The 126292-nt window shown below is 40.3% G+C and overlaps 2 protein-coding genes across 3 annotated transcripts; both read left to right on the forward strand.

Annotated features, from left to right (window-relative positions):
* Positions 1-17892: 17892 nt before the first annotated feature.
* On the forward strand, positions 17893-64128 carry DNAJC6 (DnaJ heat shock protein family (Hsp40) member C6; the record flags this gene model as incomplete). Of its 2 annotated transcripts, none has more annotated exons than XM_083357829.1 (19): positions 17893-18115; positions 27611-27761; positions 34911-34960; positions 35087-35235; positions 36891-37013; positions 43998-44131; positions 45580-45774; positions 47227-47344; positions 48609-48688; positions 50314-50507; positions 50680-50760; positions 51226-51666; positions 53525-53681; positions 55635-55696; positions 56843-56977; positions 59591-59857; positions 60845-60990; positions 61383-61559; positions 63950-64128. In XM_083357829.1, the coding sequence occupies 19 exons, from the start codon at positions 17893-17895 to the stop codon at positions 64049-64051; spliced, it is 2985 nt and encodes a 994-aa protein (XP_083213955.1). In that variant the 3' UTR covers positions 64052-64128. The 2 variants fall into 2 exon arrangements, with proteins under 2 accessions (XP_083213955.1, XP_083213956.1); XM_083357830.1 differs by having other exon boundaries at positions 53525-53674; positions 55625-55696; positions 56843-56962.
* Positions 64129-67812: 3684 nt separating this feature from the next.
* Positions 67813-80956, forward strand: LEPROT (leptin receptor overlapping transcript). The gene is made up of 4 exons (XM_083357831.1): positions 67813-68284; positions 69515-69590; positions 70354-70540; positions 78768-80956. The coding sequence occupies exons 1-4, from the start codon at positions 68008-68010 to the stop codon at positions 78882-78884; spliced, it is 657 nt and encodes a 218-aa protein (XP_083213957.1). The 5' UTR covers positions 67813-68007; the 3' UTR covers positions 78885-80956.
* Positions 80957-126292: the final 45336 nt, after the last annotated feature.

A 126292-nucleotide genomic window follows, 5' to 3' on the forward strand; every position in this document is an offset into this window, starting at 1 on the left:
TTGCCTGCCAGCCCCGAGAGAGCCCCGTGCGAGCACCTTGCCGGCCGCTGAACCCTGCCTTTTGAGCAGGAGCGGCTGTCAAGCACCGGGCTTGACAATCAACCAAGGGTGGGGATCCATGCAGCGACCGCTCGTTGTTCCGATGATCAGCTAGGAGGCTGAGACTCCGGATTTAAGCCGCCGACCAGAGGAGAACACCACTGATCAGCTGGGAGACTGGGACTTCGTATCTGATGCCGCAGGCCAGCTGGAAGTCCCAGTGGTTGGCCCCAACACCGCTGAACAGCCGGGAGTGTCGGCAACCTTCTCCTGGGGCTGACAGCTGGGAGCCCAGGGCTTGACAGCCGCTCCTGCTCAAAAGCACCGACGCTCCGAGCTGACTGGTGGTCACAAGAGAAGGTTGCCGACACTCCCGGCTGTTCAGCGGTGTTGGGGCCGCCCGCTGGTACTTCCAGCTGGCCTGTGGCATCGGATCCGGAGTCTCAGCCTCCCAGCTGATCAGCGGTGTTCTCTGGTCGGCGGCTCAAATCTGGAGTCTCAGCCAGGCAGGAGCCCGGGATCAGCATTTCTGAGCACGACTTCTGAGTGCAGCTCAGCTGATTCTGGGCTCCTGCCTGGCTCATTTAGCAAGCAGCCTCTTTTCCGCAAGCAAGTGAGCCAGGCGGAAGCCCGGGATCAGCTGAGTCGCGCTCAGAAATCGCGCTCAGAAACACTGATCCCGCGCTGCTGCCCAGCTCATTTAGCAAGCAGCCTCTTTTCCGCAACAAGTGAGCTGGACAGGAGTCCAGCCGACACCGGCGCTTGTGGCTTTTGTGCAGCGCAGACCCGAGGGCTGCTTCATTCCCACTCGGCCTCTCACAGGACAAGGGCTGCCTGCACTGGTGCGAAATGCGGCACTTCTTTTTCTGCAGTGGAGGAGTGCAGGCGTCGCTTGGGAAAGACACTGCATGACGCGCCTTTGCAGTGGGTTTCCCCTTTTGTTATATATTGGACGTTTGAAAGGCAAGCTGCTCCCGGGGCGTAAAAGTAGAATCCAAATGGTGAGAGTGACGCAGCTCTCCGACTCTCTGCTTCAGGCTAAAACAGTCTCAAAGTTGGGCCCAGAGATTGCTTGGCCCGAAGGTAGTGCGACTTGGTGGCAATGCGGGTTTGTTTCCTTTGGAGGAGGGAGAAAAGCGTCGCTCTCTTCCTTCGGGCGGGTGCAAACGTAACTTAAGAACGGTAGCAATGCGGCCAGAAATGGGTATCTCTTGACAGTGCTGGGGAGAGCTATGGGAAGAATGATGTACACGTAGAGCAGGGGTGTCAAACTCAATTTCATTGAGGGCTGCATCAGCATTGCAGTTACCCTCAGGGGGCTGGGTGGGTGTGGCTTGGGTGGGCATGGCCTACTGGGTGGGCGTGGCTAAAGTGCGTATGGCCTACTGGGTGGGCGTGGCCAGCTCTACATCGTTCGCATCAAGGGTGCCTATGGGGGCCTGGGCAGGAGTGGGACAGATCTGAGGGTCTCTGGCAGAAGGAGGGTCTCTGGGCCAGGGCCAAGGCAGCGGGGGCCGTTCCCTCACTGTTTCCAGGATGGCTTCGCGGGCCACATGAAACCACTTCGCGGACCGGATCTGGCCCCCAGGCCTTGTGTTTGACATGTCTGACGTAGAGGATTGGGGAACCTGGCTCAAACGCTGGTCTCCGGTAAGGGAAAAATGACTGGGAAAAGTAGCCAGTTCGTAATGTACGTGCCTGAAAACAGGAGGTGAACCAGTGACATCCCCCCCTGCCTGTGTGCGTGCGCAGAGGCTGAGGCGCACGCGCTCTCCTCTGCCTTTGTGCTTGCACGGGCATGGCCGTGATATCAGTGGTTTTACTTTGCCCGGCCGCTCTGTGTGGATGAGAATGCGCCGCTACCTGCCAAAACCAGGCTGAGATCTGGGCGGCATAGCACAGGACAATGGGAGGGAGGGAGAGAAGGAAGGAAGGAAGGGACAAAGAGGGAGAGAAGGAAAGGAAAGAAAGAAGGAAGGAAGGGACAATGGGAGAGAGGGAAGGCACCCATCCCAGTCCCACTCTCCTCCACCAGAGACCCACGGATCCCCCCCCCACAGGCACCCCACAATCTGAGTGATGAGCTGGCCATTGATCACATGACCCTGGGACGCTGAATGTTATAAGTATGAATCAGTTGCCAAGCATCCGAATGTAAATCACATGACCCTGGGGATGCTGCAACAGTCATAAGTGTGAAAAATGGTCATAATTCACTTTTCAGTGCCATTGTAACTTCAAGCAGTCACTACTAAGCAAATTGTTGTAAGTCGAGGACTACTTGTACTTTATCATTTTTTTCCTTTTTTTTTTTTTTTTGGTCAAGTTTTTGACACCTTGCTGGGTGACTGGTGGTACTCGGATATTGCCTTATCCTAAAAGTGGTACAATGGGTGAAAAGGTTGAAAAGCCCTGCTATAATAGACAGATCTCCCAATTCAAGTGGTCCTCGACTTAAAACAGTTCGGTTGGTGACCCATTTGAAATTACAACAGCACTGAAAAAATTCATTTATGACTGTTCTTTACACTTATGGCCATTGCAGCATCCTCATGGTCAAGTGATAAAAATTCAGATGCTTGGCAACTTGGCTCGTGTTTATGATCGTTGCTGTGTCTCAAGATCATGTGATCACCTTTTTGTGACCTTCTGGCAAGCAAAGTCAATGGAGAAGCCAGATTACAATTTAACTGCATTACTAACTTAACTGCAGTGATTCACTTAACAACAACAAGAAAGATCATAAAACGGGGCAAAACTCCCTTAACAAATATCTCATTTAGCAACATAAATTTTGGGCTCAATTGTAGTTGTAAGTTGAGGACTAGCCGTGAATGACAAGGATGTGAAAGTACGTGAATGACCAGGAAATATCCATATAATCAATGATGTGGTCTTTTCAAAAGCTGAAAAGATCTCAAATTAACCTTAGAAACTTTCTATAATCAAACAGAATTGACTTCACCTCTGTCTGTAGTACTTCACAGAACACTATGTATCTGCAATTTTTTTTAAAAAAAATGGAGCTGAAATTTTTTTATTTCTTCACCATGTAAAAAAACCTTTCATTTTGTAGTATTTATCAGACTATCAATGCTTTATTGAGGGTACCCACATGTAATAAGAGAGAATTTTCAGTATAAATAATTGTATGCTTTTCCTGCCATAAGCAAGAATAATGTAACGCTTTAATGCTACAAATACTTTAATTTTTTTTTACTGATTTGGAAGATGCATAGAAAACCTAACTCTTTTTCTCTGCTAGGCTATACTTTCATATTGTTGCTAAATATGCTAGTTATTTTTTAGACTCAAGTAAATTTTAATATATATTGGAATAGTTTTAGGAGAAAATGACTGAAAATAGCATCATGATTTCTAAATCACAACTCAGCATAAATGAAAATTTGATCAAACTTGACACAGCAAAGCCTTAGGACTCCTTTTCCTTCATCTGACATTCTTGTTGAGATTAATTAAATAAGCCAATTATCATTTTCTTCTTAAATGAACAAGCGAAATAGCATCTACTGAAATGAACTGAGAAAATCTTTGACTCCAGATCCTGTTCCATGCCAGATTTTATTAAATATGTTATGTCTTTTTGCATCCCATTCTTCGTCTGATTCTCTATAATACAAAGTATAACCCAGGACTGTGCATCCTTCCCTATAAATTAGCATCACATCACTACCCTGGACGGAGAAATGCAGCCTTTGTGACCTATGACTGGCTGTGAATGACAAATCAAAAGTCAGCATTTTAGAAATCAGCTGGGTTTTTCTTTTTCCCCCCAACTGAACTGCAGCAAGGAGAGGAAAGGGAGCATGAAAAAGTCAGAAAATAAAGGTAAGGAAAAGCTAGAACTGGGAACATATCTGATGTTACAAATAAATGCCTGAATATATGTATTGGATTAGAGTGTTTGCTGTTCGTTCTGCTGAGTAACCTTTTTTAAAATGGCATTTTAGAATTCTACATCTTGAAAACAAAACAAGCCTTGTTTAGAAATAAATGCAGTTATATAATATATAGCAGAGAATAGGCTGTGCATGGTATCTTACCCCAAATCTTCGTATTTGCTATTTTGATAGACAGATTAATACCATTTATTATCTATTTTTACATAACTATGGAAAAAATATGTTACTGAAGCTGTCTTCGATCTGTTTGTTTGTACTTTAATGCTATCTTATTACTACCAGCCAAGAATAATTGCATGGCTTGAAGTTTAAATAGTAACAACAGCATCTGATCTGCAGGAGATACTTCTCTTCCCTTTAAAAGAAAACACAAATGATAAAAAATGCTAAGGTTTTTTTTTAAAATATATTATGTCCGAATCATTTTTTATAATTGAATCAGTGAGATATTTTCTGAGATCAAGCATCTCTTTACAAAGTATATCCTTAATTCCAAATCATAGATAATTGCAGAATGCAACCTACATTAATCCAGCTCTGAAATTCACAGCTGCTCAAAAAAAGTGAAGGAAGGCTGCTTAGCAGAATGTATGCAGTGGTGTGAAACAACAGTTCTAAGGGCTAGATGGCTGTTCCCAGATTTGGTTAGGAAGAGCTGGGCCTTTGCTGCAAGGCTTCCTATTTACAAAATTTAAATATTCCTCTAGCAAGCAAAGAAATGAATCATATCAATCGAGATAGTCAAGGCCTCCATCTTCTCGTGTTCCTTAAAGGGGAAAAGGGCTGTGAATCTCAATCCCAGCTTCATTTTCCTGATAAAAGCTCTGTCATTCTGCTAATTTAAAGGCTGCCAATAGCAGCTTGAAGACAGTCAGAGATATGCTATATTTAGCCAACTGTGTTTCTTTTGTGTGTGTGTGTGTGTGTGTGTGTGCAGAGGTGGCAAGATGTGCCACACAGCTGAGACAGCCCGTATTTATAAATCTCTTTAATGAGGAACTCTAGCATTTTGCCCTTGATGCTTGTTTGTTTTCCTGCATGCCAATGGATATGCAAGCAAATTGCTGACCCTTTCTGTGCAGAGCTTTTAGCCAGCTGAAAATTAATCCTCAGAATAACAAGAAGGCCTATATATCATCTGCTGTGTGAATCTACCAGCAATTTCCCCCTCCCTCCCTCCCTCTTTTTTTAAAGGAGATATCTTCAGTCGTTTGTCACGGTTAAATAATCTCCAAAATGATTCTTGGCTTGGGATGGAAAAAATAAATTTGAAAGTGTGAGTTGAAGGAAATATCTCTGGTGATGATCTGAATATAGGTAAGGGAAGGAGTGCAAATGATTTTTCTGTCAGAGAGCTATCCAATGTTGTGCCCTCAAACGTATCGGGACTGCATCTCCTCAGGAGCGTGCCAGGCTGGAGGGGGCTGAGACAGATATTGCAGGATAGCTTGGCTGCCCATTTGAGCAGAATTGCACCACAATTCCACCTTTCTCTCTCTCAGGGTAATAGTCTCTCTACCTGGCATAATAATCACAGTAACCAGGCCAGTGGAGAGGGCTGCTTAAAGAGTTAGTACTGGCAGCCAAATCAAATGGCAGTGTTTTTCTGGAGCTGTACCATTTTAGTTGCCAGGGGTGCCGTATTTGAAGATTCCTTCCCAAATTCTGAATCCTTTCTGCCTGTACAAAACCATGGCGTATTCAGAGAATACCTAATGGTGGTGACTTCATCTCCCTTTGCTCTGCTCGTATATTTTCATTTATAAGGCTCATTTTCTCTTGTGATTTTTCGACAAGGATTCCGATGCAGCATACTCACCCTCCCACCTGTAGTGGTGTAACTAACTCGATGGTATACATAAAGGTAAATGCTGAACTTCTCCCTGTAGTTTTCCTGGCAAAAATACAGAAGATTAACAAGGATCTTTCCTCAGTTTATCAACTTTGGATGTTTCTTCAGTTTATAGCCTTGGAATTCCATCTTTGTCACTCCTTCAAGTTAACCAAGTAGGACAATGCTTGCTTAGCTTTTCCTGATCATTTCAAAGTCAACCAGGTACTACTTTTCTACCTGGCTATTGATTGTGGTAACCAACCTAGCTCTTTTTTGGGATCTCCAGGGAATCTTCCTTTCTGGAAAGGTAAAATAGTATTTGTGTGTGTGTGTGTGGGGGGGTCATTCTCTCCCTAGCATGGCATATGACTCATGGCTGGTTTAACAGAAACTTTCCTAGGAATCTGGGAGGTGAGTCATTTGCTTAAGCCATCTGGCTACATTACATAAACCTATTCCTTTTTATGGATGCCTTTGACAAGATAATTTTTTCCCTGCCTTTTGTTAGGGTCAGAAGATACAATACGGTTGTAAGACTTGTGTTGCACAATTAATTAATTAATGAAGAATACGCATGAAGAAAGATGACATATGGAGTAAACGCACCTAGGATTGCATGATTGGTATATGATGCTGGATTATCTGAACTTCAAGTTGCATTTAGCCCCATAATTCTTTAGGGAAGCCACTAACAGATGCTATTAATAACTTATAGTAGCAAATGACAGATACATTTTACTCCTTCCTTTTACTCCTCTAAGTCTTTTAGATAATTATGCATTATATTGTCTCTCAGTTTACCCTTCTGCAGGCTAAATATATATACAGTTTTTAAAATCATTCTTGATAGAACTTTGTTTCCAACCTTTCAAAACATTGATAGTCTTTCCTCTGAACTTATTATGGTGGTCGGTTGCAGAGTCCAGTTTAGACTGGATTTGACAATTATTTGATTTTTATCCTGCCTTTATTATTGTTTATAAATAACTCATGGCGGCAAAAGTACAGAATACTTCCTCCTTCTATTTTCCCTACAACAAACTATTGTAGATGAGGTGGGTTGGGTTGAGTGAGAGTGACTTGCCCAAGGTCACCCAGCCTGCTTTCATCCCAAGGCAGGACTGGAACTCATAGTCTCCCGGTTCCTAGGTCAGCATCGTAACCACTAGATCAGGGGTTCCCAACCGGGGGTGCTCACACCCCCTGGAGGTGCGAGATGATATTCCAGGGGGTGCGAAAAACTTGGGTTTTCAAAATGATAGTGTATATGCATAATTCGTTCCCGTTATTTCGAACTTTTGTAAGGGGTGCGAGAATATATCAGAAGCGTTCTAGGGGTACGGGGTATAGAAAAGGTTGGGAGCCGCTGCACTAGACCAAACTGGCTCTCTTATTCCAGTTTGTCAGTGTGCTTTTTAAGTTGCAATATTCCAAGTGGGACTTGGCCAAGGCAGAATAATAATATGTGATCAGCGTACTGTGTCAAGTCTACTTCCTGTGATCTGGATTCTATGTTCCTGTTAATACAGTTAATAGATCCCCAAAATAGCATCTGCCTTTTCGCAGCTGCATCACACCACTGTCTTATGTTCAACTTGTGATTTATTAGAACACTCAAATCTTTTTCACCTGTACCTCTGCAAAGCCAGGTCTCCCCCATCTAATATTTGTTTCCTTCATGTTTTTCTCCCCAGATGCAAGGTTTCATCCATCTCCCTGGTAAATAACATATCCTTTTCAGCCCATTGTTCAAGCCTGTCTAGATCTTTCTAAAACTTGTCTTTCTCTTCTGAAGTGCTAGCCACTCCTCCTATGTTTGAATCATCTGCAGATTCGATAATCACCTCCTTAATCACTTCATTCAGGTCATTAATTTGTCTGAAATGGTATAGGGCAGGGGTGTCAAACTCAATTTCATTGAGGGCCGCATCAGCATTAAGATTGCCCTGGGGAGGATGGGGGGGCGTGGCCAGGGTGGGCGCGGCCTACTGGATGGGCATGGCTGGAGTGCGTATGGCCTACTGGGTGGGCATGGCCAACTCTACATCATTCGTATCAAGGATGCCTATGGGGGCCTGGGCAGGAGTGGGACAGATCTGAGGGTCTCTGTCAGAAGGAGATGGGACCGGGGCAAATGCCAAGGCAAGAAACAGCTGGGGAAGTGTCATCCTTTGTGAGGAATGAAGAAATGCACCATCGCCTGGAAGTGGCCAGCACATGGCCCTCGCCTACTTCACATATCCGACGGTGTGCTCTGGGGGAGGGGATGCCACGAGCAGTGTGAGAATCAATATTACCTGTGCAATACTGCCCAGCCCACAGCCTGCCCGGTTTTGGCAGGCAGCGGGGCGCTCTTCTCACTGTGCTGAGAGGCTGAGCCAGGTGGCACGAATCTGAAGAGAAGCGCAACGTTGCCCAGCCCCTAGCCTGCCCAAAGTAGGCAGGGCCATGTGCTGGCCACTTCCAGGTGATGGTGCATTTCTTCATTCCTCACAAAGGGTGATACCTCCCCAGCGTGCGCCCAGGGGGCAGTTCCGACGTGGCATGGGCCGGTCCCTCGCTGTTTCCAGACGGCCTTATGGAGCTAAGACTGAATGTATTTCAGCATAGATGACCACCATGAAACTGTACATTAGCTCCTGGCCAGCCGGGGCCAAGGCAGCAGGGCCGTTCCCTCACTGTTTCCAGGATGGCTTCACAGGCCACATGAAACCACTTTGCGGGCCGAATCCGGGCCCCGGGCCTTGTGTTTGACATGTTTGGTATAGGGTTTCCTGCCTGTGCAGGGGGTTAGACTAGAAGACCTCCAAAGTGCCTTCCTATTCTGTTATTCTGTTAATAAAAATGACAAATAGCACTGGGCATTGCACTTAATCTCTCTCTCTCTCTCTATCTGTTTAGCTGCACCTGCCTCTCAGAAATTATAAGATTGCTTTCTAATGTGATATGATTAGTTTTCTCCATTCTTTCTGATAGTTTACAATCACATCCATATAATAGTTTTATCAACAATCTAAACTTATATTCTACTATATTGTTTTGCTTAGTTCAAAGTACATTATATCCATGGGATTCCTCAGGCCATGATGGCATCAGGTCCTGGGGAATGCACAGTTAGTTAGCTAGTTAGTTAATTAATTAATTAATATAGCTACTCAACTCATTCTCAGTGACTCCAAGTACAAAAGGTAAAACCCCAGTACAAAAGCCAATAGCAGACCAGCAACAACAATTAGACTGGCCACTTGATGGGCTTCCTATTATTCTGAGCAGAACCATATCTTCAGCGCCTTGCAAAAAAGTGTCAAATTGGGGGCCAATTTTATCTCTACAAGGATGATGTTCAATAGGGAGGGAGTCAAAAAGAAAAGGTTCTTTTAATTGGTTATTCAATATAATATTAAGGAGCTTAAACCTGAGATTGTAGACTTCTAAACTAAAATATATAACCTGTCTCTACACTTGGCTCCAGTAGTTGAAGACTGGAAGGTGACTAACATAACTTCAATTTTTAAGAAGGGCTCTCTGAGAAATCCAGGAAGTTATAACTTTGTCAGCTTAACTTCTCTTCCAGGGAAGATAGTGGAAATTGCTATTAAAGATAAAATTACCAAATATTTGGAGACACAGGCTTGTTTGTTTGGGACAAATCTGTGCTAACTCTTTGTTATTTGTTCTTATTTATGTATTTATTAAATTTATGTCACTCACCTCACTCTGAAAGATTCATCACCAAGCATTCACAAGTATGTTGGAGACCTTGCCTTGCCTGAACGTCAGGACTGTAACTTTTCAGGCTGTTCCCCATTTTTTTAAGAATAGGGACAAAATCGTCTTCCCTCTGCTTTTCTGAAACCTTGCTTTGCATTGGATATGTTGGCTGCCTTGAGTTGTTTGTAAAAATAATAAAGATAGGATACAAATAAATAAGTAAGTAAGTACTAAGTTCTCAAATACTGCTGTTAAAAATTCTGTGATTCCCTTTGCTGGTTCTTTCACTTCCTTTTGATGTACTAGTCTGTACAGTTTTTGATAATTGCCTTATATCATTTTTTTATTGCGCATCACTTTACAAGTCTCTCTTTCTTTGCAGCCTTTTAGAAAGCTACATCTTCGGTACTTCACAAGATTTCCCATCCTTTCTAGACATGTCTCTCCTTCAGGATTTCTAGTTGACCTATCTTCTGCTGGAGTTCACTAAGATCTATTTTTTAAATTCTAATGTACAAGTTTGATTCTTCTCTTGATTCGAAGATAACATGCTCATGCTTCCTCAAGATTCCAATCACTTTCACTTCTTCAACCAATTCCTCCTTGTTGCTAAAAATTAGGTCAGATAGCAGATTACTTTCTTTGGTTATTCCATTTTCTGCCAAATGAAATTGTTAGCAAGAGTAGACAGGAATTTGTTGGGTCTCTTTGTTGTTTGATTTCCAGTCTATGTCCAGAGCCATTGAATCGTCTATTCACATGCCCCTTTTAACGCATATGATCTGATGCAGAAAAAAGCCTTACCTATACTTTCTGTTGATCTTGCGATCAATAATAAGCTCTCAAGATGCAATCATTTTTGTTTCTCTTTTCTTTCACCCTAACACTTTCAATAGGGTTGTTCTTTGAGTCATGCTTTTTTAACATCCCTTTCTCCTGAACTGTTCCTGTTGTATGAATTGTGTAACCTTCCAGGGTTATATTCTGATCATGTGGGTCAACCCAGCAAATTTTTGTTATTTTCCCCATCTATCATGATGTTTAAAAACAATAGTCTTATCTTGTTAGCAGGAGCCTTCTTTTTTATCCACTTGGTGTAATAACGGAACACAATGAGAGACAGTTTGATGTAGTGGTTAAGGTACTGGCCTAGAAACCATGAATTTTAGTCCTTCCTGCCTTCCACTCACTCACTCTCAACCCAATCCATTTCACAGGGTCATTGTGAGGAAAATAGAAGAAGGAAAGGGTATTATGCATGTTTGCCACCTTGAATTACTTATAAAGGTAATAAAGGTCGAATTAAAAAAAAACAGATCAATCAATCAAAGTCTATAGTATAATCACTTGGCTGACATATTTTCCCCAGCTCTTCTGCCAGAATGTCTCTGTTGTTCTTACAACTTGCAGCGGACATTCTTGTGGTTTCTGCTTGGGCTGAAAACTGCATCACATGTAGGTTGGACAGGAGATCTTTGATGATATATTTATTTATTTTTAATTCCATTTATATCCCGCCCTTCTCCGAAGACTCAGGGCGGCTTACAAGCTTAGCAGTAGCCTTCATTCTATGTATATGCCTGCTTATTAGGGCTTTCACACACACCCCAAGTGGCATTATTACAAAGTCAGCTTAATTGCCCCCAACAATCTGGGTCCTCATTTTACCTACCTCGGAAGGATGGAAGGCTGAGTCAACCTTGAGCCTGGTGGGACGCGAACCTGCACTAATTGCAGGCAGCTGGTGTAACTTAAGGAGGCATTAGTAATAGTCCCGTTCTTTTGCTTTCTAGATCTGTCTTGTAACAAATATGTCTTGGGTACAAATATAACTCTGCTGATCTGTTTTTCACACTTCGTTGAGTTGGTGGTGTAAGGCTTGATTTAAATTCCTTGGTTGAGCATGTCTGACAAACGTGAGCAAATGCAGCAGTGTTATAAGACTAGGCCACAGACAATCCATTTTACGGCACGTTCTTGTGAGGAATCTAGAAGTATGTACGTGTGTAAGTATATATAGTAGAAATCAGGCTTCAGTATAAAGTTCATAAAGTGTTATGTGTACTCTTTCTCCTTTCTTTTTGTTAAAGAAATTACAATTCCACCCTTATTATTTTTATAAATAACTCAAGCAGTGAATATACCTAATACTCCTTCCTCCTCCTATTTTCCCCAGAAGAACAACCCTGTGAGTTGGATTGGGCTGAGAGAAATGAAATCCTTGTTGATGTCCGAGCTTGGTTGTTTTCTTGCAGAGGTTTCATTACCCACACTAGTTAACATCATCAGTGCTAGTCACAACCAAGCTCAGAGACCACCAAGGACCCCTCATTTCAACCCTCCAAATATTCTCACCAGTCATGTGATTCAATCGGTCTTGGGATTCAACCAGTCACAAGACCACCTGACCACCCAGGACGTATATAAATGAACCAGACGCTTCACCCCAAACCCTGCTGAAGATATTACGTACTTCGGTGATGAAACATCCAGGAGCCAAGCAGCAAGCTCGGAGGACAAACCTCTGCCTACAAATATTCTCCTTTATTAGATTCCATTTCTGCCATGCATTCATGTTCTTGGAAAGTAACTTAGCCGTAGTGCTATACTTGGAGAGGCAGTTATGTGGGATGCTGTATCTATTTACAAACTCATTTAGAGGCACTAAAACCCAGCCATCACTTTAACAAAAAATCAGTAAGAATTACTGCAGAGCAATCAGTATTCCACCCAAAACCACAATAGTTTTCAATCTTACAAAGGCATGTTCCTAAGTAAAATCCCACAATGCAATTTCCTCCAAGTAAACATATGGACCAGCCTTTCCCCAAACTGATTGGAGATAATGGAATGATAATTTATCACATCTGGAAGCCCTGCGTTGCTGAAGAATAGTTTAACGAAGAGAAGAGTGAGGGGTGACATGATAGCAGTGTTCCAATATCTCAGGGGCTGCCACAAAGAAGAGGGAGTCAAGCTATTCTCCAAAGCACCTGAAAGCAGGACAAGAAGCAATGGATGGAAACTAGTCAAGGAGAGAAGCAACCTAGAACTAAGGAGAAACTTCCTGACAGTTAGAGCAATTAACCAGTGGAACAACCTGCCTCCAGAGGTGGTGAATGCTCCAACACTGGAGGTTTTTAAGAAGAGACTGGACAGCCATTTGCCTGAAATGGTATAGGGTTTCCTGCCTGAGCAGGGGGTTGGACTAGATGACCTCCAAGATCCCTTCCAACTTCTTCTTCTTCTTCTTCTTCTTCTTCTTCTTCTTCTTCTTCTTCTTCTTCTTCTTCTTCTTCTTCTTCTTCTTCTTATTATTATTATTATTATTATTATTATTATTATTATTATTATTATTATTATTATTATTATTATTATTATTATTATGCAGAGGAGGTTCCAATAGGCTTATAAGAAAGTTATAAGAAAACCAAGGACAGGGAAAATGTTTCTAACCATAAGAAAACAGATCATTTGAAGAGGTTTTCCTCAGTGTATCCATAAATTACACATTCCCAGAATATGTGAAGAATAATAATTTGCTAATGGGTGGATGAAATGTGAAAAACCTTTAGATAATGTTTACCTAAATTATGCAGCTCTCAGTCTGTCTTGTGGCTTATCTTGTATTTTCTTGTTAGACACAGTTATACCATAATACATTGGATGAAGCACCATAAGGTCAGACATAAGTTGTCCTCCTCCCCTGCATATTTTGCCCATATTGCTCTTGCTTATTTGATAATAACAAATAGTTCCTTTTCCAAATTTAGTTAGCTTGGATTTTGGGATACTGCACATTATGCCAATATAGCAATCTTTAAAGGATAAAATAATTTGGCACCAAAATCTTTTGTTAGTTGCTGCTTCATGACAAATTTTTGAACAAAATTAATTTTTATCTATAATTTAAAAAATGAAACTAAGCTGCTAGTGCATCCTTATAAAGAGCTATAAAATTCAATAGTAGAACAAAATGGTTCCATTTAACAATTCTTTAAGAATTCATTGATTTCCACCCCCACCCCTTTCAACTTGCCTTCCTTGGTGTATTCTTTACCAAATTACGTTGTTGTGAATGAAGAGGAGAACCAGCTGTGTGATAGACAAAAATGAAATTGCACTGTAGCTTTGACAAATTTTAAACAATAGAACGGTCAGATGTAAAGGGCTTCTGTTCCTTTAATAGTTAAGAAAAAGGGACCTGCAGATAGTGTAGTTTCATGACAAGCTACACTTGGTGGGTATCATACTCTGCCTCTCTCTTTCTCTCTCAGAACTCTGGCCTCTGGAATCCTACTCTTTTTTATTTAAACTTTGCCACATTGATAAAAAAAGAAGAAAAATATTGGTTTGGCAAAACAATGAAGACACACTAAAACTGGAAGGGATATTAATAATATTGGGAAAGAATTTTAGAAGATTATAGCTGTTCGAATGAGGGGAAAGTCTGCTAGATAGCCAAAATGTGAGCTTCTCTCCCATCCGATTTTCATGGGTCTATTCATCATAGGATGCCTCAAATATGAATTGTTTTTTTTTAAAAAAAATAGTTCAGGAATACACACCAGATGCTATCAATTGATAGCTCTCACATGATAGGAAAGTAGCCTCTTCCACATTGGTGCAGTCCGCATGTGGGTTACTATTTGTAAAGTTTTGGTAAGATTAAAAGAATATGTATGAAAGACCCATTCTTCTACAAGGATAAGACACCAACCATTGAACAATTTCAAAATTGCCTCATGTTATAATAACTAAAATAGTCAGCTTTTTGGACCTCTAATTAGCTCTGCACCACTCTGTGTCACTGGGATAGATGTTAACCCAGGGGTTGGTAACTTTGGACCCTTTATGACCTGTGGACTTCAACTCCCAGAATTCTTGAGCCAGTCATGCTGGCTCAGGAATTCTGGAGTTGAAGTCCACAGGTTGTAAAGGGGCCATAGTTGCCCATCCCACTGTTAGCCAGTAATATCACTAAAAACTGTCATGCGGTTCCTTGCCCAAGATATTCAAAACAATTAAAACAAACCCTAATTCTAGTATCTACATTAATTACTGCTGAACAGATAGAATCAAATGTTTAGGTATAGTGAACCATGTCCTGAGAACCTATTTCTAGATGTGTGTTAAAAGACCATGTTTTTGTTGGTATGAAAATCATACAATACAAAGAGGCTTCTGAGCACATATAAAATATCAGATCCTGTATAAGAGTTGATTAAGGCCAGGCTTAGATTATTTTTTTCTGTTTGGATCTGCCATCTGCATTTTAAACAACTGAACTTTGAAGATTGTATGCCCTTTTAAATAATTTTTACTTGTTTCTGTTGCTAACAATATTGATAGAAATGTGGAAAGGGATTGGATTTGAGAGTGTTAACAGCTGGAAGCTCAACTGGAGAGTCTTTTAGAAGTTGGAAACAAAACTACCAGGTTATATTTTGTTAAGCTGTATCTTGGATAATTATGTTAACAACTGAGAGGCAGAAGCAAGTCTTGTCTGCAATTGTCAATAATGTGATATAAACAATTCTAAAATAGAAGATTTGAGGACTGTAATTTTCAGGGATCTCAATTCAGACTGTACATCTCATAGTACAATCTGAAGAACGGCTGCAGAACTTGGGTTTGGCTAGTCTAAAGAAAAGAAGAAATAGGGGAGACATGATAGCAGTATTTCAGTATCTGAGGGGCTGCCACAAGGCAGAGGGGGTCAGGTTGTTCACCAAGCACCAGAGGGAAGGACAAGAAACAATGGTTGGAAACTGATTAAAGAGAGAAGCAACCTGGAATTAAAGAGAAACTTCCTGATAGTGAGGACAATCAACCAGTGGAACAGCTTGCCCCCAGAAATCATGGGTGCTCCATCACTGGAAATTTTCAAGAAGAGACTGGACAGTCACCTGTCTGATACAGGTTCTTCTGCTTGAGCAGGGGGCTGGACTAGAAGACCTCCAAGGTCCTATTCTATTCTATTCTATTCTATTCTATTCTATTCTATTCTATTCTATTCTATTCTATTCTATTCTATTCTATTCTATTCTATTCTATTCTATTCTATTCTATTCTATTCTATTCTGGTCTGGTCTGGTCTGGTCTGGTCTGGTCTAGTCTAGTCTTTCAGTAACATCACTAAGGGATCTAGTCTAGTCTACTCGTCCTACTTTGACTGTCCTCCAGGATGACAGATTTGCCATAACATCTCCAATTGGAAGTCTATACTATAGAAATCTGTCAGAATAGGATTTTATACAAGATTTTAGACATGTTTATGAGAACATAAGCTGCCGGCATATCCTTTGAATACTGAAATCTGGTTGTCGTGCATTGTCATCCCTTATTTAAAAATGTTAACCTGAGGAGGGTTAGATCAAGCAAGGATAGGAAATACATACTAGTCTAGAATGTCCCAGTCCAAAATGCCAGTCAATAATATTTTGGGACATCTTTTCTCTCTCTCTTACGATCTGATGCAGAAACAGTGAATTTTTATTATGGGTATTTAAATTGTGCCTGCAGTTCGCTTGACTTCTACATTTGTAAATTCCAATAAAAACAAAACAAAGCACCTCTGAAGGTTTCCTAAACAAAACCAATTTTAATTAAATGCACTCCTAGAATTTCTAACTGCATGAATGGGCAGGACTGGAAGTGGATTAGAGATGAATTAGAACTATTATTATCAAATTTATTTGCTGCCTGTCTTGCAGTTTGAAATAACTCTGACCAGTTATAAGATATATAATTCTATACAAATCCTAGGGATATAATTTAAAGAAATCCAATTACAATTAGTGAGACAGAAGCCATCCTTGGAAGATGTACTGATTATTAGTATAAAAAGACAGCATATACAAACTTTATTGCAATGAGTTTCACTTATAAAAAAATATAGTTGCTGTAGTTGCCCAAGGTATCCTATGTAAGTTAAAGTTTGGACCTGCAGTCCAGGTAGCTGTCTCTTGCATAGACCTCTAGCATTTATTGTGTGGATGAAAATGTTGTGGCATTTTGAATGAAATCAGTATAACTAATGCAGGTGGCTTGTAAATAAGTCTTCATTAGATACCTTATTGCAGGGGTGTCAAACTGTCAGCCCCATGGGCCGGTTGCATCATACGGAGGCTGCGCCCACCCTAGCTCTAGCAATGCAAAAAAAAAAGTGCTGTGCCAAGTGATGCGGCGAGTTTGACACCTGTGCTTTATTGCATGTATTCACTGTATCTTCTATGTTTCTGGCTCTGATGATAGTGGTGAGGAAAGATTACCATCTAGATGGCAGAAAGTTGGTCAACTTCCCACTCTTTGTAGGATACAAGGATAGGGGAAGTTGGACTAAACGAAAGAACAGGGCACCAAGTGAGGTTTTGAGAATTGGTTATGTCCTATCAAATTAGTGTTGATTCTTAGTGACCACAGAGAGAAATTTTCTTCAGGTGGATCTGTCTCCAGCTTGGTCCACAGGACTTCTAGTAGTGCACTCATTGCTGCTATAATTGAATTCATCCAGTTTGGCTCATCTTCCCTATCCTTTCACCATTATTATAGATTTCATCAGAAAGCCACTGAATAATTTGTCCAAAGTATAATAATTTGAGCCTGGTCATGTGTACTTCAAGTGAAAACTCTGGGTTGATTTGTTCAGTAATTCTTTTGTTTGTCTTCTTGGCTACCAGTTTTATTTTTAAGATTCTTCTTCAACACCAACATTCAAAAGTGTAAACACCTCTTTCTATCTTGCTTCTTCAAAGTCCAATTAATGCCTCCTTAGAGCATCACAGGGGAAAAAAAACACCCCATTGCCTGCTTGATTCCGATCTTGGATTTTTGAGTGGGATGGATTCTATCCACTTCCTGCACGTGCCTGCCGCCTTTCTTGAGTCTTGGAATGTCGAATGCCTTCAATTGGGATAAAGATGATCTGCAAGGGGTGCCGCTTTGCATGCCGCTTGATCTTGCTCCTTCCAGGTCTCTAGATTAGAAGGAGCGGGATGGTGTGGAAGCCGAATTGTAGTAGAGAGCGTGCGTGCGCAGGCACGCTGGAGGCCTTCTAACATTGCTTCCGGGCATCGCTTCCTGAAAGCTGTAGGCTCTGAGACTAAAAGGGTCGGACTAGCGTCTGTAGCAGCAGGCAAGGTGTGCCTCCCAAGGCTGCTCCAATAGCTGCCAGGCAAGAGGCGGGGACGGGAGGCAAGAGGCGGGGAGGTCGCTGCCTCCACCGCCTGCGCTCACACCCAGTCAGCCAGCAAGTAAGAGCCCTGCTGGGGCTGCACAGCCCCGCTCTGGGTGTGTGGCTGCTTCCGCCTCTAGGGGAAGGTGAGCTGCTTTGCGAGTCTCCCGCCTTTATGTCCGTGGCGACTCTCTCTGTCTGACTCGCCCATGAGTCTCCTCGGGAGCTACCGGAAAAAGACCAACAATGATGGCTATGAATCTTTGCAGCTGGTGGACAGCAACGGTGACTTCTGCAGCGGCCGGGAGCGAACCGGCGGCGGCGGCAACCTCGGCAAGCAAGGGGTGATCCCGGCGGTGGTAGCAGCAGCCAGGAGCCCGGCGCGACAGCATCAGCATCAGCCGCTCGACTGCAGCACCATGGACAGCTCAGGTAGCAGGTTGACTGCCTCTGCGCGGGGAAGAGAGAGAGAGAGAGTCTCTCTGTGTGTGTTGTGTGTGTGTGTGTGGAGATGTACTTAGGGCCCAACCTTCCGGGCGAGGGCTGTGTGGGTGGAGGGGTGGCGGGGTTGGAGCGGACCTGGCCAGGCCAGCCTGCCCTCTCTTAAGGCGAGGGCCTGCTACTACAAATTTACAGAGCTTTTAAGAGCAGTTCATAAGGAAGCCTCTCCTTTCTGTCACGCTGTTCCGTGAAGTGCGGAGGGAAAAAGGACGGGCGGGGCGCAAAGGAACCCGCGCAGACCAGCGTATTGTTCTCGGGGCTGCTGCGGGTGTGCTTGTGAATAAGTGGGTGGGAGAGAGGGAAGGAGAGGCAGAGAAGACTGCTTCGGGCTATTTTGCTAAGTGTGCCTTGGTGTGAGACCAAACTCTTAGTAATGACCTCCTCAGGGAAACCCTGGAAATGGAGCAAAGGTATATTTTCAAAAGTACTTGGTATTTGGCAAGAAATCCTCTGCTTAAAAGGGGTTTTGTGTGATTGATATTTATTGAAAGAAAGAAAGAAAGTGAATGTCTGCACTGGGAAACTACATATCTATGTACAAAGCCGATGCCGCTTATACTATCTTGAAAAAGAGGGTCATTTATTTAACTGTTGGGCTCAGCACTAATATAAAGCAAGTTATATTTTATTTTATTTTGTTATCTGTAAAAGCTAACTGGCAGCCCCAGTTTTTAATTTGAATGTAGACTTGGTGAAGCTTAAAACCCAAGCAGCATGTTACTTAAAAAAAAAAAAATCCAAGTGACACACCTTTTTTTTCCTCACTGCAAAAACGAAAAGGCGTATCTGTCTTTATGGGTATGGAAAATGGTGATAGTTAGACCTATAAAAAGATGCTGTATAGCCACATATTTTATCTATTGTAAAATCTCCTAAGTAGACAGTCGGACGGTTTATAGAACTAGTAATAAGCTATTCACTGTGATGTCTAACCTCTGATCAATCTCGATTGCTGATCGATTTTATCAATAACCTGGTAGTTATTGATGAATTATCTGCTATGTTCTCAAATTGGTTGATGGGCACATTTTCTTAAATGACATGATTTCTTCAATGCCACCAAAGCTAGCACTATAGAAATATATTCATAGTTCTGTTTCATTTCTGATGAAGTCTTCCTTTTTCCTGACTAGAGAACATTTTTTGATGTATAAGCATTTTCCATCAAATGATATGCTGCTGCTACATTAAAGGGAAAAAAAAACTTCTTGGAGAGTTGAACCGGAAAGTTATCCTGGTTATATTGAGAATTTTATAGTATTCAGTTATTCTGACATAGTGCCCAATCTTGTTGAGTAGTTAGGAGTGTCTGTGAGTGTGTGTGTATGTGTGAGAGAGAGGAAGACATGGGCTTTTTCCAAATTCTCAAACTGTAGGATGTGCAATCTTTAATACTCTACAGTTGAATGAATTGCTTCATAAAACCATATTTCTCTTGGATTAGCTTCAAAGTGAGTGAGAAAGAAATAGTACTGCTTTTCAACATTTTGGCAACAAATATAAGGTTATTTCACAATGAACTGAGAAAATGCTAAAATGTTGCAAGGAAAGCCAAATCTCATGTTGCATGTATAGCATTTTAAAAGATTTGACATTATCTATATTGAAATAAATGTGTGATATACAATAGTTACTTTTAGTTTACTATTGTAAAGGAAAAGGGTATTCTGTCAGCTTTTAATGATGATTTAAATGTGTCTCTGCTTGCTAACAGTTAAGCATTACCTTCTCTTTATTTCCTTCCTCTTTGTTTGATTTAAAAAATAATAATGACAAACTAGACTTTGTAAATTCAGAAATTATGCAGACTCCACTAAATACAGATCTTGGATTGATCTGCTACTTTCAAGAAGGAAGAAGATTAAGATAATTTTTTAAAAAATCAAAATTTTACTTTGAAATGTATAGATTTTTGCTTATTTTTGTAGATCAAATTGAAAATATTGATTGAAATTTTGAATCGCAAAATGCTGTTTTGCAATTAATATACTAAATGCTTCTATGGACGTGGACAGTGATATATCTGTGTTTATTTTCGTATGTATGAGTCTGTTGTTATGATTCTTCTTGTTAAAGCTTTCCATGAAAAGGATAAAAATTACCTAATGGGTTTTAATATTCTTACTGGATCTTGTTATCTTGATTTTTTTTGGAAATCCAGAGTTGCTGACTTCAACTCTTATCAGAGTTAACAATATATCCAGGAGAATTTTTGTTTCACAACATCTGATGGGTGACAGGTTCCTAAGGATATAGAAGATGATTACCAAAGGACTGTGATAATTATTTTCTGCAAACAGTCCTCAAATATTGATCCATTTTTATTTATAAAAGTTAAACAGCTTCATTTGCAAATATTTTATAAATTTAAAAAACCTGCAACCGTGTGTAATTTTGAGTGTTTTCCCCCCTCTTATAACTACCAAGGGGAGGTGTTCCCAGAAGCTTACACTTCTGTGTGGATTTCTAATTTTAGTCATTTGGGCAATATTGGAAGACATTATTTTGTCCATTTTCTTCCCTGGAACTTCAGGAATAAGGATATCCATTGGATGTTAGCTTTCACATCCTCATCATTACATAATTATGTGTGTGGGGGTGTGTCTGTGTGCAAGCCTTTGAGTCAGTGTTGACTCCTAGTGACTGCCTGGACAAGACTGTGAAGTTTCCTTTACAAGTTTTTGAAAGTGATTTGCTATTGACGGCTTCCTAGGGCTAAGAGGCAAGAGTAAACCTCACGTCTCCCTGTTTCTAGCCTAGTTCCTTTAACCACTACGCCAAGCAGGCTCTCTGGCCATCTGTATAATGATAAAGAAGATTCCTCTGTAAGGATGGCCAATCTTTTGTGGCTAAGGATGACATTTTAGGAAGAGGCAAGGGTTGCAGATTGGGTGGAACAACCTCACATGTATTGGTGAGATGGTTTTGAGGGAGAATTGGAGATTTTTTATTTTTCATTACAGGTAGTCTTCGACTTAAAGTGACAACTGAGCCCAAAATTTCTGTTGCTGAGAAGTTGTTAAGTGAGTTGCATCCCATTTTATGACCTTTCTTGCCACAGTTGTTAAGTGTACCACTGCAGTTGTTAAGTGAGTCATTCAATGAATCTGGCTTCCCCCGTTGAGTTTGCTTGCTGGAAGCCAGCTGGGAAGGTTACAAATGGCGATCACATGACCCTGGGACAGTGCAACTGTCATAAATACACACTGGGTTTTGATCGTGTGACCATGGTTGTAAGGTTGAAAAAAAATCATAGTTTTTTTCCCCCAGGGCCTTTGTAACTTCAAACGGTCACTAAACAAGTGGTTGTAAGTTGAGGATTACCTGTATACCAAAGTATCAAACCGTTCATAATGTCAGACTATTAAGAATATGCTATTTTAACAATCATGGGTAGGGGCACTTCCAAGGGCTGCACGTAAGCCTCAAGGCATGAGTTGCCCAGACTTGCTTACTCTAGCTGTTCAATGTGTGGGAATGCCAAGGGAATGAAGGTTTGCCTTTGTATTTACCTTCATGAACGTTTTCTATGGGAATTCTACTGTTGGTAGAATTCAAAAGTAGTCATAGTGAATATGCAGAATACTAAAAAGATGTTAACGGTATGAAAATTAGCAATTTTTATTTAAAAATAGTAGCCTAGTACAGCATGTAGTAAGCATTCTACAGCTCAAATTGCTGGAGTTTTTCAGAGGTAGCTTGTGTCACTTGGGTATTCCTGCATTCATTATGCATGAATTCAATCCCCATGTTTCCAAAATTAATGTCCATGATAACAACAACAGCAAAACCCTTTTCCAGTTCTCAAGACTTATGTAAAAGCTATTATAGATTCCAGTAACATTCACACTTAATAAATATGATGACTAAGAATCATTTCTAAGATTTGTAAATTGTTCCTCATTCAAGTATTTGTTATTACAGTATAAGATTTATCACTTGAAAAGTCAGATGAGAATGCTTTCACTTTTTAAAATTATTTCCATTCATTTAGCTCCATTCTCATTTTAGAGATGTCTGTTCTGAGCTTTTCTGTAGAGTTTATAGCACTGCAATTCCAGCACTAGTACCCAATATATATGCTATTAATCTTCCATTTTATGAGGAAGCCACACATTTCCAATCACTCTTTTATTATATCTAATAATACGTTTTCTGAAAACTGAAGGCAACATAGGAGAAATAATGAAGTTGTATAAGCAAGGTATCCTCTTATGTACTGAAGTGCTTATTTCATTTTAGTATGAAAACTGAATATTTCCACTGATATCAGTGATGCAGTTCTAATGCATATTGACAAAACGCTTTATAGAATTGTTCCTCAGAAAAATCAATTCAGTATACTGATTAGATGAGATCCTAATTCACTGGATTAAATGAACCTTTTCTGATTTGTGCCCTTCAAGAATGTTGGATTTCATTAATTGACTGTGTGCCATGAAGCTGATGTCATCTCTTAGTATCATAGAGCACACTTTTGCACGCCACCATGATGATTTTTCCCCAACTTTTTAAGATTTCCCATGATGCACCCACTGCCACTGTAATTGAGTCCATCCATCTTGCAACTAGTCATTGTCTTCTTCTCTGTTCTTCTACCTTTCCCTTCAATTATGGAAAATACATTTGGCAATTAGAGGAATTACATTCCAAAATGTATTGAGAAATTTTCTAGCATTTAAGATCCACTGCATATTTACTATCTTGAGATTGTCCTTTTTATGGGGCAGGAAGACATACTGTATGGTGTCTTCATAATAATTGCTTTATTTTCAGGTATAAGATATATGGTAGCAATTCTCAGCTAACAGCTCATCAATAGGTGACTTATAATCCAATATAGTTGAAGGATACCAGGTTGGGATAAGCTGAGTTTGATCACTGTATCAGGATTTTTCAGAACAAGGAGTTCTGCTACTAAACTGCATTTCATCTAAATCATAAATCCAAAACCTTGATTCCCCTAAAGTAAGCTGCTTCTAAACTCAGTTCTTACAACTTTCTCAGTTTGCACCCAGTTTTCTGAACTCTGCTGTGAATTACATTTTAAAATCTAGACCAGGATTTGTCAAACTCAATTTCATTGAGGGCCGCATCAGCATTGCGGTTGCCCTCAGTGGGCTGGGTGGGTATGGCCAGGGTGGGCGTGGCCTACTGGGTGGGCGTGGCCAGAGTGCGTATGGCCTACTGGATGGGCGTGGCCAGCTCTACATCGTTCGCATCAAGGGTGCCTATGGGGGCCTGGGCAGGAGTGGGACAGATCTGAGGGTCTCTGGCAGGAGGGTCTCTGGGCCAGGGCCAAGGCAGTGGGGGCCGTTCCCTCACTGTTTCCAGGATGGCTTCGTGGGCCACATGAAACCACTTCGCGGGCCGCATCCGGCCCCTGGGCCTTGTGTTTGACATGTCTGATCTAGACGGAGGATTTTACATTCCTTGTTATTCTTGAAATTATGAAGACAACCTGTTCATTGTAAGGATTTAGTAAGCTTAAATACTTTGAAGTGATCTAGGATTTTTTTTTAAAGTAATGGCCCTGGAAAAAGTCTTAGTTTGAAGCATGTAATTGGAAAGAGCTAGTATTGAGAGAATGCAGTATTACAGGCTAATTTTGCCAGCTGCCAGCAGTTCAATTCTCAGTGGCTCAAGGTTGACTCAGCCTTCCATCCTTCCGAGGTCGGTAAAATGATATATATTGCCATTGCTACTGAGAAGAAGAGTGTTGTCCAAACACTCTTATCATTGAAAGTGAACATAGAAAGCATGGAAGAAGTAGCTGCTTTTAATGTCCAAGCAAATTCTCACAGGAGCAAGCTCTGCTTGGCTCCTTTTATGAAACAAACCCCCCAGTCTCTGAATTATGAACAACTCATCATATTAAACCAAACAGGTGGAATTTCAGCATTGCTTACATTTTAAATATTTCCCAGAAATATTAAGGTTACTCAAAATAGCTTAAGATCAGGAAAATTATCAGATGTTTGTATATTATCAGATGTTGGTACATTTAGCATTAGAAGAACTAATGTCGACTAACCGAAATAGTTTTCGGTGTATTAAGGTGCATTTACTTTTCTTAAAAGGCCATTTCTAGAAGTTAAAATCTCTTCTGTCATGGTGATTGTTTATGAAGAAACCAAGAGATATCTCCATATCTGTGAACACAAAAGGCAATCTCTTAGACACTATCTTTTCTGTCTGTTCTCTTGGACAATTTGAAAAGTCCATTTCTGAAGCCTCTTTGTTTCTGGAGCTGAATAACAACATCAGCTCATCCACATAGTTTTGATCATAGCAGCATTCTCATTTAGGTTCATATCACCCTTGTCTGTGTTTTCCATTATAGCAATTTACAGAGCACTTTTAAGCACAGAGCATGTTAGATTTTTCTCAGAGTTGCTCCTTTGAAAATGTGATTAAGGAAAATGCAATAGTCCATTTTGAGAAAGCATAAAGAAGAGTCAAACAAGAGCAACGTTTTAGGGAAAAGAGTGAAAGGTTAGTGAAATGCAGAATTAAAATATTCAGCACGATCACTAATCTTATTCCCCCCCCCTCTGAATAATCTTTCCAGTAAGGTGAAACAATAAAACGTTTCTGTTTCTAAACTTCTTAAATATTCATCACAAAGAATATAATTTACATTGTTTATTATAATTTTATAGTTTTTACTCCTATGTTTTTTTTCTGCTTCACTTTTATCTTTGTGGGCCATGGACAGTTTTATAATAGGAGCAGCATAGGAATTATATACAATAAATGAATAAATAAGTTAGATGGTAATTTGCCATCGCAGTTATTATAATTCTCTGGAAGAAATTCTTCATGAAAAAGCTATGGGAGTTTCAGCTTTGCTCTCTTTTGTAATGAATGCCCAAATTCAAAGATGCATCCTCAGTTGGATATTTGGATATTTCTTTCTCCTTTAGATGGGATGAGGATAAAGCTGCAGCAAGTCTCCACATTATAGTTCCACCAGAATGAGTGGCAGACTCTTGTACAGAAAAACAACAAAATGCATATTAGGGATGCGTTTTAAGGATTGGAGTTAGCAGCTGCAACTCCATATTGTGTAAATCCATGAGTGATTGATAATTATGTCCCATCAATTTGGTGTCAACTGCATAGATTTTCTTAGGATAGCCTGCCACAAGTTGGTCCTTTAGGTCTTCAATTGGCATATTCTTCATTGCTGTAATCAAATCTATCCACCTTGTTGGTGGTGATCATCCTCCCCACCCTTCTTTCATCTTTTCCAACATTATAAACCTCTCTAGAGAGCTACGTCTTTGCATAATGTGTTTAAAATATGATATACTGAGGCATGCAGCAAGCAACTTTTCCTCACGCAGTTAAACGAAGTCATATTCCTGTTCATTTGTAGTGTAGAGCAGTGGGGGAAAAATTTGTCCTGCCAAGAAAATTATCATAAAGGCTTTCATTCTGAGGTTTTTGGAGGATTTCATCTCCTTTTCTACTTGTCTTTTGACAACAACAACAAAAAATCCTCCTTCATACAAATCATTTCAAAGCCATGTCCTAGAAAGAAATCTCCCTCCAACAAAAATTGACTACAAGAGATGAAATGTTATTATTCTCATCAATGAAGCTATTGCCTTAGAGTGGTGGTTCAGTTTTAAGAGCCTTGGTGGAGCAGTGGGCTAATGCCTCCTTAAGTAACACCAGCTGCCTGCAATTAGTGCAGGTTCGCATCCCACCAGGCTCAAGGTTGACTCAGCCTTCCATCCTTCCGAGGTAGGTAAAATGAGGACCCAGATTGTTGGGGGCAATAAGCTGACTTTGTAATAATGCCGCCTGAGATGGGGCCGAAAGCCCTAATAAGCAGGCATATACATACTGTAGAATGAAGGCTATTGCTAAGCACATTGATTTGTGCTTTAAATTGTAAGCCGCCCTGAGTCTTCGGAGAAGGGCGAGATATAAATGGGATTAAAATTTAAAAAAAATTTTTCACATTCATCCAGTCAAATTTGGGCAAATAGTAAGCTATCCTTGATTTATAGAGGTAAAAAGGGGGTCTAAATATATCTCAGAACAGCATTTCTTAACTTAATTCAATTGGACGGTATTTCTTAATGTCCTGAAAAACATAGTGATTTCATTTCCTGAAATGTGTGATGCCACAGATGTGGTATATGTCTATGGCCTGAGAGACAGAGTTATTTTCAGCTGTTTAATTTTGCAGACTGATAATTATTTAGTATTTATTTCATCATATTCATATGGCCGCCATTTCACAGGCAAGTGGTGGGGAACAACAAAGCTAAAAACCATACAGTATATATATATGGTTGATCTAGGAATGGGCACACCTGTTGCACATTGCAAAATTGTACAAAGGCCCTTCTAGCCACTGCTACCATCTGCTCCTTGAACAGGAATTGTACATCCAGAAATGCCAGACTGCACACAGGGTCTGGTTGGGACAGTGCAACCCCATCCAGAGCAAAAAGGGTATAGTTCCAGAACCGTTGGGCCCCAAGGCCACTCAATCTTGTTGAAGCCTCTTGTTTTCTATTCAGGCTCCTACAGCCTCCAGGGACCAGGGTAGGACATCAACAGTATTGTTTAGTTTGCCAGGGACAGAATCTATAACTGAGTATCACCATATGATACCTCATTCCACGGCAATGAATGACTTCACCCAGTGTCCTCATGTAATTCTTGAATAGGAGCACAGAGAGCACCAAATCCTCTGGCACCCCACATAGTAGAGGATCCACTGATTGGATCAGTCTAATGGGCCTGGCTTTCCATCAGTGGATGGCAGAGTAGTATCCATGGTAATCAGGGCTTGATCTGACCATGACAAAGGGGATTGCAAAAGCTCCCCCAGTTCCTGATCACTCCATGTGACTTTTTGCTTTTTTATTGTAGGAACAATTTGCAAAGTTATTTGCTTGTGATTCAAAGCCACTGTGAAATATCAGAGTTTCAAAAAAAAGTAAGAGAATTCAACTTAACTTGAGACACGTGGTTCTGTGGACAGAAATCTCTACATTTGGGATGTTACGATTCAGAATTATCCATTTATCTGGGAACTCTCTCAGGTCCTGTAAAACTCATGCAATCTGTTGACAGATTTTCTTATCTAAACCTATTCCTGCTGTGCCTGTTTCCTGTTGTTGCTTATTCTGTGTCGGAACAGTTTCATCTTTTCCAGCTCTAACTGGAAAAGAAAAGCAAGAAATAGTCAAAATGAATGCACCTCATTTTAACAGGACAATAATATTGTGTTTTGTTTTACCATAATAGGGGGTTACCTTGGTGTCTCCTAATGCCTCTGTTTTCCCATCTCTTTCTAATAAATACATTATTGTAACTGATTTAAAATCTGCTGCAGTGGTTAAATTTCTTGGTTCCTTGCAGTGTCCTTGGTTTATTGAGTCTCCTTTTCCTTCTTTCAAGGTGCCTCATCTCCTGACATGGAGTCTACCTATGGGGGAGGACTATTGGACATGATGAAAGGTGGTGCAGGGAGACTCTTCAGCAACTTAAAGGATAACTTGAAAGACACTCTAAAAGATACTTCTACTAAAGTGATACAATCTGTTGCAAGGTACTGTGAAATACATCTTTCCGAAGTGTTCAGCAAGCAACACAGTCACTGTTAAGATGCCTTATAGAAATGATTCGGTGTTGATAGGCTTGCGGGAAGGGAAATTTGATTACCGAGCAACAGAGTAGTGAAATGAAAAGCATTTTAATAATTAAACTCAGTTCGCTAAAGTGAAACACAGAATCTGAAATTTAGGTAACATGATTGCAGACAGTTCTTGCTAAGCTGATTGCCTTGTTCAGTGACTGTTTGAACTTATTTATTTATTTATTTATTTTAATTCCATTTATATCCCGCCCTTCTCCGAAGACTCAGGGCGGCTTACAAGCTTAGCATGAAAGCACTGAAGATGTAGATTTACGACTGGTCTTCGAACTTAAGGCCATGGGAGTGTCCTTCTGTTTCTTGAGTTCTCTCCTTTCCCAGGACTGAGTTTTCATTTATTTTCTCATCAGGTCCCAGTGGATCTTGCATGCTTTTGTCAAGGCCATCTCTGCACTCCTTCGCAATTAAGTTGTCATGTTCTAAATCCACTGAAATACATGGCACAATTAATTCAGGAATGTTAGACCCATGCAATTAGGTTCTTGAACAAGAACTGACAGCTCTAAGTGTGAGTTATTGGTGAGTGGTTTCCTCCCCCTCCCTGTGAAACCAAGGAGACGCCATAAATATAGATATATGTATATGTATATGTATATGTATATGTATATGTATATGTATATGTATATATATTATATATATATATGTAGATCTTTGGTCATTCGGGTTTTTCCCCATGTAGAATTGGAGGTATCAGGGCAGCGTTTCGACGAAATCTCATCCGTCATCCTCAGGCTGGTGGCTTCAGCTTCGTTCTTCTTCCCAGAAGAACGAAGCTGAAGCCACCAGCCTGAGGATGACGGATGAGATTTCATCAAATTGGCAGTTTGGCAGGTCAAATCCCGAGTGCCATGTAGCAGAGTGAGCACCTGTTACTCGTCCCAGCTTCTGCTAACCTAGCAGTTCGAAAGCACGTAAAAATGCAAGTAGAAAAATAGGGACCACTACGGTGGGAAGATAACAGCATTCTGTGCGCCTTTGGCGTCTAGTCATGCTGGCCACATGACCACAGAGATGTCCTCAGACAAAACACTGGCTCTTTGGCTTTGAAACAGAGATGAGCACCGGACCCTAGAGTTGGAAACGACTAGCACGCATGTGCGGGGGAACCTTTACCTTTACTTTTTATGCTGGGTCAGGACATAAAAGACTCCTACAGTCATGGATGACAATATCACTGTTGCTGCACTATGAACCATATTGCCATTCTCAACTATCACTGTTTCTAGTGGGAGACTGGGATCATACAAACTCTTCCCTGCTCACAGCTGCCTGCTACCTTCATTGATTGATTGATTATGTGCAATCAATTCGGTAATGATTCTTAGCAACTACGTGCATAGATTTTCTCCATTGCATATCCATGACACTGAGAATGCAGTGGCCCCCAACATTTCTGTTGATCACTAGATTGGAGAATAATTTCTCCCTCTCTTTATTTATTCATTGATTGGATTGGATTTGTTAAGGCCACCCTATTCCAAAAAAGATTTCGTGGTGCCTTATAACATATCTAATACATTAAGTTACTCATTGGACAAGAGCCTAATGCTGGGAAAGATTGAGGGCAAGAGAAGAAAGGGACGACAGAGAATGAGGTGGCTGGATGGAGTCACTGAAGCAGTAGGCATCAGCTTAAATTTATTTATTTATTTATTTATTTATTTATTTATTTATTTATTTATTTATTTATTTATTTATTTATTTATTTGAATTTCTATACCACCCTTCTCCCGAAGGACTCAGGGCGGTGTACAGGGCAATAAAAGCATTACATACCAAAGTTAAAAGTAGATTAAATTAATTAAGCCCTTATAATAAATAATTAAAAATACCCCAAACCCTTAAACCAGGCCGGCCTGTTCAAATAAATAGGTTTTCAGATCACGGCGGAAAGAGCCAAGGTCAGGAGCCATCCGGAGCTCAACTGGTAATTGATTCCAAAGGGCTGGTGCGCCCACAGAGAATGCTCTCCCCCTGGGGGCCGCAAGCCAACACTGTCTGACCGATGGCACCCTGAGGAGGCCCTCTCTGTGGGAGCACACAGGACGAAGGGAAGATGACGCCGGCAGCACGTGCTCCTGTAAGTAATCCGGACCCATGCCATTTAGGGCTTTATAGGTAATTGGTTCCATAGGGCAGGCGCACCCACACAGAACGCCCTTCCCCTGGGAATAACCCACCGGCATTCATTAACCAGCAGTACCCTGAGAAGGCCCTCCCTTCAGGATGATGGGAAGATGATGCCGGCAGCAGGTGTTCCCTTAGATAGTCTGGACCCATGCCATTTAGGGCTTTATAGGTAATCACCAGCACCTTGAATCTCACCCAGAGGGCAACTGGAAGCCAATGCAGCTCGCGGAGAAGAGGTGTTATATGGGAGTATCGGGAGACCCCCATCACAACTCGCGCGGCCGCATTCTGCACCAGCTGAAGCCTCCGAGTGGTCCTCAAGGGCAGCCCCATGTACAGAGCATTGCAGTAGTCTATATGGGAGGTCACGAGCACATGAGTGACTGTACGCAGGGCATCCTGGTCCAGATAGGGTCGCAACTGGTGTACCAGGCGAACCTGGGCAAAAGCTCCCCTGGTCACAGCTCCTACATGGTCTTCCAAACTGAGCTGTGTGTCCAGGAGGACACCCAAGTTGCGAGCCCTATCTTCGGGGGATAACACCTCACCCCCCCATGGTTAAAGATGGAATGGACTGAAGAGTCCGAGATGCCGGAACGTACAACCACTCAGTCTTGTCGGGATTGAGCTGAAGCCTGTTCCTCCCCATCCAGACCCGAACCGCCTCTAGGCAATGGGACATCACATCGAGGGCATCACTGGGGTGGTTTGGGGTAGAGATGAAAAGCTGGGTATCATTGGCGTACTGATGATACCCCACTCCAAAACCACAAATGATCTCACCCAGCGGCTTCATATAGATGTTGAACAGGAGAGGCAAGAGGACCGACCCCTGAGGAACTCCACAAACGAGAGGCCTCGAGGCTGACCTCTGCCCTCCCGTCAGCACCGACTGCGAACGTCCCAGGAGGTAGGAGAACCACTGAAGAACAGTGCCCCCCACTCCCAACCCCCTGAGATGCCGCAGTAAGATACCATGGTCGATGGTATCGAAAGCCACTGAGAGGTCTAATAAGACTAGGACAGAGGAACAACCCCTGTCCTGAGCCTGCCAGAGATCATTCACCAGCGTGACCAATGCCGTCTCCGTGCTGTACCTGGGCCTGAAGCCCAATTGGTACGGGTCCAGATAATCAGCTTCATCCAGGAACAGAGGGAGCTGATGCACTACCATGCTCTCAACAACCTTCGCAAGAAAGTGAAGGTTGGAGACCAGACGATAGTTATTCAAAATAGCAGGAAAGCTACCTTCACTCAAAGAAGCAGTTATCACTGCCTGGAGCCAGCCTCGTGTCCCCTTCCGAGCTGCATAGACCAGCCAGGAGGGGCACAGGTCCAATAAACACGTGGAGCTCAGCTTCCCCATGATCCTGTCCACATCTTCCGGAGTCACAGGGTCGAACTCTTCCCAGATAACATCACCAAGACCGCTCGTGTCACCTCCGTCAGACTCTGACCAGTCGGAGTCCAAACTGGCCCGAATCTGAGCGATTTTGTCTGCCAGATGTTTACTGAACTCCTCGGCATGACCCTGCAAGGGCTCCTCCCTCACCTTCTGATTAAGGAGGGAGCGGGTCACCCTGAACAGGGTGGCCGGGCGATTATCTCCGGACGCGATGAAGGCAGCAAAGTAATTAGACTTTACCACCCTCATTGCCGTGAGATAAGACCTCGTAGAGGACCTTAGTCGCAATCGGTCGGATTCAGACCGGCTGGATCTCCAACAGCTCTCTAGGCTCCATCTCCGACGCTTCATGTCCCGGAGCTCAACGGAAAACCATGGAGCCCACTGGGATCTGCGCCGGGTCATTGGCCACATGGGTACAACGCGGTCGAGTGCCTCTGTGGCTGCCCTTTCCCAGGCTTCCAGAAAGGCATCGGCCGGGCTGTGAAAGCACCACCTGAAACCGCTCAGGGTCCATTAGGCGCCTGGGGCAGAACCATCTTGTCGGTTCCATGGCCCAGTGACGGGGGGTGGCGAAACAGAAGGCCAGCCGCAGGAGATGATGATCGGTCCATGACAGGGGTCCAATAATTGGAGAACCCCCACCCAGATCATCTAACCACCGTCCAGATAGAAAAACAAGATCGAGCGTGTGACACCACCCCATGAGTCGGGCCCTGAATTACTTGCATCAAGTCCATGGCCATCATGGAAGCCATGAACTCCCAAGCCAACTCTGATGATCCCCCCAGGGATGGCAGATTAAAGTCTCCCAAAATCATAAGTTTGGGGAACTCAATCACCAAACCCGAGAGGATATCGAGAAGTTCAGGCAGGGCTGCTACTACACGACTGGGCGAAAGGTACACCAGCAGCAAGCCCAACTGAGCCCTAGGGCCACATCTCAGGAGGAGTGACTCACACCCGGATATCTGGACAACGGTGGCCTCCCATGGACATAAGGTCTCCCTCACAACCACCGCCACACCTCCACCCCTACCCTGAGCCCGAGGCCGGTGGAGCACCCGGAAACCTGGAGGGCAGAGTTCAGTCAGAGGGACACCACCCTCTGGGCCCAACCAGGTCTCCGTAATGCAAGCCAGGTCCGCATGCTCCTCCTCAACCAAATCTTGGATGAGAGGAGCCTTATTAACTACGGACCTGGCGTTAAAATACACAAGCCTAAGCTCAGGTGGCTGCTCACCCTCGTTCCCGGAACCAGGACTCCAGAAGATGGTAGAGGACAGGAAGTCCTGGAGGAACATTGTCCATGGGGTCGCGATAGGTCGGACACAACTTAGCAACTAACAACAACAAAATACATTAAGTTAAAGAACACAACTAAAGTCACCGAATTTCCCAAACTAAAAGAAGCATACCTCAACTTTTTTTTTTTAAAAAAAGACTCAACAGGGGCTCCACAGGCACTCTCAGGCCAATGGCTGGGAACAGATCCAGGTCTTAAGGTACTTCTGAAAGTCATAGAGAAGAAGAGCTTTCTGTCTCTGTGGGGGGATGCTGTTCTCTAAGATAGAGGCAGTGATAGAGAAGGCATGCTTTCTTGGTCCACAGGATGACAGCTTTTAATTGAGGTGACCTAAAATGTACCTGCTCTGCCTGAACGCCACAGATAGGCAGAAACAACTGGAGACAGGTGATGTCTCAAATGACCGGGCATTGTGGTATGAATTGGTTATGACCAACAAGTCAAATTGTCCTGGAAGCCCTAGAACATAATAAGTGCCCATTATTGCTTGGCTGCTGCATTTTGAACCAGCTGCAGCCTTCGGAGGGCATCTTGAAAAGAGCAGCCTCATTAGAGTGCATTGCAATAATCCAACAGGTGAGGAAAGGGCACAACTGGTGCTCAAGATAAACCTGTGCAAAGACCCTCCTGGCCATAGCTGCCATCTACTCTTTGAGCAGTAGCTGACGGTCTGGGAGGACCTGCAACTTACATACCAGTCTTGAATGGGAAAGTGCAACTTCATCCAAGATTAAAAGTCTTCAACACAGTCTTGTTAGGATTGAGCCAAAGTCTTTTCCTCCCCTTTCCTATGCAGACAGCTTCTAGACAATGGGCCAGAACATTGACTGCATCACCTGCACAATGTGGCATTCAGATGTACATTTGAGAGCATTCTCATACTGTTTTATGCTGAACTGTGAACTGATGAGTGACCTTACCTAGCTGTTTCATATCAGTCTTAAATAGGAGCTACGGACTCTGAGACACCCCACAAATGAAGAAATATGATCCCTTGTTTCTCTTCTAATATTTACCTGAACAAACCACTAAGAAAGGATGTGAACCATTGCAACGAAGTGACCCCCCCACACCCATTCCCAACTTCTGTTACACAAAAATACCATTGGAGATTGTATCAAAAACCCTTGAAAGATCAAGGAACACAAGGAGGGATGCCATATCAGGGGTAGGCAACCTCGGCTCTTTTATGACTCATGGACTTCAACTCCCAGAATTCCTGAGTCAGCTGACTCAGGAATTCTGGGAGTTGAAGTCCATGAGTCATAAAAGAGCCGAGGTTGCCTACCCCTGCCATAGGTCATCAACAAGCATGACCAATGCTGCTCTACTAAAAACTGGCTTGAAACCTGACTGGAAAAGTGTGGAATTTAACAGAAACAATGAGTTCCTCTACCATAGATTTTCAATGTGAAGCAAATGGAGTGGAGTGGAATGGAATAGGCTGCTGAACACCGTAATGAATAGAGGATTCTAGTTTATTTAGTTTTTCGTTGTTTGTCCTTATAATTGGAATTTTTTTATTTGGTAAATAAATAATAATATTTATCAGGTAAATATTACAGTTGTTGTGATTCAGGGTCAGCCTGTGGGTTCGGCAGTTGGGTCAGACGACTCAGAGGAGGAGGAGGGGGGTGTTGAAGAGCTTGATGAGAGCCCCCAGCCAGGCCCCTCTCATCTGGTCACGACGCAGACCCAGCTGTGTGAGCCTGACAGTGTGGATGAAGATGACCCACAGCTGGCCCTGTTCAAGGATGCCCGACGCAGGAGGCAGTCAATTAGGAGTAAACAGAGGAAGGCAATGGGGCTCCTCGGAAGGAGGCAGAGAGAAGCCACGCCCTGAACTGTATTTAAGGGGGAATGCGTGGGAGGGCTGGTTTGCTGAAGGCAACCGCTTGAATAGTTCCTGTTTCATAGCTCCTGTTTCATGGTTGGTGTCTGTTTTATGTTAATAAATTTGGCAGGTTTTATTCCAGCCTCTTGCCGTTTGTAAAGGGGTTGTCCCTGCCTTTTCTGCAGGGCCGGTAGCAGGCTGGTACAGAACAGTGTTTAGTCTTCATGTTTGTAATAAGTGTGGCCCCTAAAATATGAATGTAAAGAAAGGTAATAATACAAGTGCATTCTTGATATTTTTATCAGACAGTTGTGTACGTATGCATTAACCAGAATTTATTTTGTTGTTATCTTCTTTTTCCTTTTATAGCTATGCCAAGGGAGAACTAGATATTTCTTATATTACCTCAAGAATTATTGGTAAGTGATCAGTTACTTGAGTAATAGAGCAATGCAGCAACCTCCAACTTTTCATTGCCCATTTTGTTTGGGTTTCACTTCAGAATATATGTTTGTTCTCTCCCCCCACCCCCAATTTCTTGACAGTGATGTCATTTCCGGGTGAAGGAGTCGAACTGGGATTTAGGAATCATATTGATGATGTGCGGACATTTCTTGATTCAAGGCATCCTGATCATTACACAGTTTTCAATTTGTCACCAAAGTCTTATCGTACTACACGGTTTCATAATAGGGTAAGTTTTGCTGAGTCAGGGATGTGGGTCATGGTAAAGCTTGTGATATTAAAATAATGATGTATCTGGTGCCATGTCAATGTTCATGTTCACTGCATCGCTGACCCTATCTAACCATCTCATCCTCTGCCATCTCCTTATCCTTTTGCCTTCTATCTTTCCCAGCACCAGGGTCTTTTCACAGCTTGCTAAACCTGAGCTGAAATTTCTGCGTCTTAGGGGTAACAGTAGGGCCAATCATGCGTTTCAAAATAGTGGGTGAAACTGTTATAGCCAACGCCTTATTCCGTTTTACATGTATGTAAAGCCACACTGTAGGCCTTTTATCTCCTGCCTTTTGAAGCCGGATCATGCCTAAACACATCACATTATGTGATGAGTTGGTTTATAGAACATTGTTGTTGTTGTTAGTTGCGAAGTCGTGTCCGACCCATCGCGACCCTATGGACAATGTTCCTCCAGGCCTTCCTGTCCTCTACCATCTTCTGGAGTCCATTTAAGCTCACACCTACTGCTTCAGTGACTCCATCCAGCCACCTCATTCTCTGTCGTCCCCTTCTTCTATTGCCCTCAATCTTTCCCAGCATTAGGCTCTTCTCCAGTGAGTCCTTCCTCCTCATTAGGTGGCCAAAGTATTTGAGTTTTAGCTTCAGGATCTGGCCTTCTAAAGAGCAGTCAGGGTTGATCTCCTCTAGGACTGACCGGTTTGATCGCCTTGCAGTCCAAGGGACTCGCAGGAGTCTTCTCCAGCACCACAGTTCAAAGGCCTCAATTCTTTTGCGCTCAGCCTTTCTTATGGTCCAACTTTCACTGCCATACATTGCAACTGGGAAGACCATAGCCTTGACTATACGCACTTTTGTTGACAGGGTGATGTCTCTGCTTTTTAGTGTGCTGTCTAGATTTGCCATGGCTTTCCTCCCGAGGAGCAAGCGTCTTTTAATTTCTTGACTACAGTCCCCATCTGCAGTGATCTTGGAGCCCAGGAAAATAAAATCTGTCACTACCTCCATTTCTTCCCCATCTATTTGCCAGGAATTGAGAGGGCCGGATGCCATGATCTTGGTTTTCTTAATGTTTAGTTTCAACCCAACTTTTGCACTCTCCTTCTTCACTCGCAACAAGAGACTCTTCAGTTCCTCTTCACTTTCTGCCATTAGAGTGGTATCATCTGCATATCTTAGGTTGTTGATATTTCTTCCAGCAATCTTAATTCCAACTTTTGACTCCTCTAGCCCTGCCTTTCTCATGATGTGCTCTGCATATAAGTTAAATAGGCAAGGCGACAGTATACAGCCTTGCCGGACACCTTTCCCAATTTGGAACCAATCAGTGGTTCCGTGTCCAGTTCTCACTGTTGCTTCTTGGCCCGCATATAGGTTTCTCAAGAGACAAATAAGATGTTCTGGTACTCCCATCTCTTTAAGAACTTGCCACACAGGCCCTGCACGGCATAGCTCATAGCTTCATTGAATTACGCAAGCCCCTTCGCTACGACAAGGCAGTAATCCATGAAGGGGTTATAGAACATACTTGGGTTTTAAAATATGCTAAACTGAAAACTACCTGACCTCTGTCTAGTTTTCTTTTATGCTGCGCAAATCCAGCTGATTGTGACTATTGCTCTGACGTGTTTTCATTGTGTGCTTCTTTAGGTATCTGAATGTAGTTGGCCAATTAGACAAGCACCAAGTCTCCACAATCTCTATGCTGTTTGTAAGAATATGCATAACTGGTTGCAGCAGAACCCCAAAAATGTTTGCGTCATTCACTGTATGGTAAGTCAAGCAGTAAGTAGCCATTTGTATGTAGATCTATACACAGAAGATATTTGAAATATGAAGCTTGACATAAATTAATGTCCTTTTAATGAGTAAGGATTGCTGGTTGTTGAAAAACAACTGATGTAGACTACAAACAATACAAAAAAGAACTCAAAAAAACCCTGAAAATTGACTTGTGGCAATCTATATGCGGAGAGCAATGCTAAACTTGACAGACACTGGAATATTCTGGGATATTTCTTTGTCCAATTCAATAGGAGCCTATCATGCTTTTGGGTTTCTCTTAGCTAGATATTTATAGCTTTAATGATGAAAAAGTGAGAGACATGGAATATCTTGCTCTTGTAGTTTTATTCCTGCAGTTTTTTTGTATTTGATCCAAATTTGTCTGTAATAAAAATTCATCATTTTTCATATGCAGTAAATAAAACAAGATATTTGGAAGAAAACTTTTTTTTAAGAAAAAGAGGAGATGTAGTCCCTGTAATGATGTTTGTAGCATCTGATTTTTGTAACTATATAAATAATATTTTTTTTAAAAAATTGGCTGCTTAGTGTATAAGGTTGTGTTCTTGCAGGATGGTAATTGATAAACTTGGTATCATTTCCAAAGTCTTGCCAATTCACCTCATGAAACTTGTGATATTGGTTTTTCCTCACTGCTTTCTTCTGGAATGTTCCTTATTAATTTCAGAAAAGATTAAAGTGCTATGTCAGCATCGGTAATGGATCTTATCACAAAAGTTGCAGAGGAACAGAGACATCTTGAATGCATTGTATCAAAAGCACCACTCCAAACCAATGTTCCTAAAATGATTCATTTTGGAGTCTGTTACTGATGGGAAATTTATCTTTGGAGAGCCTTATGCGGCTGTTTCTGAAAACTTTACAGATATTATTGGAGGAATGATTGTTGTCCATCCTAATCCCTCTTTTGACTCTTATCTGAGAATGTTAGGACTGGATTTCTGAAGTTGTCATTTTATTTATATATACAGACAAAAAGCAGCCTGCCAGTAATTTAATGCTTGTTATATTTCTTAACACATCAAGACTAAAGCAAAGGCTGAAAGTATTTACCACCTACTCAGTAGCATGGAGAGTATTTATACTGAACCTTTTAATTCCTCGGGAAATTCAGTGCTATTATAGAAGTTCTTTCAAAAATTGGTCTGGCATTTACATTGAGTCAAAAATGTCATGGTCCATGTGGAGAGCTACTATATTAGAACATGCTTCCATAACTTTATTTTAGGCCTGAAAATGGCATTACACCCTGCATGGGCAAGATAGAAGGCATGTATGTACAACAGCATTGTTGTTCCTTTTATGTCTTACAGAAACATTTAGTGTCAGGAGACGTCTAGCAATTCTATAACAGTCTTGAGTCACCCACATTGTTAATTCTAGTGTGACTGTTTAAGTTATTAAACAGGCTTATGTTTTTAGGAAGCAAAAAAATAATCATTAAAATAGAAATGGTAAAATTTATTAATTCAGTTTATTACTTAATGGTTGCGTAGAAAGCAGTCAGAGCACCACTGAAATGTTCAATAGTTACAATTAACAGTTAGCTCATTGCTAAGGTAGAGATATTAAGCAGCCTGTAGAGAATTCAACACATTTAATACATTCATTTCAGTAAGACAGGGGAAGTGGGCTATTTGGAGAAGTGGTTTAATGGGACCTACACAAAACTCTGCTTGGAGTCTGAAAAGCAGGAAAAAATCAAAATAAAGACTAAGTCCACTGCAAAGCTTCTTGCCGTAGTAAAGAAGACAAGAGATAGTGTAATAGCATAGTATTACGAAAGACTTTATCCCTTTCCTAAGAATTTTAGCAAATGCAGAGAAAATGAACACACTTGTCAGGCAATATAGAGTAACTCAGTGTAATAGAGAATATAGCACTTTCACACAACTAGGCGTAATAGAGAAAGTCAGGCTTTTAAACTCCAGGTAAAAAATGTCCTCTTAAAAAAGGATCAGCAGCAGTTCCAATTCAGGTAAAACAGGACAAATTAGTGACTTGAGCAGCACAATCATTTTGGCATTGTGCCAGTTCTTGATTTTTCTAATTTAAATAGCTTCTGCTGTAATGAGGATGAGAAAGAAGATTTTTAAGGCAGAGAGAACATACTGAAAGCATGGAAGGCAGTGCCAAGGATTGTGCTGGTGGATGGCTGTTTAAAATAATGCGATATACCACATCTGAACACGAAAGCTAAAATGGTAAAAAAAGATTAATGAAGGAAAGCATTAGTTAGATGGCAGCACCCCTACACAATCCCTTGGCTTGATTATTAATGTCTTTCCTGAACAAAATTTCAAAAGAGAGAGACATTTGCTGTTCTCCTATACCAGGGGTAGGCAACCTCGGCTCTTTTATGACTCAGGGACTTCAACTCCCAGAATTCCTGAGCCAGCTTGGCTGGCTCAGGAATTCTGGAATTTGAAGTCCATGAGTCATAAAAGAGCAGAGGTTGCCTACCCCTGTCCTATATTATCAGTAAAAATGTCCAGATACAGCAATGCTTTTCTTCTAACTCTGTCATTATTTTCCAAATTTCCTAGCAATCAATAATGCAAATTGGAAGGTTGAAGATTGAGGACACAGTTTTAGAAGTCACATCTGCTTGCCTTGGGTTACTCTTAATGATACCAGAATTTTCTGAGCAAAGGGTGTCAGAATGACGGCAACCCATTTGTCTGCCAAACTAAGATGATTTTGCAAGCCAACCAAACTTCCCTTCCAGCTTCCTTGTAGAGCACAGGGGTTTGTTTGGGGTTTTTTGTTTTTGGCTTTATGGCTTACCAGAATATTGAGACTACCCAAACATTAAGGAAATTATGGGTATAATTTAAACTCTGGGGAAGCAAATCGGGTAACAATAGTTTGCTTCCCCAAAATACAGTAAAGTAATTTTCATGGAATTTGGATTTTCGAGTACAGACTTCATAAAATTGTACGCCACTTAGTTCTTCACTTGGCCTGTCAGACCCTGCTCATCCATGAACAAGACTTTTTCTATTCTTTTATACCTGGATGGCCTTTGTTCACCAATAACAATGAATATAGGAAGTTATTTTTAGTGGGGCCAGCCAAGACCAAGAATACATTTCAGTTGTCTTCAACCTCTGTACCCCTAAGCGATGTAAATATAGTAAATGTAGAACAATAATGCCTCCTCTAAGATCCCATATGCTTTATTCAGTTTTCTCCGTGGGTCCAAAAGAGAGGAATAATATGGGAGCCAATCTTGATTGTTAGCACATCAAAGAAGTATCTGATAATCCACATTTTTGCATACAGGTCATTAAAATAATCAAAACAATACATACCTCTTCCTCTGTCATATTCCTGTGATTCCTACTTGCAGACCCCCAATTTTTAATATTTGCTTCTTAGCACCATCCCGTCTTATCAGTATGGCATCTACTTCTAGAGTTTATCAAAGCTGATGATGTCCTTAGCAAATGGTTCATTTGGGAGCCATGATAGACACATCAAGCAAGTTAATCCCCTTCTCCACCAACAGAATTTTGACAGCTGGCCATCAGAGTCCACCAAGTTGCAGAGATGATACACCTGACATATCCTAGAGTTGAAGTATTTTTGTCTGGAGATCACCCTCACATTGGCATTGTTGCCTCTTAATGGATTCTCCTGATTTCCCCCCAAGCAACTTCAAAGATGTCACTTGCCACCAGAGGTAAGGCTGTTGTTCCAATTGTTGATGACTTTTGGTAACCCATATGAAGATGTCCTGTCCCTAGGACACTATTAGCCAGATAAATAAATCTATCTGGAGACACCTGTTCAATGCCAAGTGGTATAGGAACACTAGTCTACAGATCAGCTGTAGTATCAGTGGAATTCCAGGTGGTTAATCTGGAGCAAAAGTCCTTACCTTTGTAATTTAATTCATAACACTGCCATTTATTAGATTTCTAGTAATCAGCAGTTTTCCCAAAATACCCCTTTCTTCCGCCTTCTGTTAAGTGATTCATAAGTTATTGGTGTCCTAAAATCACAGAGAATGAAGTAAGGCATTTTCTTCCATTTCTTCAAAGGCACAATACTGCAGCAGAACCATGATTCAGAGAGATCCATGTAAGAGCTACAAATTAATCATTATTTCCCTTCAGTAAACTTCAGCTTTTTGTCACTCAAATCTTGACTAGTTGGACAGTTTTGAAATTATAATATGAAGAACAGGCAATCCTACCGCATTGTCTTTTAGAAAACTATTTTACAGATTTTATAGTAAAGTAGCTATAAATCAGAAGGTGCAAGCAAATTCATTAATAATAAGATACTAGAAAATTTGTATAGAGATGGGATATAGGCAGGCAGGTTTGATTCCTCACCTCAGTATTGCCTGTAGAAACTTCCATCAACTGTAATTGATGGAAGAGGATATTTGTAGCTTAGGGTGGAACTGTGGGATCCTTGGTCTTGCAGAAAATAACCAGCTCAGAGAGCACCATGGACCACACAGTACTGTAATTCTTGAAATGATGACAAAACTTATATTTAAGCACTAAAGAACGTCTTACTAAACGTTTACTCCCTCAAGGTAAACTCTCATGCATAAAAGTTCTAATCAGATTAGTGAGCATATGTCTATCATGTTCCATATTTATTTATTTAAATATTTTATCCCACCATTCAAAAAATTGCACTCAAACTGTTGTCTATTTCACATTTGTGTATTCTATAAGACAGGCACAACCCTCCATATTTATCTTTCCGTAACAAAGGTAAACAAGGGCAAACTGCATATATCCTACTAAACCATAATGCTATCTTTATCATGGCTCATAAAGAGTGGTTTGTGGTTTAATGTGCAAATCAAGCCATCGTCTTTCACGGGTCTATGGAACTTGTTTTATCTTTATTTTGCTTGGAACTCTCACAAGTCCCTAAAAAGCTCTGTTTGTTTAGCAAATTTATATAACCACCCATCCACCTAAGAAACTCGTCTAGGAGGTAAACAGAAATAAAATAACCAGCTGTACAGATCCACTAAAAATAAAATGGGTCGAGACTCCTAAAAATTATATTGTCAACTCATCAAACATACCATGTAAACAACAGAATTCCAATGCCGACAACTTTCTGAGCCCAGTGCCAGCTGGAAGAACCAGATCTTTACATCCGTCCAGGAAGCCAACAGTGTTGGCCAATAGATTGGATGAAGACAGAACACTCAAGATCTTTATTTATCTTATAAGATTCTTCACGTCTTCACACTGTCACTTTGGTTGTTTTATTTTATCCTTCTATCCTAACTCTATATCAGCAATGCAGCTGAAGACATGCATTGCCACAGTATGTAAGGAACAACTCTTTAAAATCTTGTCGAGTTGCTGCTTGTTTTACTGGGGAGAAGCCGCATATCCAGCCTTTTCTGCATATGATTTCCATGTAAATTATATACTTATGAAACTCGGGTGCCCTCCAAATGTTTTTAATTACCAACATTATCATCTCTCACAACTGACCATGAAGCATGGAAATCAATCATGTTGTAAACTTTAACATTTGAAGGCCACAAAGTTGTCTATTTATCAGACTTCTCTGAAGATCAAAGATTTTTGGAAAGGAATGTTACAGAATTATCTTCTTAATAGCGATATTGGATTACTCTGACTGGGGAGAATGTTAGGCATATGGTGTTAGCCTACAATGTTGGGTTGAAAATATATTAACCATGATGTTATGTCTTTAAGAGAACCTTCTAACTGTTAATTGGCCAATGGGGGTGTGAGTGTTTTCATGGCCATAAGAGGGAGCTAATAAGGTAGCTTCTCTCTCTCTCTCTCTGAATTTACTGCGCTCTACTGTTACTGTTTTTGCTCTGTTACCTGAACTGTGTATTGACCTCTGGACCGGTAAGAAAACTTTGTATTTTGGATTGCTACTTGGATTGTTTATTTTTGACTGTGCATTTTTGTTTTTACACCACCTTAAAGTAAACTACTTTTTGCTTTTACAACTCAGTATACTCTTGTGTTTACTGTGTGACTCTTGCTGCTCTCAGTACCCTTCCTTGTCTGTGCAACTCTTTGGTAGCACAAGGAGATCTCTGCACAACAATTTCCTTATCACATACCACAGCTGGAAGCTTTTTCTCTGGCAAACTGATTATCTGAGTACTGGACACTTACTGTCTGTAATTTGAATGCTTCTGGTTTGTTGTGACGGACACACTCTAAGTAGACTTGAATCAATGATAACTCACTTCCGGCCTAGCTGGGAACCATAGGTAGGATGCTGTTTTCTTCCTCTGCACTCTGGATTACCATAGAACAAATCGGAGAAGAATTCTACCCTGTTTGTTCTTCATCTTCTGTTTGATGGCCTTGCTTTGGTGTAGTCTGTCTCCGCTGAGCCACAGTGCCAAGTATAAAAATAACCAGTGCTTTTTTTGTAAAAGAGAAAGGTGCCGGAACTCACACACGTCATACAACCTGCCTTGACTACCCTACAAGGTTCCATCCAAAAAAGGTGCCAGAACTCCGTTCTGAACGTTCTATGAGAAAAAAGCCCTGAAAATAACTGTATCTCACACAATCCCTATCTAGTTTTTAATCCATTGTTGTATGTTTCCATCACATTACACTAGAAGGAATTTTCACTGTCATTGTCCAATGGTCTTTCTTTTGCATAGGAAGCACTTGTGTAGTTTTCTTCTTTTTGCACTTTTTTTTAAAAAAACACACATCCGAAGTCAAATGTTTGCTTCTCTTTCATCAGTGTAATCCTGTGAACATTTTTTTTCAGAGGGAAGCATCTCAAGAGTTTCTGTGGAGCTTCTGTTTTTAGCCTCAAAGCAGCATTGAGCAGATCTTGTTTATAAAAAAAATGTTTTAACCAAATTCAACACATTTTGTTTTAACAAAAAAAAAAAAAACGTGGCTCATTTGAAAGGTGAAATTTTCCTGATGGAGGGCCTTGCATTTTGTCTGGCAGGATGGTCGTGTGACATCAGCAGTCTTGGTCAGTGCAATGTTCTGTTTCTGTCATCTCTTCTCTAATCCAGCTTCTGCGGTTCAATTACTAAATTCCAAGAGACCTGGAGTAGTACTCTGGCCATCCCACAGAAGGTATAGTAAATGTGTTTTAAATCATGTGCAATGTAAATGATATCAGGTGATACTAATTCACTTAGCAATAGCAATAGCACTTAGACTTATATACCGCTTCACAGTGCTTTACAGCCCTCTCTAAGCAGCTTACAGAGTTAGCATATTTCCCCCAAAAATCTGGGTCCTCATTTTAGCCACCTCGGAAGGATGGAAGGCTGAGTCAACCTTGAGCTGGTGAAAATAGAACTGCTGGCAGTTGGCAGGATTAGCCTGTGTTGCTGCATTCTGACCACTGTGCCACTCTTGGTTCCTGGATCCAGATTTTAGTTAATCTCATCCCTCTTTAACATCAACAGCTACCCTTATTTTTGTTCGAGACAATATTGACTCCTAGTGACTACCTGGACAAGTCCCTGCAGTTTTTATGGCAAGATTTTTTGTCACCGCCTTTTCCCAGGGCTGAGATAGAGAGTGACTAGTGCCAGGCCATCCACTTGGCTTTGTGCCTAATGCAAGACTAGAACTCATGGTCTCCTGGTTTCTAGCTTGGTGCCTTCACTCCTATACCAAACTGGCTCTCTAACAGCTTTCCTAACTGCACTCAAATCAATGGGAATAGGATTATCCAATTTGGCTGGGCAGCTGAAGCTCGGCAAGTGTTTTAAAAAGATTTTCAATGATAGTGTCAAGCACTCAATGTTATTGAAGGTTTCACACTTCTCGTTGTCTACAGCTGCATTCTCACATATATCGAGAGAGTCCTGTTAAAGCAGGCACCAGAATCTTCAGTTATTCCCAAAGAATATAAATAGATGGGTTTAGACAGGAAGCCATCACCTTTTCAAAAGTAGAAAAATGTGTATTCAGACAGAAACCTCTAGATCAGACTTCCTCGGCCTGGTCCTATCTTCCCAAGTAGGAAATTATACTACAACACACATGGGGTGGGATGGGGACAGAAGCATTGGGAAAATTGGTTAAATTCTATAGCAAAGCTGATTATGGGCCACATGCAACTTATTTTGGGACCTGTGCTCTTCTGGGCAACCTGCTACCAGCTGGTTGATTGGTAGCTGGCCACACAAATGGTTAGAGGAGAAGCCTCATGGTTTCCAGAAAAGCAGCAGAAAAGTGGAGACTAAGCAGCAAATTTTTGCTCCTTTTCTATATTAAGTACTCATTCTCTTATCTTAAAGGTGGGGCGAGTTTGTTTCTGTAGTTTTCTAGGCAAATGTATCAAATCTATATTATTTGTTTTCTTCCTTGATTAGCTGGGGATTTTTCATTGAATTTGCTCCCTTGACATTACTTCATTTTGGCAAACATCTATTAAAAATTAGGTTTTCTTGTCAGTAGGATATGCTGTTGAAAATCTTCACTATGATAATGAGCCAAGTTCCCTGTGGAGCCAAAGAACACAAGCAGTAATACATGTAGATTTTTCTGAATTCCCTTTTTCACTGCAGGTATTTAGGATACGTTTGTGATCTAATAGCAGACAAGCCTGTCCAGCCTCACTGCAAGCCTCTAACCATCAAATCAGTCCTTCTCAGCCCAGTGCCCTGTTTCAACAAGCAAAGAAATGGCTGCCGGCCTTTCTGTGACATCCTTATTGGAGAAACTAGAATATTTACAACATCACAGGAGTATGAAAGAATGAAGTAAGTTCCTTTCTGTTGACCGGGCAGATAAAATCCCACTTTGGATGTTTAATATATATTTACCTATGGTAGCACATAGGGACGCGGTGGCTAAGTGGGTTAGGATGCTGAGCTTGTCGATCAGAAGATTGGCAGTTTGGTGGGTCGAATCCCGAGTGCCGTGTAGCAGAGTGAGCGCCTGTTACTCCTCGTCCCAGCTTCTGCCAACCTAGCAGTTCAAAAGCACGTAAAATGCAAGTAGAAAAATAGGGACCACTACGGTGGGAAGGTAACAGCATTCCGTGCACCTTTGGCGTCTAGTCATGCCGGCCACATGACCACAGAGACGTCCTTGGACAAGCGCTGGCTCTTCGGCTTTGAAACGGAGATGAGCACCGGCCGCTAGAGTTGGAAACGACTAGCACGCATGTGCAGGGAACCTTTACTTTTACCTTTTATGGTAGGACAGGTGAGCTAATTCAAGATCTAGGCACCCTGGCTTTCCATCAATTATGACTGATGTTGATTGGATCTTAGCAGCTACTTGCCTCCTTCACGGAGATAGAAATCTCAATTGAAGTTCTCATACCTTTGACGGATCTCCTACGTTCATCCATCCATATGCACCTTCCTTCAGACTGACATCAATCAGCCAACCCTTTTGTGCATTTATTAGACATGGATTCCATATAAGGTAAAGGTAAAGGTTTCCCCGCACATGCGTGTTAGTTGTTTCCGACTCTAGGGGCCGGTGCTCATCTCCGTTTCAAAGCCGAAGAGCCAGCGCTTGTCCGAGGATGTCTCCGTGGTGATGTGGCTGGCATGACTAGACGCCAAAGGCACACGGAACGCTGTTACCTTCCCACTGTAGTGGTCCCTATTTTTCTACTTGCATTTTTACGTGCTTTCGAACTGATAGGTTGGCAGAAGCTGGGATGAGTAACAGGCGCTCACTCTGTTATGCGGCACTCGGGATTCGACCGACCATCTGATCAACAAGCTCAGTCTCCTAACTTGCTGAGCCACCACGTCCCTCCAGATTCCATATATTTGATGATATTTTGTCTTCCTCTGAAGTTTTGCTTTTGCTTCTGAGCAGTTTGAATGTCACACATCCCCTGCTGATAGTATTTTAGTATACAGTAACGTTTGACCATAAACAGCTTACATGTAGATGCAGTGAAAATTTTATGAGTTGCACAAAATTTACTATATGAGCTGTTGTCTGTATAATCTATGAACTGAGCAGTTTTTGAGAATAGCCAGATCATTACACTCAGAAGTCAGAATAAAAATAAATAATTTGTTTATTTTAATCCCCGCATTGAGCTTTTTGACTCCACCCAACTCAACTACAGTGAACTGCAGCGTTCACCTTCTGGGTTATAATTCTTTATTCACTGTGAATTCTTTGTTTTGATTCCTCATGAATACCACTTTAGACAGAATGTTCTGCTTGCTTTTTTCCCTTAGGGAATTCCGTGTTCAAGAAGGAAAAGTTGTTATTCCACTAGGAGTCACTGTCCATGGTGATGTAGTTGTTTCTGTCTACCATATGCGATCAACCATTGGGGGACGGCTTCAAGCTAAAGTATGACTTGATGTATCTTTTAAATGCAAGGTTAAACGTTAAGGAATATTAGCTGATCCAAAATATTGTAATATTATGCTATAAAATTGGATTTAAGCATATCACTCAAAAGGACAGTTTGTTAGAGTAATGAGTAAAATGTAAGGATATGGAAAAGCAAATTTAGAAAAGTTATCATGTTTCTTACTGAAAATTCTTTGGTACCTGAAGGAAAAAAATTTGCTCTGATAATGTTGCTGAAATATTATGTTCACACCAGTACTTGATGTCAGCAAATAGAAAAGGAACAGATTCATTCATTACCATGGTTGCTACAGAAGCAACACACATCCTGCATATAACAAGCATTGTGTCAAGGATAATATGAAAAATACTGCTTCCACAACCAGTCCAGCCCTGGATCAACCAATTAAGCAAAACAAGAATGTGCTTGTGGCACTCCAGAGTATTTCTCTCTAGCTATCATGCCCTTAACACTTTCACTGCCAAACTCAACTTTAGTTTTCATTTCTTATTGGGCCAGCCGTCAGTCAAGCAATGAAAAGCCAAGGGACCCTGTTGTGGGGCTGTGTTTAGTGCATCAAATGGTCTTAATCCAGCCCTGAAGCAGTCAGAAAAATCCAGTGATTCCTGCCCTAGTTAATTGGACTGTTCTTAGAAAAGAGTTAGTGAGGTGCTTTGATCCTACGTTTGAGGAGAGTGACTAGTCACTTGGTCAACTTTCATGCCTAAGGCAAGATTAGTTTCTAGCCAGGTGCCTTAATCACTAGAGGAAATTGGCTCCCTAGACCAGGGGTAGGCAACCTTGGCTCTTTTATGACTCGTGGACTTCAACTCCCAGAATTCCTGAGCCAGCATGGTTGCCTACCCCTGCCCTAGACCAAGGGTCCCAAACCCCTGGGCCATGGCTCACTACTAGGCTGTGAGCTCTTTGGAACCGGGCATCTCCACTTGTACAAGCAGCAGGCAAGTGCACATGCACACATCCCCACTTTCACAAGCAGCGGGTGATCATGTGTGTGCATGCGCCATTTGTACTTGTGCGGAACCATCCCCTCTCCCCCTCCTGTCTGGTCTGCAAAGCTGGAAAGTTTGGGGAACTCTTCTCTAGACCAAATTTTCATTTTTTTCATTGCTTCAACATTTTTTTTATTTGTTTATTTATTTATACAGTAATAAAATTGAATCCTTCCATAATACACACCTGAAATTTGCTATTGTTTTCTTTAATTTTAAAATTACGTGTGTTTAACATTTCTTACAGATGACAAACACTCAAATGTTCCAGATTCAGTTTCACACTGGATTCGTACCTCTGGGATCAACAACATTAAAATTTACTAAGTAAGTATCCTTAGAACACTGAACTGCATATAGGACAGGGGTAAGCAAACTTGGCTCTTTTATGACTCATGGACTTCAAGTCCCAGAATTCCTGAGCCAACATAGCTATGCTGGCTCAGGAATTCTGGGACTTGAAGTCCATGAGTCATAAAAGAGCCAAGGTTGCCTACCCCTGATATAGGAGGATATTATGAGGTCTTCTTGTAATAAGCATCTCAAAAAGCTAACAAGTGGAAACTGTAGATTTGATTTGTTCAAGAAATATTAATTCACCTCCAAAACAGGAATATTTCAAATTAGGTTATAGAATATAATTCCACAAGAACAATTCCAATGCTTTAGCGAAGTAAATTCAGCAGCAAAGTGAGTAAAATATTTCAACGTATCAAATCTAATTTTTAATAAATCAAATTAAGCACAGGCCGATTCTAATAAACTCACAGTATAATTATTGCAAAGTTTAGACCACATGGGAATTTAAAATTAATTTCAACTTATTCTTCTGCATCAGGCTTGGGCATCCTATTCATGTAATATGTGAGCAGTGAGCAAGGCTAATCAACGCTCATTGCTCAGAAGCCTGCAAACCAGCCACTATATAGAGATGAATTTAGGTAATTAGAGAAGCCAACAGTGCTAACTTGGCCAGAGAATTCTACTTAAGTCCTTTCAGCTGCACTAATAACTATTTCTCTTTTCTGTTAGCTGAAGAAGTCAGTCAATGCTCAGGAAATAGTAATTGAGTTGTAGTAGCAGAGGTGTTGAGAAGGCTTACAAGGATCATAACTTCTTCTGTGAATGCTTAGGTTGGGTCATAGATTTCTGTAAAACTATCTCATGCGGGAAGTAGGTTTTCACCCAAGAAAACATTAAATGTGAATGCACCTTTTTATCTCCTCTAAAAGGAACTATATACAGGTAGTCCTTGACTTACGACCACAATTGAGGCCCAAATTTTTGTAGTTAAGTGACACGTTTGTTAAGTGAATTTTACCCCATTTTATGACCTTTTGTACCACGGTTCTGAAGTGAATCACTGCAGTTATTAAGTTAGTGACATGGTTGTTAAGCGATTCGGGCTTCCCCATTGACTTTGCTTGTAAGAAAGTCATAAAAGGTGATCACGTGACACCCCCCAACCACTGCAACATCATAAATATGACTCAGTTGACAAGCTTCTGAATTTTGATCACATGACTGCGGGGCTATCGCAACAGTCATGAGGGTGAAAAACAGTCATATGTCACATTTTTCAGTGCCATTGTAACTGAATGGTCACTAACTGAACTGTCGTAAGTGGAGGACCACCTGTGTGTCTTTTCCTTCAGGTATCTATGACATATTTTCTGTATTTATTCATTTGGAGTCTGGGAATACATTTAAGTCCAAAATACCCTTCTTTGTTTCTAATGCAAAATGTACTCCAACGTCCAGATACTTACATCTTAACTAAAATTTTTATTAGGAAGTTTGATTGGACTTCTTCCTACCACGTATCATTAGCAGTTCGTTTAAAAAGAATTAATCCTATGGCATTAGTAATTGTCATTGCTACATTCAGGCTCAAAATATGATTTAACAGGCGATCTTCCAAACCCTTTCTTTGATTTCATTTGAATCTTTAGGCCTGAGCTGGATGCCTGTGACTCACCAGAAAAATACCCCCAACTCTTCCACGTCATTGTGGAGATAGAAGTAGACTCCACTGATAGGCAAAGTGACTTAACTCCTCCGTGGGAGAATTTCACCACAAAAGACATCAACCCAAGCATTCTTTTCTCATCGCCTCAGGAACATCAAGACACCCTTGCTCTGGCAGGTAAGGGGGATTAATCCCCAACCTGGTGCCCACATAGATGACGAGTTCCACTTCATAAAATCCCCAGTCAGCATGGCCAAAGACTGGAGATTTCAGCTTTCATGAAAATATCAAGCTTGGCTATTTTAAATTCACTCATCTTTGATTTACCTGGACTCCTTTTACATTATAGGTAGACGTTCTGTAGATGCAGCACCAGATAACCTAAAGAATGTTGGCCAGGGTGCATTCTTGTCATCTCTCAGCTGGCAAGGTAGATATGATTTCTCCTCAAGTCATCTGTCTTTCAGGACTCGCCGTTAAGTTATTAGTTTCCTTCCCTCCTTCATCTTGCTGCCTCTTTTCAGGGACCTCACACATATTACGCCGTCGTCCACAGCCATTCTTTAATTTATACAAAATACCTGCATGTGCAAGGAATTCAGCTGAAATTTCTAAGACACAGCCAGATTTATTCTTGCTATTTGCACACAGCAATGTATGGCTGGAAAAACAACAACACTGGAATGCAAACCCCATACATTCATTTATATTTTGGATATTCTTCGCGCGTCGAGAATGAAACACTATTACTTGGATTAAGAATAACTTAATTAATTATTATGGTTGGTATCGTCTGCTTTCACGTGCGGCTGTTTTACCCCTGGGGATTTATTTTTTTTCCTGCCATAGAAGAACCACAAAGCTGCCAGCTAACACGCTTGTTTTTACTACTTAGATCAAAAGGCAGAAAGAACCAGTTCTCATCCCGGCTCTGAGGACAGGGCAGCACTGGTCCATGAAGAAAGCGAGCAATCCGACGAGGAACTGTTATCCCTCTCCAGTCAGCACAGCGGCACCAGCACTGACAAAATCCATGGCACTTCAAAGCCCAGCAAAAAGCAGCAAGAGCAGCCAGGCCCTCCTCCGCCAGAGGACATAGATCTTCTAGGTTTGGACGGTACTCCGATGAACTATCCAGCAGCCTCCACTGCACTACCATCTAACTCAGACTTGCTGAGTGACCTTTTCGGGGTTGGAAATTCCGGAGGATTAAACCAAGGTGGTCAGGGAGCTGTTGAAGATGTCTTCCAGATGGGCGGAGCTGGCTCGGCACAGTCAACTCCACGGCGGCCTGCAACATCAGCATCCCCATCGTTGTCCCCAAGAATAGGAGAAGGTAAAAAAAAAAAATCTTAACCATAACCTTGTTTTACAAAGAAATTCGCTTTAAGCAATTGATGCTAAACAAGATTCCTCATGAAAAAGAGTTGTGTCTTTCTTCCTTTGGATTCATAAAATTACTCTTCGTGATTATTCGTTCATACAGCTACTAACTGCTAGGTTTTAAGACATCTGCATAGAAGATTTTTTCTTTTTAATCTCCCCTCAGAAGTCAGATGTAAATGCCCTCCATTTAGTGCTGGACAATTTTCCCTATTTGCCAGCAGTTTCTTCACTCCCTCTATTTTATGCTACTTAGGAAAATCTGGATTTTTTTTTTGAAGGATAGGCATAGTATTGCATTGGGAGATAAGAGAATGGGAGAGTTTCCTTGTGTGAATTTTCAATCCTTTCTAGCCCAGTTGTATATTTTAAGACAGAGACCGTGAATATGTGCAATATAAGATCCAGTTCAGAACCATACATTTTCTTGTTTTGATCCCAAGAAGTAATCCTTTAATAAATAATAAACCTTTATTGTCAAAGTACAACATGTGTACATTGAGATTAGCTGAGCCTCCCCCCCCGTGCTCTCTCCCCCCAACACACAGTGACAACAAACCCTCCATCCCACCACACTATGTGAACCAACTACATCGCACACCGGCCTCCCAAGTCAATTCTGCATAAGTTCACAGAGATTATGTCCCATTTAAAAGCCTAACAGCCCACGGATAAAAGCTATTTTTCAGCCTGTTGGTACGGTTGGCTATACTCCTATATCTCCTACCGCAGGGGTGTCACACTCAATTTCATTGAGGGCCGCATCAGCATTGCGGTTGCCCTCAGGGGGCCGGGTGGGTATGGCCAGGGTGGGCGTGGCCTGCTGGGTGGGCGTGGCTAGAGTGCGTATGGCCTACTGGGTGGGCGTGGCCAGCTCTACATGGTTCGCATCAAGGGTGCCTATGGGGGCCTGGGCAGGAGTGGGACAGATCTGAGGGTCTCTGGCAGAAGGAGGGTCTCTGGGCCAGGGCCAAGGCAGTGGGGGCCGTTCCCTCACTGTTTCCAGGATGCCTTCGTGGGCCGCATGAAACCACTTTGCGGGCCAGATCCGGCCCCCAGGCCTTGTGTTTGACATGTCTGTCCTACCGGATGGTAGGAGAGTAAAGAGATACCGTCCAGGGTGTAAGTCATCCCTGAGAATCTTCCTCACTCTTCCAAGGCAACGAGCCCTGGCGATGTCATCCAGTGGTGTCAGGGGACAGCCCACAATGTCTTGTGCTGTGCTCACTAGTAGGAGGATGGCTAGGAGAGAATCAGGATTACAAGATGAAAAAAAAAATCCATCTTTAACAAGGAATGCTTTATTAGGCTCTCGTTGATTTCATCTATTGCTACTCTGGTCACTTGGTTTTTGAAAAGAATTGTGAATTCTATTAACTAGACGTAATGCTAGCCAGCTATTATTTACCTGGTTTCTTTCTCTAGCCTGATTGTATACTATATGCCAATGGAGCAGGATATGTTATGACACCTACTGGCACATCCTGTGCCCTTGCACATATAATTGTTTACCTATGCAATCTGAATTGCCTATTTTTAATGTGGCAACAGGCATTCTTGATAAGTATTTGCTGAAAGTTGTGGGTCATCTATCATCACCACAGCATGGGTCCACTGTTGTTTTTCGCAACCTAATGGCTACTGTGATCTCCCTCTCCATTTTTACATTGGATTAAAAGAATTGTGACACTTGCTTTGGCAATGGTTCACCTTAATGACACAGTTTATGTAAAGTTAAGAATATTACAATATTTCTTTAAAATGTAAGTATATTCCCACTATTGGAATAGATGTAACTATTTTTTTTCCAGCAACCGCCTTTGACCCATTTGGGGGTAGTCCTAAGCAACCTGTCCCAGATCTTTTAGGCTCTTTCCTTTCATCAAATGCCAAAAGTGATCCTTTTCTTCAAGCGACAAGGAGTCCTTCACCTACAATGCAAGGGGATCCTTTTAGCATGGGTACGATGTCTTCTTTTATTTTTGAATTAGGAGAAAAAGTGATGAATGGTACCAACCTTTTCCCTCTTGAAATGTGGGCTATTTGCAAAGGTGCTGTGAACAGTATCTGTTCACGAATGAAGGCAAATATATGTGTCCCAGGATAATATTGCAGGATTCAATCTGGGTTGGTGATCGGGACCAGAAGTTTAGTTTTCCAAGCTTTTGGATGCATGCTGGAGCCCATCCTGAAGGAACTTTTCTCTCTGGTGACTGACCCAGATTGGATCCTTCTGTATCTGTTCAGCAGTAAAATATCCACGTTCATTTCATTAAGAATAACAAACCATAGAGTTCAAATTGTTGGCAAGTCAAGCAGCAGAACATTGGGTGATTAGTAAGCATTTTGGGGGGAACTTATATTTTTTTAAAAAAATGTGAATAAGACTGTAATTTTATTTGTAAAAAATGTGGAATCTGTTCATCATCAGTGATCCAGCTCAACCATGGCAGACACTTCCCAGACACTCGAAGTGGCATGGCTGCATGAGGAAATTATTGCTTACATTTAAGTCATTGACGTCTTCTGTTAACATGAAGTAGAAACCTGTTTCATACACACAGTATCAAGTGTTTATTTTCCAATTTTTCCATGGCTGCCTTCTGCTTTTCACCCAATGTCATGGAAAAAAATCTATCTGGTGGTTAATAATCCATTGGCATTATTAGCTGGTCATTGGCACAACTGATATTTCTATATTGAGAACTCCAGTTCAAACACAAGGCCTCTTTGATAATTGACCCCACCAATATTTCAGAATGAGGTTATGCACACCTGATCCCCTCCAGGGTTTGTACTAGAGCAGCAATGGCGAACCTTTTAGAGGCTGAGTACCCAAACTGCAACCCAAAACCCACTTATGTATCCTCGGGTGCTGGGTGGGCATGGCCCATTGGGTGGGTGTGGCCCATTGGATGGGCGTGGCTGCGGTGGTAACAGCAGATTGGGTGGGACTAAAAAGTTCAATCAATCAATTCCAACTTTGCGAGATCTTTTTTTTTCCTGCAAGAAGTTGAAATTGATTAATTGAACCTTTTTTTTTTGCACACGGCAGCGAAGGCCTAAAGCGAAAAGGTTTATAAAACCCAGCTGAAGTTCTAGGACTGGGGCGATGGCGCACGTGCCCACAGAGAGGGTTCTGTGTGTAACCTGTGGCACCCGTGCCATAAGTTCGCCACCACAGTCCTAGAGTCTAGACCAGTGGTAGGCAACCTTGGCTTTTTTATGACTCATGGAGTTGAACTCCCAGAATTCTTGAGCCAGATATGCTGGCTCAGGAGTTCTGGGAGTTGAAGTCCATGAGTCATAAAAGAGCCAAGGCTGCCTACCCCTGCGACTCTAGACTATCATAGCAAGGGCATCCACCATTAAGGACAAGGAAAGGATTAAAAAAAATAAAAATCTAAAATGTCTAAGGTCCAAAAATACCTGGACACAATAGTCAACACAGCTAATATTTTGGGAATTGTGTTCCCTCAAATGTTATTGCAGAACAATTTTGTCCATCCTCCTACTTTATACAGTTGGGAAGATGCAAAAATGGTTGAAGGAGGCAATGCTTTCTTCTGAGTAAATAAGTATAATTTTAGCCTTCATGAATTCTAATAAATAAATAAGTTGCTAGAGGCTAACACTTTGCTTTGCAGCACTGAAATTTGTATTTTTTTTAAATAAGTGATATGGAATTGGGAACATACTAGTGCACTGATATCCATTAGGAACCTGTTGGCTACATGTGGTTTAAGCATTTTTAATAGGCATTGTTGCATGACAGTCTTTAGGGGTTGCATGACAACTTCCTCCTATGTAAAGTTCATGAACCTGGATTTTAACGCTAAAACAAATGCACGGAGAACTTTTTATACCACTATTTTAAAAATATTGCTAAATGGCAATATTTATCTTTTAAGGTTCTTCCAGTACACCCACTGTTTCCATTCAGCCAGATATTTCAGGAGACTGGGAATGGCCTAGTAAATCAGGTTTGTCTGAAACTAATATATAATATGTTTAAGATGATGTATAGCAATAGCACTTAGTGCTTTGCAGCCCTCTTTAAGTGGTTTACAGAGCCAGCATATTGCCTCCAACAATCTGGGTCCTTATTTAACCAAAGGAAGGATGGAAGGCTGAGTCCACCTTGAGCCAGTTAGACTAATAATTAACATATTTAAGATGATTTATGTGAAAGGTGTTCACTGTGACATTCATCATCAGTTTCTAAGTAGTTATTTGTTTGTAAGATGTATATTTCACCTTCCCTTCAAAAGCTCAAGATGACATAGTACATAGCGCTATTTGGGGTGGAGGGTGCCTTCAAATTTGTATTGATTCCTGGTGATTGCCAGGACCAGTCATTGTATTTTGCTTAGCAAGACTTTTGGAAGTATTTTGCCATTGCTTTCATCCTAGAGAGAGAAAGACTGGCCTAAGATCACACAACTGTTTTCACGCCAAAGGCAGGATTAGAACGTATTGTCTCCTACTTCTTAGCCTGGTGCCTTCACCGCCTACACCAAACTGACTCTGTCTAAATGAAGTGGCAGTTTGATTCCTATCAGGAATGTAAGAGGGGATCCACCTCTGTCAATTGTTACTTAAGTTTTGGAAATATGCTTGTTCAATGGACACAACACATTTAACTTTAAATATTGAACAAGAACTGCCCAAAGGTGTTGCAGAAGTCCTAATGAAATATAAAAATATTACATCCAGAAAAGTATTGATGTATTACAGAGATTTTACAAAAGCATGTGTACTGTAAGTTATACATGCTTTTATTTATATTTATCTAGTTGTCAAAAGCCTTTTTTATACTACATGAGCCAAGTTAACTTCTTTATTCCCTGTTTACGTAATAGCATAATTTAATGAAAAAGTAATCTAGATATTATTTTTTCTACTCTAGTTTGTCGAAGGTTATTTGGTGCTTTGTTGAGACTTGTTCAATGCTGTTGTTTGAATATATCTTCAACACAGACCTTGTAGAAAGACATATTCCCAATTATATTAATGATATGCTTTGCTTATATTGAGCTAACCAACTAGTTTATGCAGTTGGGTTGTGCTACTTTTAGCTCTGATATTATTCAATTAGATTTAATAAACTTGCTTTTTCCTCTTCTTACATCATCTAGGTATGGTGAGCAAATCAACTGCTTCCAGCCCTACAGGATCAGTGCACAACACCCCTACACATCAAGCTAAACCACAAACTCTGGATCCTTTTGCTGACTTGGGAACTCTTGGTGCAAATCTAGCAGGTTGACTAATGATTGCACGCCAAAAGACATGTGTATTCAGAAGTACATGTTCATATAACAGCATGCTCTTATTAATGTCTGTTGCTTGCGTCTCCAGAATGAATAACCATAGTCAGCCCATGAATGGCAGATAACAAAATGCTGCCACTTTCCCAGCACTCAGTGTCTAATACGGAGCCCTAGACAAATGTTAAGTTATTGGGGGCTCTTCTAATGCTAATAGATTATATCATATGAATAGTTTGATTGATGATCTTCAACAGTACATTATCTAAAAGTTGAGCAATTAGAAGTTACATATCTCATTCCATCTACCATCGCAGCTTTGGTTTTGTATGAGAAGAATTGCCCATCTTAACCAACCCAATTAAGGAAATAAGTAAGCACATGAACTGCAACCCAATTAACTGATCATAAAATGTATGGAATTGTCCATTTTTTCCAAGATCTTTCCAACGCCTTTTATAAAAAGCTTTCCCCCATTTTTTTTCATTAACCTTTAAAGCCTACTAGGATAGTACCAACTACACTTATACTTTTCTCTCCTGTTTGCTGCCTCGTTTGTTTAAATTTCCCACTGATGTTGAAATAAGGTCCCTCTTTCCTGGATTGGTTTTCTGTTGGTTTATCAGGCCAAATCAGGGCCAAATAGATAATTGATGTGCTGTGGCATGGCTGTTTGTACAGTAGTTATTATCTTTTTTTATTGATCTCACAGTGTCATGGGGATCTTTTAGAACTGGAGGTGGAAATCACACGCGCACGCACACGCATTAGTGGAAGCTTTCTGCTTTTTTCACTATTTACAGGGAAGCCATTTGCAGCAGCTATTTACAGCAATTTCAGTGCTCACTCAATGTCAGGTTTCCTCCTAAGCGTCCCTCCCTCTTCCTTCCCTTTTTAAGCTCTAGCTCCCTGCGTCCTCTCCCTTTTCTGGGATTATGAAAGAGAGAATGAAAAGAAAGGAATTTATTTTGATTTATTGTAAGATGCTCAGCATGGCTTGACTTTCCTCTGTATCTATTCATCTACAGTACTGCTTCTCCATTGGTCAAAGAACCTTTCTCAGGAATACTCTGCCTAGTCCAGGGGTAGGCAACCTTGGCTCTTTCATGACTCGTGGACTTCAACTCCCAGAATTCCTGAGCCAGCCATGCTGACTCAGGAATTCTGGGAGTTGAAGTCCACGAGTCATAAAAGAGCCAAGGTTGCCTACCCCTGGACTAGTCCTTTCCTCAGAGGGCTTTGCCCATAACCCATGTACCTCCTTCCTTCCTGCCTTGAGGCTTGGGGAAGATGTCCTCTCTCTGTGCCTTCACTTCCCTTCTTCCAGGGACCTTTCTTTTCTCTCCCCAACTGGTGACTGCTCTGCACGTCCACAAGACTTCACTGTCCAGCTTCTGTCTCCAACTACCCTATTTTACTCAGCATTTTTTCCTGTTGTTTCCTTCTTCTTCTTCTCTCTCTCTCCCTCCCTCCCTCTCATTTGCAATCTGACCAGCAGCATGTCCCTCAGAAACTTGGAGGTGGGTGCTATCTCTCTCCCCCAGGGCTGTAGTTCCCCCAACATCCATATATCAGACTGGACCAATGGGCCTGCTGCCTCTACACCTCATATCAGCCTGCCTAGAAGGAGTAGTAGCGACAACATAGATAGCCTTCAAGCCCAGGACTGAGCTGTTCCTCCTTTTTTCCTCACTCCATTTGTTGGCTCACACCAGCAGCTATGCCAGGGCGTATGCCACAAGTCAGCAATAGGGAAATGATATAAAGATGCAAGCAAAAAGTGTAGCATTAGGATTACAGTTGATGATGTCTTAAAATATATTCTTAATGAATAGAATGATGCCTTGAATATGATGAACAAGTCTCTTGATTATGAGTTGATTGGATGACTTTTTGTTTTGATCCCCACCCGCACCCCAAGCAGTCGGTCAACCACAACTTCTTCCTGCAGTTGAAAGTAATGGGACATATAAATTTATTTGTTCTGGAGAAGTTGAAGGGTACAGTCATTCTCCACTCTTATTCCCAAATCTATTAGGAAATATGTCTTATAACGGAGGTCACCAACCTTTCTCAGTTGGCAGACCGGAGGGAGAGGGAGGGGGCAACATTTTATGCGAACAGGGCTGCGAGCATGTGCACGATGCAAATGGGGTGGTACTGGTGCCCATGTGATACTCGCTAGCCTTGCCCTGTTCTTACACAGTGCTCCATTTTTGCTCCCCGTTGGACGCCGTTGACCTGTTTTTGTGCCCCGCAGCGCGGCATCCTATTTTTGCACCCCATGGCACGGCATGGCACTAGCACAAGTGAGGGTGTGTGCAAGCACATGTGTGTGCACTGGCCGCCTGTCCTGCAGCCCAGTGGCCAGCAGGCCACGGCCTGGCAGTGTACTGTGGCCCACAGGTTGGGGACCCCTGTCTTATAAGATCTGTGTGCCTATATACTATTGCAGGGTACAATACTTTTTAGCATTTATAATCTTGGAAATGTATTTTATTTACAGTTCCCAAGACTTGATACTTGGTTATAGGTGTAGCAATTCTCATTCTGGTTGCTTACTAAGCCAAACATAGCATTAATAAATTGCTTTAATTCACGTTCCAGGTTGTCCTTCCTTTGCCAGCAAACCCAATACACCTACAGGAATGGGAGGGGTTTTTCCTCCTATGGGATCACCACAGAAACCATCTCCCCAACCAATGGGAGGTGGCAGCTGGCCACAGGCCTCTGGATTCCCTAGGCCTCAAACCCAGTCTAAACCTCAACAAAGTATGCCTCATTCTTCTCCGCAAAATAGGCCGAATTATAATGTGACTTTTTCTGCAACGCCTGGTGGTCAAAATGACCGTGGAAAAGGATCGGGCAGTTCTGGTAACTGAACTTTTACTTTTTTGAACTATATTTTAATACAAATATGTTGCTTGGTAGACTACGAAGTGTGGTATTTTCATGGCAAGTCTCCGTTACCGGTAACTATGATATAAGTGACATGTCTGAAATTAAACTAGACTTTATATTCTACAATAAATTTCATTAGATGTGGAAAGAGAATAACAAAACCCAGCTATACCATTTTACAGCATCGTACTTATAATTAAAAAAATTAATTACCTCACGTTCACCAGTTTAAAAGAGCTGAACTTCTCAGATGCAAATGAAAATTAGATTCATATTATTTGAACTGCTGAGCGAGTTTAAGCCCAAAATGGGCATATCTGGTAAATCAAAGAAGAGGAATCTTATTCAGATGGATAGGCTAGAAAAGGCATAAATGTCAGGTAGTCCTCAACTTACAGCCAAAATTGAGCCCAAAATTTCCATTGCTAAGTGAGTTATTAAGAGAGTTTTGCCTCATTTTATGACCTTTCTTGCCACAGTTGTTAAGTCAATCTGGCTTCCCCATTGATTTTGCTTGTCAGAAGGTCGCAAAAAGTGATCACATGACCCCGGGACACTGCAACCGTCATAAATACATGCCAGTTGCCAAACATTCAAATTTTGATCATGTGACCATGGGGATCCTATAACAATCATACGTGTGAAAAACAGTCATAAGTCACTTTTTTCCAGTGCTGTTGTAACTTTGAATGGTCACTAAACAAATGGCTGTAAGTCAAGGACTACCTATATACATTTCCATAAAAGATCGGTAGTTGAATCTCCACTGAGATGCTGTTGGGGAAAGCTCTGCTTACAACATTAGCAATGAAGGAGAAAGTATGTTTTTCTGTGTTCTAGAGGCCCATGTATTACCTTGTTTGGCTTAAGTTCTGTGGTGCAGTAATTTGATCGTCTCAGAGAAATATTCCAGTATCTCAAATCAGGAATAATAATACTTATTTTTATTTTATTATTCAGATTCTAAGCCCAAACTGTCTGCTGATTTTGAGGATCTCTTGTCTGGTCAAGGTTTTAATGCTCATAGAGACAAAAAGACTCCCAGAACAATAGCAGAGATGCGAAAAGAAGAAATGGCCAAAGAAATGGATCCTGAAAAATTAAAAGTAAGCATTGGGGTAGTTTAGAAATTTTTAAATTAAAGTTTCAAAGGTGTCTTAGGATGCAGTATTAATTATGTATGCCATACATAAATAATGTCAATATGCTATAGCAGCTTCTCAGGATGTTTTGCATTGGTTGTTTCTTTTCTTATAAGTTCAAAATGTTATCATCCACATAGTGATAGTGATGGTAGAAAGGAGGGGATAGAGAGCTGAAACTCCATTTTAAAATTCAAATTTATATATTTATTCCTGCTTCAGGAGAGTAGTTTGAGATTTCTATATAATGAAATAATCTTTTTTCCCCTGGAATTTTGAAACAGTCTTAAGCACATTTAGTGTAATAGGAATAATTTACATCCACCTCTTTAGCTGTTTGCTATCTCTCTGCACAGATCCTCGAATGGATTGAAGGGAAAGAGAGAAATATAAGAGCATTGTTATCTACCATGCATACAGTGCTATGGGAAGGAGAAACGAAATGGAAACCTGTGAGCATGGCTGATCTTGTAACTCCAGAACAAGTGAAAAAGGTTTATCGGAGAGCAGTACTTGTTGTTCATCCTGATAAAGTAAGAAACCATGTCTTGGGATTCATGTTTTACAAAACTAATGTTCTAGTTCTGTGTATTGCTGCAGGCAACTTCAGATACACAAACAACTGTGCATTGCTGTTACCATTATTACTTTAAAATATTAAAACCATCTATATCAGAGGTCTCCAACCTTTTGGGCACCAGGGACCGATTCCGTGGAGAAAAGTTTTTCCGCGGACCGGAGAGTAGGTGGGTTTGTGTGCTGCCTGCACCACACGGTTGGGGCTTTGTTTGTTTGTGCGGACCAGTTGCTGGCATGCCGTCTGTTCTGTACCAGCCTGCTACCGGCCCTGCAGATAAGGCAGGGACAACCCTTTTTACAAGAAGGCAAGAGGCTGGAACTAAGCCTGCCAAATTTATTAACATAAAAACATAAACAGAGCAAAGAGAGCAAACATGAACCATGAAACAGGAACTATTCAAACGGTTGCCTTCAGCAAACCAGCCCTCCCACGCATTCCCCTTTTATACAGTTCAGGGCGTGGCTTCTCTCTGCCTCCTTCCGAGGTGCCCCATTGCCTTCCTCTGTTTACTCCTGATTGACTGCCTCCTGCATCGGGTGTCCTTGAACAGGGCCAGCTGTGGGTCATCTTCATCCACGCTGTCAGGCTCACACAGCTGGGTCTGCGTCGTGACCAGGTGGGAGGGGCCTGGCTGAGGGCTCTCATCAGCAAGCTCTCCAACCCCCTCAGCAACCTCTCCAACATCCCCCTCCTCCTCCTCTGAATCATCCGACACAAATGCCGAACCCACAGGCTGACCCTGAATCACAACACCGTGGTCCGGTACTGGTCCACGGACCAGGGTTTGGGAACCCCTGATGTACATGAGATGGTTTGTTGGCTATATACAATGCATCTTGATAATCTTTCATTCATACTAGATCTACATAACCCAGGGAGAAGACTTGAAATTGATTGTCCTATAAGGAGGGGAAGGGGAGAGATAGTTTAGGTGTGAAATTTCAGGATAACTTGCAATATTTCTCTTTTCAATATTAAAAAAGTCTAGAAAGTTCCAATAGGTTTCATTTAAAGTGGGGGGGGGGGGAGGAGAAAAAATATTTCTTGCGTTTTAATCCTCACAATGACTTTTTTAATTTTTAAAAAAGTGTGATCTGAAAAACTAATAGCCCCAGTTTAGGAATAAATACACAAAGGACTCCAGGTTTGATTTTGTGATAAACAACATTTTTTTGTTGCTATTAAGGCTACATTGATTGGCAATTGTTAGCTAGCTAATGAGTCTTTAGCACAAGTATTTCTTTAGCATAAATGAACATGTACAACCTATATCAATCCCACTATAATCGAAAGTGTGCAACATTAATTTTATTGTCCTTTCTTTGTTGCTTTGATAAGTAAGACTTTTCTGAGATAATCAAACTTGATAAAATGTGCAGTGTTCCACAAATGAATAATGCAGCTTTGTGCTACGTTTCAAAAACAAGACTTAACCCACCCTCTATTTGTTTGTCACGGAATAAATCTATGGTTTTATCTGCACTGCCTGGTTGTTCAACTCTTTTTTGGAGGACATAAATAGACAAGGTCACCTTCTACAAATCCTTATTCATTTTCACAGTGACCTTGGGGCTCTCCTTCTGAAATAAAGTTTTCCTATTGCCTTATCTGGAGGGGTTCTGTCAGTCTGTGATGAAGGCTTTAGTTAGCTTAAGGTTAGTCTTCATACTTCATGGGGCACTTTATGGAGGAAGGGCGGGCTTCAATGCTTAGTATTTGCTCTTATATCATTTAAAGTTTTCTGTTACTGTAACTGAAGCAATACCATAGCCAGTATTACTCTTGCCTTGAAAGTCAAACTTTACTGGTTCATACCACAGCAGAATGTTTAAAAAAACTCTCCCTCTCTCACACACACACTCACTCACTCTTTCTCTCTCACACGCACATTTCTCTTGCGAGGTTTCTAGTTCTCCTTTGGTTTTATTGTATTTTTTTATAAAGTGAGGTTCCACCATTTCACAGTTTCCCCCATCACCTAAAAACCCTTTCACCTGAGGTGACTAGTACAAAACGAAGCCCTAGATGCAGGGGTAGGCAACCTCGGCTCTTTTATGACTCATGGACTTCAACTGCCAGAATTCCTGAGTCAGCATGGCTGGCTCAGGAATTCTGGGAGTTGAAGTCCATGAGTCATAAAAGAGCCGAGGTTGCCTACCCCTGCCCTAGACTTAGTCTTTTTTAAAAATAAAAAATAAAATAAAATTAAGAAACTATGGAGAAAAATGGATTTGCCTAAGCAAACCCAAATTTTTGTTGGATTTTTGTGTGTGTGTTTGTGTGTACGTACTTTCCAAACAGATTTTTGTACTTACGAGGCTTGTTGTTTTGCTTTTCTTCCAGGCCACCGGACAGCCATATGAACAATATGCAAAGATGATTTTTATGGAGCTCAATGACGCCTGGTCAGAATTTGACAACCAGGGTCAGAAGCCTTTGTATTAGCATCCCCCCTCCAGACGTTGCTGTAGATCTGTACTAGTGCTTGTATCGTTCCTTGCCACATGATTTTCACAGCTGAGCTGAAGTCTGGCTGGAGATGTAAAAGTATTAATACTAGCCCAGTTAAAAAAAAATTCTTCATGGAGAGGAACAAAAGAAAAGGCTGATCCTTATGAATTACAGATGCAAAAAGAAAGGAGTTCTTGGGACTGATCTATAATGTTCTTTCAGATTGAAACAGGCTTTCTAGTAGTAAACTAGGATTGTTTGCCTTGGAACAAGTGAGATGAAATTGTCTCTTTGCCTTTAGCAAAAGGGACTCTGTACCACTTTGGGTGTGGCTTGATTTTGAAGTTTGTATCCAGAACTAACTCAAACTACATCCTCATTCATATGCAGTTATTTAAAATACCCTCTTTCGTATCCCAATTGGCCCTTAACTTGTTTATTATATTTTGAATAACTGGATTATGTCGCTGGTAACTTATTGCAGCCTTACACATTGTATTGTATTTCAAGTTTCAGATTTAAGCAGACATTCTACACAATAATTAAATTTGGAGTTGCATCTTTAAATTATTATATTAAATCAGAAACCTCTTGGAGATGATATCAAAATCAGTAGCACAATGTAATTGTTCAGCACTAATAGAAACTGTGGGTGTGGTTATATTGCAAGCTTTTAAAATTTCCAATTGAGATATATTATCTTCTTACGTACAGGTGAATCCTTGACTTTTCCGTTAGTTATGTTCTTCCAAATTTTTAATCGAATTCAGTCAAACATACGCTTCCCAGATCATTTTTAATACAACCTGATTGCAACATACTCACCTTCTAAGCCTCTGGAAATAATTTATTTTGTACCTTATTCAAATGATGGCATTTTACCTACAGCAGGTATATTGGCTCAAAAAGCAATAAAATACAAACATCTGTATGGTATCTATGAAGATAAAAGTGTTTTTTTCACCTTCTTACAAAACTAATTTTACATAGTACTTTTTCTGCAGAGAAACACATAATGGCAATTTTATTTAGTGGTAGTTCCTGAATGAAATCCAGTCACAGGCAATTATGCATTATTGTTTCCTCCTCAACAGCTGTCATTATGTCAGCTTGCAGGAACAACTATGTAGACCTGGACTGAGTATTATTGATCCTGAAGTGACATTTGCAAATTGTATTTCTCATTTATTGAATGTATGGTAGCACAACAGTTCTGTCACACACTAGAATCTATTATACTGCCTATCTCCTATAAAGCTGTTCAGAGATAGGTCTAAAAAACACTGGGTGGAGGAAAATTGTCTGTGTTTTTCACTAGGAGGCTAGTGGATGGGCAGAAGTTTTCACTCTTTCTTAAAGGGAGGAATGTCAAGGTAATGTGAAAATCTTTTGTCTATTTAGTGTTTTTAAGACAATCTGGGTTTTTTTTGTTCTGATTTTCTAGTGAGAAACCCTTTTCTGCAGACACAGCATGTCAACCAGCCTACATTTATTTTTATATTACATGCCATCTTTTTGTTGTATCGATCCATTATTTATTGCCATTTTCTGCCAATGTGAATCAAAAACACCAAGTTCTCCTTTTTTATATATACAAGACATTTAAGACGTTTGGAAAAAATATATAACAAACTGGATGTTATTTATTAACATATTATGAAATGTTTTGATCAAGTATGTGCTTGTCTATTAAAAAAAAACATTTTGGAATGTGAATTATGTTCCTGTGAATGGTTTTACTCCTTTATTTCGACCTGTAGATGCTTATGATGCTGTATATAAATAGATTTAATATAGCAAACATTTTGGAAATTATGCCAATGATTAGCTTAGTGTATCAAATTTATTATTTTTACAAGTTTGTGTGAGACACAAAGCAATCCTTAAGCCTCATCCTAGTTCAGCATCATGGAAAATTATCCAGCTTAAACACCTCCTCTAACTGCTGTGTTTTATGCATGAAAATGAGACCTGCTATGCGATCAAAACCCAGATAAGGTTTCCTCTCCTTTCTTTTTGATGCTATCAGGAAATAACACTTTTATCCAGGTGTATCAAGAGTTCTTTTTTCTTTTTTGTAAATCTGCAGTAAGCCCATTGAACTGTGAATAGTCTAAAAGATCTGTATATATTAAAAAAAATCAAAGAACTCAGTCCATTTGATTTGTATTTATTCTTTGCAGAATAAAAGTTTGAAGATGTAGAAGGATCACAAGATGTGCAGGTACACAAAGTATGATGACATGGAAATGGTACACTGGAATCCATTTTCTTTTAAAATAAGCCCATAAAAATCTGTGGTGATCCCTCTCTACAATTTTCTGAATTTATATTCTGGGAAACCTCCAGATGGCAGTTCCTTGTTCAATTATTCTTCCTTGGAATTTTAAAATATATCAAAATGATGCTGTTTTCTATTTGTAGCTTTCCTATGCTTCTACACTGTTTTTTTTAAACCTTTTCCTTATGAAAGAATATCTGCCATTGCCTTGGATTGCTTGCAATTCTACCAATATCCTCTGTGTATGAATGGTCAGAGAAGCAATAGACTAAATCGATATAAATAAAATGTCAATTATTCTTCACAGCAGTCTAACTCTTGAATATTATGCTGTATGCAAAAAGGGGAGGTGAATGGACTTGTTTGTTGAAAATTTAGTTGAAGTCACTTTACTTAGTTAGGAGACAAATTATGCTGATGAAGTGCTTTTCTTATGTAGTTGTGGACATTTAAGGCAGGGAAACATTCACGAATGTATGCAATATTCATATTAAAGGTAAAGGCAAAGGTTCCCCCACACATGTGTGCTAGTCGTTTCCAACTCTAGGGGCCGGTGCTCATCTCCGTTTCAAAGCCGAAGAGCCAGTGCTTGTCCGAGGACGTCTCTGTGGTCATGTGGCTGGCATGACTAGCCGCCAAAGGCGCACGGAATGCTGTTACCTTCCTACTGTAGTGGTCCCTATTTTTACGTGCTTTTGAACTGCTAGGTTGGCAGAAGCTGGGACGAGTAACAGGTGCTCACTCTGTTACGCGGCACTCGGGATTCGACCCGCCAAACTGCCGACCTTCTGATCGACAAGCTCAGCGTCCTAACCCACTGAGCCACTAAAAAAATCCCAGGGTGAAATAGCCATACTATGTATGGACGGTACTGAGAAGTAGACTAAAAAGCATAAAACAGGCATTTATAATTCAGAGATTTATTTTCTAAGGCAGAACCAACCAGTGGAAGCGTTATAGGGACAGATCTAAACTTGAAATTAGAAGGAATTTCCTGACTCTCAAGAGCCATTAATTAATTGAATAATCTGTCTCTTTGAAGTACAGGGCCATTAGTGGACAGTTTAAAGAGATGATTGAACAACTATTTGTCCCAAACTGGGTAGGGGGTTGGACTAGAAGACCTCCAACTCTATGAGTCTGTTTACTGAGAACACCCATCATCATGGCACTTCCACATGAAAGCCTTCACGCTGCTCGAGAAGTAATCATTTTAATGTTTTTCTTTCCGTGTCCTATCATCCTATTCACCTGGGAAAGAAGAAACGCCCTCATGCCTTTCTATATATTTTGACCATGGATCAAACTGCTTTTGAGAAATCAAAAGGGTTAAAAACTGGACTGGAGTAGAAGTTCTCAAACTTCATTTGCTGTGCCCTTGCAGATTTTTGCGCAGGTATAACGCGCAAATAGGAATAGGAATAAAAGCATTCTGTTCTATGTTAATAAATCCATGACAACACTACTCCGCAAATTATCCCCAAAACAAATACTTCTTAAAAGTAAAATTAAAAGCGGACGTGGATTTGTTTTCCGCGGAAGCTCTGAGACGACAGTAAAGCAAAACTAGTTCATTTTTAGCTGGGTGGAGGAAGGAGGAGGAGGAGAAAACGCACTGTGAGGTTTACTTGCAAGCTGGTGCAGTTCGAACACGAAGCAGCCGGTCGGTATGCCTTTCGCGCAAGATCTCGCTCGATCCCGCCAGATCCCCGAAGCGGTGGCGCGCCGTGATGGGCAGTTGGGTATTTTCGTTTCTGTGAAGCAACTTCTTCCCGTTTCTCCCTCTTTTGTTTTCCCCCTTGGTGGGAAGGGGCAGGCGTTAGCAGAGGACCACGTGAAGAGAAGGCGGAAGAAGCTTCCTCACACTCCGCCTCCTCTGCCTCGAAGTCCGGAAAGCGATCGTGAGAATCGCCCCTTCAAGGAAGGAGGCATGGCGGGGATCAAAGGTATGACCCGTTTCCCCTACTTCTCTGTGAGGGATTATCTTGAAGTCGTACGTTTCAACCTTCTCCTCGGAGCGACCATCGCTGTGGCAACCGCATCCCTTCCCCGAGAGACTCAAGATCCCATCTTTTAATTCCCCGCCCCCCCCCCCATCTTCTCGCCGGCTGTTCAGGCTCTCTTCGTAAAGAACTTTTTAGTTCGTAAAGAACTTTTCCATTCTGCTGTTGCTAATGGTGTCGCTTTCTCCTGCATTCTGCCTGGGGGTTCCCGAAGGACATGTCAGTCCCGCGGGAAACAGGTCAAAGGAAAGAGAGATTCTCCCTCCCTCGGTCGTTCTTATTCAGCTGGATCACTACTGTCATGTTACAATCTGGACCTCTCGGGTGCCAGGCAAAGTTCTTCCTTGCCGATCCTTCCTCCTCTTTGCCCACCCTGTAGAAATACTCCCTGACTGCTCCTTTGCCTCCTTTCAGCAGATTTTGGCGCATGAGTTTCTTGAAACCACCTAAGGCCAGTGTGTCCTATTTCTGTTCCACTTTGTCGAAGTGTTTCTGATTCGCGGTGTCATGAAAAATTCAACCCAAAATCTAAGAACAGAAGCTCCTAATTGGGAAGGATAATTTTTTTGCAAGCAGCATCAGTTTGCTCCTTTGATAAAGTTTAGTAGGTATGGCCGCAGAGTTTTTGAGGGACATGTGAAATCACTTTATATCAGGGGTGTCAAACTCAATTTCATTGAGGGCCGCATCAGCATTGCGGTTGCCCTCAAGGGGCCGGGTGGGTGTGGCCAGGGTAGGTGTGGCCTACTGGGTGGGCGTGGCTATAGTGCGTATGGCCTACTGGGTGGGCATGGCCAGCTCTACATGTTTCGCATCAAGGGTGCCTATGGGGGCCTGGGCAGGAGTGGGGACAGATCTGAGGGTCTCTGGCAGAAGGAGGGTCTCAGGGCCAAGGCAGTGGGGGCTGTTCCCTCACTGTTTCCAGGATGGCTTCGCGGGCCACATGAAACCACTTCGCGGGCCGGATCCGGCCCCCGGGCCTTGTGTTTGACATGTCTGCTTTATATGGTCAAGTTAACTACATCATTCATCTGCCTGCTTAGAGCTTCCCGTGATGTCTGCTAACATTATTTTTAAAGAATGTCAGCAGCCAGTGATTTTATAGTTATAGTCATGATAGTTGCTTTATTAAAATTAAACTCAGTGACATTCTTTTTACTTCCACTTTTTCAGCCTTGGTTGGTCTATCATTCACTGGAGTCATTGGTTTGACGTTTCTTATGTTGGGATGTGCCTTAGAAACTTATGGGTAAGAGCATATTACTTTGAATGAGACAATATCAGTTCTTTGTGATCAAGCATGTAAATTCTGAACACATTTTTACTTGGCATAAAAGCCCGTAAATATAGCAGAGGAATACAATTTGAGTAGTAATAGTGGGATTGATACTTGGAAATGATATGAAAAGAGAGCAAAACTGAACTAGTCTGGCAAAAAAGTACCAAAAATCAGTGGAATGAATAAAATGCATTATGTATGTGGATCAAAAAAGCGGGTATGTTGGAAGCAATAGAAAGTGACTTGTATACAAATAGTGCTCGACTTACAACAATTCATTTAGTGACCAACATTACAACGGACCTGAAAAAAGTGGCTTAAGATCATTTATGACTGTTGCAGCATCCCCATGGTCACGCAATCAAAATTTGGACATTTGCAACTGGCATGTGTTTATGACGGTCGCAGTGTCCCAGGGACATGGGGATCACCTTTTGTGACCTTCTGACAAGCAAAGTCAAAGGGGAAGCCAGATTCACTTAACAACCATGATACTAGCTGATCAATTGCAGGGATTCACTTAACAACTGTGGAAAGAAACATCATAAAAGGGGCAAAACTTACTTAACAACTGTCTTGTTTAGCAATGGGAAGTCTACCTGTATTTATCGCATGTGATAAGATAGATATGCGAATGTATACAGCTACATTTTTGTATATGACGAAAGAAGTTGATATGGCGTAAGCATTTATTTTAAATTTCTTTAACCTCCTGTTCTTTACCGTTCTGCAGTACCTACTGGCCATTATTTGTCTTGATATTTTATGCCATATGCCCTATTCCTCACTTTATTGCAACAAGAGTAAGTGATGATACAGATGCAGCAAGCAGTACTTGCAAGGAACTGTCGTATTTTTTCACAACTGGGATCGTCGTCTCTGCTTTTGGACTTCCTATCATTCTTGCACGTGTTGAAGTGGTAAGTGCTGTAGCAACCCAATAAAAGTTAATATGCCTGCCTGCCGAATTCTTGCTCTGTGGAAGGATTCTTAACAAATGATTTCTACTAATTAGCACATTTATAACATTTTCATTGAAAAACATTGTATACCAGATTTTTGATGATACAATAGGACGAGATCTTTCAGGCACTCCCTCCATGAGTACCAGGAGACAATACACAAATAATAAGGACTTCATATTTTAAATATGTGACAATGAGGACAATCAACCTCATTGCCTCCAGAAATCGTGGGCGCTCCAGTAATGGAGATTTTAAAGAAGAAACTAGATAATCACCTGTCTGAGATGGTATAGGTTCTCCTGCTTGAGCAGGGGGCTGGACTAGAAGACCTCCAAGGTCCCTTCCAGCACTAGTCTAGTCTAGTCTAGTTTATATCATATTGCTGAATTCATATATTATTCTAAATTATGGTTTAACAAATCACAACTTAAATCACAAACCACAAGTTGTAAATCATGGTTTGGAAGTGATCATGGCTGAGTTTGCAATCAGACAACCAATACATATTACTGAGGTCATAGAACAATAGGGAAAATTTATGACATTGCCTCAGGCAATAAGAAAGAAAATAACATACAGTATTAACAGGAAAAAAAGGTGACTTTAACATTGCTTCTTGTAACATTGTCATGTCTGGCAAACTGCCAAACAGAATTGTTTTATTTGTTACTTTGAAACGTCATCTGCAAGCAAAAGTTCAGATAAAAGTTGTCCAGCTTTTTGTATTAAGGTAAGGTGCCATAGATAATCACTATACAGTATGCAGTACAGAAAAATGGGTTACTATTTCAATTCTCTCCCATGAATATTTGCTGGGAATTGGGAGGAATTGCTGAAGGGATGATATTAAAAAGCGGAAGAATAAAAATTCTCTGATACTTTGGAAGGGTAAGCTGTTTGAGATGTTTTCTGGCTACGCATTAAATAACCAGATCCTAGTTACTATATTTGCAGAGATTCTATCTTGAGCCAAAATATATTTGGCTTAGTGTGATAAGTGAATAAACCTGTTTTTCAGCAGTTGAACTCATGCAGGCCTCACCTGTAGTTTACTGAAATTGAAAACTTGCTAAAACATATACCATGGCTTATTGACTATGATGGCCGACTTCTACATTGTGCTAAATTATAATCTAGCATACTACTACAGGAAGAAGAGTAGAAAAGGTATCCATATGTTTAGACGATACAGTGTATATTTTGTAAAGAGGAGGTGTTATTTATTTTCTTTAATTTTGGGCTTTGAGTTGTTTTTTCATAATTTATATTGGAAGTTGCAAAACTTGATTTTGATATGTGCTATCTCTCTTTTTTCACCAGTGGGAATAAGTGTACTGTATGAAAGGTCCTTGGGGTCTCTGTGCTTTGTAATTTTCTTGCAAATGTTTCATTACCCAAGCTAGGTAACATCATCAGTGCACATATATATATCATCTCTGTGTGTGTGTGTGTGTGTGTGTGTGTATATATATATATATATATATATATATATATATATATATATATATACATATACATATATATATATATATATATATATATATATATATATATATATATATATATATATATATATACAGAAAACATATTTATTATTTATTTATTTATTTTATTCAATTTCTATACCGCCCTTCTCCCGAAGGACTCAGGGCGGTTAACAGGGCATATATAAATAACAATACAAAAATTAAAAAGAAATTAAACAAATGCCCGATTAATATATATATATATATATATATATATATATATATATATATATATATATATATATATGTGTGTGTGTGTGTGTGTGTGTGTGTGTGTGTGTGTGTGTGTGTGTGTATATGTATATGTATATATATGTATGTATATGTATATGTGTTTGTGTGTGTGTGTGTGTGTGTATATTTATATGTATACAGTATATATGTATGTATACAGGGGCTCAGTGGTTAAAAATGCCAAGCTTGTCAGCTGGAAAGCTGACAGCCCGCATTTGAGATCCAAGTGCCACATGATTGGATGAGCTCCCATCCTTGGCCTAGCTCCTGCCCATCTAGTAGTTCAAAAGCATGCAGATGCAAGTAGATAAATAGATACCACTTCTGTGGGAAAGTAACAGTGTTCCATGTGCCTTGGCATATAGTCATGCTGGCCACATGACCATGGAAATGTCTTCGGACAAAGCTGGCTCCCTCGGCCAAGAAATGGAGATGAGCACCATCTCTTAAAGTCAGATGAGCCTGGACAGGGCAAACATTTATCTTTTGTGTATGTATGCATGCATGCATGCATGCATGTATGTATGCAGTGGTGGGATTCAAATCCCTGAACAATTGGTTCTCTGCGTGGATGCAGGCCTTGGCGTCCGAGGCCTAGAACGGGCTTCCAGAAGTGACATCCCCGCACTTCCGGTGGGCCGTTCTAGTCCTGGGAGGCATCCTGTAGGCCTCTGAGGCCTAGAACGGACTTCCAGAAGTGGCATCCCCGCACCTCCGGTGGGCTGTTCTAGGCCTGGGAGGCCTCCAGGGGTGCATTCAGCTGCTTCTCTGAACAACAAAATTTAGCTACCAGTTCTGCCGAACTGGTGCAAACTGGCTGAATCCCATCACTGTATGTATACAATGTGTGCTGTTTCAATACACAACCATAGCCCTGAAAAGTTTTGGTTACATTTAGAATGAATGGAAAATGCAGCAGAAGTAAAAAAATATATTTAGCATTGTTGCATTCCATTAATTTTACATATCCTATTACTCTTGGTTTGCTACATTCAGTGATGAGTCTCCTTCCAGCCCATTCACATTGTTCTCAGCTTTAATTCTGTGTACATTTGTTTATTTGTTATTATAAATTTTTAGAATCCTGCCTTTATTGTTTTTATCAATAACACAAAGCAACAAACATACCCCTCCCTCCCTCCTATTTTCCCCACAATAACAACACTGTGAGGTGAGTTGGGCTGAGAGAGAGATGTTTTTATATTTCTACTGAATATGTTTATTGTAATTTACTGAGTGCCCAGTAAGATCAGTTAAGCAAGAGGATACCCAGTAAAACAACCCAATAGATTTCTTCAGAGTTTTTGAGCTTCTCTTGATGATTAAATAATGGGTGTTCTTATCAAAACGTAACTGTGTAAATGTACCTATAATTCTCATCTTAAGTTATAGGGTTCTTTCTCAATTACTTGATTCCAATTTTTTGTGTTAATTCTTTGACTTGTTGCAGTTATAAAATTATCTCTGCCAATATCTGAGAATATTAGCAATAACACCTAATATTTTCTGTTATACTTTTGGCTAAGTGTATTTTTTTCTCTTATGAAAGATACAAGAAAAAACCGATACCACAGTCGTACCACTAGAGAGAGCTCTAATTCTTTCTTACTCTTACTAAAATAAATTTAGCTCCTGGTTAAAAATATAAAATGGAGAAAAACATTTCCTTACAATTTGCTTTGGAGAGGAAATGTAAGCTCTGTCACATCCATAGATCTTATGATTCATCCAAAGTCCTAAGAAAATAAATTAATAAAATGCAACTTGATATAGTGTTGATTCATTAGTGCATTTCTGAATCTTAAAAGCATACATCATGTAGCTTTTATATTTTACAAGCCGAATAGAATACAGTACAACAAAATTAGAAGGGACCTTGGAGGTCTTCTATTCCAGCCTCCTGCTGAAGCAGGAGACCTATACCATTTCAGACAAATGGTTGTCCAATCTCTTCTTAAAAACCTCCAGTACTGGAGCACCCACAACTTCTGCAGGCAAGTTGTTCCAGTGATTACAGTAATTGTTCTAACTGTCAGGAAATTTATTCTTAATTCTAGGTTGGTTCTCTCCTTAATTAGTTTCCATCCATTGTTTCTTGTCCTGCCCTCAGGTGCTTTGGAGAATAGGGCTGACCTTTGTGGCAGCCCCTTAAATATCGGAACACCACTATCACGTCCTTCTTTTCATTAAACTAGACATACCCAATTCCTGTAACTGTTCTTCATATCTTTTAACCTTCAATCCCCTAATCATCTTTGATAAAGATGATAAAGCATATTTACTTTATCAGATTGGTATCAATGACATGCAAAGGACAATCTAAAAAGCTTATTTATTTTGGACTAAAAATGCCACTACTAAATGAGGTAAGCATGTCTTTGATTATTTTATTCTCATAGATACGCAGCCCCTTAGCTGTATTATGAAAAGTAATTATGACAGTACCTAGAGGTGGAGATCTGGGTACTGTAGCACAAAGTATTTAAATCTATTTTAGTTTTTGATAAAAAAATATTAGTTAAAATCAAAATGGGGACCATTGACATTTTAATATTGAAATATATTGGTGGGTTGAAATAGATTGTCTGATAGGCTATACTTGGGAGACTAATCACAGAAGCAGAGACTTCCTAGGGGGATTAGCAATATAAAAAGGGTTGAAGCCCCTCCCCTTTAATGTGTATTGCATGCATTTCATGCAGCTAAAAAGGGGCAGGATTTTGATTACCTGGTCCTGTCCACTATTTAATCATTTTTGATCTGCCCCACAGCACCCTTGTTCAAAGTTGTTTCTGAGATGTCTAGTTCAGGGGTCTTCAAACTTGGCCCTTTTATGACTTGTGGACTTCCAGAATTCCTCAACCAGCGTGCCTGGCTGAGGAATTCTGGGAGTTGAAGTCCACAGGTCATAAAATTGGCCAAGTTTGAAGACCCCTGGTCTAGTTAATAAAATACCACTGCATTGGACTTAGCTTTATAGACAAATACTGGAGATGGGTGGATTCTAAATTAGATAGATAGATGATAGATAGATAGATAGATAGATAGATAGATAGATAGATAGATAGATAGATAGATAGATAGATAGGTAGGCAGACAGACAGACAGACAGACAGACAGACAGACAGACAGACAGACAGACAGATGATAGATACATAGATAGATAGAGGCATTGCTTTGATGTCATTCATCCACTTTATCCACTGTCTGCCTCCCCATTTCTTTCTCTTCTCTTATCAGACTTGCCAAATTTAGTAAATTTTTTTGGCGGGGAAGGGTTGTCCATCATCCCTGGAAGCTAAAATGCTTCTTTCTTTAACAACTTTATAGCATCTTCTAAAATAATCTTTTATTTTGGTTTTTCATAGGAAAGTAAATGTATATCTGTAAAGAAAAACTTGCTCTCAGGAAAGGAGTTGATTCATGCCTTGTATTGTGCTTGCTTTACAACTCCATGATACTCTTCATAGTATTTTGTGAAAGCATTAATGATTTGAACCTAAGTGAGAAGTCATTTTTAAAAGTGCTTTTGGTGCACTTTCTAATTATGGTATCTCAAATCCATTATGCCACGTAGTATCTTGTTCAAGCACCTCTCCATTTACTTGTTTGAGGTGAAAACAGAACATGATGTGCATGCTTCCTTCTCCTATTTTCTCCTGCCTTTTACATCACTGGTTTGTCAAATTGCAATTTTCCGTGACTTCTGAATTGGGAAATTATAGTTTTAACAAAATTTGGAAGTACTGAAGTATGAAAAACAGAGATGAAGGATCAAACACACACAGCTTCTTCCTGATCAAACAAACTGCACCTGGACTAGCAGGATAATTATGTCTGAATTAATCTATCTTTGACCATGCTAGCTCAGACTACTTTCTTTTGCTGTAATTACTGGCTGAAAGATTTAAGGCAGACATGTCAAACACAAGGCCCGGGGGCCGGATCCGGCCCGCGAAGTGGTTTCATGCGGCCCGCGAAGCCATCCTGGAAACAGTGAGGGAATGGCCCCCACTGCCTTGGCCCTGGCCCAGAGACCCTCCTCCTGCCAGAGACCCTCAGATCTGTCCCACTCCTGCCCAGGCCCCCATAGGCACCCTTGATGCCAACGATGTAGAGCTGGCCATGCCCACCCAATAGGCCATACACACTTTAGCCATGCCCACCCAGTAGGCCACGCCCACCCTGGCCACACCCACCTGGCCCCCTGAGGGCAACCGCAATGCTGATGCGGCCCTCAGTGAAACTGAGTTTGACACCCCTGATTTAAGGCTTCTATTTCTGAAATTCTCCTTCAAGCAATGGAGAACTGTTAGGATCTGAAACATGTTTCCAAACACTGTGTTTTTCCTATAACTGAATATGTCTTATAAAACACTATTATCACTAGATACAAAACATAATGTGATGAAACAATGTGGCTGACCTCTTAGCTTCCCTTTTTAACAATTTGAGGCTTGGCATATTAACATTCTTACACAATATTTAATAAGAATTCTCAGTCCTCATAGGGATTGTGGCATTAGTTACAAAACCTTTAACTCTGGCACAAATATACATTCTCTTTGCAGAAACTATGCCAGGCCACCAATAGAGAAAAAAAAATAAGATGAAGAAAGATAAACAATGTCAAGTCATTCTAAAATGATAAATGCTATGCTTTAAGGAGTAGGCTGAAATTCTTTGCTTTTGGGGCATATTTTAACAAAAAACTAATGGACATCTGGGTGACTTTTTAATAATTTGCCCAAAATTTCTAGCCAGTTGTTAACTTCAGTTACGATCTTCCAGTGCTTTACTGGTGTCCACTGGTCCTCTAGTGGCCTTTAAACTACCACTCATGGTTATTGTATTTCTTTTCTTTGACATTTAGGTAGTGCCCGACTTACAACTGCAATTGAGCCCAAAAATTATGTTGCTAAGAGAGACATTTGTTAATTTTGTCTCATTTCACTACCTTTCCTGCCACAGTTGCTAAATGAATTGCTGTAGCTCTTAAGTTAGTGACACAGTTCTTAAATGAATCTGGCTTCCCCATTGACTTTGCTTGTCAGAAGGTTGCACAAGTTCATCACATAACCCCAGGACACTGCAATCTTCATAAATATGAACCAGTTGCCAATCATCCAAATTTTGATCACGTGACCTTGGAGGATGCTGCAACAGTTGTACATATGAAAAATGGTCATAAATCACTTTTTTTCAGTGCTGCAGTAACTTCGGTCACTAAGTGAGTAATTGTCAGTCAAGTCGTACCTGTTCATATATAACAATGGCAGCTTTTACAGCTAATAATTTATAACATGCCAACTTGATGATACTTTCCCATAGCACAGGGGTCCCCAATCCCCAGGCGACCCACTACTGGGACATGGCATGTTCAGAACCAGGCCGCATGAATGACAGGCCAGCACGCATGCACACAGCCTGATTTGCATGAGCAGTGTTCTGGCGCCCACGTGCACCCCCGGCCCACTACTTGCGTGGGCCAGTTCCCCTCTCCCCCCCCCGAGCCGCCAAGCCATAAAAGTTGGGGACCACTGCCATAGCAGATGAAGGTTAGAATCATGGGAAAGATGTGGGCTATGTCAGTCCTCCCCTTGACTGAAAAGTAGTACAGATTCTGGTGACTGCCACTACTATCTGTATTATTGGTACTTTATTAATTTGTAGGTGATTGTAATGTACTTTATGTCTACTTTTTTAATTTTATTAATTATAGGTTGTGTAGTTTTATTGCATTCTCTGGCTTAAAGGCCATAATATTTTATTTTTATTAATTATAGTCACTGATAGGATGGCACACAAGGTTAGAAAGCAGTAGTTGATAAATGAAAAATTTTCAAGTCATGAATGACTTCTAGAATTAACAATTTTAGGAAGTACGGCTTAAAGAGATGTATAGCAGTATGGACCTTATATAATATTCTGATATAATAATTTAAATATAATATATTTAAATGAGCATTTCATCCCTCGTTAAAAAAAATCTTGTTTCTGTCCCATCTCTCAAATTTCAGAACTTCTTGTAATAGGGGATATACAGCCTTACAGATTTGTACTGATATCAGGAAGCTTGTGTTTTACATTGTGGCTGATTGCTTACACATAATTCTTCACAATAAGGTTTTATGTTTTGGTGGATGAGCTTTCTTGTAAATTTTCATTAATTGCTCTCTTGGGCCATTCGAGGACTTGTAATTGTTTTTATGTCAGTTTGTTTTAGCAAATTAGATGATGAGTTCTACAACGACTACTAATTACATAATTAGTAGTTCTCTTGGTTCTTAAAATTTGGTGTTTTATCTTAAGTGCTTTTACCATCATGATGTTGTATTTCTTTGGACATCTCTAATGCTCAAAATAGCATATATTTTGTATCAATGAATGAAAGGTTAATTTAATTTTATTTTCTATTTCAGATCAAGTGGGGAGCCTGTGGCCTTGTGCTGGCTGGAAATGCAGTAATTTTTCTTACAGTTTTAGGATTTTTTGTTCTGTTTGGCAGAGGAGATGATTTTGCCTGGGAACAGTGGTAGAATTTACTGAGATATTAATCTACAGTACCTATGTTACACAGGCCTTCCTTGATCTTTGTTCATTGACTTATTATTATTTTAATGTGTATATGGATATATTATGTATACATGTTTACATGTCAATGTATTTAGTGTATAAATATTTTGATCAATATTAGCTTAACATAAAGGAAATGTACCAGTACCTTTATTTCATGAGATGCAAGTAAATTTCCACAGTATTGTAGGTGATGATTTCGGAATGCAAGAAAAAATATGCGCAAGTAGGGATTATTTTGTAATAATGGGGGCTTTCTTCTGAGCTTTTGAATTAGGAATCACATTTGCTGTTTGGCTTTAAAGCAAGATAACAAAAGATATTAATTCACCTTCAAGGTATACGCATCATAATTCTTCAATATACGTTTCATGTTCAAAGAATCAGCATATAAAATCACTCTGGTTTCATACAGTTTTAAGAAACAATTGCCAGATTAACTGAATTTAGGGCAAAAAGCCATCTAGATATTCTTTATCTTCTGCACGATTAAGAAAATGGGACACAATGCCTGGATTGGATCCAGTGAACAGAAAAAATCCTTTGCTTCACTAGAAGTTTCTGATCCAGCAGAGGAATTCACTGTTGCAATATAAAAAGATGTAGCAATCTTGGTTTATTTCTCCTGCAAACTCTAATCCTGCTTCTCGCAAATATGTTCTAGAAGAGATGTTCCCAACCTTTTGGACAGGGACCGGTTCTGTGGAGAAAAGTTTTTCCACAGATTGGAGAGCATGATTTTGTGTGTTGCCTGCATCCCACGGATGGGGCTTTGCTTGTTTGTGCGGACTGGTTGCTGGCATGCTATGGCCCAGTACCAGTCCATGAACTGGGGGTTGGGGATCCCTGATCTAGAAGACTGAGGAGGCTTTCAGAACATTGGGAAAGAAAACCTCCCAGGGTCAGAAAACGTGTCCCTAACTTCTTGTTGTAAACAATATTACTGTTTGAGAATTCATGCATTCATAAAAATCTAGTTTTTATAAGAATGAAGTTGCAAAACCATGGATGCTTATCCGATAGTAGGTTTCATTTAATATAATATTTCTGAGTAAAGATGTGCCTTATAATTAAACACTTTGGTCTCTGTTGCACTGTAAAAAACTACAGTGTATCTTCCTCTTTTCCATCCACAAATAAATATACAATTTGTGTAGTAAAATGGTATATTAGTTTAATAATGATGTTCATAAATCATATTACTTTTCAGTAGGTATTAGACTATTGGGTTTTTTTCTTTAAAATAGAAATATGTTCTTTTGAAGATGATGGAAATTTGTTTTGTTTGTTTCTGGTATATACTTAAATAACTCCTATGTTCTTGTGCGTAAATTGAAACTAATTTGTTAGGTTCATAAAGATTCACAATAGCTTTAAGTAACAATTTCCAACTTAGTTATCCTACAACTAATGGTGAGCAAATATTTACTGTAGTAGTTTCCATTAGTGGATAAAAAACAAATTTCAAAGATGGCCAAGATTAGTGGGGTCTAGGGAGAGAATGTTTAAATAACATAGGAATCTATGTTGAGAAGGGAATTTTTTTATCTGCAATAACCAATGCAATTTGGAGTAGTCTTTTTCCCTTTGGGAAACATTGAACATAAAGAAATTTACATAGTTTAAGTTCTCATATTTTAATCATCCCAGAAAAGAGCTTTCCTCCTTACTCATTTTATCTTGTTCTCCTGTAAAAAGTCAAAAAAATAAAAAACTCTCTCTTATATTATTTTGCTGCCTTGGTTTCCCCCCCCCCCCCACAATTTTCCTACCATCAGATGCCTTTCTACACAGCCACTACATCCAATTTAATGAAAGGAAGATGAAACCCTTTATACATATGTATGAAAACTGCTTCATTTTGCGGTTTGATTTTAAAAAAAAACTTTTGCATTTTCAGAATAGGTTCATATAAAAACTTTGTAATCATTTTATAATCTGTATCATGTGAAATGCTGAAATTGTGCAATATGTTTGTGACCTGAAACACATATTTTTGATCTTTAATAAAATAAGATGTTAATATTTCTGTCAAATATCCTGAATTATCTTGTGTTACCTTGTGTCTGATTAGAAATGGAAATTAGTTAAAGATTACATTGATCTTACCTAAGGTATTATATGCCAACAATAAAACCTTCTGTAGCAATTTTTCCCTATTGTAGGAAAGAAAATCCTTTGAAACGTTTGAAAAGGAAGTCAAATGGCAATTTATGTTTCCAGACAATTCATTTACTGAAATTCCAAATATAGTTCTTTGGTTTGAACCATACATTTTAAAGGGTCCATTATATCTTTCAACATGTTTACCAGGATAAATGCACTCATCCAATTGTAGTTACTCAAGTACACCTCAATCATTTTTCCAAAGATATATTTGTTTTAAGCATGTAAATGTTGTGCTCTTTCCTCTTTTATCTGCCTATACACATATTCATTATCTAATCGATTTCAGGGTAAGTAACATTACACCCAGTGCAGAAAAGTAATAAAAATAGTAAGATAAATTGAATGCAAATACTTGCTCCAATATTTAATCATTTATGACTTTCTTACAAATATAAATAACAGGAAAGAAATGTAGCTAAAACTCATTTACACCAACAACATTAGATAGTATACATCTGCATACACTGTTATTTTTCCAATTCATCCTTATGCTCATCACAATGTTACACTGCTTCGTATATTACCTTTTGTTCTTTAAACCCCAGATATTGTATTTCTTTTTTGAGGATTCCATTAACACTATCCAAATGGGATATTTTTGGCCTTTTCTCTCAACCAATTTGCTCTTTCTTCATATATTTATTTTGCAATTTGATTATTTTTTTCTGTGTGCCAAAACCACATTCAAAATACTTCTTCCACAATGGTAATTTGATTTATGCGTCAATTTATTGTTGACCCAGTTTTCTCTTGCTTACCAAACATATTTCTGAACTATATTATTCCCACAGCATTCAATTTTAGGTTTCTCCTGCCATACCCAAATCTCACTTTGATACCACATTATTATAAACAATCAAGTTTCCTTTGTTCAGACATTCCTTGCAACAGCTCACCTGTTTTACCATTATTTGCAGATCTTAAAATTTCTCCATTTATTTTCCTATAAATATTCTGCTAAGGTATTCAAATCATCTACCTGTTTAGTATTTCACCATTTATGTTTTACAATGATTTGCTCTATGTTGCCTGTCAAACATAACTACCTTGGTCTTTTTTTTTTCCAGAGCCATGGTTTTCACCAACTAATCCAATGTAACATTTGCTGCAAATAATTTGGAATCTTCATTAACAGCATAGCACAATCTGTGTACAAAAGTTCACATAAAATCGTGATTCCAACATATAATATTTATATGCCTCGCGTACAGTCACTCATGCATTCGTGACCTCTCGTATAGACTACTGCAATGCTATGGGGCTGCCCTTGAGGACCACTCGGAGGCTTCAGCTGGTGCAGAATGCGGCCGCATGAGTTGTGATGCGGGTCTCCCAGTACTCCCATGTAACACCTCTTCTCCGCGAGCTGCATTGGCTTCCAGTTGCCCTCCGGGTGAGATTCAAGGTGCTGGTGATTACCTATAAAGCCCTAAATGGCATGGGTCCGGACTACTTACGGGATCACCTGCTGCCGGCGTCCTCTTCCCTTCGTCCTGTGCGCTCCCACAGAGAGGGCCTCCTCAGGGTGCCGTCGGCCAGAGAGTGCCAGCTTGCGGCCCCCAGGGGGAGAGCATTCTCTGTGGGCGCGCCAGCCCTTTGGAATCAATTACCGGTCGACCTCCGGATGGCTCCCGACCTTTGCTCTTTCCACTGGGATCTGAAAACCTATTTATTTGAACAGGCCGGCCTGGTTTAAGGGTTTGGGGTATTTTTAATTATTTATTGTTAGGGTTTAATTAATTTAATTTCATTTTAACTTTTGTATGTAAAGCTTTTACTGCCCTGTACACCGCCCTGAGTCCTTCGGGAGAAGGGCGGTATAGAAATTCAATTATAAATAAATAAATAAATAAATAAATAATGTGACTGCAAGCATTTCTATACTTTCATCCATAAAGACATTAAATAACAAAGGGGATATCACATTTTCAATCCCTAACTGTTGAACTGTTTGCAAAATTTTCTATTCCCATGCATTCATTCCTTTAATAATTTACCACACTCTTGTCAAATTCAGAATTAACTTTCAGCTCTATATTCATGCAAAGTATTCTATTATTCAGTCCTCTGTGTGTGTGTGTGTCCGCGCGCATGCATTTGTGCATGTACTTTCATATCAATCTTGATTCTCGGTGACATGACAAGTTCCTGCAGTTTTCCTGGTAAGATTTGTCACCGGCTCAAGGTCACCTGGCTAGGTTTATGCCTAAGGCAGAACTAAAACTCACAGTCTCCTGGTGCCTTAATCCACTCCTTATGCATTTTACAATATACTTTTATCTGAAACAACACATACAATAAATTTACTTTCTGAAACGTTCATTCCTCGGTTACCTGTTGAACAGCAAACTGTGCTTTGCATATCTGTTCCCTGGCATAAAATAGAGAATAAAAGCCAAAGACAAAAAATCTCAGAAAGAAACTGAACAGAGTATCAACCTACAGAGGCTTCAAAAGGGAGAAGAAGCAGTATTCAACAACATCTGTTAAGATACTGAAGATGGAAAGAGACATAGAAAAAGAAGAATGATCTTCTAAAAGTTCTCTGAACTCAAAAGGAACTTCCAACTTCCAACTGATATGTCAAAAGGATGCTAATGGACAGATAGTAATTGATTCCCTCCTTAGTACTAGAACAGGGGTATCAAACTGCCGGCCTGCAGGCTGGATGCGTCATGTCAAAACCACGCCAACCTCATTGCCGGCAATGGGAAAAAAGTCCCGCTGCATTGTGACACGTCATGTGACATCATGAGTTTGACACCTGTGGATTAGAGGAACTAATTCTACTTTATTGTAAACGTACACCAGGGGTAGGCAACCTGAATCGGTGAAAGAGCCACTTGGAACCAGTTCTCTCACTAAAAAAAAACCCCTGGGAGCCGCAAAATACGCGTGCACACGCGCACGTGCGCACGCTTGCGCAGAACAGGATTTGATTAAAGTGGAGCTTACCTAAGCGAGACATACACCGGAGAGGAGGCCGAGCAAATTTCCCCCGCCTTGCCAGGCAGGCAAAGGGAGGCTTCAAACACACACACACACACACACACACACACACAAACACGAGGAAAAGGGGCAGAGCAAATTTCCCCCTCCATCCCCACAGGCAGAACAAAGCAGAGAGGCGAAGAACGTGGAAGAAACGGAACAAAAGAAAGAAGATATAACCTTCAGCAAAGCAGCTTCCATGCAGAAGAAACATTTGCACTTATGTGAGCAGGCATGTCCCCCCACAAGCAGCTCCCCCTCCCCCCAGCTTCCCCTGAGCCAAAAAACTCACCCTGCCTTAATTGCAGGCAAAACCTGCAGAAAGCCCAACCAGCCCGTGCAGATGCGCTGCCTGCTCGCCTTTCCAAGGCACTCCAGCCCAGATTCTTTGCTCCCTTTTAGCTGGACAACCTTTAAAATTGGCTCCCCCCTCCTTCTCCAAGGCAAGCTGCCCTCCTCTCCATCCTGCGCCCCCACTCCCAAAGAGTTTGGCTGGCAGTTTGTCAATCACAGCTCTTCTTCCTCCTCATCCCCCTACCCAATCCGGCTTCAGCACAGGGTTTTTGCCTGAAGAAGAAACGGGGTGCTCCCCCCCTCTTCCCATCACTTCTTTGGTGCGTGTTTGCTGGGAGCCCACCCAGATTTGAACACCTTGGCATCCCCGTTTCTCACCAAAAACAAAACAATGGGAGCTGCAAAATTTATGAAATCAATGAACTTTTACAAAGAAATTTTTTTATTTCTGTATACATCAAAAACATTTTGAACTTCCAAAAAAAGTTGCTGGGTTGAAGGTTTACTTTCAAATAAAATACTCAATATCCATTTGAGTCCTCCTCATATTTATTAAATAAAAAGACAAACTTAACTTTTCCCCATGCAGCAAACCCAAAATGCTGTCTGCTTGTCATTCTGTCCGTCCGCCCATCTGCCCACCCGCCCATCTGCCTGTCTGCCAGTCCATCTGCCCATCGTCCTCTTGTCTGTCCATCCGCAGATGGAGAAGAACGGGGAGACACCAAGAAGGGGAGATGAGGGGGAGAGAGAGAGAGAGAGAGAGAGAGAGAGAGAGAGAGAGAAAGAGAGGAAGGGGGGAAAACACCCAAATATCCCCATGGGGGTTACGGAACCTCTTTACAGATTGAGGAGGGGGCAGGGGGGCTGGGAAAAAGGGGAAGAAATATACACCACGCGGGCCTCCCACCCACACGCCGGCCTGTGCGCCTCTCCGGTCTATGTACAACGTACATGCGTGCGCACACACACGCACACACAGAGATCTTGTGTCAGCTGCCAGGACCACCCAAAGCCATCCAGCCGAGCCTCACAGCCTGATCCAAGAGCAGAGGGTGAGAAGGAGGAGGAGAAAGAGAGAGAAGGAGGGAGGGAAGGAGCCAAGGGTCTTCCTGCCCCCCTCCCGAAGCCCACCAAGCAAGAGAAGCTGCAATTCCACCTCTTGGGGGGGCCAGGGGAGAGGAGGAGCTCCCCCTGCAGAGTCTGAAACATTTATTAGAGGGTTGCACAATGTGTGAAATATAAAGTCCCTTATAAAATACTTGGTTTGCAGCTCTCTAGAAATCCCTTTACCAACTCAGACCACAATCCCAAACAAGGATAAGCTCTCTGCAATAATAGTGGTAACTTGCTCGTAAGGTCTGCTCTAGAAGTTTCACAAGATAGGAATTTTATAGCTATGGAAACACTTGAAAACTGGACCTAATAAAAATATCAATCACATAACATTTGGATTTAAGATGTTAAGAAGTAGGTCCAGTGACCCAAAATACCAATAGAAAAGCTTTTAAGAATAAATGTGCTTTAGCTATACAACTAAATATAACAATAAACAGAAGGGAGGAATTAAAAGTAGTAAAGTCAGCTCAAGATCGGCTCCAAATATACATACAAATTTAATACAGTAATTGCACAAAATGAAAAAGCAATGTTAGCTGCTTATGATTATCAAGGTTAAAGTTACATGCTTCACAAATAAAACCCTTAAAATTTGGATATGTCTTTTTTGCTTCCTTAGTGGAAAACCAAGTGCAGAACATTTTTATGAAGCTAGAAACTAATGTGCAAACTAGAGATTAATGTATTAGTGTTTGTGAAAGAGTCAAGTAATGATTTGGTTACATGTTTATGGAGGAACTGTTTCAAGCCTCGCAGAGAGAAGGGGAGGAAAACCGGGGCTGCGTTTCCCCCCCTTCCTTCTCCTCACCGAGGCTAGCAGCTCCAACGGGGAGAAGGCGCATTTCCCCCCCTTCCTTCTCCTCACCGAGGCTAGCAGCTCCAACGGGGAGAAGGCGCGTTTCCCCCCCTTCCTTCTCCTCGCTGGGGCTGCTAGCCATGGCAAGGAGAGGGGGAAAAAATGCCCTTCCTTCTCCCCGCCGGGGCTGCTAGCCACGGCAAGGAGAGTGGGGGAGAAAAACATCCCTTCCTTCTCCCTGCTGGGGCTGCTAGCCACGGCGAGGAGAAGGAAGGGGGGGAAAACACGCCTTCTCCCCATCGGAGCTGCTAGCCTCAGTGAGGAGAAGGAAGGGGGGAAACGCGCCTTCTCCCCGTCGGAGCTGCTAGCCTTGGCGAGGAGAAGGAAGGGGGGGAAATGCGCCTTCTCCCCGTCAGAGCTGCTAGCCTTGGCGAGGAGAAGGAAGGGGGGGAAAACATGCCTTCTCCCCGCTGGGGCTGCTAGCCTCGGCGAGGAGAAGGGGAGGCAACCGTAACCCTACCCCCCCATCGCAAACGAAGAGGTGGCGAAGGCAGCAGATCTGCAAGCCTCTGCCACCCCATCCTGCTCACCTTTTTAGTTCTCCTGTCTCTTCCTCCACTCTGCCAAGTGCAGTTAAAAAAACAAAGAGGTTTGTGGGTAGTCCCACAAATGGTTTGTGGGTGGTCCCACAAACCAACCAATCAATTTAAACTTTTCAAGTTTTTTTGTGAGAAGTTTAAATTGATTAAATGTTTTTAGTGCCACTTTTCCCCCCAAAAAATAAACATGGCAGAGTGAGGAGGCCTAGGAGCTGCATGGGATGGCTCAAAGAGCTGCATGTGGCTCCAGAGCCGCAGGTTGCTGACCTGTGACCTACACCAATAGAATCTTGCAAATCTGAAGATAGAAGCTTCCTGCCCACCACTTGTAACTCATTGATCCATTAGAGTGGGTCCTTTTTGTGACCATTAAGCGACTGTGGATCTTGCCCCTCTTATTTGATTATTCCATCTCTCTTTATCTTTCCTCAAGGTCACTCATGCATTCCATAACAAAGACAGATGGACTACAATTGCATGAAAACAATGGGGCATTGGAATATCTGAAGAGATACTATTTGCCTGCAAGTTAAAACTGATAGGTCCACAAAATAAACAAAGCAACAGAAAATGAAGAAGCTGGCTTCCGGTTCGTGCGCGCGGCGCTTCTGAACACACAGGAACAGTCTGCTTCCTGCTGTCCGTTTCTTTCTTTTTTGGAGGACCCTGAAAAGGGTCAAAAATCGCCCTGGAGGGGCGATTACCGAGAGGAGGACTTCCCTGCAATCATGGAATGGCAGCAGCCCTCCGCTTGAATCCTGGACAATCTCCTTTGGCCTGAAGAAGAAGAGACTGGCCATAAAGATGGCTGATCACTAAGCTGCTCTCTGCTGAAAGCCAAAAGCACTATCCAGCACTAAGAAGCAATCTAAAGAACCTGGGTGAGCTTTTACCTTTCCTATTCCCTTAACCATCTTCCTGTGGGACTTTCCTGAAAATCTCCTTCCCCATTTTTTTGAGAAAATGGCAAATTTCTACTCTGGAAACTAATCTTAAAGCCTTAAAGCTTTAAAAGAAATTTAATTAATTCAGCAAAGAAATTAAGCAATTTCATCTGTATTTACTAAAAAGCTCCTATTTTTTGCTGGGGATCCACTATCCTATCTTCTCTCTAAGCTGTGAATTAAGGAAAAAAATTGGACTAATGTTACAAAAGTTCTATATTAATTTGGGAAAAAAACAAAGAAAAGAAAGTTTTATATGTTATTGATGACATCCTGTGGCGAAACCTGGTACAGCAAGTAAATTTCTTTTTTCTGTTGTGAGAGCTGTCTGAATAACACAGCTGTCCTTGACATTATTCCTAAAGATAATTGTGGGAACACCTGGCACTGAAAACAACTCTTTTGGAGGTGGATAATCCTTGATTCTTATTAAAATAGCTTCCATGGAAGACAGCTGCAAACAATAACAAAATGGATGAATATATCCCACCACTTGACTATAAATTGATACTAGAGACGATTTTGGCAATGACAGACAAACTGCAAGAAAAATCTGACAACTCAAAGCCACCAAATAAAATTCTGACTTTAAATGAGGAAAAGATAACCCAAAACCAAATAGAAGAAGTGGAAACTAACACTAAAATAGGAGATTTCAAAGTACAACAAGAGCAACCTATAGAAAACCTTAAAGTCCAAACTTTAATGGCAACTACAAAACTTACAACTCAAAAAACAACAGCACCTGAAGAAAGCAAAACTACAATGGCTACAAAGGGGACATTTTCCTTGCAAAATTGACATTTGGATACGTTCCCTGGATTCAAATAAGGGCTATAGGAAGAAAGGAAGATACATTTGAGAATTTAAAGATGCCAAGTGGGAAGCCTGGTTGGCACAAAAGGAAGGCAAGAGTTAGATTTAAAAAACTGAACTTGTTTCTTTTTTGGGGTTCCTAAAGATAGAGTATAAAAATACCTTTCAATGGATTAAGGGGAATCTCTAAAAAATATAACTGATTCTATATTTAGCTTTTGATCTGTAAGGGAAAATTTCTATATTATAGAAATTGGAATGATATATCAAAAGATAGTATTTTAACAATTGATGTACGGTTAAGATGACTTATAGAAGATATTAGTTGTTACTTTTGAACTATATTACAGAATCTAGAATTTTATATATAAAAGACAGTATTTTAATAATTGTTGAATGGTTAAGATAAAAAATATACTTCTAATAATTGGTGATTTGTTAAGATGAAAACTAGACTTTAATGGTAAAACATAAGAATGTTTTGTAATGAACAATGTAAGTTTTGTAGACAAGAGAATTATTCTTTATTGAAATAGGGAATTGTGGGTTACCCAAAAACTAAGCTTTCTTTTGTATACTATAGGCTATTCTAGAATATTTTATTGCAATTAGATAAAATCTAAAAACAGGATATTGATATGTATTAGTGAAAATATATTGAAAATTTTGTTAATTGACTAGAACTGTATTAACTTGATTATTTTGACTACGTGATAACTAAGGAATCAGAGAGGGCATCCCTGTTGATGTAACCTGAACTATTTACAACTTGTTATTTGTTATTTTGATTACCCAACCACCATATTGCTTCACAAATACATGTATATGTAAATATTAAAAAATCAATAAAACTTGTAAAAAAAAGAAAGAAAATGAAGAAGCTAAAGTGCTCTGGGACTTTAGAATTCAAACAGACAAGCATTTAGTACACAATTACCCTAGAGACTTAACAAGTGTTGATAGGAAAGATAAGAAAATCTGAATAATGGATGTGGCAGTAACTGAAGACAGCAGAACAGAAGAGAAAGAACTGGAGAAAAATCGCAAAATATAAAGATTTGCAGATAGAATGTGAACCACTCTGACAAAAGAAAGCAAAGATACTACTAATAGTAACAGGTACTTTGCTTCCAATCCCAAAACTGGAGAACCACTTGAATACCATTGGCATTGACAAAATCACCATCAGTCAATTGCAAAAGGCAATTCTAATTGGAACAGTTTTTAGAACATATAATTGTGACTGTAAAGCAATTTAAATAATATTTTCCTTCTTCTATCTTTTATAATTCTATAGATACAATGTTTCATACATGGTATCAGATATGTTAAATAACCAATTACCAAATATTTGGGATTTTTCTTCATCTTCTCAATATTTGCATGAGATCTGTTGATGTTGTGGTTACAATTCATATTTTAAATATGTCTTATAAAACTTGTTTGCTATATGACATAAATATTCCTGTTTCTGGGCAATACAGATAAATTCTATTGGTTTTCTTTAATGGCAAGAACAATTTACTCAATAGAGAAGAGCAAAACACCAGTACATCAAACTGTTCACACAAATCAAATGGCAAACCTCAATGATCTTGCTGTTTTGTTTTTTTGACAGAGAAATAGATGTTTCTTTAGAGAGGTAAAGTAAGATATTATAACTTGCCAAAATGAATGTTATTGCTTACGCTAAATCTCTTTTGTAATGTGTAGATAATGAGGAAGTTTTCTAGTTAAACTCATTATTAGGAAGTCTAATATGTGTTTCCCTGTAGCACTTTTTGTAATTTCATTAACTCCGTGGTATTTACATCAGCTTTTTACACACTGTAAGTTTAAACTAGTCCTTTAAAAAAAAACTTTTAACACATCTAGTATTATACTATACATTTTTCTCAGAAGAGCAGACATGATAGCGTCGTAAAATTTCCAGTAACAGAAACTTATTCCCTTCACAGTAGCAGTTATGTCCTTATCTGATAAAATACACAATCCTTCTATTCTGACAAACTTGAACTCTGCAGATGCTCAGTTTCAAATATTCCTTCTTCAGAATTGAATGTGTAAATACATGTATTATACTGCATATATTAGGTTAACTTTTCCATATTTTATATTCTAAAATGTCAGTAGTGAAAGCAAAAGAGTGATCTAATAATGCACTGATCTAATTGCCCTTCTGTCCACATTTACACTTAGGTTTGGAAAAATACTGTCAAGTATGACCTATATAAATAACATGAAGGCAACAGGTAGCTCATGGTATTAGACACTCTGTGGTTGCAAATGGTTTAATTTATAATGAGGGGAGGGACAGGGGAAAATTTATTAGGAATTAAAGAAGGAATAGTGCAGATAGCCCTCGACTTACAACCATTTGTTTAGTGACTGTTCAAGGTTATACTGAAAAAAGTAACATATGACCATTTTTCATCCTTAAAACTATTGCCACATTCTCATGCTTGAAATTCTGACACTTGGCAACTGGCATTATTTATGACGGTTGCAGTGTCCTTGGGTCATGTGATTATCTTTTATGGCCTTCTGACAAGCAAAGTGAAATGGGAACTACATTTCTAATTTAACTGCAGTCATTCACTTAACTGTGGCAAGAAAGATTGCAAAATGGGCCAATGCTCACATAACAGCTGTCTTGCTTAGCTGTGGACATTTTGGGTTTGATTGTGGTTGTAAGTTGAGGACTACCTCTACTCCTTATTTGAAATGAATGTGCATGAAGAATTCATAAACTAGGGATTGTTTTGTAGGTGAGATACGGTAAATTATTTTTCAATCTGCAAAGCTCAAGTATTAAAATTATCACATGTGTGCTGAATCCTTGTGTATCATAGTTTACAAATATGCCAAGGTGTGGGTCAGGAATGAGTTGAGAGGATGACAATAGTGGAAATCACTTTACAGCAAGGAATAATTATGAGATGTGTTTGAATATTAGTAGCTTGGGTTGGTAGTTGGGCTGTTGGTTTGATCAACTGAGCTTGGCGATTTGGCTGCAAACGTTTCATTTCCATTAGGAATAATTATCCACCAAACCCACCACAGTATATAATTTTCTGTCCTTCTGCAAAACGCTAAAGTGTGTTCTAATGGCTCAGCTCCAAGATATATGGAAAAAGTGGTTTATTTAAATCCATTTAACTTTGGATTTAGGCGTAGCTACAAGCCAGATAATTCTTTTAATGGATGATATTGTCTAGGAACCAAATAGGAGAAACTTGATCCTGTTATACTGATGAACTTTAAACATATTTTTCTATGTAACAGATAAAGGATGGTAATCAGCAGTGCTTTTTTTGTAAAAGAAAAAGGTGCCGGAACTCACACATGTCATACAACCCGCCTTGCCTACCCTACAAGGTTCCATGTAAAAAAGGTGCCGGAACTCCGTTCTGAGCGTTCTATGAGAAAAAAAGCCCTGGTAATCAGCACCTTTGAATGCCAATGGGTCTCATGGGTTTTTAGCTCATTTCCCTAGTGGAGAGTAGCCTGCTTGGGTTCATGATCACTGAAGAAAGGGTGGGAAAAAAAAGAGTAGGAGGCAAGAGTGAGTAAGGTGACTAGTGGTATCATAAGGAAGTAGAAAATAATATTTTTTCTGAGTGTTGGGGAAAGTCACTACTGTCAATCTAGGGAAAGCAATTTTGTGAACTTTTAAGAATTTAGCAAGGAGAGAATGTGTATATAAGATTTTCTGAGCAAAAAATAAGTGTTTATGTAGGCTAATTACAATGCAGCATAATTTTAAAAAAAGAATCACATTTTTCCTCAGAACATTTCAGGATGTTTTATTTATGAATGTGCTGTTTTAAATAGAAAATTGATATCTCAAGGTTTCATTGCTCTCTTCCCCACTCCATCATTCCTTAACGTTTCATGTGACGGTTTCACATAGTTAATTCTGTTTTGAAGACTACGATTGAAGTAAATGTTCCTTTCCATGATTGGATTTTGTACTTTTAGTTTTTAAATGATCAAATCCCGTGTGTGTGTGTGTGTGTGTGTGTGTGTGCGCGCGTGTGTGTGTATGTGCATGTGTTGTCATTTATTTATTTATTTATTTAATTGAATTTCTATACCGCCCTTCTCCCGAAGGACTCAGGGCGGTGAACAGGGCATATAAATAGAAGTACAAAAGTTAAAAAGGATTAAATTGTTGCCCAAATTAAAACAATCAAAATATAAAAAACATTAAAACCCTTACATTCCCCCATCAGGCCAGGCCAGCTTGTTCGAATAAATGGGTCTTTAACCCGCACCGGAAGGAGCGAAGATCCGGTGCCATCCGGAGCTCAACTGGCAGTTGATTCCATAAAGCCGGGGCACCCACAGAGAAGGCCCTCCCCCTGGGGGCCACCAGCCGGCATTCTCTGACCGGAGGCACCCTGAGGAGGCCCTCTCTGTGGGAACGCACAGGGCCGAGGGGAGTCGACGCCGGCAGCAGGTGGTCCCCGAGGTATGTCACTGTATATTTTTAAGACTTTGCCCTTGAATTTTATCGCCCTTACAAAATGTTCAGTTTATAAGAAAATAGCTTTGCATTTTGAAAGGAAATGGCTTATTGGAAGGAAATAAACCCAATTTCTGAAACAATATTTGAATCTCAGCTACTTTAATCACTGCAATTGGGGGCACTGAATTGAGAAATAAAAAGGCAAGATTATGTGACTGAAGGCCCTTTCCAGATTTATGGATTTGGTTGTTTTGATCACCATTTTAAAAAGGACAACACACTAAATTTCTTAGTATCCACAATGAAAATTATAATAACAATTATGTATATGAAATGTCCCTTTCCAGCGTCAGAAAGACTGACTTTTCAATCACAATATTTTTCCAAGAAATCATTAAGATACAGGAGGATCTGGACAGACTCAAACACTGGGCACTATCTAACAAAAAGAAATTCAATTGTGAAAAAAGTAAGGTTCTACATTTAGGCAGGAAAAATCAAATGCACAGGTGTAGTATAGGTGGTACCTTGCTCAATAGTAGCAACTGTGAGAGGGATCTCAGAGTCCTAGTGGACAATCACTTAAATATGAGCCAGCAGTGTGCTGCAGCTGCCAAAAAAGCCAACACAGTGCTAGGCTGCATTAACAGAGGGATAGAATCAAGATCACGTGAAGTACTAACACCACTTTACAATGCCTTGGTAAGGCCACACCTGGAATACTGCATCCAGTTTTGGTCACCACGATGTAAAAAAGATATTGAGACTCTAGAAAGAGTACAGAGAAGAGCAGCAAAGATGATTGGGGGACTGGAGGCTAAAACATATAGGGAATGGTTGCTGGAATTGGGTATGTGTAGTTTAATGAAGAGAAGGGTGAGGGATGACATGATAGCAGTGTTCCAATATCTCAGGGGCTGCCACAAAGAAGAGGGAGTCAAGCTATTCTCCAAAGCACCTGAAAGCAAGACAAGAAAAATGGATGGAAACTAGTCAAGGAGAGAAGCAACCTAGAACTAAGGAGAAACTTCATGACAGTTAGAACAAATAACCAGTGGAACAACCTGCCTCCAGAAGTGGTGAATGCTCCAACACTGGAAGTTTTTAAGAAGAGACTGGACAGCCATTTGTCTGAAATGGTATAGGGTTTCCTGCCTGAGCAGGGGGTTGGACTAGATGACCTCCAAGGTCCCTTCCAACTTCTTCTTCTTCTTCTTCTTCTTCTTCTTCTTCTTCTTCTTCTTCTTCTTCTTCTTCTTCTTCTTCTTCTTCTTCTTCTTCTTCTTCTTCTTTTCAAGAATATATGCTAGGAATAATATAAAATTGACAGCATGCTTTTCAAATTTATCCTAGAAACGTATGACAAGTCAGAATACAGAATAGAGAATAACAAAGTTGGAAGGGAGCTTGGAGGTCTTCTAGTCCAACCCTTTGCTCAAGCAGAGGACCCTGTATCATTTTGGACAAATGGCTGCTCAATCTCTTCTTAAAAACCTCAGTAATGGAGCATCCACAACTTCTGGAGGCAAGCAACTTTCTACTGACAGAAAATTTATCCTTTATTCTAGGTTGGATGTCTCCTTGATAAGTTTCCATCCTTTACTTCATGTGATTTACAGACTCATATCTTGATTTGAAGAGGTGGACTGAAGCTGATTGCTCTAATCAGAAAATAAACAACATAAATCTAGGCTGTGGAGTCTCTGGACAGACAAGTGTGTGTGTGTGGGAAAGCAGACAATTTACAAGATCACAACACACAACATTTTGCATAACTATTATTGTGACAACAATCCAAAATTTAAAAAGGAAAACAAAACCAAGCCGGGTATTTGATGAAAAATATGAAGATAAGCCTTCTTCATTTGGTAACCCTATTTGAGTGGGATAATTTCCAGCAGAGGAGACATATGAAAGACTTGTAACTATAAAGGTAAGTACAAACACTTAAAAGATGGTTATTGTTGTTGTTGTTAGCTGCGAAGTCGTGTCCGACCCATCGCGACCCGATGGACAACGTTCCTCCAGGCCTTCCTGTCCTCTACTATCTTCTGGAGTCCATTTAAGCTCACGCCTACTGCTTCAGTGACTCCATCCAGCCACCTCGTTCTCTGTTGTCCCCTTCTTCTATTGCCCTCAATCTTTCCCAGCATTAGGCTCTTCTCCAGTGAGTCCTTCCTTCTCATTAGGTGGCCAAAGTATATAAGTTTAAGCTTCAGGATCTGGCTTTCTAAAGAGCAGTCAGGGTTGATCTCCTCTAGGACTGACCGGTTTGACCGCCTTGCAGTCCAAGGGACTCGCAGGAGTCTTCTCCAGCACCATAGTTCAAAGGCCTCAATTCTTTGGCGCTCAGCCTTTTTTATGGTCCAACTTTCACTACCATACATTGCAACTGGGAAGACCATAGCCTTGACTATATGCACTTTTGTTGACAGGGTGATGTCTCTGCTTTTTAATGTGCTGTCTAGATTTGCCATGGCTTTCCTCCTGAGGAGCAAGCATCTTTTAATTTCTTGGCTACAGTCCGCATCTGCAGTGATCTTGGAGCGCAGGAAAATAAAATCTGTCACTACCTCCATTTCTTCCCCATCTATTTGCCAGGAATTGAGAGGGCCAAAAAAGATAGTTATTAATGAGGTTTAAACACTGAAAATCTGTTGTAGTACAGAGAAGGGGGAAGTTAAAATCTAAATACCTATTTTTCCCAAGCAGCGCTCTCTCTCTCTCTCTCTCTCTCTCTCTCTCTCTCTCTCTCTCTCTCTCTCTCTCTCTCTCTAAATATATGGCTGTTACTTACAAGACAGTCTAGATTGATATATACTAACTTATGGTTTACCTTCAACCAGATATGTACTAATGTACTAATGTATATCAGTTGGGAAGTATCAGTATCATGTCCCATTGAACTATGTGAAACTAGATTATTTTTTCCTGCTTTGACATCAGTAAAAAAGAATCATAAGTACTTTGTAAGTGAAAGAAAGAATGAGTTCAAGAGGATTGAGGAATAATAAGAACCAACAGAGAAACAATCTTATAACTTGGGTTTTACAGAGATGAGAGGCAGATGTGCTTAGACCTGGTCTCAGCCAGAAGACAGTCCATAAAGCAAGCCCAGCATACACAGATATGTCCTCTATTTATGGACTGACATGAATATCCATATTAACAGATAATTGCTAGAATCATGTTCCATAAGCAGACATGTGAGGTGACATAGTGTAGACTTTCTATGCTGTGCTTCAGTTAAATGGGGAATTATTATATCAATTTCCAATGCCGAATAATAATCTAAAAAAATCAAGTAAAATATCTTTAGATTTATCTTGGACATAACATACAAGAGAGGATTCAGTTCCAGAAGAGAAGAGCAATATGAATGGTGCAATAACAGCAAACCCATGATCTAATATACTATTTTTAATAGTCGAATGCACCAGAAATTGGAGAAGTTATTGTCTGTTAAATATGGAATGAAAAGAACTATGGAAACGGCAGGTTGTGTGTTTTGTTTGCCAATCAGGAAAAACTGTCCAGAGGAAAATATTATATAGGCTTAGAGAAGAAAATAAGTGGAACAGACATAATTAAATGGGATATGTTCTAAAGCAGTGATTCTCAATTTTTACAATTTTAACAAGCGTGGACTTTGATTCTTAGAATTTCCCAATCCACACATCTTAAAGTTGCCAAGCTGGAGAAATACTATTTTAAAATAAGGACAACACAAAATATTTTACTTGACATATACCCAAATACATGTTATGAGGATAATACTACTAAGAATATAAAAAACATTTTTAAAAGTGTATTATTTCATTGTGGGATCCAAGATGTCAGATTCTTAAATGTTTGAAATTCTTTGCTTTTTCAGAAAAAAAAATATTGTATCCTTTTTCTCAGGACCAAAAGTTTGAAAAAAGGTTACATAGCACAAATGGAGACAAGCAATGGAATTTACTTATATTTATTTATTAATCAAATTTATATGGCTGCCCATGTCATGGAAAGTGACTCTAGTCAGCATACAACAATTAATTAAACAATTATACAATAATTATTGAAATAATTAGAAATTATAAAAGCAGAGTTAACAGGAAAAGAGAATAATAGACTGAGGGATGTTAATAATAAGGGCACAATTGATGATTTTTCAAGAGACACAACTATAGATGCAAGGCAAATAGATTTCTCCAAGCAAATGAGGCAAGATAATTTGGTAACAAAAATGGAAGAAAGAGGTCTTGGAGTGAAAATTTAGGTACAAGAATAGAGAAGAAAGAGAACTAGATTAGGTTCTATGTATACCCTCCACTTTTGCCCACCCGTATTTACAGGAAAATAATAAGAAAACACAAATTAGCCCATTATAGTACTTATATTTGTCTGGAATTTTATTGCCATTTATTCTCATTAATTGAGATATGTTCTGAACTTGTTAAATTGCCCAGTAACTAATTCATGTCAGCTCCTGGAGATGTTTTTCTATTGGCAAGACTTAAAAAATGAATATTTTTTTCATGTTATATATAAATTACATGTTTATTTGTTCCACAGTTCTTTCCATGTTTTTCTGCCCAAACAACTTTCCGTCCAGCACGTACATCTTATTAAGCCACAAACTGTGTACAGTATGGATACACAGAGTCTGCTTTTTTTTACTGCATGGCGTGAAAATGTATATGAGGTACCATGCTGGTTGAGATATGCCCAATAATTAAAGAATAACTTCTCCATAACAATAATGCAAAAGACTATTAAGAATAAATGTTAATTAAGAATGGTTTCAAATTAAGAATGAACAATGATTTCTTTGCATGGTATTACAGGACTGCAGAAGCTGTACACTACCGAGCTAAAAATTAAAGATCTAGCTACATATGAGAAAAGCTAATTATATGGTGGTGAACAGTGAAAGAGATACAGATAATTAGCTCTCCCATATATATTGGACTTCAGAAGTGGGGGGGTAGTTAAACATTACCAAAAAGATAGATAAAATGAGCCAACCAAAGGATCCAAATATATATAACATACTACACCAGTAAATATAGGAAAAATACTCTAAAAGTATCTCTCTCCATAATTCCTTTTCCCTAAAAGCCATTCTATGTACGAAAGGAGCAAAGGAACCCTGTTTTACATAAGGTTGGTAAAATTATGGAATTTTAGATTTTGCTGCATTATATTTAACTCCTGAATCAGATTTCTGAGAAATGTAGTTTACCAGCATGTGAAGAGTCTCAGAGTAATATTAGTTTTATATAATTGTGGAATGGATGAGAGGGGAAAATGCTAGGCCTCAAACATCAGGTGATACCACAAGTTCCATTTTCTGAAATGGGACAGGAAAAATAACAGTGGACAATTCATTCAGTTACATAAAAACAAACCACTATTTTTATAACAAAGAGTGAAAAATGACAGAACAAGCAATAGGAAAATTGTGATGGATAAACATTAAACGTATTCTTAACAAAAAAAGGGGAGTAAGCCCAATAACTACTATTCTAATCACAAGTGAGGAAAAAGTGCTGGGCCTTAGTCTGTCATTTGATTCCATGGAGTAGTTGCTAAGGAGTAGCTAGGGGGTCTGTAGAAGGCAGCTTTTCTTATTCATCTCTCTTTTCTGTTTTTATTTCATTCTTGTGGGAATTTCTTAATCTAATCTTCCCAAACTTTGGATCCTTCCTGATAGATGCACTTTCACTCCAAAAATTCCAAGCAATGGTCATACTCTCCAGGCAATTGTGGGTGTTGAAATCTGAATGTTTCCTAAACAAAGATTTTAACCCATTTTTTGGAACAATTTCCCACAAAATGTTCCCAGTTTGGTTTTGGTTTAGTCAGAATTACATCTTTGGAGAGAAGAATGACCCCATAACATTTTACAGTCAAACTACTTAAGAATTCTACAGTCATATGAAATGAATAATTGGAAAGAAAGACTGTTGTACCATGAAGTGGATGTCCAGCAAATAAGTCAGATGATTTGATTCTTTCAGGAAATGAGGTTTTGCAGGAAGGCTGGGCAATGTATAAAAGGCTAGGGACTGTAATACAACCTCTTTTCCTGTTGGAGGGTCACAGGAAAGCTTCTAGCAGCAACACCAGAAGAGACGGGGTTATTATTATTATTTGGCTTTGGGGGAAGGGGCAGAGACTGGAATGGAAGTATGAGACAAATGTTTCAAATTATGCAAATTCCTAAAACAGATAGACATCGCATTGCTGAAATTCAGTATTTGGCCATTGAATTTTCACAGCCCTATCTTGTGGTGCTAGAAGGACCAGCAGATAACAGGTTGCCTTCCACGGCTTACAATATCACATCTAATAATCAGCATCGTAAACAGTCTATTTTGAAGAGTGCATCAGTTTGATCCAATCACAACTTTCTCAGTTTCTTCTTCTTGACCCATAATCCCATATATTTATATTGCCAATTAATCATTGTGTCTACATGACTAAACCACTCAATAATGGTTTCTCACTTTTGCATTTAATTGATATTCATTCTTGAACCCTTTGAGCCCATTGCCTTCGGTTTATTTTTATATCTCTCCTAATATACCACATTACCATCTTTATTCAACAAAGTGAGCAGAATCATTCTGTTCTACACTTCTTGCAGGTATAACTGGTCACAGAAATTACCACTTCTCTATGTTGGGACCTGTGTATGAAATGAAAACAAACAAATCTCAGAACAACAACAACAAACTAATTATATTACATATAGAGAAAGTCATTTGGCCCAATTTTACATCTCATAATTAGACCTTAATACACAAAATCAAATTGATCAATATTTCCATTAAATGGATAGTTCATAGGCAGACAGTAAACACATATCATTGATCCAAAAATACACTCTTGACATACATTACATTTACATCAGATAGTAATCATTTCTACTACATCCATGTTCAATAAAGGAATGAGCATAAAGACGGAGTAAAACCCTACTGCTTAAGGCCACACAAACAATATAAATATATATATAAAACAAAAGCTACTAACACCTCTCCCCCACCCCCCCAGTCAGTTTCAACTTTGCCCAGCAAAATCCTATCCCCTCCCCAAAACAGCTTTTCCTTTGGCTGATATCTGGAGTAAGTGCTATTTCTTCAGATTTCAGCCTCTGGGGGTGATCAAGAAAGGGGTCTCATCACCTTTCCAGTCCACAAGTATTACTCCAATTGCTGTCAGATGCCATCCATGGTTTTCCTTGGTTAGCCATGCTAACCGGCTGGCAGCATAATACCAATAGTTAAAACCATTTAAGGTTTTAAAGTCATTCTTGACCAACCAACCATCTCTCATATCTTGCCTTTTTTGCCTTTTTTGGACGATGAAATTTAAGCCAGGTATGCCTAATCAAAAATGGTAAATTGGTCTTTAGGAAGGATAGAGGAAACAGGTATCGGTGCCAGGAAGATCTTCCAGTTCCCAAATATATAGGGAATACTTCGTCACCGTTGAAATGAAAAGGCTACTTAGAAAAAGTTCACGCCCTACTTTACATCTCTGGTTTTAGCTCTTTTTAAATGAGTTCATCAGTTCATGTCATGAAAAATTACAGCAATTTTAAGGAAAGAAAGTGCACAATACACTAGGATTTTGAATATTTTCTTGGTGGTGCTGATATATTACTATTCTTTCTTTCTTCAAATGTCTTTCCCTTCTTCTCTCTGTGATTGGTTTCAAAATACACCTTCACCAGTGAAGGTTGTAAACTTTCAGTCGGTTTATTTGTTTATTGAAAAATGGATTTGTTTTGAGAAAATATAAAAATTCACAAGCTAGGATTCTCTTTCTATATATTTGGCCACCAGCATAATTTCAACCTGTGATGCAAATGTTACTATAGAAACTGATTTCATTTAAAGCACTGTAAACAAGCCTGCTAAACACATGCACACGAAGAGTTGTAAGATGACCCTGGCAGGTTTTGCATTTATCTTGCATTTTCCTAAATGACATGGCCATCTTCTTTGTATTATACAACTAGGTATTTATTTTTCCATTGGTGTTATATTACCCTTAATTAGGCAGGGCTCTTCACAAGTAAAGTAGAAAGAAAGTGATTTTAGCATTAGCATTACTGCAAACTTACCATTAAAGCTGTGGTTTCTTCTTTTTTTTATTAAAGAGTTTTACAAATACATTTTAAACATAAAACCCATCCCTTCCCCACCCCCACCCAATTTCCCCTCCCTCCCCCTCCCCCCCCCGACTTCCCAGAGCATAATACAGGGTATTGACCCTAACAATCTTAAACTATAATATGCTATCTAACTATAATAACACTTTAAATCCTATCGCACTTTAACTCTCCTTAAAAATAACTAAATAATAAGTCTTATAAATCTAATACTTATTCAAATGCTAAATGAGACTTTTTTAGTCCCATATTTATTCTGAATATAATCAATCCATCTTCTCCATTCTAAGATATATCTTTGTTGCGAGTGGTCTTTCAAATATGCTGAAATTTTTGCCATTTCTGCCGGGTTTGAAACTTTTAAAGTCCATTTTTCTATCGTAGGCAAAGCCTCCTTCTTCCAGTATTGCACTACCAAAAGTCTTGCTGCCGTTATTAAATTCAACATCAATTTAGTTTCTATAGCAGTACAGTCTATAGTAATACCCAGCAAAAATAATTGTGGAGAAAACTTTATCTTTTTCTTAAATATCTTCTGCATATTCCACCAAATTTTAATCCAAAAAGCTTTAACTTTTTTACAAGTCCACCATATATGATAATACGTTGCATCATCACAACCACACCTCCAGCTTTTAGGCTGATAATTTGGATACATACATGCCAATTTCTTAGGATCTAAATGCCATCTATAAAACATCTTATAAAAATTCTCTCTTAAATTTTGTGCCTGTGTAAATTTTACATTTCTGACCCAGATTATTTCCCAAGTATCCATCGTTATTGGTTCTTGAATATTCTGGGCCCATTTTATCATATAATCTTTAACAAGTTCCGTTTCTGAGTCTATTTCTATCAATGCATTATATATCCTTCTTATATTTGCAGAACTTTGATCTCTAATTTGTTTAACCAAATTTTCATCTAATGTGGAAATACCAATTTTCTGATCCTGTTTCCATCTAGCTTGTAACTGCCCATACTGAAACCAAGTTTGTACTATATTTTCTTCTTTTAAAATATTAAATGGCTTTAATTGCCATACGTTTCTTTCCAATCTAAGAATTTCTTTATATGTAATCACATCATGCTTAAATCCCACATTTATATTTTCTATTGCATGTTTAGGTATTGCCCAAATTGGAATTTTAAAATTCAACTTATAACAATATTTTTTCCAAACTCGCAACAGGGCATATCTTAATATATGTGTCTTAAAAACATTATTCACTTTTTTGTCACACAATAAATAAGCATGCCAACCATATAACAAATCATATCCTTCAATATTCAATAATCTCCCTTGTGTTAGGTTAAACCAATTACTAATTGATGATAATGCCGCAGCCTCGTAATATAATTTAAAATTGGGCATTTTAAGGCCACCTCTTTCACGTACATCTTGCATTATCTTAAGTTTAACTCTCAGTCACTTCCCTGCCCAAATAAATTTATTGATACTTCTCTGCCTTTCCTCCAAATTTGAGTCTTTTTTAAGTATAGGTATCATTTGAAACAAGAATAAGAATTTAGGTAAAACATTCATTTTCACAGCTGCAATTCTTCCCAATAAGGACAGTTGTAATTTTTTCCAACCATCTAATTCTTTTTGTATTTTTAACCATAACAATTATTTTTATATAATTTTGCATTTGAAACTGAAAGATATACCCCCAAGTATTTAATCTTCTTAACTATTTCAAATCCCGTTAGTTTCCCTAAAACTTCCTTTTGTTCTTTAGTCATATTTTTAGACAATATTTTAGTTTTTTGCCTATTTACCTTAAATCCAGAAACTTGTCCATATTGTAAAATTATTTCCATTAAATCTATAACCGATTGAGTTGGTTGACCTAATGTAATAACCAAGTCATCCGCAAACGCTTTCAATCTATAATCTTGATCTTTAATTTTAATTCCCTTTATTTTCTTTGAATCACGTATCTTGATCAACAATATTTCCAATGTTAAAACAAACAATAATGGCGACAGCGGACAACCCTGTCTTGTACCCTTTTCAATTTTACAAGCTTCTGTTAAACTACCATTGATTATTATTTGAGCTGTTTGTTTTTGATATATTGCCCTAATAGGTTGTAAAAACTTATCACCAAACTCCATCTTCTCCAAAACTTTAAATAAAAATTGCCAATTCAATTTTTTTTATTTTAATTGCATTAATATCCCGCCCTTCTCCAAAGACTCAGGGCGGCTTACAAGCTTAGCAGTAGCCTTCATTCTATGTATATGCCTGCTTATTAGGGCTTTCACACACACCCCAAGCGGCATTATTACAAAGTCAGCTTAATTGCCCCCAACAATCTGGGTCCTCATTTTACCTACCTCGGAAGGATGGAAGGCTGGGTCAACCTTGAGCCTGGTGGGATGCGAACCTGCACTAATTGCAGGCAGCTGGTGTTACTTAAGGAGGCATCAGCCCACTGCTCCACCAAGGCTCCACCAATTGATCAAATGCTTTTTCAGCATCCAAAAAAAAATCAGCGCTGCAGGGACTTGATTATTTCTTTCCAAATATTCTAATAAATTTACAATATGTCTTACATTATTTTTCATTTGCCTACCACTTATAAATCATGTTTGATCAGATTAAATCATTTGCTGCATAACCCCCATTAATCTATTTGCTAAAATCTTTGCAAATATTTTATAATCATTATTTAAAAGCAATATAGGCCTATCATTTTTAAGTTGAGCAAGATCTTGATCTTCCTTCGGGATCAAAGTTATAAATGCTGTTTTCCACGATGGAGGCACTTCTCCTCCAGATTGAATTGTTCTAAATAATTCTTTTAAAGGCTCCACCATTTCTGATTGTAAATTTTTATAATAAATAGCTGTTAAACCATCTGTACCAGGTGCCTTACCCACTTTTAATTGTTTAATTGCTAAAATAATTTCTTCAGCAGTTATCAATTGATTCATCCCTTCCCGTTGCTCTTGTGTAAGTATTGGGATATTCACACCTTGTAAATAACTATCCATATCTAAACCTTGCTTTATATCCCTAGCATATAATTTAGAATAAAATTCAACAAAAGCTTTTTTGATAAGATTTTGCTGAAACACCTCTTTACCCTTATATTCTATCTTATCAATATTACGTGATCTTTGTTTTTTCCTTAATAAATAAGCTAACCACCTACCTGGCTTATTAGCATTATTAAAAGTATTATGTTTGGCATATTGTAAATTAGTTGCTACTTGATCTGCCATTAACATATCAAACTGTCCTCTTAGCAAATTAATTACTTCTTTCAACCTCTTATCAGATGGGTTCAAGATAAGAGCTTTCTCTTTCAACTTTATTTCCTCCTCTATTTCTTTACGCTTTTATTCCAATCTATATCTATGTTTATTATTCAAATATATTAACACTCCTCTCATATAAGCTTTACTTGCATCCCAGACCATTTCAATGGGAGTACCCTTATGCATATTCATAATAAAAAATTCTCGATATGCTTTTTACATTCTACCACATTTTCTTCATATCTAAACAAATTTTCATTTAACCTCCATGATCTTCTATCCCCCTTGCCCTTGTCCAATTCCATCCAAACTGGACTATGATCTGATAGAGTTCTTGGGCATATCTTAATCTTCTTAATCCTAGAAAAGAAATCATTAGTAGTTAATACAAAATCAATCCTAGAAAAAGATTGATGTCTATCAGAAAAAAAGGAAAATCCTTTTCTTCCAAATTTCGTTCTCTCCAGACATCTCTCAATTCCAAGTCATCTTTCAAATCAAAAAAAGATTTTGGCAATCTAGCGTGGCTTGGAGTATTTTTAAATGATTCTTTTTTATCTTTTTGAGTATCCAACACTCCATTCCAATCTCCCATTAAAATACATGATTTATAATCCCATTGAATTATTTTGTTATGTAACAATTTATAAAATTCTCCTTGCTGTTGATTAGGTGCATATACTCCAATTAAAAGTGTTTTCTTCCCTTCTATTAATAGTTCAATTATAATATATCTTCCTTGTTTATCTGCTTCAATTAAATTAGCTCTTAAGTCTTTCTTTACATAAATAACTACTCCATTTTTCTTCTCTGGAGCAGATGCAATAAATTGTATACCCAGTCTAGAATTTATCAAATATTTTTGATCAGATGTGCGAATATGCGTTTCTTGCAAGCATATAACATCATTTTTAAATTGTTTCAAATACTGAAATACTTTCTTTCTCTTTTGTGGTGAATTTAATCCATTAACATTCCAGGTTAGAAACTTTGTAGCCATCTTTTGTGACTTGAAGCTGTGGTTTCTTCTTATATGGGGCAGACTGCAGTAGCAGAAATGTGCTGAAAAATGTAGTTGTAAGAAATTATTCCCTTTGTAGGATTCTCCCTCACTGAATAGTTAGGAAAGTAGTCCGTCATATTGACAGTTTTCTTTTTCCTTCAACTAAAACTGAAAATTTTCTACTTAAGGAAACCTCTAACTGTGTGTGTGGCATTTTTGGCAAAATAGACACAGCATTCAGACATAAGAATAGGGTGCCATCAGGAAGAAAAGAAAAAGATGCCATCAGAAAGAGTCAGAAATCAAGAAAAATAAATGTATATTTTCCTTCTGGTAATTGACTGTCTTTTCTATGCAATAAAATAAACACCTCCATTTAAATGGTTGCTCATAATAGGAAATTGCTTCAGATACTTTGCGTCAGAGAGACACATTTTTTTTAAATTGCATTTTTCAAAATTCCATAACTATTTAAATTTCACGACTATTAAAAGTGTATGACTTTTGCAAATTTCCTAAAAGGGAAAAGGAAGGAAGGATAAGGAAAGTGTGGAAAAGCAGAGATGATAATAGAAGTTACTTGAAAATGCATGAGAAGCTGCTATAATATATTTAATGCTGCTTGTAAGCAGCCCTGAGTCTTCGGAGAAGGGCGGGATATAAATGGAATTAAATAAATATTTCAACAAATGCTGTCAGAAAGTAGACAAAGAGCAGATGAAAGTAACTTTCTACCTAGACTGTTTGGCTTCCAGTAGTTGCCATAGAAGTACACTAATTTTGAAAATCAAAAATGTCCTCTGATTTTATCTATTCTTTGACAACATTCTGCTTCATGAATTAATCCAATCCTTAGAAAAACTCATAAAAGCCAAAAGCATCATAGTAAAGAACATTATCATATATGATTTCCGTGAAATGAGACACACACTAACACATGTGTGTATGTTACAGTAATGACAAAACATGATTGTGACATCACAAAGCAAGGTCTGTGGTTTCATATTTGTGTCATGATGTCACATGCACATAAGAATTGTTTTCATTGCAATATTTTAATACATGCTTCATCACTTGCTCCACTTTCATGAACCTGTGACTACCTATATAAAACAACAGGGACATTGTTTATCTCATTTATATAGCTGCCCGTCTTATAACCATATCTGGGCAGCACCCAATCAAAAGTAAAAAGAACATAAAACCATAACAAAACTCAACTGGGACTAGAATGCTGGATTTTGAACAGGGATGATAAAGTAGTTATGATCAATATTTTTAGCTGAGCACAGAAATATATAAAGATGAGAAAGTGCAGATTCAGAGAGCAGTCAAATAGCCAAAGGACAATATGTCAGGAAGCACTCATGGGAGAATAATTAAGAAAGGCATAATCACGTTCTAATAAGAGGTCAAATTAAAAGGGTAGAACTGGAAAGAGTCCAGGAAAAAATAGCCAGGCAAGCTTGGAGGAAAACTACCAAAACGGTTTCCCAGAATGTCTCCAGCATTTCTAGCAGTCATAAGCAGAATTTTAAATGCTGAGAACGGGTACCCCACCCGGCTAGTGCTAATCATAATTACAGGTGGAGCTCGACTTACAACCATTCGTTTATGACTGTTCAAGTTACAACAGCATTTAAAAAAAAGACTTATAACTGTTTTTCATGCTTATGATCTTTATAGCATTCCCCAAAGTCAAATGATCAAAAATTGAATGCTTGGACGCTTATGATATCGTTTCTGCGCCTTCCTGATCTTTGAGCTTCTGTGAAGTAGCGGCAACACTGGCTTGTTTTGGTGGTCAAAATATATACCAGATTGGATTTATAGGTGAAGAATCAGGAATATGATGCTTTGTTCTGCTATGATTCTGATGTGAAGGTCTGTCCTGCTAAAATTACCTAATCTGGTTTTTGTTCTTTTTCCTCAGATGAAAGTCTTCTGAGAAGGGCAATGAGCTCTGTCACCCCACCCCCATAACATTAAATTTACACTATTTTTCCAGAATAGAATAGAGTGGAGTGGGATGGGATGGAGAAAAGAAGAGGAGAGGAGAGGAGAGGAGAGGAGAGGAGAGGAGAGGAGAGGAGAGGAGAGGAGAGGAGAGGAGAGGAGAGATACAAGGAATTTGTCTCTGGTGCAGAAGCTCTCAGTGTACAGTGTATTCACCTGTTCCAGTTTATAATTATGGGATGGGCATAAGAGTATATGTGGTAAGGGAGCCAGCCTTTCTGAGATGAAAATTGAAGGGTGAGAAACGTACAGATTTCTTTTAGAACAGAAGTAGGGTAGCCATTTGGCTGAGCAACCATTTTTCCTACTTCTGATGTAAGGGACTGCAGGTGTATTATGAGACTGACTAAAGTATCTCCCGGTTCCTGTATTTCACCAGGAAATGCAGAAAAGGTAGGCTCGGAAACATTGCGCCCTCCTAACCAAACTAGTTTGCTCCCAATCTGTTCATGGTGTCCATTTTGCTCTCCGAGTTCAGGGGTACCTAACCATAAACCTAAATGGGTTTTCTCACCAGTGGGATTTTCCCATGTATTGCACCAGGAAACACAGATAAAGCAGGCTTGGAAACTTTGTGCCCTCCGAACCATATTAGTACCCTCCGAATGAGTTGGTGGTGCCCATTTCACTCTGTGAATTCACAGGGACCTAACCCTAACTTGAAGTGGGTTTTCCCGCAAATGGGATTTTCCCATGTATTTCACCATAAAACGCAGATAAGGCAGGCTCGGAAAATGTGCGCTCTGCTAATCAAACTAGTGCCCTCTGAATCTGTTGCTGGTGTCCATTTCACTCTATGAATTCACAGGGAACTAACCCCAACCCTAAGTGGGTTTTCCCGCCAATGGGATTTTCCCATGTATTTCACCATGAAATGCAGATATATTTTTCAAAGATCCTGGAACACTGGGGAACTACCATTGGACTGGAAAAGAGCTGATGTAGTTCCCAGCTTCAAAAAAGGGGAAAAATGGATCCAGGAAATTACAGACCTATCAGCCTGACCTCAATACCTGGGAAGATTCTGGAAAAGATAATCAAACAACGAATCAGTGAGCACCTAGAGGCAAACAAAGTCATTACTAAAAGCCAACATGGGTTTGTCAAAAACAGATCATGCCAGACAAATCTTATTGCATTCTCTGACCAAGTGACAAAATTAGTGGATCAGAAGAATGCTGTGGATATAATTTACTTGGACTTCAGTAAGGCATTTGATAAAGTAGATCACAACCTTCTACTTGATAAGATAGAAAAATGTGGGTTAGATAGCATTACCACCAGATGGATTCGTAGCTGGCTGACAGGCCGTACTCAGCGTGTGGTCCTCAATGGAACCGCATCTACATGGAAGGAAGTGTGTAGTGGGGTGCCCCAGGGCTCTGTTCTGGGCCCAGTGCTCTTCAATATCTTCATTAATGATTTGGATGAGGGGATAAATGAACTCATCAAATTTGCAGACGACACCAAGCTGGCAGGACTAGCCAACACTCCAGAAGACAGGTTTAAGATACAGGAGGATCTGGACAGACTTGAACACTGGGCACTATCTAACAAAATGAAATTCAATTGTGAAAAAAGTAAGGTTCTACATTTAGGCAGGAAAAATCAAATGCACAGGTATAGTATAGGAGGTACCTTGCTCAATAGTAGTAACTGTGAGAGGGATCTCAGAGTCCTAGTGGACAATCACTTAAATATGAGCCAGCAGTGTGCTGCAGTTGCCAAAAAAGCCAACACAGTGCTAGGCTGCATTAACAGAGGAATAGAATCAAGATCACGTGAAGTACTAATACCACTTTACAATGCCTTGGTAAGGCCACACCTGGAATACTGCATCCAGTTTTGGCCACCATGATGTAAAAAAGATGTTGAGACTCTAGAAAGAGTACAGAGAAAAGCAACAAAGATGATTAGGGGACTGGAGACTAAAACATATAAGGAACGGCTGCTGGAATTGGGTATGTCTAGTTCAGGGTTCGGCAACCTGAAAAAGCAAAAGAGCCACTGGGAACCGGTTCCATCACACATAAAAAAAAGTGGGAGCCGCGCGCGTGCATCCACGCACGCGCATGCGCATAAAACAAAATGTTTTAGTAATAGTAGTAATACAGAAGAGATTTGCTATTGCTTTCTTCTAGAATCCTTCCTTCCTTCCTTCCTTCCTTCCTTCCTTCCTTCCTTCCTTCCTTCCTTCCTTCCTTCCTTCCTTCCTTCCCAATCTAACATATAGCCCCAGGATCTCTTGGTAAATGCTCACTCATATACTTGACTAGGTCTCCTGCTTATCTTTTGGGGAGAATAGTCAAGGTCATATAGTAATAGTACTTAAAACAGCAGGAATAATAACTATAATACACCTCTCTGGGTTTGCTAAGTCAGATGTGTTAGAATTACTCAAACTGATTTATCGCCCACTTGTTCTGGAAGCAAAGACAGTTTTCCCAATATTTCACCTTGCTGTACATCTTGATGTGCCCTCAGTGGGATATTTGTGACACTTCTTACATCCACTCTGTGTACAGAATTACTAAGAAAAGTATTTGCTAAAGTGAAATATAATTTGGAGGAATTGTTCACTAGACCAAAACTGATTGTACCTATTACTTGGAATAGTACAGCTGTTTATTATTTAGTATACAATTATCTAAATTTTGTAAAGCCCCTACCTTCAAATGTGTCCAAGTCCCTGCAGTTTTCTTGATAAAGTTTTTGAAAAGTGATTTGCCATTGTCTCCTTCCTAGGATTTAAAGAAAATGACTGACCCAAGATCAGCCAGTTGGCTTTGTGCCCAAATCAGGACTAGAACTCATTATTCCCTGGTGCAAATATTTTGGGAGAGCAGAATGTTCAGATTATTCAGCAGCTGGAGCTTGTACTGAATTCTAAATTTGTGCATATCGAATATTCTGGCTTGGTTTTGGTCATTTTTATAAACTAACAAACTTTGTTCCACAGCCCAGCTCAATAAACATTAAACTATTGGAGTCTCTGTATTTCAAAACTGTGTCCTGTGGATATTTTTGATCTACTCAGCCAGATTATACTTTCCTTGTTGCTTTTCCATCCAACCTTTATTAACACATCAGTAGATATAGCTATTGCGATTGTGCTCCTGGCTCTGTAATAATGGTCATATCTAAAGCAGAACAAATCAGGCTTGGTCCTCACTGGTAACACTAAAACTATAAAAATATGACTGAGAAATAAAAGTGCTAGTTGAAGATTTAAAGTTGAAAGAGAGTGAAGAGATTTAAAGATATAAATGTAACATTCTTTTTGGACACCTTACGTTTGAGATAAAGCTTTTAAACACATGATTGGTATAGATTTTTACGTATTTTGTATAATCAGTTATATTACATTAAAATTATTTATGATCACGTATGATTTTTCAAATGTTAAAACCATTGGTTTGCAGATCTAGTCTGTCTGAAAGTAATCTGATAATGCACAAGACTTAGCTTATATATTCATATGAATGCAACTTATCTGAAAATTAAAATAAATGAGGGAATGGGATTTGAGCACTTCAGCCTTGGTATCTGAAACTCATGCATACACACAGGAATAAAGAGAGAGCTAGATCTCCAATTAGCCATAGATGGTTAGCCTGTATAAAGTAATAAAACAATAGAATGGAAATTCAGATTGCAGAAAAGCCTAGTAAGTACTTAGTCAATGCAAATTCTAAACTCTTTCATACTTTTAACAATTTTATAAAGTCTTTGTCATATTACATATTCACTTTACATATTACATATTCGTATTACATTGCAATAAAATGGAAGATAATTAGATATTTCCTTTCAATTGGAAAGGTGTGATTGAATATACTCTTGTTTCAGACAATATTATTGTCTGAATGTACATATTGTAAAACAAGTAATTACTTCAGCTTTAGGAGCAAGGTTACCCCAGTTTTAGTTCTTTCTTAGGACTGGAAATCAGTTGGGTGATTTTGGGCTAGTCACTTTCTTTTAGCCCTGGACAGATGACAGGTTATTTTAATATATTCTTGCATTTAATGTATAATGCAAATAATTAATATTTAATGTATAATTAAATGTATAAAGTGTAATGTTAGCAATGAATACAGCAGCCCTTGCATTAACAGTAGCGATTGCATTGGGAGGAAAATAACAGAACTTAATTCTTCTTATGATTCTGGTCTTCTTCCTTTGTGTCCAGATGAAACGTTAGACTGCCAGAATGAGGCCACCTTCTGAGGCCACCTTCTCATCTAAAACTGCTATTTGCATCCAGAAGAAATCCCATGTTTGAACTAATATGTCCTTTCCTATTGAAACAAACAGTAGCTTATACAAATGTAATTTTGCCAAGTGTTAAAACTTCCCCTCCCTGTTTGCAGAAATTTCAGCAATTGTCAGTCTTCCTAAGTGTATTTTTTTTAGTATTGCATCCAGATTAGCCTTGACATGATTAAATATGAAAAGCCTTTCTGATTTGTCATGATTCATGTCAGATACTGCAGTACACCAAACATAAGTTTATGGGTATGCAGGAGACAATAGGTCATAAGTTGTTCTACTTAGGGTTTTCCATCAACTCTCTCTGTCTGTGGACTATTGATCAACTGTCATTCTCATGGGTCACAAGCAGAGTGCATGTGACAGGGGGTTGATATAAACACTTCTTTTCCTCATAGGATCTGAATGCCAGTTTCCATCTGCAGTTCTTCTATATTAAAAGGAGTACATTAAATTCTAAAACTACAACCTATATACACCTCCAAGTCCATTTCAAACTAGTTGGTATAGCAATATTTCTTCAAATAATCCTTGAATTTTTTTCAGTCTTCTTCCACCGACTCTTCTCCCTGGTCACGGATTTTCCCTGTCAGTTCAGCAAGTTTAATTTAATTTAATTTAATAACATTTATATACCGCCCTTCTCCCTGAGGACTCAGGGCGGTTCACAGGGCAGAATAAAATAGCAAATACAAACATTAAAAGGAGATTAAACAATTGCCCTAATTAAAAACAATAGAAGTACAATTCTAAAAAAAAACCCCGAGATAAAATTAAAAGACCAAAGATAAAACAACCCCAGCGATCCCCATCAGGCTAGGCCAGCTTGTACAAACAAAAATGTCTTGAGATCGCGACGAAAGGAGCGAAGATCGGGCGCCATCCGGAGCTCTACCGGTAGCTGATTCCACAGCTCCGGAGCGCCCACAGAGAAGGATCTCCCCCTGGGGGCCACCAATCGACATTCTCTGATCGGTGGCACCCTGAGGAGGCCCTCTCTGTGGGAACGCACAGGGCGCAGGGAGCTTGATGCCGGCAGCAGATGTTCCCTGAGGTACTCCGGCCCCATGCCATGGAGGGCTTTAAACACCGTTACCAGTACCTTGAATCTCACCCGGAAGACAACTGGCAACCAATGCAGCTCACGGAGCAGAGGTGTAACGTGGGAGTATCGGGAGACTCCCAACACCACTCTCGCGGCTGCATTCTGTACCAGTTGGAGCTTCCGGGTGGTCCTCAAGGGCAGCCCCATGTAGAGAGCGTTGCAGTAGTCCAGACGAGAGGACACGAGCACATGAGTGACCGTGCACAAATCATCCCGGCTAAGATAGGGCCGCAACTGGCGCACCAGGCGAACCTGGGCGAAGGCCCCCCTAGTCACAGCTCCTAAGTGGTCTTCTAAGGTGAGCCGTGAATCTAGGAGGACTCCCAAGTTGCGAGCCCTATCTACGGGGGGTAATAGTTCACCCCCCATAGCCAGAGGTGGAATGTCCGAATAAACCCGGGATGAAGGTATGCAAAGCCACTCAGTCTTGTCGGGGTTGAGTTGAAGTCTGTTCCTCCCCATCCAGACCCGAACCGCCTCCAGGCAACGGGACATCACGTTGAGGGCATCACTGGGGTGGTTTGGGGTCGAAAAGAAAAGTTGGGTATCATCAGCGTACTGATGATACCCAACTCCAAAGCCACGAATGATCTCACCCAGCGGCTTCATGTAGATGTTGAACAGGAGAGGCGAGAGGACCGACCCCTGAGGAACTCCACAAATGAGAGACCTCGCGGTCGACCTCTGCCCCCCTGCCAACACCGACTGCGAACGTCCCAAGAGATAGGAGGAGAACCACTGTAAAACTGTGCCTCCCACTCCCAATCCCCTGAGACGCCGCAGCAAGATACCATGGTCGATGGTATCGAAAGCCGCCGAGAGGTCTAATAGGACTAGAACATAGGAATGCCCTCTGTCCCGAGCCCTCCAGAGATCATTCACCAGCGCGACCAATGCCATCTCCGTGCTGTGCCCGGGCCTGAAACCCGATTGGTAAGGGTCTAGATAATCCGCTTCATCCAGGACCAGAGGGAGCTGATGCGCCACCACACTCTCAACAACCTTCGCAAGAAAGCGGAGGTTGGAGACAGGACGAAAGTTGTTCAATACAGCTGGGTCCAGGGCAGGCTTCTTGAGGAGAGGCCTCACCACCGCCTCCTTCAAGACGGCGGGGAAGATACCCTCACTCAAAGAAGCCGATATAACTGCCTGGAACCAGCTGCGTGTCCTCTCCCGGGCTGCATAGACCAGCCAGGAAGGGCACGGGTCCAATAAACATGTGGTGGTGCTCAGCCTCCCCATGATCCTGTCCACTTCCTCCAGAGTCACAGAATCAAACTCCTCCCAGGTGATATCGACAAGACCACCCGTGTCCTGATCGTCAGACTCTGCCCAGTCAGAGTCCAGACCGGTCCGAATCCGAGCGATTTTGTCCGACAGATGTTGGTTAAACTCCTCGGCACGACCCTGCAAGGGATCCTCCCTCACCTCCTGATTTAGGAGGGAGCGAGTCACCCTAAACAGGGCGGCCGGGCGATTATCTGCGGACGCAATAAGGGTGGCGAAGTGGTTAGACCTCGCCTCCCTTATTGCAGCGAGATAAGACCTAATATAGGCTCTTAGTCGCAATCGGTCGGATTCGGATCGGCTGGACCTCCAACCGCTCTCTAGGCCCCGTCTCCGACGCTTCATCTCCCGGAGCTCCGCAGAGAACCATGGAGCTCGACGGGATCTGCACCGGGTCAGGGGCCGCAGGGGTACAACTCGGTCAAGAGCCTCAGTGGCCGTCCTTTCCCAGGCTTCCACTAAGGCATCAGCCGAGCTGTGAGCAAGGAAGGCAGGTGGGGACCCCAGCGCGGCCTGGAAACTCTGGGGATCCATTAAGCGTCTGGGGCGGTACCATTTAAGTGGTTCCAAACACCCACGGCGAGGGGTGGCAAAACGGAAGACCAGCCGCAGGAGATGATGATCGGTCCATGACAGGGGCATAATAATTGGAGAGCCCCCACCAAGATCATCTAACCACCGTCCAGACAAAAAAACTAGGTCAAGGGTGTGGCCTCCTTCATGAGTCGGTCCCAAAATTACTTGCGTCAGGTCCATGGCCGTCATGGAAGCCATGAACTCCCTAGCCAACTCAGATGATCCTCCCAGCGATGGTAGGTTGAAGTCCCCCAAAACTATAAGTTTCGGGAACTCAACCACCAGCCCAGAGAGGACATCGAACAGCTCAGGCAGGGCTGCTGCTGCGTGACTAGGCGAAAGGTACACCAGCAGCAAGCCCAACTGCGCACCAGGGCCGCATCTCAAAAAGAGAGACTCACACCCGACTATCTGAGGAACGGTGGCCTCCCGCGGACACAAGGTCTCCCTCATAACAACAGCCACTCCCCCACCCCTACCCTGAGCCCGAGGCCGGTGCAGCACCCGGAAACCTGGTGGGCAAAGATCAACCAGAGGAATACCGCCCTCTGGGCCCAACCAAGTTTCCGTGATGCAAGCCAGGTCAGCCTGCTCACCCTCGACCAAGTCTCGGATGAGAGGAGCCTTGTTAGCGACCGACCTGGCATTCAAGTACACCAGCCGGAGCTCAGGAGGCTGCACATCCTCACTCCCGGGACCTCGGGGCGGAACCAGAGGGTCGGAGTGCCTCACCGCTTGTAGGCAGCGGAGAGGCCTTCCCTGAGACCGATACGGCCCTCTGTTCCTACACCTGCTGCCATTCCCTATCGTCGTGGGGATGGGTAGTCCCACGACTGGCCCTGGAGCCCCAGAAGCAGCCGACCCCCGCTCCCCCCCTCCGCGATCAGCCTCAGCACTAGCCTGAACAGAGGTAGTTGGACTGCCCCCCTCATCCAAACAACCAAGAAAAGAACCCTCCCTCCTCCCTAACCCCCAAAAAATTTTTGACAAAAAGCAAACCAAGGACCTCCTATTAGGTCTACGTCGGAGGCCCATAGCCGTGCCCGGCCATCTCTCAGGATCCCAATAAATGGGACCTTCCTCGAGATTGTACTCGGCTGGAAAGGCGGGCCGCCTCCAGGAAGGGGGAGCACCCCTGAGGGCGAGCAAGTCCGTAGAGGAGTACCTAAAACAAGGCATAAGAGCAGTCCAGATATAGGCAGTCCATAGTCAATTGATTTAAGGAGGAACCAAACAGAGAGCAAATAGGTGTCCCGAGCCTCCACCCAGCCACTGCCACTCAGCTGGGTGCCACCCCAGGACAGGCCAACCACCGCCCTCTCACGACAGTTGGAGAGCCTATGCCAGGGGGAATGGTCCGAAACATCCATCCTGGGTACAGCATATCCCCTAGAGCTCTCACCTCTAGGGGCAGCAGATGTAAGTTCAGGCCACCCTCTCACTGTGGCCAGTACCCAGGGAACTCTGAATCCTTTGGGGACGATATGTGAATGGCAATAAAGAACAGTCCGAAGGCAGGGATGAGATAGTGTATTTCATCATCAAAGTCTGCACTACTAGATGGCCAAATCCTCCGTTGCTCTATCCTTCGAGAAGATTGGTCATGGCCAGTTCTGCAGTCATTGGGGTCTTCCAAATTATCTAATTCTTTTAGGTCCACAAATCCAATGGCACCAACCAAAGTCACAACTGGTGCCACGGGAAGCATAGATGTTTCAAGGGACCACTGGGCTCCACTGGGATCCACCGGAGTTAACCGGCTAGCCCAGGAACCTTCGAGGCCACCAACAGCAGTGAGAGTACCAGGCCATCTAGAAAGAGTAAAGCAAGCAGAGGAAGCGATACGTTGAGTGCAGCATCGCCGCTGAGTCGCCAGGGCCACTGCCACCACCGGAGCGTTGCTGCAGACGCCGCCGCCATTGCTGCCGCCGCCAGGATGCTGATGGAACCAAGAATAATCCAGCCCTTCCCGCCACCGATCGAAAACGGGCCAACAAGGCTCAGGCGGGAACGGGCAAACGGTCAGACAGACAACCCAGCAGGCAGTCGATGGAGAGAAAGGCCTAGAGCGGCCCTGGAGCAACGCCGCTGCCACCGCCATCCCCATCACCAACGGAGCGAGCCAGGAATGCCGCCGCCGCCACAGCCGCGGGAGAGTAAGTCGACCACAGAAGCGGCCCGAAATGGCCTGAAACGCCTCCACCGAGACCGCCAGCAGCGAGGGACCATCCGAGGACCGGCTCCGCTACCGCCGAGGACGCCCAGCAAGCTGCCGATGGAAGGGAAGGCCTAGAGCGGCCCTGGAGCAACGCCGCCGCCGCCGCCGTCCCCGTCGCCCTCGAGCAAGCCAAGAACGCCGTCGCCGCCACAGCCGAGGGAGACCAAGCCGACCCCAGAAGCGGCCCGGAATGGCCCGAAACGCCTCCGCCAAGACCGTCAGCAGCGAGAGACCCTCCGAGGACGCCGGGTCCGCCACCGCCGAGGACGCCGCTGCCAAAACCGCCGGCCGCCGAAACCACCAGGTACCGCGAAAATGGCCCAGAAAACGCCTGAGGGAGCGGGTCGGCGCCGCAAGCATCCAGACCGAAAAAGCAGCAGGGCCGGCAGCAAAACAGCAGTCCAAAACCTTCATCCTTCAGCTGCCACATCAATTGCCCTCACTATCCCCCCAACCCAGAGGGTATAAACACCCCTGGGGGGCTCCTAGGACGCCTATTTCTGAGACTTGCAGAGCTCACCCTAACAGATCCGCCTGCACGTCCGCCATCTTTAAATTTTAAAGTTCCATATAGTCCATCATTTTCATCTGCCATTCTTCCACCGTTGGTATTTCTTGTGTATTAAGGATAATATGAAATAATGATTGTTAAATGATAAGAAATTAAATATAGGTAGATATTAAATATGATTTAAAATTATGAAATAGAAATTGCTAATGAGGATTAACGAAGAAACGCAGATAAGGGGGATTCGAGGAAGTCACCCGAAAATGATTAGAAAGATTAGGAATAATGGAAGTTAAGTATTCTTTTTGTATTTTTGTTGTTGATTGTATTGTTTATGTCATGTCTTGTTTTTTATATGTATTTTTTTGTTTAAATATATGTTTATATAAAAGCAATAAAAAAATTAAAAAAATAAATAAATAAAAGGAGTACAACAGCAAATTGCCTAGCAACTATAAAGGTAATGGTAAAGGTTCCCCCGCACACACGTGCTAGTCGTTTCCGACTCTAGGGACCAGTGCTCATCTCCGTTTCAAAGGCACACGGAATGCTGTTACCTTCCCACCGTAGTGGTCCCTATTTTTCTACTTGCATTTTTACGTGCTTTCGAACTGCTAGGTTGGCAGAAGCTGGGACGAGTAACAGGCGCTCACTCTGCTACGCGGCACTCGGGATTTGACCCGCCAAACTGCCGACCTTCCGATCGACAAGCTCAGTGTCCTAACCCACTGAGCCACCGCGTCCCTAGCAACTATATTGGGACATAAAGATGGATCCCAATCATATATGAAACCCATAGACTTATTCCCTTCTCTTGCCAGATGCCAATCAAATTTTCTATGGGAAAATTTCAGTTTTGCTAGACCAGAAATCATTTCCATCGGTTAAACCAATTATAGGATGTGGATTAAAAGAAAGAGAGAAAATTGGTGATTGGCAGTGGATGGCAGCTTTTTTTTAAAAAAAATAGCTTTCAGAGAATAGTGAATGTGTGGTCAAAAATCCACTATACTATGAAATGGTTATTTTTAATTCAAACATAGTCAATCCCTTGCCAAACTCTTTCAAAACTCTTTTTTTGTTTGGTAAAGTCAACTTTCACTGATCTCTTCACTAGACAAATTTAAGATTGTTTTGAGTTTGACTATGCAGCCTACTTAAGGGAACGTTTGTTTTTCTAGTTCTGCCCTGAATAACAGAAGAATGTGAATGCCTTGAATGCCTTCACGATTAAAAAGGGATGGCGATAAACTGGCAAAGCAAGGTTCCATCCATCCAGTGCTCTGCTCTTTTTGGGTTGGTAAATGTCCTACCCTGTAACAAACAAATATTTAAATTTTTAGTTACCGTACTTTTGCTGTCTAAAGCAGCCTTCCCCCAAATGTGAAAACCATTGGATGTGTTCGGACTGCAATTCCTAGAATGATGTCCACATCTGGAGTGCACCTTATTAGAAAAAGCTGCTGTTGCCTGCTAATTATATAATTTAAAGCGCTCTCATTAAAGAATCCCAATTTTCACAAGAAGCCAAATACTCTAGGAACGTATTAGCTAAAACGGTAACATGTTGAGCAGCTTGAGTATGGGACTGCTAAAAATATAAATGAAAGAATGGACAAATGTTATTTTGATAGGTTTTTTTGGTATATTCAGTTTTAAATCAATAAAACAGTACTTATTAATTTATTTATTTTTAAAACGTTTGTAGCATTTTTAAAAATTAAACTTTAAAAAATTATATCACTTCATGAAATGAAAGTACAATCCCTTATATATTTTTCTAGGTGAATAATGTTACCTAACTTTAAACAATTTTAAACAAGGATAAAGTATAATACATGTTTATACATACTATATATGAACAGAGAAACAACTAACAAAAGGAAAAAGCAATTGGTTTATAAAGTGTGGAAAAAACTATACTTGCTTAGACAATCTGGTCATGTTGTTGGAGGCAATTAAGCTGACTTTGTAATAATGCCGCTTGGGGTGTGTGTGAAAGCCCTAATAAGCAGGCATATACATAGAATGAAGGCTACTGCTAAGCTTGTAAGCCGCCCTGAGTCTTCGGAGAAGGGCGGGATATAAATGGAATTAAAATAAAATAAAAATAAATAAAAAAATATTTTGGTTTTATTGAGGGTTCACAAAACTTTTTCTAGCCAAAGAATCTCTTCACAAAATAAATTTATTGCCTCATCTTAACAGAGTGTCAGGATCCATTTATATCATATTCATAAATGTATGTTTCAAACATTATTCCATGGATCCTACCATCTCCTGAAGAGGAGAGAATGGATGTGTATTGAACCGGTATTAGGCATTTCAAAGGAAAAGAGAAGCCTTTTGAACTGGGGAAACAAAAGGGGGGGGGGCTAGCATCTGGCTTGTGTCAGGGAAGAGAGCAATAAACATAAAAGGTCCTAAGTTCCTTTTTCCCACAAGAGGGATGATACGAGGTAAATGATGGGGGACTGACCAAATGGGGTTAAGGGGGGTTAAACTGGGAACTCTTTATAAGGGTTTAATTCATGGGACAATATTAAGTCCTGTCTTGTATTCCTACAACCAAGCATGTCACAGTAAAGATTCTTTTTGGACTAGATTTGACTCCAAGAGTTTTGTCTTCCTAAGACATGGTTTGGGGTGGGTCCTGACACAGAGTATTCTGTGAATATTTCAATGCATTAAAATATAACTAGTAGAATCCCAAACATGATATTTGTGGTGGCTCTTTTAAACCATTTCAAGCTGATATATGCCCAGAGTCACTTTGGATAGTTAGATGGGTGACATACAAATTTAATAAATAAATAAACAACGCATTACTTGAATGCTAATAACAAGGTTGCATTTGTTGTGAATGGCTCCTGTTTCCTGGTATAAAGTTGATAATGTATAATATATATTTTTTCATAATTCTTATTAGTCCCTTGGCTTTAACAAAATTCTAAAATTATCAGAAGATGCTTTTCTTCCCAGGAATTATCCTAATTTGTTCCTCATAATTCATTTTAATAGATCTCAAGCAAAGCAGAGGTCTTTTATGTTTCTTCTATATTTTGAGGACTGAGACATAGAAAGTATTGTAGGACTTTATTTTGATAACAAACATGTTTGTTTTCAGGCTGTTAAAACATACATTGTTTGTTGAAGTCTTCATAACTTGATATTGGTATCATGCAGTCCTGTGTTTTGTGATTCCTTTGAGCCAATGCTAAATTGAAGAAGCTTCAACTCTTAAAGTTATTTTTCAAAATCATCATATTGTACTTTTGCATTCATTAAAGTCTTGAATATTCAGAAAATAAAATTTTGTTGATTGTTCATATACAACTATGAATAGGCCTAACCCGTAATACAATGCTTGTTTAAATAATGTATAAAATTAAAATGTTAATAAGTATTGTTTTAGTGATTTAAAACTGAATATACCAAAAAACTATCAAAATAACGTTTGTCCATTCTCACTTCCTCTAGATGGCAAGAAGTTTTGTGTTATAGTAATAATTTCCTTCTCCTGAGGGATACAGAACACTACTTTTATTTTTCATTGTAACCCACTGAGAGATTTCAGTAATTGAAGAAGTTGCATAAGGACTAAAACATATTAAAGGTTTAAATTGCTGTATGTGTATCCCTTTATTTATGGATATAAAAGCGGAGATGAAAAGCAAATGCAGTTTAACATCAGGCACGAAACACCTCTGAAACAACTTGGATTTAATATCTTCTAGACTGCATCATTTCTCCACACAAAGCAAAGAATTGTCGTTTTTCAGTTCCTAACACAATTCATATTCAACTGTAGAGGTAATCTTCATTTAGCAACAACAATTAGGGTTGGCAACTCACTTGTTAAGTGAAGCAGTCACTAATTTAAATCCCAATTGTGCTTGTGATCTTACTTTAACTGTCTTTTGCTTTACAAACCTGCAAAAGTTATAACTGTGAGGTTTGGTTGTAAAGTTATTTTTTCATCATTATCGTAACAGTGAATGGTTGTTAAATGAGGACTACTGTAATAAAATTGTTTTTCTATTCCTCCCAAAGTTATAACTTAAAAGGTAAAAGGTAAAGGTTCCCCCGCACATGCGTGCTAGTCGTTTCCGACTCTAGGGGCCGGTGCTCATCTCCGTTTCAAAGCCGAAGAGCCAGCGCTTGTCCGAGGACGTCTCCGTGGTCATGTGGCTGGCATGATTAGACGCCAAAGGCGCACGGAACGCTGTTACCTTCCCACTGGAGCGGTCCCTATTTTTCTACTTGCATTTTTACGTGCTTTCGAACTGCTAGGTTGGCAGAAGCTGGGACGAGTAACAGGCGCTCACTCTGTTACGCGGCACTCGGGATTCGACCCGCCAAACTGCCGACCTTCTGATCGACAAGCTCAGCGTCCTAACCCACTGAGCCACCGCATCACCTTCAAATGCAGGAGAATGAGAGAGTTTTGCCATCATCGGTGTTCATTGCAATAAAAATAAAGTCAAGATGGTGGCCAAAACTGCATGATTGAACCACTGCTCCATTTTCATGTGGGTTGTATACCCTTCTTCGCAATATTATTTTATTAATTTTTGAATTGCCTTGCAATTCAATACGTTCACCGCTATTTACTGTAAATCAGTCAAATTTATAACCAAATTATTCTCAATGTAGAACAAATTCTATCATACAGTATGTTCTATTTTTAAAAATGATTCTATAGGGCAAGGAAGCAGAACTTGAGACAACCAATATTTATATTTTACTGCCATATCTTCTACTATGATAGTGCAATGGGTTTTGATGCAGTTCATAGTTGCTGAGCTGGAAAGATCAAAATTGATAGATTTAGAAATGTATTAATGAAAATTAGAGTTCAATTTATTGATAACATTTTTCATCTCCATTTTTTTTGCCAAACATATTAAAGCTCCTTCCAAGTGTAGCATGGAAACTTTCCATGAATATATTACTACAAAAGGAAATTAGAGTACACTCCTTAATTAACTTGGTGTGTGACTTAATTTAAACCTACTCAGAGCATTGCACCTATAATCAGGAGAGCATCTAACAAAAACCAATGCCTGCTTTGAAGTCTTGGTAAGGGTAGGAAAAAGTAACAGAAAATTATTCAGTATTTTTTTCTGAGTTTATGTAAGTCCTTGAATGCATCTGGTACATTTATTTTAAAGATCATTTGTCCATTTTAAGACACAATCTAGCATCTATTAAAATAAACATAATTCAGAAATTAAGGTTACCCTTTCTTATTATAAATTCTATTGCCAGAAGTCCTGATATCTTCCTCATCATAGTTGTGATAGGGGCTGCTTCAAGGTGAGGAGTGAGGAGTAAAGATGCCAGGATGCCAATGTATATATGCCATGTTATTCCAGTATTATATAATTCCAATATGATGGTAATCCTAGCTGTCCAGCTAAAACCAAGCAGGCATCGATATTAGGCAGTAGTGATAGGATGATGGAGCAGATGATCTCTTTAGTGACAGAATTACAGTGGGGATATGAAACATAAGAAGTATGAACATGGGAAAACTGAACAGAGTGAAAGATGTTATGAATTGACTACAGATTGACATCTGAGGCATCAGCAAATTGAAAGGGAGAGGAACTGGATATTTTCAGCCAGAAGATAATATTGTTTACTAAGGCCATAAAAAACAAAGAAGGAACAGCTTTGCTTTCTTAGGAAAGAGAGCGGCTGCCTGGGTACAATAAAATCAATGAAAAATAATATCAATTAGACTTCAAGGGCCACTGTTTAATATAATTATCCAAGTTTATATTCAATCACTTAATCACTGATGCAGAAAAGAGGAGTTGATGAATTTTATAGCTAAATCCAGTCTGCAACTGATAGAACATGCAAGCAAGATGTAGTTGGAAAATACATGCCAAAGATGGAAATAGTATGGAGATGAATATAGTGTGTATAGCCTAGGAAACAGAAATGAAGCAAGGGTATTACTTAGCAGTAATTCAAAAATCCAGTGATTTCTTTTTTGTTTGCCTATTCTTCAAACAACCAAAATGATACTATACATATTTGTTGTTGTTAGCTGCAAAATCGTGTCTGACCCACGCGACCCCATAGACAATGTTTGTCCAGGCATTCCTGTCCTCTACCATCTTCTGGAGTCCATTTAAGCTCACGCCTACTGCTTCAGTGACTCCATCCAGCAACTTCATTCTCTGTCGTCCCCTTCTTCTATTGCCCTCAATCTTTCCCAGCATTAGGCTCTTCTCCAGTGAGTCCTTCCTTTTCATTAGGTGGCCAAAGTATTTGAGTTTTAGCTTCAGGATCTGGCCTTCTAAAAATCAGTCAGGGTTGATCTCCTCTAGGACTGACCGGTTTGACCACCTTGCAGTCCAAGGGACTCACAGGAGTCTTCTCCAGCACCATAGTTCAAAGGCTTCAATTCTTTGGTGCTCAGCCTTTCTTATGGTCCAACTTTCACTGCCATACATTGCAACTGGGAAGACCATAGTCTTGACTATACGCACTTTTGTTGACAGGGTGATGTCTCCGCTTTTTAGTGTGCTGTCTAGATTTCCCACGGCTTTCCTCCCGAGGAGCAAGCGTCTTTTAATTTCTTGGCTACAGTCCCCATCTGCAGTGATCTTGGAGCCCAGGAAAATAAAATCTGTCACTACCTCCATTTCTTCCCCACCTATTTGCCAGGAATTGAGAGGGCTGGATGCCATGATCTTGGTTTTCTTAATGTTAAGTTTCAACCAACTTTTTCACTCTCCTTCTTCATCCGCAACAAGAGGCTCTTTAGTTCTTCTTCACTTTCTGCCATTAGAGTGGTATCATCTGCATATCTTAGGTTGTTAATATTTCTCCTGGCAATCTTAATTCCAATTTTTGATTCATCTAGCCCTGCCTTTCTCATGATGTGCTCTGCATATAAGTTAAATAGGCAAATAAGATGGTCTGGTACTCCCATCTCTTTAAGAACTTGCCACAGTTTGTTGTGATCCACACAATCAAAGGCTTTAGCATAGTCAATGAAGCAGAAGTAGATGTTTTTCTGGAACTCCCTAGCTTTCTCCATGATCCAACGTATGTTGGCAATTTGATCTCTAGTTCCTCTTCCTCTTTGAAATCCTGCCTGTACTTCTGGTAGTTCTCGATCCACATACTGCTGGAGTCTAGCTTGTAGGATTTTAAGTATAACTTTACTAGCATGTGAAATTAGTGCAATGGTGCGATAGTTTGAACATTCTTTGGCACTGCCTTTCTTTGGAATTGGAATGTAAACTGATCTTTTCCAATCCTGTGGCCACTGTTGAGTTTTCCAAATTTGCTGGCAAATTGAGTGTAGCGCTTTTACTGCATCGTCTTTTAAGATTTTGAATAGCTCAGCTGGAATACTGTCACCTCCACTAGCTTTGTTGTTGCTCAATTTTTCTAAGGCCCACTTCACTTCACATTCTAGGATGTCTGGCTCGAGGTCAGTGACGACCTCATCGTGGTTATCAGGGACATTAAGCTCATTCTTGTATAGTTCTTCTGTGTAATTTTGCCACCTCTTCTTAATCTCTTCTGCCTCTGTTAGGTCCCTGCCATTTTGGTCCTTTATCATGCCCATTTTTGCATGAAACGTTCCCTTCATCTCTCCAATTTTCTTGGAGAGATCTCTGGTCCTCCCTATTCTATTGTTTTCTTCTATTTCTTTGCACTGTTCATTTAAGAAGGCATTCTTATCTCTTCTAGCTATTCTCTGGAATTCTGCATTCAATTGGGTGTATCTTTCTTTTTCTCCCTTGCTTTTTGCTTCCCTCCTTCCCTCAACTATTTGCAAAGCTTCCTCAGACAGCCATTTTGCTTTCTTGCATTCCTTTTTCTTTGGGATGGTTTAAGTTGCTACCTCTTGTACAATGTTGCAAACCTCTGTCCATAGTTCTTCAGGCACTCTTGTCTATCAGATCTAATTCCTTAAATCTATTTGTCATCTCTACTGTATATTCAACAGGGATATGATTTAATTCATAGCCAAGTGGCCTACTGCTTTTCCCTACTTTCTTCAGTTTAAGCCTAAATTTTGCAACAAGAAGCTCATGGTCTGAGCCACAGTCAGCTCCTAGTCTTGTTTTTACTGACTGTATAGAGCTTCTCCATCTTTGGCTGCAGAGTATATAGTCAATCTGATTTCTGTGTTGAGCGTCTGGTGATGTCCATGTGTAGAGCCGTCTCTTGGGTTGTTGGAAAAGAGTGTTTGCTATGACCATCGTATTCTCTTGACAAAATTCTATCAGCCTGCGCCCTGCTTCATTTTGTACACCAAGGCCAAAACTTGCCTGTTATTCCGGTTATCTTTTGGCTTCCTACTTTAGCATTCCAATCTCCCATGACGATAAGGACATCATTTTTTGCTGTTAATTTTATAAGGTGCTGTAGGGCTTCATAGAACTGCTCAATTTCATCCTCTTCAGCACTGGTGGTTGGGGCATAGACTTGGACTATTGAATGGTTTGCCTTGGATTTGAACTGAGATCATTCTGTCATTTTGAGGACTGTATCCCAGTATGGCTTTTCCTACTCTTTTATTGACTATGAAGGCTACTCCATTTCTTCTGAGGGATTCTTGCCCGCAGTAGTATATCTGATGGTCATCTGAATTAAATTCACCCATTCCTGTCCATTTTAGTTCGCTGATTCCTAAGATGTCAGTGTTCAGTCTTGTTATTTCTTGTTTGACCACGTCCAGCTTGCCTTGATTCATGGATCTTACATTCCAGGTT

The sequence above is a fragment of the Vipera ursinii genome, assembly GCF_947247035.1.
Source record: "Vipera ursinii genome assembly, chromosome: 3".
Lineage (NCBI taxonomy): Eukaryota > Metazoa > Chordata > Lepidosauria > Squamata > Viperidae > Vipera > Vipera ursinii.

Excerpts from the sequence above, each read along its gene's own strand:
- LEPROT (XM_083357831.1), top strand. The coding sequence starts at position 68,008 with ATGCCTTTCGCGCAAGATCTCGCTCGATCCCGCCAGATCCCCGAAGCG. Across the intron at positions 68,285-69,514 it reads AGGCATGGCGGGGATCAAAG|CCTTGGTTGGTCTATCATTC; the intron begins GTATGACCCGTT and ends CCACTTTTTCAG. Across the intron at positions 70,541-78,767 it reads TTCTTGCACGTGTTGAAGTG|ATCAAGTGGGGAGCCTGTGG; the intron begins GTAAGTGCTGTA and ends TTTCTATTTCAG.